This window comes from Salvelinus namaycush, chromosome 26, assembly GCF_016432855.1.
Source record: "Salvelinus namaycush isolate Seneca chromosome 26, SaNama_1.0, whole genome shotgun sequence".
Taxonomy (NCBI): domain Eukaryota; kingdom Metazoa; phylum Chordata; class Actinopteri; order Salmoniformes; family Salmonidae; genus Salvelinus; species Salvelinus namaycush.
Window position 1 is genome coordinate 21,777,362 of NC_052332.1, and position 144,179 is coordinate 21,921,540.

General features: G+C 42.8%; 1 protein-coding gene across 1 annotated transcript; it reads right to left on the reverse strand.

Moving 5' to 3' along the window:
• Nucleotides 1-19,204: 19,204 nt before the first annotated feature.
• On the reverse strand, nt 19,205-108,227 carry LOC120021814 (BMP/retinoic acid-inducible neural-specific protein 1). The gene is made up of 7 exons (XM_038965664.1): nt 108,010-108,227; nt 79,912-80,102; nt 76,450-76,619; nt 66,288-66,393; nt 30,210-30,446; nt 27,720-27,942; nt 19,205-20,453 (listed from the first exon to the last, which is right to left on the reverse strand). The coding sequence occupies exons 1-7, from the start codon at nt 108,225-108,227 to the stop codon at nt 19,313-19,315; spliced, it is 2,286 nt and encodes a 761-aa protein (XP_038821592.1). The 3' UTR covers nt 19,205-19,312.
• Between the last annotated feature and the right edge of the window lie 35,952 nt (nt 108,228-144,179).

A 144,179-nucleotide genomic window follows, 5' to 3' on the forward strand; every position in this document is an offset into this window, starting at 1 on the left:
TATTTGAAATGGTTTATTAAGTACATTTTTAGCAATCCCATTTACTTTTGATACTTAAGTACTGTATATTTAAAACCAAATACTTTATATTTTACTGGCGACTTTCACTTTTACTTGAGTCATTTTCTATTAAGGTATCTTTACTTTTACTAAAGTATGACAATTGAGTGCTTTTTCCACCACTGCATTTGAGACAAGATGAACATGACATTGTTATGGTGTCACAGTGACCCTATAATTTGACGTAACCTCATTGCCCAAACATCTCTGTCGATCACTTGTTTGAGTTGGCAAGGCGACTGGTAATATGGCAGAATATAAACAGTGTAGTTATTCACTCCGCAAGGCAATCAAACAAGCTAATCGTCAATATAGAGAAAGTGGAGTCGCAATTCAATGGCTCAGACATGAGACGTATGTGGCAGGGACTACAGACAATCACGGTCTACAAAAGGAAAACCAGCCACGTTGCCGAGACCAACGTCTTGCTTCCGGACAGGCTAAACACATTCTTTGCACGTTTTGAGGATAACACAGTGCCACTGACGCGGCCGGCTACCAAGGACTGTGGGCTCTCCTTCTCCATGAGCGAGAGTAAAACATTTAAATGTGTTAACCCTCACAAGGCTGCCGGTCCAGACGGCATCCCTATCTGCGTCCTCAGAGCATGCGCAGACCAGCTGGCTGGTGTGTTTACGGACATATTCAATCAATCCCTATCCCAGTCTGCTGTCCCCACATGCGTCGAGATGGCCACCATTGTTCCTGTACCCAAGAAGGCAAAGGTAACTGAACCTAATGACTATCACCCCGTAGCACTCACCTCTGTCATCATGAAGTGCTTTGAGAGACTAGTCAAGGATCATATCACCTCTACCTTACCAGCCACCCTAGACCCACTTCAATTTGCTTACCGCCCCAATAGATCCACAGACGATTCAATCGCCATCACTCTGCACACTGCCCTATCCCATCTGGACAAGAGGAATACCAACAGTGGCTTGCGAAAGTATTCACCCACCTTTGCATTTTTCCTATTTTGATGCCTTACAACCTGGAATTAAAATAGATTTTTGGGGGGTTTGTATCATTTCATTTACACAACATGCCTACCACTTTGAAGATGCAACATATTTTTTTTATTGTGAAACAAACAAGAAATAAAATTTAAAAAACTGAAAACTTGAGCACGCATAACTATTCGCCCTCACATAGTCAATACTTTGTAGAGCCACCTTTTGCAGCATTTACAGTTGAAAGTCTCTTAGGGTATGTCTCTATAAGCTTAGCACATCTAGCCACTGGGATTTTTGCCCATTCTTCAAGGCAAAACTGCTCCAGCTCCTTCAAGTTGGATGGGTTCCGCTGGTGTACAGCAATCTTTAAGTCATACCACAGATTCTCAATTGGATTGAGGTCTGGGCTTTGACTAGGCCATTCCAAGACATGTAAATGTTTCCCCTTAAACCATTTGAATGTTGCTTTAGCAGTATGTTCAGGGTCATTGTCCTGCTGGAAGGTGAACCTCCGTCCCAGTCTCAAATCTCTGGGAGACTGAAACAGGTTTCCCTCAAGAATTGTATTTAGCGCCATCCATCATTCCTTCAATTCTGACCAGTTTCCCAGTCCCTGCCAATGAAAAACATAATGGTGTTCTCGGGGTGATGAGAGGTGTTGGGTTTGCGCCAGACATAGTGCTTTCCTTGATGGCCAAAAAGCTCAATTTCAGTCTCATCTGACTGGAGTACGTTCTTCCATATGTCTGGGGAGTCTCACACATGCCTTTTGGTGAACACCATACGTGTTTGCTTCTTTTTTTCTTTAAGCAATGGATTTTTTCTGGCTACTCTTCCATAAAACCCAGCTCTGTGGAGTGTACGGCTTAAAGTGGTCCTATGGACAGATACTCCAATCTCCACTGTGGAGCTTTGCAGCTCCTTCAGGGTTGTCTTTGGTCTCTTTGTTGCCTCTGATTAAGTCCCTCCTTGCCTTGTCCATGAGTTTTGGTGGGCGGCCCTCTCTTGGCAGGTTTGTTGTGGTGCCATATTCTTTCCATTTTTTAATAATGGATGTAATGGTGCTCAGTGGGATGTTCAAAGTTTCAGATATTTTTTTATAACCCAACCCTGATCTGTACTTCTCCACAACTTTTCCCTGACCTGTTTGGTGAGCTCCTTGGTCTTCATGGTGCAGCTTGCTTGGTGGTGCGCCTTGCTTAGTGGTGTTGCAGACTCTGGGGCCTTTCAGAACAGGTGAATATATACTGAGATCATGTGACACTTAAATAAAGTCAGTCTGGAGGCAATCTAACTAATTATGTGACTTCTGAAGGTAATTGGTTGCACCAGATCTTAATTATGGGGCTTCATAGCAAAGGGGTGAATACATATGCGCGCACCACTTCTCTGAATTTTAATTTTTTTATTTTTTAAAGTTATTACTTTCATTTCACTTCACCAATTTGGACTATTTTGTGTATGTCCATAACATGAAATCCAAATAAAAATGTATTTAAATTACAGGTTGTAATGCAACAAAATCAGAAAAATTCCAAGGGGGATGAATACTTTTGCAAGGCACTGTGTGTAAGTGTCACGACTTCCGCCGAAGTCGGCCCTTCTCCTTGTTCGGGTGGTGTTCGGCGGTCGACATCACCGGCTTTCTAGTCACCACCGATCCATTTTTCAGTTTCGTTTTGTTTTGTCTGTATTACACACACCTGGTTTCAATTCCCCTATCATGTTCCCTATTTAACCCTCTGGCATTCATTTCTGTTCTGTCCGTGATTGTTTGTTTCGTTAGTGGTTGTTGTTAGTGCTTGTGTGTTTATTATATTCCCTTTGAGGAATTTTTGCTTATATTTTGAGTAAACGCCGTTATTTTGCTCAACACCTGTGTCCTGCGCTTGACTCCGCTACATCTCTGCACACAACCCTGACAGAATCACGGACCTGTTCAAATGGAGTCAGCAGGTGCAGCCAGCCTTTCTCTCCCAGTAGAGGAGCAAGTCCAACAGCACGCGACCATGTTACACAGTCTAGGGACAGCCATGGATCGCGTGCTGCAAACAATGGACAGATGGGAGAGAGGAGGTCTCCCGGTTAATCATACCCCATCACCTCCGCCCGCACCTCAACCTACACCGATGTCCACCCCTCCATCGTCAGGACCCAGTGGGATTCGGCTCTCGCTCCCAAGAGCGTATGACGGAACAGCAGCCGGGTGCCAGGGGTTCCTACTACAGCTGGAGCTCTACCTGGCGGCTGTTCATCCGTCCCCTTCGGGACACGAGAGGGTGGGCGCCCTCATCTCCTGCCTGACTGGTAAAGCCCTGGAGTGGGCCATCGCCATCTGGGGAAGGGAAGGCCTAACTCTGGATGACTATGAGGATTTCTCTCGCCGCTTCCGGGCTGTCTTTGATCATCCACCTGAAGGGAGAGCGGCGGGAGAGCGATTGTTCCATCTGAGACAGGGGATGAGGAGCGCTCAAGAATTCGCACTGGACTTCCGAACTCTGGCAGCTGGTGCGGGATGGAATGAGCGGGCCCTGATCGATCACTACAGGTGTAGTTTACGAGAGGACGTTCGTAGGGAGCTAGCCTGCAGGGACACCACTCTCAACCTGGACCAGCTGGTGGATTTATCTATCCGACTGGATAACCTGTTGGCCTCCCGCGGACGTCTAGATTACCCAGCACATTGGATCCTACACCTATGGAGTTAGGAGGGGCTGCTAGGAGGGAGACCGGAGGGGGGACCATTCCCTGCACCAACTGTGGCCGCAGAGGGCACACTGCTGGTCGGTGCTGGGGTGTTTCTCCTGGAAGTCGAGGTAGCAGGTGGAGCACTGGTGGGTCATCCCAGGTGAGTAGGCACACAACTCACCCAGAGCCCTCTGTTGCACACGTGGTAACCATAGAATTTCCTAGTTTTCCCCGCATCCCCAGCATAAGGCGCTAGTAGATTCAGGCGCAGCTGGGAACTTTATTGACCGCTCTTTGGCACATAGATTAGGGATCCCTATTGTTCCTGTTGATGTTCCCTTCCCTGTACATGCCTTAGATAGTCGTCCTTTGGGGTCGGGGCTGATTGGGGAGGTCACAGCGCCCATTGCTATGAGAACGCGGGGGGATCACGAGGAGAGAATTAGTCTCTTCTTGATCGACTCTCCTGCGTTTCCTGTTGTGTTGGGTCTTCCCTGGTTGGCCTCTCATGATCCGATTATTTCGTGGCAACAGAGGGCTCTCAAGGGATGGTCCTGTCAGTGTTCAGGGAGGTGTGTAGGTGTTTCCTTAGGTGCCACTACGGTGGAAAGTCCAAACCAGGTTTCCACCATGCACATTCCCCCATGCACATTCCCCCAGAATATGCCGATTTGGCACTCGCCTTCTGTAAAAAGAAGGCGACTCAATTACCACCCCATCGACCGGGGGATTGTGCGATAGATCTCTTGGTAGACGCTGCACTTCCCAGGAGTCACGTGTATCCTCTGTCACAGGAGGAGACGGTGGCTATGGAGACATATGTCACCGAATCTCTGGGACAGGGATACATTCGGCCTTCCATCTCACCTGTCTCCTCGAGTTTCTTTTTTGTGAAGAAGAAGGATGGAGGGTTGCGCCCGTGTATTGATTATCGAGGTTTCAATAAGATCACGGTAAAATACAGTTACCCGCTACCACTCATAGCCAGTATGACCGAGTCATTACACGGGGCGCGCTTCTTCACAAAATTGGACCTCAGGAGCGCTTACAACCTGGTGCGTATCAAGGGGGGAGATGAGTGGAAGACAGCATTTAGCACCACTTCTGGGCATTATGAGTACCTCGTCATGCCGTACGGGTTAATGAATGCTCCATCAGTCTTCCAATCCTTTGTAGATGAGATTTTCAGGGACCTGCACGGGCAGGGTGTAGTGGTGTATATCGATGACATTCTAATATACTCCGCTACACGCGCCGAGCATGTGTCCCTAGTGCGCAGGGTGCTTGGTCGACTGTTGGAGCATGACCTGTACGTCAAGGCTGAGAAATGTCTGTTCTTCCAACAGTCCATCTCCTTCCTAGGGTACAGCTTTTCAGCGTCAGGGGTAGAGATGGAGAATGACCGCATTTCAGCCGTGCGTAATTGGCCGACTCCAACCACGGTAAAGGAGGTGCAGCGGTTTTTAGGGTTTGCCAACTACTACCAGAGATTTATCAGGAGTTTTGGTCAGGTAGCGGCTCCCATTACCTCACTGCTGAAGGGGGGACCTGTGCGACTGCAGTGGACAGCTGGGGCGGACAGGGCTTTTGGTCACCTGAAGGCTCTGTTTACCTCGACTCCCGTGCTGGCTCATCCTGATCCTTCCTTAGCATTCATAGTTGAGGTGGACGCGTCCGAGGCAGGGATAGGGGCTGTGCTGTCTCAGCGCTCGGCTACGCCACTAAAGCTCCGCCCCTGTGCATTCTTTTCGAAGAAGCTCAGCCCGGCGGAGCGAAACTATGATGTGGGGGACCGGGAGTTGCTGGCTGTTGTCATGGCTCTGAAAGCATGGAGACATTGGCTTGAGGGGGCTAGACACCCTTTTCTCATTTGGACTGACCACCGCAATCTGGAGTACATCCTGGCGGCGAGGAGAATGAACCCTCGCCAGGCAAGGTGGGCCATGTTTTTCACCCGTTTTGATTTCACCCTTTCCTACAAACCAGGTTCCCAGAACGTTAAGGCAGACGCACTGTCCCGGCTGTATGATACAGAGGAGCGGTCCACAGATCCCACTCCCATAATTCCAGCCTCTCGCCTGGTGGCACCGGTGGTGTGGGAGGTGGACGCGGACATCGAACGGGCGTCACGTGCAGAGCCCACTCCACCTGACTGTCCAGCTGGGCGTCTGTACGTTCCGTTTGATGTCCGCGATCGTTTGATCTGTTGGGCTCACACGTCACCCTCCTCTGGTCATCCTGGTATCGGTCAGACGGTGCGCTGCCTTACTGGGCAGTACTGGTGGCCCACTTTAGCTAAGGACGTGAGGGTTTATGTTTCCTCCTGTTCGGTATGCGCACAGTGCAAGGCACCTAGACATCTGCCCAGAGGGAAATTACAACCCCTTCCCGTTCCACTGCGACCGTGGTCACACCTGTCGGTGGATTTCGTGACGGATCTTCCCCCGTCGCGGGGTGACACCACGATCCTGGTCGTTGTGGATCGGTTTTCTAAGTCCTGCCGTCTCCTTCCTTTGCCCGGTCTCCCTACGGCTCTACAAACTGCGGAGGCCCTGTTCACCCACGTATTCCGGCACTACGGGGTGCCTGAGGATATAGTTTCTGATCGGGGTCCCCAATTTATGTCTAGAGTCTGGAGGGCGTTTATGGAACGCCTGGGGATCTCGGTCAGCCTTACCTCAGGTTTCCACCCCGAGAGCAACGGGCAGGTGGAAAGAGTCAACCAGGATGTGGGTAGGTTTCTGAGGTCCTATTGCCAGGACCGGCCGGGGGAGTGGGCGGTTTACATCCCCTGGGCGGAGATGGCCCAAAACTCCCTCCGCCACTCCTCTACCAACCTATCCCCTTTTCAGTGTGTGCTGGGTTATCAGCCGGTCCTGGCACCAAGGCATCAGAGCCAGATTGAGGCTCCTGCGGTGGATGAATGGTTTCGGCACTCAGAGGAGACATGGAACGCTGCCCATGTGCGGCTACAACGGGCCATCAGGAGGCAAAAGGCGAGTGCCGACCGCCACCACAGTGAGGCCCCGGTGTATGCACCGGGGGATCGGGTCTGGCTCTCGACCCGAAACCTACCCCTTCACCTGCCCTGCCGGAAGCTGGGTCCACGGTTTGTGGGGCCATTTAAAGTCCTGAGGAGACTGAACGAGGTTTGTTATAGGTTACAACTCCCCTCTGATTATCGTATTAACCCCTCGTTCCATGTGTCTCTCCTCAGGCCGGTGGTGGCTGGTCCGCTCCAGCAGTCTGAGGTGCGGGAGGTTCCTCCGCCCCCTCTTGACATCGAGGGGGTCCCGGGATATATCGTAAGAGCCATCATGGACTCAAGGCGTCGGGCGAGGGGCCTTCAGTACCTCGTGGAGTGGGAGGGGTACGGCCCGGAGGAGAGATGCTGGGTACCGGTGGAGGACATTCTAGATCCGTCAATGTTACAAGAGTTTCACCGTCTCCACCCGGATCGCCCTGCACCTCGCCCTCCGGGTCGTCCCCGGGGCCGGTGTCGTCGCGCTGCTGGAGCCGCGCGTCAAGGGGGGGGTACTGTCACGACTTCCGCCGAAGTCGGCCCTTCTCCTTGTTCGGGTGGTGTTCGGCGGTCGACGTCACCGGCTTTCTAGTCACCACCGATCCATTTTTCAGTTTCGTTTTGTTTTGTCTGTATTACACACACCTGGTTTCAATTCCCCTATCATGTTCCCTATTTAACCCTCTGGCATTCATTTCTGTTCTGTCCGTGATTGTTTGTTTCGTTAGTGGTTGTTGTTAGTGCTTGTGTGTTTATTTTATTCCCTTTGAGGAATTTTTTCTTATATTTTGAGGAAACGCCGTTATTTTGCTCAACACCTGTGTCCTGCGCTTGACTCCGCTACATCTCTGCACACAACCCTGACAGTGAGAATGCTTTTCAGCATTCAACACCATAGTACCCTCCAAGCTCGAGGCCCTGGGTCTGAACCCCGCCCTGTGCAACTGGGTCCTGGACTTCCTGACGGGCCGCCCTCAGGTTGTGAAAGTAGGAAACATCACCTCCACTCCGCTGATCCTCAACACTGGGGCCCCACAAGAGTGCGTGCTCAGCCCCCTCCTGTACTCCCTGTTCACCCATGACTGCATGGCCAAGCATGCCTCCAACTCAATCATCAAGTTTGCAGACGACACAACAGTAGTAGGCTTGATTACCAACGATGACGAGACAGCCTACAGGGAGGAGGTGAGGGCTCTGGGAGTGTGGTTCCTGAAAAACAACCTCTCACTCAATGGCAACAAAACAAAGGAGATGATTGTGGACTTAAGGAAACAGCAGAGGGTCCATCCCATCTACATCAACGGGACTGCAGTGGACAAGGTGGAAATCTTCAAGTTCCTTGGCATATAAATCACTGACAAACTGAAATGGACCACCCATACAGACAGTGTGGTGAAGAAGGCGCAATAGAGCCTCTTCAATCTCAGGAGGCTAAAGTTATTTGGCTTGTCACCTAAAACCCTCACAAAATTTTACAGATGCACAATTGATAGCATCCTGTCGGGCTGTATCACCACCTAGTACGGCAACTGCAACGCCCGCAACCGCACGGCTCTCCAGAGGGTGGTGTGGTCTGCCCAACGCATTACCGGAGGCAAACTACCCGCCCTCCAGGACACCTACAGCGCCCGATGTCACAGAAAGGCCAAAAATATCATCAAGGACATCAACCACCCGAGCCACTGCCTGTTCATCCCGCTTACATCCAGAAGGCGTGGTCAGTACAGGTGCATCAAAGCTGGGACCGAGAGACTGATAAACAGCTTTTATCTCAAGGCCATCAGATTGTTAAAAAGCCATTACTAGCACTGCTGCCTATAGGCATATACTAGGAATCACTGGCAACTTTAAGGAATGGAACACTAGTCACTATATTAATAATGTTTACATATCTGGCATTACTCATGTTATATGTATATACTGTAATCTATACTATTCTACGGTATCTCATTCACCTAATAATGCTTACATATCTTGCATTACTCATCTCATATGTATATACTATTTTCTATACTATTCTACGGTATCTTAGTCCGTTCCACTCTGACATCGCTCATCCATATGTATATAGTCTTAATTCATTCCGACTTATATTTGTGTGTATTGGGTATATGCTGTGTAATTTGTTAGATATTACTTGTTAGATATTACTACACTGTCAGAGCTAGAAGCACAAGCATTTCGCTACACCTGCAATAACATCTGCTAATCACGTGTATGTGACCAATAACATTTGATTTGATTTGAGTAATTCTTCCACAGGGTGCATTCAATTAACATGGTGTACTTGCCAAGAACGGTTTGATTTTTCGTCTTGCTTTACTAAGATAAACAGAAAGTTATGTTTCCCTTTTCTTTCTGAATGGTCAAAATGACCCAACCACATCTGACATTAACAAAAAAAAATAACAAGAAAATAATGGATGCCCCATTAGCGGGCCAATTATGTCTCAACAGATCGCACTATCTCCACTTAACTTTTTTAGTTATTTCCATTTTCCTCCTCAATCATTTTGAGAACCACATTTCAGCAACAACAAAAAACTTGGCAGATTTGTGTAAGAGTATAAGTGCAAGACATTTTTGTGGATTTTGGTGATGTGATTGAGTTTGTTAGCTAGAGAAGGCGAAACAATGAGATGGAGAAAAAGCATGTGTATCTCAGATGGAGTCTAACACATACAGCTCATTATGTGTCATGTACCCTACACAAAAATAACCTAAAAGGTTTATCCGGCTGTTCCCATAGCAGAACCCTTTTAAGAACCCTTTGTGGTTCCAGATAGAAACATTTCCACTGAGGGTTCTATATGGAACCCAAAATGGTTCTACTTGGAACCAAAAAGGGTGCTCCCATGTGGACAGCTGATGAACCCTTTTGAAAACCCTTTTTCTGTTAGTATACTATGTATTACATCAGTGCAATCGCATGACTTTGACAGCAGAGCAATGTTTGAAATGCATTGGAGGAACATGGTAGGAATAAAACAATACTGCTGTTTCTGAAAGACTGTCACAATGTAAAGTCAAATTAGTACACCGCTTGATGATCCTCTGCCAAGGAACACCTGTTTTATGTTGTAAATGTGTCTGAAACTTTTGGCCAGGTTTCTCTTGTAAAATAGATTTTTAATCTCAATGAATCTAGCCTGCTAAATTAAATAATAAAATAAAGATACATGTCTTTAATTTCCTACATAATATAATCACTGTATAGCAAGCACTGAAACTTCACTTAATACCCCTGTATTGGCATAATAAAAAATGATATAATATGCAATATATATTCTACATGAAATGCATGTTGCAAAAGAGAACTGGATATAGGGTTTGATAATGAAGACACATAATGGGAGGTAGTCTCCACAGACCTATCAGTGGCCAGCAGTGTTGGTGCTCTGATCCTGAGCATGTTCTAGTCGGGCTGGTTGATCACTCAAAAACAACACCACAATACTGTTTTTAAGAAATGGGTCTAACTGGAGAACATTTTATGTTGACATAGATGTACAATATGTCTTTGTTTTTCTTATGTTAATTGCTGTAGAGAAAACCTAATCGTTCTCTCCGGTTACAGTGATAACTCTATTTGTCATGATTGAGGATGCCTAATGGTGGCATAAATTCCAGTCTCTATTGTTTTCCGTAGCCTCTTGGATATTCTCACACAATTTCCTAGCAAAGACACGGTTATTTATGAAGAGGTATGTCCTTTAATGATTGCTGTGTCTTGTGTCTTATTTTTATCAACTGCCTCAGCTCCTCATAAGTTGTATAAATCAAGAACGAGAGGCACGTTGCATATGATTCGGTTTTTCTTCAGGAGCTATGAAGGGCAGAGGATAGGGTGATTAATATCCTAAACATATGATTAAAAGGTTCACTACTTGCCCACGTGTTTGAGTAGGTATGTGGTTGAATGAGATAAAATGAGTACATTCTAAATTGCACTCAGGAGTGTTTGGTCTCCATATTAGGACAGCCTCAGAGTCAGAAGTTATCTTTGATGAACTTTCCCAGCTAACAAATCTGACTGAACTAGTTAGGCATTTGAAAGCGTGAGATGCAATAAAGGGACAATGGAAGGAAATTACAGCTACAACACATTTGATAAACAGTTTTTGTTGGTTTGTTTGTTTGTTGTATGTATAGACGATATAAGCGTAAATATCAACAAGACCAGACGTGTGCAATTGCTTGAGTTACTTCCAGTCTACCTTTGTTGAAATAAAACAATGTTTGTTGTGGAAAATTGAGTACACTTCTCATATTTGATGTAGATAAATATTCATTTATAACAGGTTCAGCTGAGCATGGAAAGAAGACATGTTTGTCAGGAGAGCCCTTGATGGTGTGATTCAAAGAAAAGTATATCTGCACTCAGCAAGGGGCAACATAGAATCATTCAACAGAACACAATGGATGTGTTGTGACAATTAAAGGATATGAAACGTTTTTTTGAAATCCAAAGGCATGCTCTCTAGATGTGTTTACATCCATGGAAACAGTTAGCCCACATGTTTCTATTATTCTGTATTTCTTTGCTGAAAGAAAAACATGCTGCAAAGAAAATGCACTTAGTTTATTGTCACTTTATTGTATCTGCATATTCTTTCAAACAGCTTTCTGCTGAAAGCTCAGAGCATATTAAAGCTCAAACCTCTGTGTTTTTTGTATTTCGCAGATGTCTGTGAGATTCTGGAATAGCAACAGCCTCAAGGTGTTCATGGCTACATCTTAACTGTCTGGAGAGCTACCTGCCAGCTTGGTTTTAAATCCTTGCAAGGTGAGAGTGTACACTAACAAGTGTGTTTATTCCTCTCAGCTGTTTGTCTGCCTGGATGAAACACAAAGCTAGCAGTAGCTTCACCTGTTCGCCACAAATGGTAATTTCCATTCATATGCCTGGAACGTATTGTATTCCACCTGATCCGTTTAACTATGGCTTTTTACCCGTCTTTGTCTCGTTCCTCTTGTTTCTTTGTTTCTGTCTGTGTTTGCATTAGCTTTGTCTCATCAGCTCTGGGATTTGAGAAGTTATAGAGTTTGTTTCATTCTCTGCCTCTAAAAAGGAAAACATTTGTAGCGCTGTGTTGGAGAAAGCAATTGTGAGCCGGGTGCAAAGCAGAGGGACTGGTGTGAAATGGAGGGTGTAAGCCATGGGAATGGGGATGTGTTTTCACATTAACTCAGTTCTGGGAATGAGGTCCGTTACAAGTAGGGGGTATGAATTCATGCTGAGGTAAGAATAAGGGTGATAGAATGGTTATATTATAAAGCCCTAAAATACTTCCACATCATGTTATGATGAACTTATGCACTTATCGCCCTATGTTGGCATGGAAATTGACAAAATATCTACATCTATATTCAGATTCTGTTGACAGGTATTTAGAATATATATTTGTAAGGATAATAATATCTTAGAGTATTTGGTAAGGGTTTCATTTCTATAATAAACCAGACAGAATAAGAGTGAAGCCAGCACTTCATTATTTTAACCGAGCATGACTTATTACTGAGGATGGAATCCTCCCTATCCATCGCTTCCGCCATCTTAGCCATTCACTCACGATACATTAAACCCAAACCAGTGTGATTTATTAGAATGCTGTAATTTTGTTAATTACTGCACCCCTTCCCCTGTACCTTGGCAGGGTGGGTCTGGCGTGGGCTGTGTGGTGAGAGCGCTGATACATAAAGACCCGCTTGCCTCATTAACGAATATGAGCTACTGCATTAATCAGCACTTGGTGTGTAGCACAGTCCTGCGATTACGTCCGTTATGAGGCTGCGCACAGCTTATTAACCACGCAGAGAAGATACAGCAATTGTGTAGGAGGGGTACGGTGGAGTGGAGATGTGACCATGAAGTTGGCCATTTGTGTAGTAATGAGAATGCAATGCAAAAGCTGTTCTGTCAGCTGTTTCTCATTTAAGCAGACTGTACCTGCCAATATCCATAGCTGTACAACTCATACCTGTACGCCTCTCTCGTCTTGTCATGGCCTTGCAAGCTTGTCAAATTGGTTGAGAGAGAATTAATGATGAAGAAATGCTTTCTTTGAACAGTAACAATAAACACAATGTGTTCGTAAAATGGTGGATGAAACCGGCAGGGTTTCTCGCCTTGCGTAAACGGAGAGCAGAGGTACGCAGGATTGGTATGATAAGTGCCCACTGACAAACAATAAAAGGGTTTTTATCTAGAATCACTCACATCTACAGACACATGAAACTGATTGACTAGAGACAGTTTGGATCGACTGCAATCAGGGGATGTCACGTCAGGTACAATTCCACCATTGTGAATTTATATTTGAATCCTTTGTTCACCAAGCTTTTATTGCAATTGAGTTTAATTGTGTAAATGCTTCACCGCTCTTCCAAAATGATTTCCCTCTATTATTATCTTAAACTGTGAAGATGCATTAGAGCTGGTCTCAGTGAAACTCTAATGCAGAAGCCTCACAGGCAAAACAATCTCAGCTTTGTAAGGAAATGGGCCCTTAAGAACTTCACAAAATGACTTATGGCCATTCAAATACAACATTATGCCTTGAAAAGATGATGTTCTTTTTCTCATTTGAGCTCTTATATGCCAGGGCCATTTTAGTGCAGATTTGGAGGAAATGATGATAATCTTGGCATGACAGAAATAAAGCTTGTGACAGACACATTGTTCACAGTGAGTGCCCATGCAGCGTCAACTCCTCTGGTACTTTGCGAAAGTGGGACAAGTTGTCACCAGGGCATCACATTCATCGAATGATCCAGTGTTCTGCTACAGCTGTCAGCCTGTGGTGTGAGCGTGCCATGTTAGTCATCAGGGAAAGCATATTGACAGACATATAAAAGACGGAGGATGTGACCATTCTGTTCTGCTCTGGAGCTGGTGTAAGCACCCATTTTGGCCATGGGGGGGCTGCAAAGATATATGAACTGCAAGGCCTGTTTTTTAGTTTCCCACAGTCCCCTGCAATTGATACAAGAGTGAGGTATGTGTGGTCTGTACTCATAAGCTGATTTTAATAAATGATGTACTGTACTGGATGTGCAACCCAAGTTACAAATACTGACTGCTACCTACAGTGAGGTGAGTGACTGAAGAGCTGAAGGTAAACCAACCATTAGGTGAGGCACTTCACAACACGGTGGTAAGCATTATTTCACTGCACAGTAAGATTGGGCACAGAGTGCGAATTATACCATGACATTTGGGGTCTCTACTTTTTTCACGGACCTAATAGCTGTCAACCAGTCTGTATCACATCCACCCGTGATTGGGTCTACACTCTTGTAGCCTGAATTAATTAATGCGTCTTGCTGACAAAATTACCTTTTTTTGTAGAAAAGTTGGGACACCTGAAAAGGGGCTGAGATACGGGACTGTCTGGGGATGACAAGTGCAGCCACATGGGGGTGTTTGTTTAATTTGGAATACGTTTTTATTTTAATATTTACCACTGTAGCAGTACAAATTGCATTTTAAATAAATAGGAGAATAGTTAAATTAGAATTATTTAGAGACCCCCCCAAAGTTTGACTTTGTTGCATTTAGGGGGACTCATGCCTCATTCAGGGGATCTGAGACGTGCCGGGGCCCCGTACTTCGCACTCTGGTTGGGCGGTATCTATATTTCCATACTTTCATACCGTACCTGTGCCATTCCAGGTTTGACATTACCTGCAGGGCACACAAGGGGACTAGATGTTTTTTTTTGTAAAAAAAAGGGCAAAACTTCAGTTACTAGAATGCTAACAAAATGCTCACAAGTACTATGGAATTCCCATAGTGGATGCTAGGTAAATGCTAATGAGCACATGTGGGAACATGTGGACAGACAACCCAGCTCATAGTGAAGTATTAAAAAACACAGTTTGCAGGACGTACAAAACAGATATTAGACAACGGGGATCTTAATCCAGGAGTGGATTGTCTCTGGCGTTACCAAGAAGCATTGTAAATAAGAATTTGTTCTTAACTGACTTTCCTAGTTAAATATACTGTAGGTAAAAAAATATATAAAACCATGTAAGCTAACTTTGATAATAAAAAAACAGCTGGAGAGAATTTCTTAGATAAACTTAATAGTTATATGGAATATAGCTGGCAAACATTAGTAGTTTCATACAATTGTAACTTGATCACCAAACTTAAGTTGCACTGCAGGAGTAACTCTCCTCACGAAGCTCCCGCTTTGCTCATTGTGCTTCTTTGTAAACAAACACACGTGACTGGCTCAAACAGCTGTTTTGGGAAACTAGTTCCGGTAAGCTTCATAATGATAAATAATCTAACAGGTGAAATTATGAACGCGATCTGCTTTATCTTTTGCCTAGAGCACGAGTTGACTGCAGGTGGTTATAAAAAAAGAATACATATTTAAATGTATAAAAAAACAATAGTATTGACGGTATTGGGAAATCATACCGAGGGTATATTGAAACACCCCGGGATACATATACGGTATACCACTCAACCGTACTGTACAGCATATCTCACTGGAACATATTTCAGCAATTATCCACCAATCCCATCAAAAATAAAACCTTCAATCAAATGCTAAATTACAGTTACATCACAACAACTAGTCCTTGTTATCAGCACTGCCCACAAGGGTTGAATGAGGTACTGTGTAGGTGTTGTCTGTGAGAATCTTAATAGAACGTTTTTTTATATATATACATAAATAAATAAATGCTATTCCACATAAATATAGCCTTTTAATGAGAAATTGATTATTATATGAAACATTCATTTGAAATAAGCTGATATAATGATTTCAACATAACAGCAAAAATTACATAGGCAAGGTATTAGGAGTTGTATATTCAATCAAATGTATCCATGGGTATATGCGACATTGCAGGGATGTTATGCTGATAAAGCAAATGTGTGCTTGTTTCATGTATGCCGTGGTCAAAACGAACTCATATTTCATATGGTACACACTACCGTTCAAAAGTTTGGGGTCACTTAAAAATGCCCTTTTTTTAAAAGAAAAACACATTTTATGTCCATTAAAATAACGTAAAATTGATAAGAAATACAGTATATACATTGTTAATGTTGTAAATGACTATTGTAGCTGGAAAGAGCTGATTTTTTATGGAATATCTACATAGGCGTACAGAGGCCCATTATCAGCAACCATCACTCCTGTGTTCCAATGGCACGTTGTGTTAGCTAATACAAGTTTATCATTTTAAAAGACTAATTGATCATTATAAAACCCGTTTGCAATTATGTTAGCACAGCTGAAAACTGTTGTTCTGATTAAAGAAGCAATAAAACTGGCCTTCTTTAGACTCGTTGAGTATCTGGAGCATCAGCATTTGCGGGTTTGATTACTGGCTCAAAGTGGCCAGAAACAAAGAACTTTCTTCTGAAACTCATCAGTCTATTCTTGTTCTGAGAAATTAAGGCTATTCCATGCGAGAAATTGCCAAGAAACTGAAGTTCTCGTACAATGCTGTGTACTACTCCCTTTACAGAACAGCGCAAACTGGCTGTAACCAGAATAGAAAGAGGAGTGGGGGGCCCCGGTGCACAACTGAGAAAGAGGAGTAGTACATTAGAGTGTCTAGTTTGAGAAACAGATGCCTCATAAGTCCTCAACTGGCAGCTTCATTAAATAGTACCGGCAAAACACCAGTCTCAACATCAACAGTGAAGAGGCGACTCCGAGATGCTGGCCTTCTAGGCAGAGTTCCTCTGTCCAGTGTCTGTGTTCTTTTGCCCATCTTTTTTATTTTATTTTTTTATTTTTTGTCCCCTTTTCTCCCCAATTTTCGTGGTATCCAATCGCTAGTAATTACTATCTTGTCTCATCGCTACAACTCCCGTACGGGCTCGGGAGAGACGAAGGTCGAAAGCCATGCGTCCTCCGAAGCACAACCCAACCAAGCCGCACTGCTTCTTTAACACAGCGCGCCTCCAACCCGGAAGCCAGCCGCACCAATGTGTCGGAGGAAACACCGTGCACCTGGCCCCCTTGGTTAGCGCGCACTGCGCCCGGCCCGCCACAGGAGTCGCTGGAGCGCGATGAGACAAGGATATCCCTACCGGCCAAACCCACCCTAACCCGGACGACGCTAGCCCAATTGTGCGTCGCCCCACGGACCTCCCGGTCGCGGCCGGCTGCGACAGAGCCTGGGCGCGAACCCAGAGACTCTGGTGGCGCAGTTAGCACTGCGATGCAGTGCCCTAGACCACTGCGCCACCCGGGAGGCTCTTTTGCCCATCTTAATCTTTTCTTTTCATTGGCCAGTCTGAGATATGGCTTTTTCTTTGCAACTCTGCCTAGAAGATATTCCATTGAAAATCAGCCGTTTTCAGCTACAATTGTCATTTACAACATTAACAATGTCTACACTGTATTTCTGATCAATTTGATGTTATTTTAATGGACAAAAAATATATTTTTCTTTCAAAAACAAGGACATTTCTAAGTGACCCCAAACTTTTGAACGGTAGTGTACTTTGATTAAAACCGTCAGAAATTGCCATCCCTCTCTGATATTCATAATGAAGTAATTCACTTAAGAATGGAGTGTATTTGAAATTTGTGCAATAGCACACCAACGGTATTGTGGGTATTCTCATTAATAATGGCCTCTTTTGTTCTCTTGGAATTACTATGATTTAAGTAGTCTTTGATGTTATAACTATACCAACACTAAGTTGCTATTTACAGGTATAATGTACATAGGAGAGATAGTGTCAGGAAATTGAGACTTCAATCTCTTGATGATGGGTCATTTAACCACATGCACAAACCAGCAGGGCTTTAGCTAGAAAACATGTATCTCAGGCTGAGAGATGAGGGACAGATCTGCATTGATGTGGTCTGATTTGCTGAATTCTTTTGAATGTCTATCTTGTGTGGTAATGTGTTTTTACTGTATACAGTAACTAAACTAAGAGCAATTTCCCTCCTCTAAATATGTTAAAGGGATAGGTAACAGGCACTTAATAATACTACTACTAATAATAATAATAACAATAATAACGTAGGTAGTGTTCCTTGACAGTTCTGAGATAGTATGATGTTTGATACTATGTTTATTTATGTAGCTATATATAGCTATAAACGTATGTCATGTCAGTGCTTTCAATAAAGTATGACTAGAACGATTAAACAACCTTGAGTCAGAGGGTTCAATCTGATTTGCATGGTCATTCAAAGTTAAGATCCAACGTGGCATAAAAAAAAGTACATAAAATAGAAAGTAGATTTACAGATTAAAATGAACAGAAGTATTTGAAGCTTTTATATAACTGTTTCCCATGTGGGTTCATCAGTTAGTAGAAATAGAAACCCAATGGCTTTACAATGTCATCCCATAATCCCACAGAATACACTCTCTCTGTCCACTGTGTTATCCTCCATTTGAAATGAATTTGGGGGAAACAACAACGACAACATAAAATACATGAATGGGACATTTTTCATGTTTTAGAAAATGGATCACGGGGCTTTCCATGTCTTATGTGTACCTCTGGGAAATGTATGGCTTTCATGGTGTCTGTTGCAGATGTACGCGAATGATCGATGCTCAAATTTGCTCTTGGTGCCGAAAAGCTTGACACATCAGCAGTCACAAGGTGTACGTTTTGCAAAGCTGTACGAAATAGCATTGATTGTTCATCTTCAGACCACGATATTGCACTCAGGCACCAGAAGAAACCCCCTCATGAGAAATGCCTGTAGAATTTCAAGCACGGGAGGTAGCGCCCAAAGATAAGTTTCAGCTTAGACTTGATTCACTCACTCTCAAATGACACATTCAATTAACGAACAGCAATAAGCATCAAGCTAAATAAAGGTATACACATATATAAACAGCTGGTTTCTGTTATTTGACATGAAATGACTATCCGCTGCCCCGGTCGTGTGCCTATGCTTTAAGTACAGCAACAAAGTGCCTTAAACCTTACTTCACAAAGAGAGGGATGCAGACTTGTCATGAGTATTTAATGTTATAAAGAGACTATATAGCTAATGCTTAAAGTATTTGCTTGCTGGGCTATTTACCCATAAAATGTATGAATGCCTTCATACTGTATTAACCTGTCATTTTACATGTTTGTAATATTTTGCTTGTTGATAAAGCATATTAACTGAAATAAAAGGATGATATCTGGTCTGCCCTTATGCAACTTTATTATATCTTTAAAAATGTTTTACTCAGTAAATAATGGCAGTTTCAGATATAACCTTTGTTCCCTCAGACTAAAATAAAGGCCTCTTTGTCACCAGGAGATGGATTTAATTGTTTTTCTTATTTTTTTCTCTTTATGCTCTTTTAGGAAATGACAGACATGCTGGGACAAAATATGGTACAGTCTTTAAAGTGGTTTTCATTAATCTTCTTCTTTATCCAACTAAAAGGCTTCATCACTGCCTTTTTGAGTTTCATTTTAACAATTACAATTACAAAGTTTTAATAATACATCAAAAGGCAGAACAAAAAGGTCCAAAAAGGAAAAAAATAAAAAGGAAATAAAAAGGAATATCCCCAAACAGTTATATTTGTAGTGTCTGTTTGCTCTTTTTTTTGTATGTTTGTTTACTGTATCTCAGCAGAGTTTGGTAGTTAGGTGATCTGATTGTTTCAGTATCTCTGTGTTGTACATGTCCAAGGCGTGGTTGACCCGGATCATCTCGCTGTTGTTCAGCTTGAGCCTGTGCTTCAGCATACAGGAAAACAGGTCCAGCTGGGGTTTCCCGGGTGCCACTGGAGGGGCCAGGCGGTTAATCCGCTCCCTAATGTCCAGCAGCAAGAGCATGACAGAGGAGGAGGAGTAAAACTGGGTCCCCTGGGTGTACGACTGGTTCACCTGCTGCACGGCGCTGCGGAGCAGGTCTGCGTTGAAGCGCAGGCTGTAACCAAACACCTGGATGTCGGAGATCTTGATGTAGATCTGGCGCTTGTTGGGGTCGGACAGGTCCACGGGACCCTGGCCCGTGTCATTGCGTAACCCAGTGGGCATCTTGGCGCGGCTTCTTAGGTAGATGTGCACCGTCTCAAAGAAGGTCTTCCACCGGTTGCCCAGCAGCAGGGTCCAATTGAAGCACTGGGAGTTCCCCAGCCTCGTCTTCTCCCAGCGCGGGTAGCCGTGCTCACCGAAGGGCATGCTCCAGCCCTCTGAGTGGCTGCCGCTGAACGGGTTCACGTAAACAAAGAACATGGGGTCGATGCTGCTGTTGCGCATCTGGCAGATCTTCATGGAGAGCCCAATGATCATGTGGAGGTAGTCCATCCGGTTCTTGTTGCTCTTCAGGGTCAGGGACATGCGCTTGCGCCACCGTGGGTCAAAGAAGGTCTCCAGGCGGATCTCGTTGCTAATGAAGGTGGTGTGGATGTAGAGGCGCGAGTCCATCTTCTGGAGCAAGTACTTGAGCTCCAGGTCTTGGAAGTCCAGGTCGGTCTCGAAGCTGATGAACTGCTCGCTGCGTTCTGAGTCCACGTTCTGGGGCTCACAGCGGCCTCGGTACAGCTTGTACCCCTTGTTGCAGGAGCCGCACTGAGAGATGTTGGCCAGGCTGCACATGGCACAGCTGTTGTTGCCCCCAATGATACATGGGATGGGTCGCTGGCATAGGGTGATACCCGTGTGGCACACGCACATCCTCTGGCTCTCCAGGAAGGTCCCCCAGAAACCGTTCTCATTGCAGTAGAGGAAGGACTGGACCCTGTTCAGCCACTGCATCACAGACCTGGAGAATGGAAAGAAAGAAAGAAAGTGTCAGAGCCAGAGTGATCGAGGGGGAATAGAACAAATTGGGGAGCGGAGACACAGGGATAAAATGCACCATTAATAAGGACCGTTTAGCAAGCACAAATTCAGTGTTAAACTGAGGATTAACCTCCACTGCCACTGCCACAGCCTGCTACTGTTTGTTACGGTCTAGTCTGTGGAGGGGATAATGTATTCCTCAAAGGCAGAATTCCTTTATTTCCCCCGTGGGATGGCAGCATCATTTCCTATGCAAATTGTGTCTCTTATTCCACCTCAGGCATCCCTTTCTGTCATCTTGGTAGTACTGAAACTTTCTACTGTGAGATGAGGGTGTTTTTCTAGGAGAGACTGGAGAGGATGAGCTCAAGGTTAGCCTGACATGCTAATGAACTAGCATGGTAACGGTGATGGGTGACCTAGTGCTTGACAGGCCAGAGAGCCCCAAGCCATCCCAAAATGAGCCATGGGTAGGGCCAGGGAAGGGGACAGAGGAGACACTCTACAGACCCAAATTACTTTTGCTCCTATGGGATATGAAATAAACTCAGCAAAAAAAACTCCTCTCATTGTCAACTGCGTTTATTTTCAGCAAACTTAACATGTGTAAATATTTGTATGAACATAACAAGATTCAACAACTGAGACATAAACTGAACAAGTTCCACAGACGTGATTAACAGAAATTGAATAATGTGTCCCTGAACAAAGGGGGGTCTAAACCAAAAGTAACAGTTATTATCTGGTGTGGCCACTAGCTGCATTAAGTACTGCAGTGCATCTCCTCCTCATGAACTGCACCAGATTTGCCAGGTCTTGCTGTGAGATGTTACCCCACTCTTCCACCAAGGCACCTGCAAGTTCCTGGACATTTCTGGGAGGAATGGCCCTAGCCCTCAGCCGATCCAACAGGTCCCAGACGTGCTCAATGGGATTGAGAGCCGGGCTCTTTACTGGCCATGGCTTAACACTAACATTCCTGTCTTGCAGGAAATCATGCACAGAACGAGCAGTATGGCTGGTGGCATTGTTATGCTGGAGGGTCATGACAGGATGTGCCTGCAGGAAGGTACCACATGAGGTTGAGATTGCCTGCAATGACAACAAGCTCAGTCTGATGAACAACACTCATTCCTTCGACGATAAACGCGAATTCGACCATCACCCCGGTGAGACAAAACCGCGACTCGTCGGTGAAGAGCACTTTTTACCAGTCCTGTCTGGTCCAGCGACGGTTGTCGGTGATGTCTGGTGAGGACCTGCCTTACAACAGGCCTACAAGCCTCTCTAAGCCTATTGCGGACAGTCTGTGTAATGATGGAGCGATTGTGCGTTCTGGGTGTGATGTTTGGATGTACCGATCCTGTGCAGATGTTGTTACACGTGGTCTGCCACTAAGAGGACGATCAGCTGTCCGTCCTGTCTCCCTGTAGCTCTGTCTTAGGCGTCTCTCAGTATGGACATTGCAATTTATTGCCCTGGCCACATCTGCAGTCCTCATGCCTCCTTGCAGCATGCCTAAGGCACATTCACGCAGATGAGCAGGGACCCTGGGCATCTTTCTTTAGGTGTTTTTCAGAGTCAGCAGAAAGGCCTCTTTAGTGTCCTAAGTTTTAACTGTGATCTTAATTGCCTATCGTCTGTAAGCTGTTAGTGTCTTAACGACCGTTCCATGGGTGCATGTTCATTAATTGTTTATGGTTCATTGAACAATCATGGGAAACAGTGTTTAAACCCTTTACAATGAAGATCTGTGAAGTTATTTGGATTTTTAATAATTATCTTTGAAAGACAGGGTCCTGAAAAAGGGACGTTTCTTTTTTTGCTGAGTTCCGGTTGAAGGATATGTAACTGGTACTTTGAGGATTATTTTAAAATTATAATTAGACAGCTTCCCAAAAGTGATTTGATAAAGTTTAACTTTGAGTTAATACTGATTTTGAACAAATTGAGTTGTGAGAAATATATTTTAATCCATTTAACATTTCGTCTTTACTTAGCAATTCTTACATAAACCTGACTCCATAATTTTTTGAAGACTGGTTGAACTGACATAAAGCGATGTACTTTCAAGGCAATCTTGGATATGTCCTTGGATCAGTCCTACCCTGATAAAAGTTCCTTTATCTCCTTAACTGAAGAGAGGAGTATCAAAAGATAAGAGTAACATTGTGAAATAACAAAGACACGGCTGAATGCATGTCCCAGAACACTGACTCTAAGATGCACTTTGAGAAAGTAATGCTTTTGTTCACGGCCACATATTCACCCCCACTATTATCTCTACAGGACATAAAGACAAAGCCAATGGCTATTCTGTTGGAATGAAAAATACGTTCCAGTGCTCATGTAAGAGCATCTTGAATCTTGAGAAGAACCTTGAATATAATATTTCACAGAACAAGAAAAACGGAGGAGATTGATGAAAGGGTAACAATTTACTTGACACCCAGCGTCATAACATGTTAAGTTATCTGACATAACTTGTTATAATATGGTCATAACACTGTCATGACACATATATTTAGACCTGTTCTGACATATATTGTGTTATTTTATGGCTGGTTATGACACCTACATAAGAGTGTCAAAACCCATAAAACTTACCACACAAGGCATAACATTCCATTACGCCATAGCCTACGTGTCAACAGTATGTTTATGTTATATAATGTTTTTGGAAATTGACCATATTAAATGATTATTGTAATTGCGCACACATTGATGTCAGACATGTGCCTACCCTAATGCTCTGTTGCTGATGACTGGGATGAATGCAGGAGCAGATTTCAGGAGCAGGACAAGAAACCCTCTTTTTGACTGATGACTGATATAAGGGCACGTACGTGACAGGCCTATCTGGCTTGTATGATGATGATGGTCATAATGCTTCATGACAGTGTCGTAAAGTGTATTTTCTACAAGTTATTTAAAATATGATGGAAAAAACCATGACTGTAAAGAATTCATTATAACAACAGCAAAGGATTTAGAAAACAAACTTTCAAACGAAAGGAAACTTCTTGGCAGGGCAAAATATTATTTCAATAAATGTGGGTTTTGACACTTATGTAGGTGTAATAATCAGCACTAAAATAATGCAATATATGTCACAACAGGTGTAAAGCACCATGACTAAACAACGAAAGTTGAATGACAAAATGTATAAACAGGTTTTTAATGCAGTCGGTTTGTCTCCAAAAGTTCAAAGAACACAAGGGCAATAGTAAAGGGCAATAGTAAAGGGCTTACATGTGTTACATATATATATACTGTATATTACAGGAGAAGGTCAATTTGGGAAATGTATACGTTCCCCGTAACAAATTTGAAACAGGAAAGGAGCCAGCATATATTGACACAACACACAAGGTATGAGATCTTTAAAATAGTCCTCCGTTTTTCGTGTACTCAGGTACTTATTGGACTTGTGAGAAATGTTTGCGGATGTTTACGCCACAAAGATTAAACCATTCCTATTAGTTTTATTATCTCTTCATTTACGTACGAGAGGCAGGCATAATCATATTATTCCATATATATTCCCCCTTGAATTTATCTGCAATAACTACAGTTTTATGTGATCTGAAACACTGGAATAAAACATGTTCCATCATATAACTGCTTCCCTCAATATGCAGTTTGAGAGCATCATGCTGGTAGTTTTATTTTTCCTTATTTTTTTCCCTCCAATTCAAGTGGCTGGGTTGAGTTTGCCACAGGGAATGAGATGGAAACAAGTGGGAATGAATGCTGTTTGTTTTCACGAATCACAGCACAATCTCTGTGTTTGTAATAGGGCATCAGACAGCTCTGGTGCTCAGCGCAGATGACATACATTATCACAAGACCCCTTCTGTTTGGGGGAACGAGGGAAAAATAAAAAGAGAGATAGAATGAGAGAAATACAGAGAGAGATATTTGTTGACACTGATGATTGAATGTGATAGTTGATCTATTAGTGCATTATGTTGGATGACAAAAATACCCTGTGATTTCATTATTGATAGAAGTTCTTATGAAAGGGAGTTATGTACCAGACATATCTTGACAACCATAACCCTGTCAACGTCTATAGCAATTACTGCTAAATAATATATAGAGTACAGTCAAATCTGTTAACATGCTAAAGTCTGCCCATGAATAATTACTTTGATACATAAACATGGATGCCGATTACTTGGCTGGGAGTTATGCTATTTTATATCCGTCACCATTAATCACTCTCTGTTTGAGAAGAGCTTCAGCTATAATCCCCTGGCACGTCTGCTATAGCTCTGCACAGGCACATTCCATATGTTTCCCTGCATAGAGAGCTCACATCTGTGATAGGTGAGTGGGTGTAAGACAAGGTGAGGCAGGTGGAGCTAAGCCTATATTTACCTTGCAACACATCGGATGATTTTCTAATGCAAGTTTGTTCAACCCCAGTTTATCAGCTACAGGCTGATGACAAATGAGGGCAATTAGAGCTAGCCAACAGTGAGGGACAGAGGCCTTTCATATGTAGAGACGGCCACCACACATTGATTACTCATTTAATTACAGTCGTTTTTTTGATTGAATACCACAGGTATCTTAGAGATATGCCGCACGCATGCATTCATGAAATGGCAACCAGGCTTGAATAATAATAATAATAAGCAACATACTTTCCTTTATTTACCTCAAGCTAAATCCAATGAAAATATGACTTATGCACACAGCTCATGGTTGTATACAGTGGTGGAAAAAGTACTCAATTGTCATACTTGAGTAAAAGTAGAGATAGATTAATAGAAAATGACTCAGGTAAAAGTGAAATTCACCCGGTAAAATACCACTTGCGCAAACGTCTAAAAGTATTTGGTTTTAAATATATGTAAGTATCAAAAGTAAAAGTTTAAATTGACGGATAGCCAGGGGCACACTCCAACACTCAGACATAATTTACAAACAAAGCATTTGCGTTTAGTGAGTCCTCCAGATCAGAGGCAGTATGGGTGACCAGGTATGTCCTCTTGATAAGTATATGAATTGGACCATTTTCCTGTACTGCTAAGCATTCAAAATGTAATGACTACCTTTGGGTGTCAGGATAAATGTACGGAGTAAAAGGTGCATTATTTTCTTTAGGAATGTAGTGAAGTAAAAGTAAGTTGTCAAAAAATGTAAATAGTAAGGTAAAGTACAGATACGCCAAAAAACTACTTAAGTAGTACTTTAAAGTATTTTTACTTAAGTACTTTACACCACTGCTTGTATAGTCATCTGGTTATGCATAAAGGCATGACTCTTTCTTGTCCACATGACCAGGAAAAACATAGAACCCAGAGTTTTTCCCAGTAAATACACACGGCCATAAAAATCTGCTGGTCCTAGTTATGCAGTACATCCAGGAGCACAGCATGCTTAAAAGAAACCAACGCTGAGGCTCTCCTCTGAACTACTTGGAATATTCCACTCATTACACCTGTGAAAACACCATAAATGTTTAAAAGGGTACGGTCCAGCCATGCCTGTAGATTGCCTGTGGATTGTGTAACAGTGATTATCACTATAGAAGTAAGTGTGTAATTAGACTACGGGGAGCAGCCTGAGGTCAAGCCACCACCATCAAAGTCCACCCTGGGTTTCCTCCTGCAGGTCTGAAGCTAAGCAGCCTTCCACAGTAGGGTCAAACTGTGGAGGAACCCCCTCCAGCCCTGGAGAGACTGGGTTCGTATTGTTCCTGCAGTTGCCAAGGCTCTCCACTGCCAGAATCCAATTGGGACCGAAAGAGGCTTGCTTTCTATAATTATAGGCGTGTGTCCCGTCGGTGGGAAGTAGATCAGTAGTAAGGATTTCTGGGTTGTCACAGGCAGTCTTCTCTCTCTCCAACTCGGCCCTTCAGGGCAAAGGCCATGCCACCAGAGAGGCTAGGGCCTCAGCTCAACTCTGAGCAGCAGGACAACAAGGTCTACTGCTACTAGTACTACTGTACTATATGTAATGGTGGTCGTGTGGATATGTGTGCTTTTTAAAAAGAGTAACATTTCACTATATTGCACACAGATACACATGAAATTCAGAAGGAGATATCACTTAAACTCATCCTAACAGCTGTGGGAGTACATAGCAAACCCACCTGATAATGTATGCTAACATATAAACACTAATTGTTAAACCTGTGCCTTGAACTGAGCCCCACAGCAAGGGACTCCACATTCGTCATATCAGCCCTGTGTACTGTATGTCTCCAGAGGAAACATTACAAACACTAGTATGTTTACTAGTTTACGCTGCATTGGTGGTATCAAAGAGTAACACTGATGTGGGTACTGGTCTGAAAGGAGGATGCCTATTGGCACAGTGCATCTCTCACTGACATGGATGCATGAACACACACACACACTCAATCACTCACACATAAACACACACACACGCACACATATAGAAACAAATAAACACAGTTTCTCTTCACAGTGCCGTCAGGCGTCCTTGATGTGTGCTCTGCCGAGCACGGATTGCGCACTGCACCGCTTTGATAACACTTCTGAACAAACCCTTTGCCAAAGCTTGCATCCTAGCGTGGGTGTGTTCCTTCTACCTTCGTGACAGTTGACAGCTGTGCGTTCCTTAACCACATAACTGAATATTTTGAGGATTTTCGCTGTTTATATTTGTATATTGACATTCCACGCAGATGTAACATTATTTTTTTCATCTGGTATTTAGTGTGTTATTTTTCTCCATGTTGTCTGGTATATTATGGGGTGGAATGACTCCATTTTAGAATGCATTTCAGACTGGATTAGCATTAACACAGTGCCATTTGTGCAGCAAAGCGTGCTATCTGCAGTCACAGTAGGTGATGGCACATTGTGCACTGACCCGGCCAGAGAGCTCCCGCGGTTAGATTATTTTTCATCCTGCATTGTGAAATACTAGGTAAGACTAGGGTTCATTGGGCGTTTCCATGATTTCATGGACAGAACTATAAGAGCCAGAAAATTCTAAGTAAAAATGCATTATGTACTGTATCATAAAGTTTTCGCATACAGTAACAGGCATTACTGAAACGAAATACAGAAAGTCCCCTACCTAACAGAGTTCTCTCACAGATTAATTTTTTCACCTTGGTTGCAGTTTATCCACCTTTCTAAGTTACCTTTCGTGATACAGTGGTCCACAGCGTTGGCACCAACATTCTGCATCATCAAAACAACACATTACAATACAATGCAGCAGGGTTACATAATGCATTTTTACTGCTTCTTAGACCCACCTCTCCCTAGGCATCTGGTGGTTGGGGTTGTGGTGGCAGCGGATGCTGAGGCCAAAGAGCTTGCGGGCGGTGCGCTGGATCTTGAGCCTCTGGCTCTCCAGGGAGCTCTGGAGCAGGCGGTAGCGGGCCTGCAGGTCCCAGTCACTGCCCCACAGGAGGTGGACACTGCTGACCGGCAGGAAGTGGGTGGAGGGCAGCCTCTTCAGGAACGACTTAAACTCATCTGGAGGAGGGAGAGGAAAGGAGGGTGATTAAGAGATCTTTTGGGACACAGACAAGGACTGTCTGTTGTCAGTGCAACCTTGGATGAGCCTCCTTCCTGTGCTTTCTGTTCTCAGGTGTTGTTTTCCTGAACAACAAAGCTTGCGTGCATCATGATGCATTACATGCCTTGAATCAAGCAAACAAAATACCATTGGCATTTATGATAATAGCACATCTGATCAAACAAATACTATCGTTAAAGGTAGACTGGTTGAATCAACATTGTTTCACATCATTCCAAGCCAAAAAGTATATGTGATGACATTGAATCAATGTTGAATTCCGTCTCTTTTTCACCCAACTTTTAACCTAAATCCAATGACATGGTGACATTTTTTGTTGATTTCACGTTGAATTCACTTTAATTGACAACTCAACCAAATCAAAACTAAACATTGAACTGATGTCTGTGCCCAATGGGTCGCGCTTCAACACTCTTAGTTGTTGCAGAAATGTACTCTCTGCATCTGAGTCAAATCGCTGAGTCTACCTTTAAATAGGAATACACCGTTTTATTATTTTAAAAATGTCTATCTGATACTGTATGCACTTCATCTTAGGAATCTCTTCAGCAGCCAATGACCTTGAGTGACTCAAACTCAGTTTGTGTCCTCTATAATATATATGTATGGCTGTCAGGGTTTATTTGTCTCCTTTTATTACTTGTTAATAATATATAAGTATGAGCCCCGTCAGGTGGATACTGAGCGACTCCCTTTGGGAGTATCCTGGACCATCCTCTGTACTTTACTATTCTGACTTGATCAGTAGGGGATGGGACAGGGGATGTGACTGAGTATGTGTGTGAATATGTGTGTGGCCAGACATAACCGCCCGCTATATGGGTCATTCGCTAGGCATGTGGAATATGGTGGCTTGTTGATGGGGTTTCACCAACTGAAACGATGCAGATTGCGTTTTAATTGTAACGGTTTTATAATGATGCCATCCATTTTGAAGAATTGCTTGCTGCTCGAGACACATGTTCAACACACAAAGGCTCACAGACATACACACATGTGTATACAAGCGCATGTACACACACGAGCGCACGTACACACACACAAGTGTACACAAACACTAACACACACACACCAAATAGTCACACCCACACACCAAATAGTCACAAATCAATACCATTACCCTTAACAAACACACACACACACACACACACACACACACACACACACACACACACACACACACACACACACACACACACACACACACACACACACACACACACACACACACACACACACACACACACATCTTACAAGGTCGCATGTTCTATGTTGCAAACTGTTTAATACAGTGGGTTCATCTCACATTAATGCCGCATTGAAAATCTACAGAAGTTATTGTTTCACCCTTGGGTTCATGCATGGGCCTGTACTGATTGCATGGTGGGTGGCTTCCCTATGTGACTGAGTGACAATGGCTCCTCACACACATTTAGCCTGTGGCATGCTTAGTGAAACCTGGCTGAGGGTGGTAGAGAGAATTGACTGTTACAATTAACTGCTAGTGCCTTCTTCTAAAACAGAAGGCGTTAAAATGGGCTGCTGAATTATTCATACCACACTTTATTGCAAATTGGCTCCAAGAAGTTAACATGCACGCGTTATGTGGTGTATTCTATGGAAGGTGACTCACGTAAAATGACGACACCTGAATAAAAAACAGCTGAATTTAGAGCTGACTGTCAGTGGATATACCATTATATCACTGTTTGCTGTGGATATTGGATGCTGTAAAGACCTGCATCTGGTGTTCTGTTTGAGGACAGATCAGTGGAAGTAGCCCTGGCTTCAGACCGGTCATTAGTGCCTAGCTGAGGTCCATATGCAAATGGTCCTATAGTCATAATTGGCCTCTACGCAAACCAAAGAGGGAAGACAAGAGAGGAGCTAAGTCATGGGATATCCTTATTATTTCTTATCCTCTTTCTTGCTATATTAGTTAATTTAACCTGTATCTAAGGCAAATATCTTAGTTTATTCCTTACTTTAGGAATATAGTTGATGGAAGGGGCTACAATAACAATAAATTGCTGTAAAATAACAATAAATTACTAAATACAATACTCAACAGTAACATCACTTACCACAACCATAGTGTTTGTGGACGAAGACACATGGCTGAACAAAACTATAGTAGACTGTACAGTAATCTAACAAGACTTTCAGTAAACTAGAATTTGCCATCATATCCCTCCCTGCTTACCTGAGTTCTCAAAGTCCTTGTAAGAGGTGGCCCAGGACTCCGCCTGCCCAAGCAGGGTGTTCTCCATGATCTGAATGTCAGTGATAGGACAGTTGCATTGTGGGTACTCGTCAGCACACATGCAGATACACTGGCTGTTCCGGCAGACGTACTCCCCCTCCCCATTACACATGATGTAGCTCAGAGCCGACTGAACAAACTTCTCCTGGAGGTACTCTGGAAAGATGACCTGGAGACCTGGAACACAAAGGGAAATCATTTCTATGACACTGTTTTGAAAGGGGAGGTTGGTATAAAATTGTATTTGAACTGAATGTTTGACCAGCAGACATGTGTCAGTGAAGATATCAGTGAAGATATGTTTTGAGGATACAGTACCAGTCAAAAGTTTGGACACACCTACTCATTCAATTGTTTTTCTTTATTTTTACAATTTCCTACATTGTATAATAATAGTGAAGACATCAAAACTATGAAATAACACATATGGAATCATGTAGTAACCAAAAAAGTGTTAACCATAATATGTTATATTTGAGATTCTTCAAAGTAGCCACCCTTTGTCTTGATGACAGCTTTGCACACTCTTGGCATTCTCTCAAACTGCTCATGAGGAATGCTTTTCCAACAGTCTTGAAGGAGTTCCCACATATGTTGAGCACTTGTTGGCTGCTTTTCCTTCACTCTGCGGTCCAAATCATCCCAAACCATCTCAATTGGGTTGAGGTCAGGTGATTGTGGAGGCCAGGTCATCTGATGCAGCACTCCATCACTCTCCTTGGTCAAATAGCCCTTACACAGCCTGGAGGTGTGTTTTGGGACATTGTCCTGTTGAAAAACAAATGATAGTCCCACTAAGTGCAAACCAGATTGGATGGCGTATCGCTGCATAATGCTGTGGTAGCCATGCTGGTTAAGTGTGCCTTGAATTCGAAATAAATCCCTTACAATGTCACCAGCAAAGCACCATCACACCTCCTCCTCCATGCTTCACGGTGGGAACCACACATGTGGAGATCATCCGTTCACCTACTTTGCGTCTCACAAGACACGGCGGTGTGTTGTTTTATAATGTGTTGTTTTATAGTTTTGATGTATTCACTATTATTCTACAATGTAGAAAATAGTAAAACATTTAGAAAACCCCTTGAATGACTAGGTGTGTCCACACTTTTGACTGGTTCTGTACATGTTTGGAAAATAAGGATTGTTTCAGTGACATGAAAAATGACATCACACAAAAAAGAACATGCCTGTAATTATAACAGTAAGCAGACAAGAGTGGCACTACATCACCTCATAGGAGATGGACGACGTACATTATAATACTCTTTTGCATGTCTATACCTTCAAACCAATACAGTATACCTGAAATGATAACAATAAGGAAAGCCCCTGATGGGGTTTGCAGGTTGCACTTTTGTCATGACAGATTCTGATCATGAACGTCATTGATGAGTTTTCAACAGGGTTTATAGAGTTGGTTTAAAAGTTTGCCCATGTTTGACTTTGAGCTGTCTTTCTCCAGAGGTCAACTCATGATGTGACAAAATGGAACAGTGATTGATGGCTGCTGTCTTGTTGTGTCTTGTTTTATTTAACACAGCAGTAATTTATTCCCTGTGTGTGCGTGTGCGTTAGTGCGTGTGTGTGCGTGCGTGCGTGCGTGCGTGCGTGCGTGCGTGCGTGCGTATGCATACGTTTCGGCAACATGCTGCTAATAGATAATTGCCTTTTATGTTAGTAGTGACGTAGCGTTAGTAACCTGGAAGTTGGTTGGCCTGAAAGCACTTCTTCACACTTAAAACTGACAAGGTATTTATACTTTTCAGTTTCCAGCACGTCCATATCTCACCCAAGGGATCTAATAGAAGAGAAGCTCTGACAGCTAAGTCAAAACCCTTTCTCTTCATTGCTGGAAATAAATCCTTGGCAATACAAGCCATTGGATTGGAAAAAATGAAATAGATTTTGCTTCCTCATATGAAACCGCATCTTGGCAAGGCAATTTAATCTTAATAGCTTTGATGTTAGTGCAAACAGTGCCTCTGCAAATATGCAACTGAGACCATAACGTAATGTGTTATTGTGCTGTTGAGTGATTGTACTAATTATGTTCCCATACTTGCTTTTTACCCAAACGTGAAAACCCGGCTTCAAAATCACAAAATTAAATGCAAATAGATTTTGTGCAGTGCAGCCATCTACTTTTACCCATTTTTGTATCTAACGATATCTTGCCAGAAAATAAACAGCAGGAGAATCAATATGATTATGCCGTTCATTAAATCCACAAGAAAAGCTAAACTGAAAACTGGTGGATGGCTTCAAAGTAAATGAAGGTCTTAAGATCCAAAGTGATATGAGCCTAATACATGAAGCTATATCCCAAAGTGTACTTATCAAAGTTCATCTTTTGCAACCAAAGATTGTGAAGAATTAAACCTAGATGTGGGTGGGTTTCCTTATAATACTAACTAATCCTTTTCCTTTCATGTTACCTGACTAATAACTGAAACCATGTGCATCTCTAAGTTAGGTTACTACAGTTCAATTACTACCTCTGTGCAACCTAGCTCTATGAGAGTAGTGCAGAGGCATGAAAGAAAGATAGATAGTGTACATGAACACTCCCATAGTTTTACTGAGCGCAATGTTTCGACCCGAAGTCTGTCAGTAGTAGGCATACACAGATTTCTAGCGGTTAATAGCATTGGGCCAGTAACCCAAAGGTCCTTGGTTTGAATCCCCGAGCCGGCAAGGTGGAAAAATGTGCCGTTCTGCCATTGAGCAAGACAGTTAACCCTCAACAACAACTGCTCCCCAGGCGCCGATGACATGAATGTCGTTTAAGGCAGCCCCCCGCACCTCTCTGATTCAGAGGGTTTGGGTTAAATATGGAAGACACATTTTACTTTAATGCATTCAGTTGTGCAACTGACAACAGTAGGTTGTCCACCTTTCCCTTTCCCCTCTGCTCTATGTCTCAGTATGCTCACCACATTTACTTCCACTGTGTAACCTTGCTTTGTATTCCCTCTGTGACAGAATACTCCATTCACTATTCTGTCTGTCCACCTCATCAGTCCCAGTGCCCATCAGGGGTAGATGAGAAAGGGAGAGAGGGAGGGAGGGAGGGATGAATGGATCATATCTAACCACAAAGAGTTGGATTGCGAAGGGCTTTTTCTCCATCAGGCCTGTCTGCGGCCCCCGGAGCCAATATTAATTTAGCTTGATGTATTCCTGGGCCTGAAACTTTAATGTGATTTGTGGGGGAATCCAGATGGCAAGTTCACGGATCGACGCCACTCGCTGACAGAGGCAGTGCCAGCGGCCGAGTGCACAATAACAGTGGGTGCCCCAGCTCCCTTATACACCCTGCAAGCACCAGGGCCTCTTATTCTCCTGTAGATATTACAGCATTACTGGCCAGACTGCAGGACTCACAGACACTGGCCGTGTCCGAGTACCCATACTAGCGTACTAAATAGTTTGCGAAGAAAGAATGTTTTATAGTATGTGACATTTAGAAAATAGTACTTCGAATGTGTCATCTAACTCCCGGCATTCATTCATTTTGGTACAATGTGTCAATGTATCTGTTTATCAGTTTTTGTCAAACACTTGAGTCTGAAAAGTTGAGTAAATTATACTAGATCAAACTCCAAAATGAGTATGCAGTTTAAGTATGTAGTTCGCTAGTATGGGTATTTGGACACGGCCATTGTCACTGCTCAGCACAATTACATTACTCTCTGGCCGTGTCAGAATACCCATACTTGCGTTACAAATAGTAGGCTTTCTGGGTATACACTGAGTATACCAAACATTAGAAACACCACAATTTTCTCCTCCCCTTCATCTACACTGATTGAAGTGGATTTAAAATCAATAAGCGATCATAGCTTTCACCTGGATTCACCCGGTCAGTTTATGTCATGGAAAGAGCAGGTTTCCTTATTGTTTTGTATACTCAGTGTATATGAAGTGTATGTACGGTATATACTGTATATATCAGTGGCGGTCGGTGACGTTTAAGATTAGGGGGGACCTTTTTTTTGATGAGCATGGCCATATTTTTATTACAGAATATTGGATGACTGTCTGTTATCCATATTCCCATTCACCAAGGTCAATGTAACATTGATAGGTCTAGGCTACTACATGATACTCAAATTTGCCCTATACCCATCATGAGGGTTGCTACAACCTAGCCTACAAATGAAAGTTTATAACGTAGGTGCACAGGTCGAGAGACAAATTGGATTAATCAAGGTGACAGACAGTGACACATTCAGTACCGCCTTGCACACTCTTGCCAGCATCTAGCTGATCTAGGGTGTATATATTAGTACAAAACAGTTGCAACAAGTTACATTGTGTAACTAAAGCAAGAGTTTTTATTGGACAAATTCAGATAGGTCCATCCCATTTCGTTCCCTTTGCTTCCATTTAAGAAATATTTTGCAACAGAACTGGCGAAATGATTACACACACCCCTGATCACCCGCACACAGAGTTCACTTTCCTAGTAGCCATACAGACAATATCATCACATCTTCACGCTCTCCTCCTCTCACATTTTGCCTTCGCTTGTGGACTTCATTGACCAGGCCAATAAAACTCTCCAAGCAAAACATTCATAACATAACCACTACACACAGCCTACATTGTTGTCACCCTATTAGCTAACGTCATAGTCAACATAGCTACTAGAACTAACGCATTAGTAAACCTACAATCCAATCCATGTGTACAATCAGACAGTAGTACACAGCGAGCAGTTTAGCAGTAACCTGGCAGGCCCTGGTGGCAACACACATAAAACCGAAAGCTTACCTTGAATTGGAAGTGTTGGATAGCCATAGCCTGCTAGCTAACATAAATATAATTAATCTCTGTTTGAGTCAGGTTGTTGAGTAGGATAAATTAGCTGCATTAGCAAGCATAAGTGAAACTGAAAAAAATATACAATGAAATATCTCCTTCTCTCTCGCTCTGCTGCTTCACCTTCATTTTTGAATAAATTAATTTGTTCAAAACTATTCAGCTATTGTCTTTCTCTCTCTTTGAGTCAACCACTCAGCACATTTTATGCACTGCAGTGCTAGCTAGCTGTAGATTATGCTTTCAACACAGGGATGTAACCTAAAACAAAAGAGAGAGGTAAAACCTCTAATAAATACACGGGACGAGACCCGCAATACACTACTCGGGGCGAGACCCGTAATAACAAATGCACAACAATACACAGGACGAGACCCGTAATAACAATTGCACAATACACGCAGCACGAAAGCCGAAATAACAAAGCACAGGTACTCACAAGACCAACGGACATGGGAACAATGGGGTGGCAGGTAGCCTATTGGTTAGAGCATTGGGCCAGTAACCAAAAGGTTGCTGGATCGAATCCCTGAGCTGACAAGGTAAACATCTGTCATTCTGTTCCCTGGTAGGCTGTCATTGTAAATAAGAATTTGTTCTTAACTGACTTGCCTAGTTAAATAATAATAACTGACAAGACAATTGTTAACAGCGGTCACATATATACAATTACTAATGAGGGGAATTGGAATCAGGTGTGTGTAATGAGACAGTTCATTGATGCCTAGAGTCCGGTGACGTAGACCTCCGGACCTGGTGCACGGAAGGGCAGCAGTACTTGGGGAATCTGTGACAGTAAGTCTATGGAAGGGGGTGAAAAGCATGAGCCTCCTAGGTTTTGTATTGAAGTCAATGTACCCCGAGGAGGACGGAAACTAGTTGTCCTCTGGCTACACCATGGTGCTACCTTACAGAGTGCTGTTGAGGCTACTGTAGACCTTCATTGTAAAACAGTATGTTTTAATTAATTATTTGGTGACGTCAATATATTTAGTATAGTTCCATCAAAAAAGGATAACTTTTTTAATGTTTCAACTCGTATGGTCCTCCCCTTACTTCTCTGAGGAGCCTCTACTGGTATTTATGAAAAAATCTTAAGTTGTATAATATGTGACATTTTGAAAATGTAGTATGTAGAACAAACTCTACAAAAATTTACGAATAGTGGGGAACAAGCTTGATTGCACATTCGATGATGCCTTCTCAGTATGGATGACGACTAATCTGTAAATCAAAACAAGACGTTGAACTGACATCTGTGCTCAGTGTGTACTTTTTCTCTGTCTCTCAGACTCTCTCAGTCCCGTACCCATTTCTCTCTCAATTCAATTACATTGTCAAAGTACACATATAGCAACAGTGGTTTAACCAACAGCCATAAGGCATCAATAATGATAGTTATAGTACTAGTGGAAATGGTATTACCATTAACAGCAACTACAACAATATTAATGATAATAATACATTAAAGCAATAGTAGTAGGCCAGTCTCAACATGACAAAAGCCACATGGTATGGTAAGACAGCCAGAACAAAACGGCAAATATTATTGACATTACATTGTAATGTACACTGCCCGTCCCTCAGGTTGTGCAAATTTTGGCTTTTCACCTAATAAATATTCATTTTTTTCTTAATATTTTATAGTTTCAAATTAGTTGTACTGAATGATTATTTTGGGAAAGAAAGATTATCTTAGGTCTATGTATTTTTCACAATATAATAAGAAATGCAGCTCTGTCTCTACCTCTTCCCGGGGGCAGAGTGAGCACAACCTGTCCTCTCTGGGCAGCCAGGTTTGCCTGTGACAACCAGTCTCTATGGCCAGGCTGTGCTCACTGAGTCTGTACCTAGTCAGTGTTCATCGGTTTTCTACCTGTCACAGTGGTCAGATAGTCTGCCACCGTGTACTGTCTGTTTAGAGCCAAATAGCATTGAAGTTGACGTAGATTTCTTGTGGTGTCTTTCCGATAGGTGATATTTTTTTTGTTGCTTTATCATAATTTGGCTGGGCCAGATTCTCTGAGTGCTGTCCTGAGGGGTTGGTTTGGATTAATGAACTGAGCCTCAGAACCAGCTGGTTGAAGGGACTCTGTCACGTTCGTCGTAAGGAGGAGACCAAGGCGCAGCGTGATATGAATACATACTCTTTAATTAAACGAAGAAACACTAAACAAAATAACAAAACGAACGTGAAGCTATAAACAACGAGTGCTGAAACAGGCAACTACACATTGACAATAGCCCACCAAACCAAAATGGAAAATGGCAACCTAAATAGGATCCCCAATCAGAGACAACGATAAACAGCTGTCTCTGATTGGGAACCAATTCAGGCCATCATAGATCTACATTTACCTAGACAATACCAAAACCCCATAGATATACAAAAAAACCTAGACAAGACAAAAACACACATACCACCCTCGTCACACCCTGACCTAACCAAAATAATAAAGAAAACAAAGATAACTAAGGTCAGGGCATGACAGTACCCCCCCACACCCCCCCCCCCCATAGGTGCGGACTCCCGGCCGCAAACCTAAACCTATATGGGAGGGTATGGGTGGGAATGTAACCTTGGTGGAGGCTCTGGTTCTGGACGCCGCCCCCCTTCTTAACACTGAGTCCGCTCTTGTAGCACAGACCCGTGGATCATCGTCGGAGGCTCTGAACTGCGGATCCTCGCCATAGGCCCCGGGCTGGGGACCCTCGCTGCGTGGATCATCGCCAGATGTTCTGGACTGGGGACCGTCGCTGGAGACCCCGGGCTGGAGACCGTCGCTGGAGGCTCCGGACTGGGGATCGTCGCTGGAGGCTCCGGACTGGGGATCGTCGCTGGAGGCTCCGGACTGGGGATCGTCGCTGGAGGCTCCGGACTGGGGGTCGTCGCTGGAGGCTCCGGGCTGGGGATCGTCGCTGGTGGCTCCGGACTGGGGATCGTCGCTGGTGGCTCCGGACTGGGGATCGTCGCTGGAGGCTCCGGACTGTGGCCCGTCTCTGGAGGTTCCGGACTGTGACCAGCCGTAGGAGGTTCCGGACTGTGGCCCGTCGTTGGAGGTTCCGGACTGTGGCCCGTAATTGGAGGTTCCGGACGGTGGCCCGTCGTTGGAGGTTCTGGTCTGTGGCCCGTCGTTGGAGGTTCCGGTCTGTGAACTGTCGCCGGACGCTCTGGACTGGGTACTGTCGCCGGACGCTCTGGACTGGGTACTGTCGCCGGAAGCTCTGGACTGGGTACTGTCGCCGGACGCTCTGGACTGGGTACTGTCGCCGGAAGCTCTGGACTGGGTACTGTCGCCGGACGCTCTGGACTGGGTACTGTCGCCGGACGCTCTGGACTGCCGAGGCGCACTGTAGGCCTGGTGCGTGGTGCCGGAACTGGTGGTACCGGGCTGAGGACACGCACCTCAGGGCGAGTGCGAGGAGCAGGAACAGGGCATACTGGACCCTGGAGGCGCACTGGAAGCCTGGTGCGTGGTGTCGGCACTGGTGGTACTGGGCTGGTGACACCCACCTCAGGGCGAGTGCGGGAAGCAGGCACAGGATGTACTGGACTGTGGAGGTGTACTGGAGGTCTGGAGTGTAGACCTGACACAACCCGTCCTGGCTAGATGTTTATTTTCTGGCACAGGACGCACTGGGCTGTGCAGACTCACCGGAGACACAGTACGCAAAGCCGGCGCAGGATATCCTGGTCCAAGGAGGTACACTGGAGACCAGGAGCGCTGAGCCGGCACCCTCCTTCCTGGCTGGATGCCCATTCTAGCCCGGCCAATGCGAGGAACTGGAATAGAGCGCACTGGGCTAGAATAGCGCACTGGAGACACCGTGCGCTCCACCGCATAACACGGTGCCTGACCAGTAACACGCTCCCCACGGTAAGCACGAGAAGTTGGCTCAGGTCTCCTACCTGACTCAGCCAATCTCCTCGTGTGCCCCCCCCCCCCCAAAAAACATTATTGGGTCTGCCTCTCGGGCTTCCGTGCAAGCCGTGTACCCTCATATCGTTGCCGTCCCTCTATTCTCCGGTACTTCTCCTTGTAGTATCGCCGTTCTGCTTTCGCTGCCTCTATCTCCTCTTTAGAAAGGCGATACTCCCTCAACTGTGTCCAGGGTCCTGCTCCATCCAGTATTTCCTCCCAAGTCCATTTCCCCATTAAGCGCTGTTCCTCCTTATCACGCTGCTTGGTCCTTGTTTGGTGGGTTATTCTGTCACGTTCGTCGTAAGGAGGAGACCAAGGCGCAGCGTGATATGAATACATACTCTTTAATTAAACGAAGAAACACTAAACAAAATAACAAAACGAACGTGAAGCTATAAACAACGAGTGCTGAAACAGGCAACTCCACATAGACAATAACCCACCAAACCAAAATGGAAAATGGCAACCTAAATAGGATCCCCAATCAGAGACAACGATAAACAGCTGTCTCTGATTGGGGACCAATTCAGGCCACCATAGACCTACATTTACCTAGACAATACCAAAACCCCATTGATATACAAAAACCCCTAGACAAGACAAAACACACATACCACCCTCGTCACACCCTGACCTAACCAAAATAATAAAGAAAACAAAGATAACTAAGGTCAGGGCGTGACAGACTCTTCTCTTTTTAATCTCTTGACATTGTAGGGCTATGTGACGAAATGTTTCGGGGTCGCTTGTTTTTAGATGGTTGTCAAATTTGATGACTCTTGTTTCAATTCGAATAAGGAAAGGGTATTGGCCCAATTCTGCTCTATTCTGCTCAGGATGTAGTGTTCATCAAGGAAATGTAGTGGTCTGCTATTTATGATACTGCAGAGAATTTAACTTTGCTGTTAACGCAAATTTCTCTGTAATTATTTGGATCAAATTTGTCTCAGTTTATATAGATTGGTTTGATCAATCCTTTGTTCCAAATATCGGGGGGAAATACCTTCAGTGAAGATAATGTTGAAGAGTTTGAGTATAGCCAATTTGAATTTGTGGTCTGTATTTGATCATTTCATTTAAAATACCATCAGCACCACAGGACTTTTTGGGTTGTAGACTTGATAGTTTTTCCAACAATTATTGTTCTGTAGTTATGTAATTAATCTCTCTCTCCTCCTCTTCAGTCATAACCACTCCATCTGATGGTTTCTTCTACTTCAAAATGAAAATGGAGCAAAATCAGTGTAATGACTTTAGTTGAATCAATACTTTTTTCCACTTCATTTCAATTAAATGACATTGAACCAATGTGGAATAGACGTTGAATTGACGTTTGTGCCCATTTGGGGAATATCAAAATATCTTGCAGTGGAGACATGTTTAGCTCATACCAAACCCATTTGTCTATGTCCTCAGGAAAAATGTTTTTAGGGATCCCGAGTGGCACAGCGGTCTAAGACACTGCATCTCAGTGCTAGAGGCGTCACCACAAACTCTGGTTCGATTCCAGGCTGTATCACAACCGACAGTGATTGGTAGTCACATAGGGCGGCGCACAATTGGCCCAGCGTCGTCTGAGTTTGGTCGTGGTAGGCCGTCAATGTAAATAAGAATTTGTTCTTAACTGACTTGCCTAGTTAAAAAAAGGTTAAATAAAAGAAAAGGAATCCTGTTTAGGTAAAACAACTTATTTTATGACTAAAAGGGTGCCACTCTGAAACATTTAGTCTGATTCCAGTATATGTTTATAGGTAAATGAGTGCCGTATATTTTTTCCACAGCACTACAAACCATCCGATGCCGGAGAGGCAGCACATCAGGGAGTTTAACAGTGGATCCCTAAAGAGTCGCCAATAAAATGGAGGCAAATATCAGAATTCCTTTGCCACCATTTGATAACCTCCAACTTCATGCTCTGTCAGTGCACATAATTCACAGCAACCCCTCTGCCTCACTCTGCCACTAATAAATAGAACCTTGAACGCCAGCTAATCTGATTGCATACATCATAGGCTAAAGTATTTCCTTCACGTATAACATGCATACACTGTGGCAGGACTCAGCTTTCATGAATGCTAAAAAGCGACCCATGAATGCAGAAAAGTGTCCTGTGCCCATGACTTTGCTGTCTCGTTCCAGCTCTTTCTCCCAGAGTTCTATTTTGGTATGCTGATGGATGAGCTAGTGTGGGCGACGGCCGAGCGTTCACGACTCCTTGGCAACGCACACCACTCCTAGTGATGCCACACTCCGCCTCATAAGCTACAGTTTCATCAAAGATTAATTGACCATTGTGTGGCAGCAAATTCGCAAAATAATCATTACCTAATCCATTGGTGCAATAAAGTGCATTACTTTGAATGGGGCATTAAATAACACTGGCTCCTGTTAGTACCGCATAAAACATGAAGACCTCTAAACTGAAAATCTGCCTCTTTTTCCTCATCACAGGCTTGCCCCATGTCCTTCGTAATCAAAGGTGCCGCAAGGTGGTGCTAAGACCGTAACTGTTACTCCTCTGCTTTGTGTGCCCGCTTAGTTCAGATCAATCTAGGATTCTACAGTATAGCTAATGTAACTAGTCATTTACATTTTTTAATACAGCTTTTCACGTTCTGTCTGTAGACATCCTCATCTTTTAGAAAGCAGCTTTTTACGGTTCTGGCTATGCCTTACTTAGCATTTAAATGGCTAAAGCGTTTCTATGTCTGTTCTGGGCAGATTATCCACAGTGTTGTCTGTGCGGTACAAGCTAGGAGCTCTCTTGTGTTGTAAAACAGGACTGCTGGTGCAGCAGATTATTTAGCTGGAGAGTGACAACCTCATTTAAGAATGAATAAATAGGAATAATGTTTTGCATCTTGCCCTTGATATCTTCCAAAAACTTAAATTAAATCACTGGTTTCATTTTGAGAAAATCATCAAAATGCATGATGCATTACCTACCTAATCTCTCAAGTAGACTACTGGATTTTATTTCATTTTTATGAATACCGGAATACATTATGCAAACACCTAGACTAGTGGAACAATAGAGCACTGCCAGAGTTTATCTGGAGAAAAGCATTCATACTAATGTATTTACCTAGAATGCACTCCCCAATAATGCTTGGGTTTCATATAGTAGAAGGATTGTGGTGGCCCAGTCCCATATTTACTGAAGCAACAACAGGTAGATACCAATGATTTATATATACACTAGATCAGGGGATTTTAGATAACTAATGTTACTGCCCCCGCTACAACCAAAAACATACTTAAATAAAAAATTATAATTTTGTCCTTCAAAATTTTATTGAAATAATGTAGAAATCCAATCATTCTTATGGAGACCTGCTGCTACTGAAGAGTGCCAAAATGGCTGACTTCGTGGCTTCAAAGCCTTTCAATGGCCAATGCATAGCAGGAGCAATCCACGGTTTACATACATCGTTGGTTGATACAGAGGAATCGAATAATTTATCTCTTTTCTCGAAGAATAATGAGAGAGGCTGTCGTAATCACTGTAAAAGCCTGGCATTCAGGCCGACGACCACCTGCTCAGAAAGGGCAAGGCAGAAATTGCACTTTGCAACAATTGTAGGATTCAATCAGGTGGGGGAGCACAATATTAGCTGTCCATGGTGCTGAAATTTTGCCAATGGTGCTGAACACTGGACACAGAGACACATGGTGAGTCAGGGCAATACTAAACCCATGATTACTTTTTTCTTCTTCTGTACCAAAACAACACCATGACTACAGTGGGGACAATAATGTTATTGATTTATTAACAGTAGTACTTTTATGAGTTTTTGTAATAGTAGCGCCTGCAGACGGTGTCAAAAACATAGTGCTTGTTGTACTGGTGGTATCAAATGATTGTCCCTACACAATCTGCAACTATGTGATAGAAATGTCTCCGAGGACTAGTCATCAACTGTGCAAAGATATGTTTTCAAACAGTGGAATTGGAAATGTGTTTGTTTGTTGGTGTGCTGCAGTGTGTGTGCTGCAGTGTGAGAGTGGACAAGCTGCTCAGTCACATGCACCAGTAGAATTGAACGCATGCAGCCATGTGTTCCTGTGCACAGCAGCGCAAGCAGGAGCTCGGCTGGTGGGATCTTCAGCTAATATCACACACACTTTCCGGATTAAAAGCCACAAATCACATATTCGACAAGCATCCTGGAGGCGCCAAGCCAGAGAGGTGTGACACTGATGCGTGCAAGCTCCAACATTTCCATCTCGGCTGTAGACAGATACAACTACTCTGAAAGTGTCAATAATTCAAATTTCAACATCACATAGAAAAAGTGAGGCTGAATGAGCTAGACTTTGATCATAATATTTATATTAACGCCCTGCTTCTTTCATTCGGGTAATTGATGCACTTATTGTAATTATGTTGCCAAAACCAACATATCTATTAAAATCCGAACATTAATACATAGCAGGGTTTCAAAGCTCAAATCAATACATAATCTATAGCTATTTTGAGGTTGCTAGTGCTGCAGAGAGACATAAATATCAAACCTTTTTAGAGGCACTTAAAACTCCATTGACGACAGTGGCCGTAAAAAGTTGAAGCTAGGTAATATTGACCTGTCAAAAATGAGCACCCTTAAATCAGAAAAACAAAATCCCAATCGATGGGAGACAAGAAAGTGTGAGTCCATGGCTGGGAGGTGAAAGGCGGCAGCTAGCATGGCAGCCCAACTGATCCATGGGTGCTGCTGCATGCTGACACAGAGGGGCCTAAAGCTGCCGCAGAGGAAAGAAATAACTGATTTATGGTCCTGCCAGCCCAAGTGGAAACTCACTCTGGATTGACCACCTCCAATTGAGAGTTGACCCTGAGGTCAGTGTGGAGAGATTTCATCAGGTAGCAGGGCACGGCGGTGTAGAGAGGTGAAATAAAGAGTGCAGCTATCCATCTTCAAAATGATCCGGTATTATTGGTTATCTAGAGCCGAGCAAGTATACTTTTATAAAGATAATAATTCCTCAGTTCAAGATGCAGCTGCAATACCAAGAGGCAGCTCAATACGCCACATTAATAGCTAACATCAGTAGACTGTACGGCATGCTCTCAATTGCATTAGGATTTTATCAATTGCATGATTTGTCTTATGATCTTGTGTGTGTGTGTGTGTGTGTGTGTGTGTGTGTGTGTGTGTGTGTGTGTGTGTGTGTTCGGGTGTGTGAAAAGAGATAGATAAAAGAGATATAGGAGAAGAAAAAAGAGAAAGAGGGGCAGAGAGATAAAAGAGAAAGGCTACAGGAGAGAATGTGTGTATTCTTCTATCTGCATAATAAAATATGTTTCCATGGCAACGTCAATTTCCTTGCTAATGTACTTAAGCGTCCTAATTAATCTGACAACTCTGTCATCAAACACGTTTACACTTTTGGTATGTTTGTTTGTTTGTTTCCTAAATCTTTACAACTGCTTAAAAAAAAGACAGGAATCAAGCAGCACAGCGATGACCATCTAATCCATCACTACAGATGAATTACCTACAGGCCTGCTTAATTTATTTTCACTTCACCACTTTGAAATCTGTTGGCTCAGGCTATTCTAACATATTCATAAATCTTCCAAGATGGGCTCCATGGCTCCTGGAAGGAGGAGAGAAGGAGAAAGCAAGAGGGAAAAAAGATAATTACTTTGCTTTTGTTTTGCAGCTAATTTATGACAGCCATATCGGGGGTGATTGTGGCCTGGGAGATGGTTCAGGGAGTAGGTGGGAGGTAGGAACCCTCTGAAGTCCTCGACCGCCCTGCCTACGCCATTCTTCATGGGAGATGCAGGCCGAATCCATGAATAAGTGACAAAAGACTTGACCGTTTAACTACAACTTGTTAATTCCCACCATCACTTAATTCTCACTGTCCTTGATGGAGTGGCATTATTTATAGTTGCCTACGGAGATACAAAGTACTATGTCTGAGAACAAACCAATATCCCAGGGTTAGTCAGGTCGGTGTGTTAAAGAGAAGATAAAAATTCATTAATGAGGATTTAAAGGATAGTGTGTTTACTCACTAATTATAGAAAATCTTTACAAGAATAAAGCAGAGTGCTACGGAAGTGGCAGACCAGAATGGATAAAAAGTATACTGTATTTAATCAGTTAGATTTGACAAAATCCAAAGGGAAAGCAGAGGAAGTGTTTATTCCAAAAATGAAAATAGCTTTGGTATAAAGATTTGAGGTTGGATTGAGGTAAGAATGATGAGGCATGATACCATTGAGTTGTCCTTAAACCATTTTTTCCATGTATTCAAGTATGCATGAATATGCGCTATAAACATTATAGGCCACACTACTCAATGAACTAGGCCTTTGCATGGTCCAGCAAAGCTTGAAGTAAGTCACGCAAGAGGTCTAATGCAAAAATGTGTTCCTGTGTCATCTCAAATTCTGAGGGTTGTCAGAAAGGCGGGGAAAAAAGAACGCATCACTCAGTTTGCCCCATTACTTTGAGCAATTCCGCTTGTGGGGAGAGAAAAGAGTCTGGTTGCTTTGATAGGTAGCTCCCTTGATGTCAGATTCCGTCGCAGCATTTGAATCTAAATCTAAGTGAAACAGAGGAAATATCCGAGCATTGGGAGCTGATTGTTATAGCACCTGTCTATGTTATCTGTGGTTGCCAGCCACCGGCTCACAAAAAGCAGGGCCAGAAAAGCATCTTCCTTTGAACATGTTGTTATTTAGGCGTTCTAGTCAAATGTCAAAGGAGAAAATGCGCCCATGACTAAGCTCACTGTTCTTCTCAAATTGGTTGCAAAACTTGCTGCATTGAGTATCATGGCTGGTTTAAACAATTTCAGGCGTATTCCTCTGAAGCTCTTTCCATAATGTATCTCTGTTGTTCTGATCCAAAGGGGAAGTAAAAAGACTGCTAGTTATCCAGGGTGCACTTGGTATAAGTTCCCAATGTGATTCAATCTAAACAGAGGTAATGGAGAATGGTTAGTTCTTTCTGTGTTGATTTTGTATACATTCAGGTAGATATAGTGCCGAGACTAGAGTGTGCGAAGTAGAAAAATGAAAGTGATTCACAAGTGTAATTAAAAGGAAGGAAATGTAGTGGATTTGCCATTACTGCAGCTTGTCCTCACCAATGTGACTATGAATAGTAATAGAGAGAGGCTGCATCCCTAGTCCTAATTTGTTCAAATGCATTGAATGGTGAGGTTTGAAAAAAGGCCAAAGACTCATGTGTAACTGAATGGTATTGAACAATGGTTGTCACGACTTCGCACTCGATAAACTGAAGATACTGCTAAACATTAAGTTAGTTTGATACACTGGGATTACAGTTCACTTATTTCATTTCTTAAGGCTGTGCATGTCAGGTGAACATGACTCAAGACTCTGGTTGTTTACCTAACAAAAATGTTATTGAAGCTTATTCAAGGTTTATAAAAAATAAACTCACTAAAAACTAAGTATTGTATCATTAATTATGATTCATAATCTGCAAATGTCAAAGAAGCACTTGAAAGCTCTCAAAAGTAATGGAATACATCCACTTTTGATTCACAGTAGTGGCAAACCCCCAGTACCATTAACTATGTTCCAAGAGCTGGCATCCCCTAGCAACAGACACAACTGCCACTGAGAGCAGAGTGATAGAGAAAGAACGATAGAAAAATAGTGAAAGAGAATGAAAGATATAGCTGGTGAAAGAGACAAAAACTGAGTAAGAGAGTGAAAGAAAGTGAGTTATAGAGAACAAAAGTGTAAGAGAAAAAAAATAAATAGAGAAAAAATAAAAATAAAAATAAAAATTGAAAGAGATATAGATATAGATAGAAAAAAAGAAAAGAAAAACACAGGCCCACTCAGCACGGCTCATCTCCTCCCTCCTGACCTCCATCTCTGGGACACGCTGTGCCTGGACAATGATCCATTCTCTGGCCCTAACTCTCAGTTAACCCCCCACCGTGTGCAGGGACTTGGCTCCTGCAGGGCCTTCCCAAAGACACAATATTGAGATTCAGCAGCAGGCCTCTCCCCACATCTCCGCTGTGGAGGTAATGATCTCTTCTACCCCAGTATGCCCTCTGGTTCTGACCTTGGAGAGGATGCGATCTCCAGCCTGCTGAGCCCAAGTCAGAGCAAGGGCCCTGGGATAGCAACAGTGCTTATGTCTCACCCAGCAAGGCCTGACTGACAGTTGATGGGTCTTCATCTGAAATCTCTTCACATGAACAGTGTAAACAGCCAACTAGTGTACAATACTGAGTATGGGACTTTGGCCAGCTGTTTTGTCTGAGCACTGGGCCTGATTAGGAAAAACTCCATGCACTATAGGCTATACATCCTGGTGAATTGACCTGGGCAGGATAAACTGTTTATTCAACATTCTATTAAAAATATGGAGCTATATATTCCAATATCAAGATATCATTAACTGACATGACCATAGAAAAGCAGGACATCTTACATACTGTTTTGAACCTTTAAAAACTCCTTTAGTTAGCACTATAGTGATATCATACTGTTGCCAGATGTGATCTCTTCACATTTTAAATGTCACCACTTTTGTTCTTTCTATAATTGTCTAAAAGGTCAAGGGAAATCTGAGAATGAGACACATGGAAAGTGTTAATTAAACGTACCCAGAACAAAGACCGTCTGATATACAGTGCATTCGGAAAGTATTGCATTTTTGAGTGACCATTGGGTGACCATTGGGTTCTTGGTCACCTCCCTGACCAGGGCCCTTCCCGTCCGATTGCTCAGTTTGGCCGGGTGGGCAGCTCTAGGAAGAGTCTTGGTGGTTCCAAACTTCTTCCATTTAAGAATGATGGAGTCCACTGTGGTCTTGGGGACCTTCAACGCTGCAGACATGCTTTGGTACCCTTCCCCAGATCTGTGCCTCAATCCTGTCTCAGAGCTCTACGGATAATTCCTTCGACCTCATGGCTTGTTTTTTGCTCTGACATGCACTGTCAAATGTGGGACCTCATATAGAGAGGTGTGTGCCTTTCCAAATCAAGACCAATCAATTGAATTTACCACAGGTAGACTCCAATCAAGTTGTCGAAACATCGCGAAGGATGATCAAGTGAAACAAGATGCACCTGAGCTCAATTTCGAGTCTCATAGCAAAAAGTCTGAATACTTTCCTAAGACATTTTTTTTTAAACAGTTTTCACATTTTGGGGTATTCTGTGAAAATTGATGAGGAAAAAAATATTTTATACATTTTAGAATAAGACTAACGTAACAAAATGTGGAAAAAGTCAAGGGGTCTGAATACTTTCAGAATGCACTGTATGTCAAATCAAAATAAAATAAAATGTTGTTGTTCGCATACACATATTTAGCAGATGTTATTGCAGGTGTAGCTAAATGATTGTGTTCCTAGCTCCAACAGTGCAGTAATACCTGCTCTGCAGAACTATATTTTTCTGAGTGTCCCTGGATGTAAATAACGTAATATAAATGAGTGTCCTTGTAATTCTTCATCCCTCCCTTTAATTATGTATTTTAGTAATCATATAATTGTTGTTCTATTTTTTCCACCCTACAGCTTTCATAAATTTTATTGCCTGCAGTATAATCTGTAGAACAGAGATAATCATTTGAAGTCCATTTTGTTAATGGCAAACAACAATTCCTTCAACTCCCTCAAAGTGACCTTTCGTAATCCACTTGTAAATAAAGTGAACGTTGTCTGGCTGGAATGATGCTACAGGACAGAGGTGGCCCTTTCTGTGAGATTGAAACCATCATCTCACCATCTCTATCATTTCACCACTGGTGTTATGCAATCTATGCACTCCAAAACACACTTAAAGTGGAACTGACAGCATTTTAGAAAGTGATGCACCTATATGACATTTTTGGCCGATACCGATATCCGATATATTCCTTGCCAAAAACGATACCGATAACCGATATAACATTTTTTGTGGCCTTTTAAGCATTCTAGTACAGTTAAATAGTTAGCACACACACACATGGATGCAGCGGTATAAGGCACTGCATCTCAGTGCAAGAGGCGTCACTACAGTCCCTGGTTCGAATCCAGGCTGTATCACATCGGCCGTGATTGGGAGTCCCATAGGGCAGCGCACAGTTGGCCCAGCGTCGTCGGGGTTTGGCCGGGGTAGGCCGTCATTGTAAATAAGAATTTGTTCTTAACTGACTTGCCTAGTTTAAAATAAGTTACACACACACACACACATCACACTGAGCAAAAAGTTATTTTGTTGGCATTTACATTTGTCCCCATTACCAGTAAAACATCATCAAAAACGATTTATTTTACTTGCTGTGCTGTTACGTTGTTCGTTTATTCAGTCGTTTCATTCTCAACCAAGATTTCTATGGAACACCGTTTGGGTCTTTGCATGTCAAAAAAGACACACGTCAAATAACACTATTTGACGTGTCAAATAAGCTTGTTGACCAATCAGGTCCTGAATATGACTACACGTCACATAATAATCTAATGCGTTCATACATTTTTTATGTAGTTAATACACATTGATTACACTATCACTCGTATTTCATATGTCACAACGATTCATCGATATGTATGCTATGATGCTGGTAAAGTTGTCTCGAACACCAACAGTGCTGGTCATAAAAAAGATGGCTAGTTCATGGATGCAAGCAATGTTCTTCCCCAAAAACATAGCAAAACGATATCTGTTTCAGTAGCTATAGTTAGCTAGCTAACTATATAGTTAGGTGTTATCATCTAAAATAACCCTAGACAGTTCTTATTTGATTAATGGTGGTCGGACCCATCTACAGTTGAAGTCGGAAGTTTAGGTTAGGTTTTACACCTAGGTTGGAGTCATTAAAACTCGTTTTTCAACCACTCCACAAATTTCTTGTTAACAAACTATAGTTTTGGCAAGTCGGTTAGGACATCTACGTTGTGCATGACACAAGTAATTTTTCCAACAATTGCTTACAGACAGATGATTTCCCTTATAATTCACTGTATCACAATTCCAGTGGGTCAGAAGTGTACACACACTAAGTTGACTGTGCCTTTAAACAGCTTGGAAAAATCCAGAAAATTATGTCATGGCTTTAGAAGCTTCTGATAGGCTAATTGACATCATTTGAGTCAATTGGAGGTGTATCTGTGGATGTATTTCAAGGCCTACCGTCAAACTCAGTGTGTCATTACTTGACATCATGGGAAAATCTAAAGAAATCAGCCAAGACCTCAGAAAAAAAATTGTAGACCTCCACAAGTCTGGTTCATCCTTGAGAGCAATTTCCAAACGCCAGAAAGTACCACGTTCATCTGTACAAACAGTAGCAAGCAAGTATAAACACCATGGGACCACACATCCGCCATATGGCTCAGGAAGGAGACGTGTTCTGTCTCCTAGAGATGAACGTACTTTGGTGTGAAAAGTGCAGCTCAATCCCAGAACAACAGCAAAGGACCATGTAAAGAGGCTGGAGGAAACAGGTACAAAAGTATCTACATCCACAGTCCAGCGAGTCCTATATCGACATAAACTAAAAGGCCGCTCAGCAAGGAAGAAGCCACTACTCCAAAACTGCCATAGAAAAGCCAGACTACGGTTTGCAACTGCACATGTGGACAAAGATCATACTTTTTGGAGAAATTTCCTCTGGTCTGATAAAACAAAAATAGAACTGTTTGGCCATAATGACCATCATTATATTTGGAAGGAAAAGAGGGAGGCTTGCAAGCCGAAGAACACCATCCCAACCGTGAAGCACGGGAGTAGCAGCATCATGTTGTGGGGGTGTTTAGCTGCAGGAGGGACTGGTGCACTTCACAAAATAGATGGCATCATGAGGAACAAAAATTTGATGGATATATTGAAGCAACATCTCAAGACATCAGTCAGGAAGTTAAAGCTTGGTCGCAAATGGGTCTTCCAAATGGACAATGACCCCAAGCATACTTCCAAAGTTGTGGCAAAATGGCTGTAGGACAACAAAGTAAGTCAAGGTATTGGAGTGGCCATCACAAAGCCCTGACCTCAATCCTATAGAAAATGTGTGGGCAGAACTGAAAAAGCGTGTGCGAGCAAGGAGGCCTACAAACCTGACTCAGTTACACCAGCTCTGTCAAAAGGAATGGGCCAAAATTCACCCAACTTATTGTGGGAAGCTTGTGGAAGGCTACCCAAAACGTTTGACCAAAGTTAAACAATTTAAAGGCAATGCTACCAAATACTAATTGAGTGTATGTAAACTTCTGACCCACTGGGAATGTGATGAAAGAAATAGAAGCTGAAATAAATCATTCTCCCTACTATTATTCTGACATTTCATATTCTTAAAAAAAAGTGGTGATCCTAACTGACATAAGACAGGGAATTTGTAATTGTATGACATTTCTGGAATTGTGAAAAACTGAGTTGAAATGTATTTGGCTAAGGTGTATGTAAATTTCCGACTTCAACTGTATAGCCACAATAAGGATTAGCCACAATAGTGGACTTTGCGATTAGCCTTCAAAATAAAAGTATGTCATTGACAGTGATGCACATAGTAGAATTATGCCATAATTGAATAGATCATGCTAAACGAGGTTGAAATGTTCTTATATAAAATCAACAAAAACAATAATTTGTTAATTTCACAAATCTGCTGAAATCAAACTGGATGTATTATACTTTAGAATTGCATTGAGGGCATACTTATTTCACTGTACAGCCTTACCTGTGGATTGTGGATCAATGACATGGGGTGTCAGTCTACTCAAAGACACCCAGACAACAGTAGCATGGCAGCTCTTATTGCGAGACTCTGAAACAACTATGAATTGAGCCACATTTATTGTCAACCAATGTGTATTAAACACTATTCCCGAGGAAAAACAATACTACGTGGATGTTTTGTTAGTCTGATAACTCCAAGGAGGATGTTGGGAAACGAGTAGACTTACCCCATTTCATTGATCCCCAATCCTTAGGTAAAGCTGTACAGTGCAATATGAATGTAAATACACACAATAGGCTGACTGGGGAGGTGATTTCACACAGTCACAGTCCCGGGATAAGAGCTACAACGCAAATATTTGCTTAAACTCTAAACAGTTGTGTTTTGTGGCTGTCACAGAGTAGACTGATACCCCATTTCATTTCTTCACATTCCAACCTTGTTTAACATGATCTAGTCTAAATATGGCATGATTTCACTAATTGTAACCTTCTGCATCGCTTTCAAATAGGTACATTTATTTTGAAAGCTAACCACAAATTCCACTATTGTGCCTATTCCTTATTGTGGTTAGCTTCACAACACATAATCCGGTCAGGTCGAGCCTCACTAGCCAGATGAAGCTAGCTGGCTGCCAATAACGTTAGCTTTGGGTAACAGGGTTAAGTAGCTGGCTAGCTATTTATTGTCATGAACTTAAGTTAATTTTCAATAGGCGAACATTAAGTGGCAACCTAGCAAATACTCACAAGGATTCCTAAATCATTGCTAAGAATAATGAAAATGCCTGCAGTTTCTACTGGTCAATGTTGTCAGGCTGGTTGTATTGGTGCTAGCTAGGTACCAAGCTAAAGCTAGCTACCCCAGAAGTTGCGGTCAAACAAATAATGCTTTATTACCAACGCGGTATTGTAAACACATTGTTCGTGGCCGGTGTTTGCTTTTTTGCAGACTTTTTTGTACAGCTTTGACAGTGCTACTGATAGTAGTGGTGGCACTTGGCTTGCATGTGCAAATTCAGAACACACAACATTCTATAATAGAAGTGTGTTATTTGACGTGTCAAATTAAAAGCTTATTTAACTCGTCAAATAGTCTTATTTTCAAATAGGGTTATTTGATGCAGTGGTGGGCCGTCAGGGCCAGCAAGGCCTTCTCTGCTGGCCTAAACATCATCAGAATATCATTTTTTTTTTTTTATATATTTTCCCACAAATATGTATTAAATTATTTCCCAGAGTAAGAGTTATACTCTTCATTTCATAGCTTTCCTCTTGGTTGCACTGCTTCCAGACCCAGGTTGAGATTTGGAGGGCTGGTCTTTATGTTAGATCTTTTATCCAATCATATTCAGCCATCATGTGTTGCCAGGGTTCTAAAATCTGCCCTCAGGCCTTCAGAATCAACAGTGCGGGCGCTTGCAGCTTAAAGTGAATGGAAATGAAAATTTAGTGTCAACCAATCAGCTTTAGAGTTGGCTATTGTACGCCTGCTGGCTGGCTCCAGTGTTACACAGGAGCCAGCTAGCAGGCGTAATGCGTGCACATCTTTTGATTGGATTACCAATATTGAGAGGCAGGTCCTATGGGCAGGTCTATGCAGAACCTCAGAACTAGGAAATTGAATTTGATAAACAAATTAATTTGCGTACTACTAAGCTGTTTTTTCAACCCACAATGGCGGAAGGAGGAGAAGATATCGATTTGGTCGAGGATATAATTATAACGCGATTCTCAAGATGAACTTTTCAAGAAAAGTTAGACATTGTAAGGAGAGATTGCCCGACGCCGACGCTACAAAGCCTGTCACAGGCGGGAAAGGGGTTCGTTCGCCACTTTCAAAGTTCCAACTACGAGCGCTATCAATGGCTCACAGGCTCCGAGAAGCACTGCAAACTGTACTGCTGGGAATGCCTATTATTTGCAAGTGATCGATTTGGTGTTTGGAGCCACACTGGCTTTGCAAACTTGAGTTGTCTGACCAAGGCAGCAACGAGACACCAAAGTACGGCTGGGCACTTACAAGCAATGGTGCTTTTGAAAACTTTTGGGGACACCCGAGCGGATCTACAGCTCAACGAACAAGCACGCAGGGCAACGGAGCTGCACAATGAAAAGGTGAAGAAAAATAGGGAAATATTGAAAAGACTCATTGATTGTGTCATGTTTTTGGGTAAACACTGTTTACCCAAAAATGTCAATTTTTGTCAATTTCAAGGTGACGCAACGCCTGGTTATACTGCGTTTCTGTCTAAATGTATAGTGTCTAGAGCCATGGCATCATAATGATGGTAATAAGAGGTGGATTAATTCGGGTGGGACTGTGTAGGACCTCACTGAAGGCCCAGGCCCCAGGCCCACGGCACGCCACTGATTTGATGTGTATCTTTTTTGACATGCAAAGATCCAAATGGCGTTCCACAGTATGTCGTGAAGCATATAGTAGTGACGCTATTACTAAGGAACTCTGGCAGGGAAACATCTTAACAATAGCGCACCTGGTAACGTTAGTATTAGCATTTTTAGCTAATATCGGCGAATAAAATTGATAAATTACGAGACTAATTGGTTTAGCCACGGAAAAAGTAGGCAACCTTCCCACTAGCCATAATTGGCTGAGATAATGAGTGGGCTGAATATGCCGAAAGATGAGTTCGGATTGGTCTGCCATGTAGCACGCTTCTGTCTATAACATGAGCTGGTCAGTATGTGAAGGTAATCCTTTCTAAAGCGGATATTTTGAAAGATATCATGTAGTAGAACTGCATAAACGTTGCTCTCCACTTTCTGGAGGACCGAGTTCTGTTATCAGTGGAATTAGAGTATGATAGCTAAGTAGATGGAGAAAATTCTGCCGTTTGATTGCAAGTATGCAGACAGAGTCGAAAAGAGAACACAGAAGGCTGTTGTATAAAACACCTGTCTCCGGATTACATTACATCTTCAAACTAAGGGCAACCATGGCATCCGTGACAGAGGTAGAAGCGTCCATCCATAGTCTAGCTATCAAAATGTTCAGATATTACACATTTCAAATTGTCAGAAAGTCATTTTCATTTCAAGTTAAAGTGTACTGTTAGCTAGCTAGCTGTATTATCTGTGTAGTAATATTATTTGTATCTCAGAGTCATTTGCATTGCTAGTTATAGCCTAATGTTAGCTAGCTAACATTGAACCTGGTTGGTTAGCTACCTGCAGATTCATGCAGGGTAGTAACGTTATGAGTTGGGATTATGGTTCATTGTTTAGCTAGCTAGCTACATGTCTAACAAAATATTTCACTATCCAACTAACCATTTAAAAAGAATGTTCATGATGTCACTGCAACAACTGTCGATAGACATAGATGGTAAATTCGCTCTGGCTATCTACTCCGATTTCAGAGCACTCTCGTCTGAGTGCAGAATAACTGATGTGTTTATCAACGCTCACCACCCGTTGAATATGGCCGGTGTCAGTCAACGTTGGCAAAAAACGTAATTAAATTGTTGCCAGCAGCACAGTTGCAGCCACCAACGCTCTGGATAACATAAAAACAGCCTAACCATCTCTGCTGGGGCGAGTAAAATGGTCAGAGTGAGCTGTTCTCTCATTTGTGTCTGGAAGCAGCTAGCAGGCTAGCCAACATTAGCCAGTGTGCTTAAGAGCTTGACTGCTGTTGTTAGGTTAGAACGCTCGGATCAACCCTACTCCTCGGCCAGAGTGTCCAGTGTGCGTTCTGAACGCTCCGAGAGCGAAACGCTCTGAATTCACGAACGAACAATCTGACCACGCTCTTTGTTTACGAACGCCCAGAGCACACTCTGGCACTCCAGATTAAATGTACAAACACGCCTGTAGTATAAACCAGACTTTAGTCTTGAAATATTTGATTGTTTAGTACATGGTCTCACACGTGAATCCTTAAGAGATGGGTGGGGCTAAAGCTTAAGAGGGTGTGAACAATGCTGAATGGGTATAGACAAAGAAGAGCTCTCCACTAGGTATACCAAAACATTCAAGGGCCCTTTTTTCAAAAGTGAGGTTACAAGTGAGTAGCCAGCTGACCAGGTGAATCAAAGCTGAATTACTTTCCCATTGTTCCTCTACTATAGTGTATGATATATTATTTTCTAGCGTTGAGTCTCTGCTTTTATCCAATCTAGAAAACACAATTTCAAATTTTTCTACATAAGACCCAATCGAGCCGGTTAGTCACATAAACAACAACAAGATCAACAAATAATGCTAGCCAGAGCAAGATGAGCTAAAACGTAATGAATCTAATAGAATAAAAGTGTGCCAAATACAACAGGTGTAGACCTTACAGTGAAATGCTTACTTACAAGCCCTTAACCAACAATGCAGTTTTAAGAAAAATAAGTGTTAATTAAGTAAAAAACGTATAAGAAAAAATACAAATAAAAGTAAGAAATAATTAAAGAGCAGCAGTAAAATAACAGTAGCGAGGCTATATACAGTCGTGGACAAAAGTTTTGAGAATGACACAAATATTAATTTCCACAAAGTTTGCTGCTTCAGTGTCTTTAGATATTTTTGTCAGATGTTACTATGGAATACTGAAGTATAATTCCAAGCATTTCATAAGTGGCAAAGGCTTTTATTGACAATTACATGAAGTTGATGCAAAGAGTCAATATTTGCAGTGTTGACCCTCTTTTTCAAGACCTCTGCAATCCGCCCTGGCAGGCTGTCAATTAACTTCTGGGCCACATCCTGACAGATGGCAGCCCATTCTTGCATAATCAATGCTTGGAGTTTGTCAGAATTTGTGGGTTTTTGTTTGTCCACCCACCTCTTGAGGATTGACCACAAATTTTCAATGGGATTAAGGTCTGGGGAGTTTCCTGGCCATGGACCCAAAATATCGATGTTTTGTTCCCCGAGCCACTTAGTTATCACTTTTGCCTTATGGGAAGGTGCTCCATCATGCTGGAAAAGGCATTGTTCATCACCAAACTGTTCCTGGATGGTTGGGAGAAGTTGCTCTCGGAGGATGTATTGGTACCATTCTTTATTCATGGCTGTGTTTTTTGGCAAAATTGTGAGTGAGCCCACTCCCTTGGCTGAGAAGCAACCCCACACATGAATGGTCTCAGGATGCTTTACTGTTGGCATGACATAGGACTGATGGTAGTGCTCACATTGTCTTCTCTGGACAAGCTTTTTTCTGGATGCCCCAAACAATCGGAAAGGGGATTCATCAGAGAAAATAGCTTAACCCCAGTCCTCAGCAGTCCAATCCCTGTACCATTTGCAGAATATCAGTCTGTCCCTGATGTTTTTCCTGGAGAGAAGTGGCTTCTTTGCTGCCCTTCTTGACACCAGGCCATCCTCCAAAAGTCTTTGCCTCACTGTGCGTGCAGATGCACTCACACCTGCCTGCTGCCATTGCTGAGCAAGCTCTGTACTGGTGGTGCCCCGATCCCGCAGCTGAATCAACTTTAGGAGATGGTCCTGGCGCTTGCTGGACTTTCTTGGGCGCCCTGAAGCCTTCTTCACAACAATTGAACCGCTCTCCTTGAAGTTCTTGATGATCCGATAAATGGTTGATTTAGGTGCAATCTTACTGGCAGCAATATCCTTGCCTGTGAAGCCCTTTTTGTGCAAAGCAATGATGACAGCACGTGTTTCCTTGCAAGTAACATGGTTGACAGAGGAAGAACAATGATTCCAAGCACCACCCTCCTTTTGAAGCTTCCAGGCTGTTATTCGAACTCAATCATTATGACAGAGTGATCTCCAGCCTTGTCCTCGTCAACACTCACACCTGTGTTAACGAGAGAATCACTGACATGTCAGCTGGTCCTTTTGTGGCAGGGCTGAAATGCAGTGAAAATGTTTTTTGGGGATTCAGTTCATTTGCATGGCAAAGAGGGACTTTGCAGTTAATTGCAATTCATCTGATCACGCTTCATAACATTCTGAAGTATATGCAAATTGCCATCATACAAACTGAGGCAGCAGACTTTGTGAAAATGAATATTTGTGTCATTCTCAACTTTTGGCCACGACCGGTTAGTCAAGATAATTGAGGTAATATGTACATGTAGGTAGAGTTAAAGGGACTATGCATAGATAATAAACAGAGAGTAGCAGCAGCATAACAGAGGGGGGTAGCCATTTGATTAGCTGTTCAGGAGTCTTATGGCTTGGGGGTAGAAGCTGTTAAGAAGCCTTTTGGACCTAGACTTGGCGCTCCGGTACCGCTTGCCATGCAGGAGCAGAGAGAACAGTCTATGACTAGGGTGGCTGGAGTTTTTGAAAATTTTTAGGGCCTTCCTCTGACACTGCCTGGTATAGAGGTCCTGGATGGCAGGAAGCTTGGCCCCAGTGATGTACTGGGTCGTGAAGGAACATTAAATAAACCCTTTCAAACTTTTTCAGCAAGTTGGCTGTCAAAATTGTAGTGATAAATGATGGGGAATAGCGGCTATAGCGGAATAACCGGCTAAAGTTGACTAGCTTGCTAGTGCATTTCTTGCAGACACAAATGAGAAAACACCTCACTGACCATTTTTCTCAACCTAGCAGAGCTCTTTAGGCTGTTTACATGTTAAATAGAGTGTTCGTGACTAACTGGTACTTTCTTTGCCTACGTTTACTGACACCGGTTTACTGATACCGGTCAGCGGTGTTGCACATTCAGCATAGCTAGCTAGCTAGCTAGCAAAGCGATTCACATGTCTTGCTAGCTAACCAAATGGCAAGTGCATCTATAGCTGTGTAGTCACTGAAAAATTATATGAGGAGAAAAAGTCAGTCACTCACCCACTCCTACAATGACATCACGTCCTCCTAGCAGCTACCTAGCTAAAGTTAGGCTCTGTGTTTTTAGCTTGCTACATAAATAGATACGCAAGCATATTAGCCACATTTTGATTAACTTGTGATCATTGCCCTTGCTAGTTTGATTAACATTATTGACCTTCCCAGCCTTCGTTACAGTCGTCCGTTTCTGTCCAAAACATTGAATCACTGAAACTGAAACAGTGCATCCCAAATGGAGGCAGCAAACAATGCACCAGGCCAGCAGTGATTTACAACCTGATATAAATATTTATTGGTCTGCCAAGAAATGTATTGGTGAATTATATGAATCATGCATTGAACTGCAACCATCTATTCTGCCAGCAATGCCTTAGTGTATGTCATGGAATGTTGAGTCAAATATAACCTATTTTTAAACCCTCTTATGAAGTTGGTTTTGTAGCATAAACTGGGATTTTTTTTTTTACTGATATTATGATTGTCTGTTTGTTTTATATCTGCAAAGTAGCTAAAACGCTGTCAGTTCCCACACAAATACACATCACCACACCAACACACATCACCACCACCACGAAATGATTGCTGCAAAGTGCAAATGTCATCTGATCACTCCTTAAGAGCAGGCTGTCAGTGTATTCTTTTGTTTTCTGCATGTGGGCCATGACATACACAGAGGGCATAACACCTCGCGGCTTCAGTTCAATATTTTATGATCAATCGAGGATGTGTGGAGAGGCACTACACCAGCAAAGAGAGAAGACAAATGACTCTATAGTGCAGTTTATAGGACCTGAGGGTCAATTGGCACAAATAACCAGCATTGGTTTAAAGGTTGGCGGTGATGTCAAGCCATCTACTGTAGCATAGATATCCAAAGCTTCTGCTTTTGGCATACAGTAGCTTCAATGTTCACACATAAGTGTCATACTAACAGGAATATAAGAGCAACATTTTCACATGGAAATACTGATCTGTCACAGCCGTTTATACCACTAGCTGGTATTAAATGATTATGAAATCATAATACTCTCTGAAGAGACACTAAAGAGTAAAGAGGTGTCACCAGCTCAGGAATGACATTGAAGTGTCATCAATTTTGAAGAGTTTGTGATAGTTGGCATATATTAATACCACTCTGATGACAAAAGCTTTCTAATTAACTCTAAATCTGAGATTATAATTGCTCTTAGAGGATATGTTTCAGTTGTAGTACACTTTAAAACCACCTACTTTAGGTTAATGTGAAAAAATTGCTTTCAAAACACCCCTTCATGAAATAGCAGCATTTGAAAAACTCATCTCTTTCTCACCGAATCGTATCAACCTGCAAGATAAAAGGCTGTTCATCTGGCTGTCACATATCAGTTGGATGACAAAACGTTAGTCTCCAAAGCAACAGAGGCCATAGAGCAGTTGCATGGGAATGAAGCCCTTTTAAACCCTATAGATTCCGTTTGAAAGCATTTATGACAGACAGAGTAACACTGGTCCTATTATTGCTCATACAATTTCTTTTTGGCACAAAATTGAAAAACACTAACTGCAAAACCAAATGGCACACCTAGACTCCAATGCATTACATTTTGGAGAATGGTTTTTTTTTATCTCCCCCCAGTGGTCCAAATGTGGAATGCATACCCTTGCCAATATATATATATTTTAATTTAACTAGGTAAGTCAGTTAACCTCTTTGGGCTGCAGGGGCAGTATTGAGTAGCCTGGATAAAAGGTGCCCATTTCAAACGGCCTCGTACTCAATTCTTGCTCGTACAATATGCATATTATTATTACTATTGGATAGAAAACACACTCTAGTTTCTAAAACCGTTTGAATTATATCTGTGAGTAAAACAGAACTCATTTTGCAGCAAACTTCCTGACAGGAAGTGGAAAATCTGAAATCGATGCTCTGTTCTAGGCCCTGCCTATAAATGTCCTTGATATTTATTAGTATAGATGCACTTCATACGTCTTCCACTAGATGTCGACAGGCAGTGAGAGAAGAAATGGAGTGTATAACTTGATCTGGGGTCGAATAAAAGCTCTCGGCATGACGTGTCACCAGTTTCCTGTGTTCTGGAGAGCGCGTGAAGGGACCTGGTTTTGCCTTCTGAAAAGCTGCCGTTATAGACGACTAATATCTCCGGCTTTGATTTTATTTGATACATGTGACAATATCATCGTAAAGTATGTTTCTTCAATATAGTTTTATTAGATTATTGAAATTTATTCGGGACGTTAGGCGTGTTGCGTTGTGTGCCTTTGTTCAGGAAGGACAGCTTCGCGCTACTTTGCTAGCTTTCCGTGCTAATTGACTGGAGAAGAGGACATTCTAAAACCAAACAACGATTGTTCTGGACAAAGGACCCCTTGTACAACATTCTGATGAAAGATCATCAAAAGTAGGACCCATTTTATGATGCTATTTCATATATCTGTCGAACATGTGAAATAGTCGTTTGCGCCCAGATTTTGGGTACTCTCTCGCTATACCTAAGCTGGATGTCGTAATGAAGTTATTTTTAGAATTCTAACACGGCGATTGCATTAAGAACTAGTGTATCTATCATTTCCTATACAACATGTATTTTTTAGTAACGTTTATGTATAGTTATTTGGTCAGAATAGTTGAGTGTCATAAAAATATCCGCACATTCTGGGAAAAAGATGCTACGTTAGCACAATGTATAACAACTGATTTCAGCTCTAAATATGCACATTTTCGAACAAAACATAAGTGTATGTATAAACTGATGTTATAGGACTGTCATCTGATGAAGCTTATCAAGGTTAGTCAAAAATTATATATATTTTGCTGGTTTATTCGCTATCGCTAACGTGCCTATTGCTATCGCTAACGTGCCTTGATGAATGAATGCGGTAGTGTGGTAGGCTATTGTAGTAAGCTAATATAATGCTATATTGTGTTTTCGCTGTAAAACACTTAAAAAATCGGAAATATTGGCTGGATTCACAAGATGTTTGTCTTTAATTTGCTATACACCATCGATTTTTCAGAAATGTTTTATGATGAGTATTTAGGTATTTGACGTTGGTGTCTGTAATTACTCTGGCTGCTTCGGTCCTATTTGTGACGGTAGCTGTGATGGTAGCTGCAATGTAAAACTGATTTATACCTCAAATATGCACATTTTTCGAACAAAACATAGATTTATTGTATAACATGTTATAAGACTGTCATCTGATGAAGTTGTTTCTTGGTTAGTTTGGTTGGTTCTTGGTTAGTTAGGTTGGCTTTGTGCATGCTACCTGTGCTGTGAAAAATGTCTGTCCTTTTTTGTATTTGGTGGTGAGCTAACATAAATATATGTGGTGTTTTCGCTGTAAAACATCTTAAAAATCGGACATGTTGGCTGGATTCACAAGATGTTTATCTTTCATATGCTGTATTGGACTTGTTAATGTGTGAAAGTTAAATATTTCTAAAAAATATATTTTGAATTTCGCGCCCTGCACTTGAAGTGGCTGTTGTCATATTGTGCCCGGCTTCGGGCTTGCAGCCCAAAGAAGTTAAGAACAAATTCTTATTTTCAATGACTAGGACAGTAATGGGTGACAGATTTTTACCTTGTCAGCACAGGGATTCAATCTTGCAATCTTTCGGTTACTAATCCAACGCTCTAACCACCAGGCTACCTGCTGCCCCTGGACAGTAATGGTTTGAAAAAGACACATACACATTACCAGGTAACACATTTTTTCTATATTTACAATTCAGGTTGGCTATGCTGGCCTATGGTGTCCCTTGGCAAACCCAACTACCGAACCTCCAATCATGGGATTTATAAATCAATTATCTGGGCTCCTGAAAGGACTAATCTCTATAATATATAAACAACTTGTGGAAAGCTCATATTCTGAGCTATCCATTAAAAAAGTATGGTCTACAGATTTAAGAGAACTGAACAACCCTTTAACTGGAACAGAATATGGAAACATATTCTTAGAATCCCATAATCCGAACCATAAATTTATACATTTACATTTTGTTCACAGACTGTATTTAACACCAAGGAAATATTTTACTATGAAATTGGTCCCAACTCACAACTGTTCACTGTATCCCCTAAATCAGGTAGGCACGTTCATTCATATGATGTGGGAGTACCCTGCAGTTAAATGCTTTTAGGACACAATGTATTATTAATTTTGCTTTGCATCTACTATGTTACTTAATGACGACTAGGGAGTGGGGGTGACTGACAAGCAACCCTTTTAGGGTTGGGGGAATTAGATATGAAGTTGGGGGTGGAGGCCCACTTCTTTTTTGTTTTCTTTTCCTGTACATGATGAATGTATTATTACTTTAACTGTAATATGATCAATACTTTGTAGTTATGTACCTTTTTTAAAATGTTTAATTTTCTTCTTCTGAATGGCAGCTCACAGGTACAACAATAAGATGTGTGAAATAAGGAATGGAACATAAGATATTAACAGAATACGAAATTATATGAATTTAAATATTGTATCTTTAACTCATCCAATGAAAAAAATGACTAAATAAATGAATTAATTGTCTGAATCCAAAGAGCAGTTAATGATTCCTTTGGTGAGAGATTTAGTGGTGTAGTCGAAAATATCAGTTTTTTGATAATGAAGGTAAACTGCATAAATTAAAAAGTGATAGCTTGTCTCAGAAACTTGACCACTTTTACGGTGGCTTTCATCACTGTCCCAATGGGAGCTGTGGTACTGTAACGGTGTTCCTCCTCCTCTTCATCCGAAGAGGAGGAGCATGGATTGAACCAAGGCGCAGCGTTGTGAAATGACATGATTTATTAAACAAGACGAAAAAACGAACTACACTTGAATCATTAACAAAACAAATAAACGATGTAGACAGACCTGGACTACGAACTTACATGAAACACGAAGAACGCAATAACAGGAAAACTGACTACACAAAAACCGAACGAACAAACATACCGAGAACAGTCCCGTGTGGCGTAACATACAGACACTGACACAGGAGACAACCACCCACAACAAACAGTGTGAAAACACCTACCTTAATATGACTCTCAATCAGAGGAAACGACACACACCTGCCTCTAATTGAGAGCCATATTAGGTACCCATTAACCAACATAGAAACAGAAAACATAGACTGCCCACCCAAACTCACGTCCTGACCAACTAACACATACAAAAACTAACAGAAAACAGGTCAGGAACGTGACAGGTACATCTAAGATACAGTTGCAGGGGATTCTTCATGGAAGAAGAGTTGGAGATGACAATGAAGGATTCCTTCAAAAGCAACTCGCTAATTACAACGTTTGTCTACTTTTCTATCTTTGCAAGCTTATAGTTGCCACTCAAAGATTATATTTGCGTGTCAATTAATGTTACAAATGTAATCTCGAATACAGTATGTGATCTAAGTATACTCAGACTAAAAATATACTTCTGTAAATAAGTTAAAGTTAATAAAATAAACATAACATAAATCTTCCCTATTGATTGAGAGGTCCAGGATGAAGTGTGTGGGTAAATTCAAATATTCTGATTGCTCAGGCTGTTGGGTTTGATTCCTTCATGGGCCAAACACACCATGGATAAAAGTGTCTGGTAAACTGTATGACAATATTATTAGCATAAGGACAGAAGATCCATGACAAAATGAATGGGAGAAAATCCCCCAGAGCGGAATTATGGAGCAAATCTCTGGTTCATTCCACAAAATACATTCATATTCAATCCGCAAGACAGCGCAAATCAGGTGAAAGTCCCTATGAGGCTTTTTCTATGTATGAACATAATTTCATTATGTGAATGGACTGGGGGCTAAAGTGGAATATTGACCCGGGCCTTAACCCTGCAGCCATTGTAGCATTGGGTCGGATACTCATGATTCCCCACAGTGGACCCGCAAAACAAAAATTGGCTGATGAGTGGAATGAAAATATTATTTCAACCCACGGACAGGCTCGTGGTTCAGAACAATTATATTGGGGGTTATAAATGTTTTAAATAAAGATAAAATATTTTTTACAAACCTAGGAGGTTGTTGTGTTGAATTGCGATGCGAATTCCATTATGTTAGCTGTGAGGCAGACATAGCCTAGGCCAAGGCTACCAGCCATGCAGTGAGAGAGCGCAGGGAACTGTCCATTATTTGTCTGGTGCTGAAACATTCCTACTTTGTCCATGTGACGCAAAAATGGTAACAAGCAAAATGCAACAGGAGAAATAAAAATAAATGTTATGTGAAATCACCGGTTTGGAACTATTTTGGAGTCATTGTGGACAACAACCTTGTAGATGGATACACAGCTTGCAAAAGTGCAAGTATATATTTGTTACGATAATTCATTTAATTATTACATTAATTCAGGCTTTCGTTCATTTAGATCATACACAAGTCATTTAAAGTTTAAACCTGTGCGGCTGGTAAAAGTTTGAGTAGCCAATAGCTAACTAAATAAATGTAAGCTATTTTTGCAGCCTATAGCCTATTAGATTCCGGGAATTGTTTATTTAACTTTCAATTAAACAATTGTATTATCTAAACAATATTGAATGTTGCAACGATGTGCGCTGAGAGTCGGGAAGCAAGTTCAGGGATCAGGAGCGGACCGGTCACTATTGCTGAGGCGCGGGAAACCTGTCAGTCCGGCTGAGACGTGGGAGAATGGCGACCTAGAGCGCAGGAGAGCGCATACGTGACAGTACCCCCTCCCCGGCGCGTTCAGCTCCAGCCACAGGACGCCAACCAAAGGGACGATCCCGGGGATCAGGAGCGGACCGGTCACCCTTGCTGATGCGCGGGAACCTGTCGCCGGCTGGGGCGCAGGAACCTTACAGACCGGCTGAGGCAGGGGAGCCGAGGCATGAGAGCCCGACGAGCAAGTGGAAGCAGGGGAGCCTGGCGATCCGGTGAAGGCATGAAAGCCCGATGAGCCGGCTGTAGCAGGGAAGCTTGGCGATCCAAATGAGGCATGAGAGCCTGTAGCGGCTCCCGGACCCGATGTCATTCCCACCAAAAAAAAAAAAAAAAAAACACTGCCTGATGCTTCCCTTAGGTGAGGCGTCATTCTGTAACGATGTGCGCTGAAGCAAGTTCAGGGAGTGAGTGTTTTAATAAATAAACACAACATAATACAAAAATAAGAAACACAAACAACGCACAGAACTGACACAGGAACAGAAACAATGACGCCTGGGGAAGGAACCAAAGGGAGTGACATATAAAGGGAATGTAATCAGGGAAGTGACGGAGTCAAGGTGAGTCTGATGACTCGCAGGTGCGCGTAACGATGGTGACAGGTGTGCTCCATAACGAGCAGCCTGGTGACCTAGAGGCCGGAGAGGGAGCACACGAGACAAATGTAAAGGTATTGTTTTGTTATGTCGGCTATAAGCTTCCATTAGGTAAGAAGAAGGCTAATTAGAAGGTTCTTCTTCAAAGCGATTGGAGTCAATGTGCCGCATTGTATTGTGAAAATAATAAGATAGGCCTGACGTTCTTAAAACATGGCATGGTTTCCTTTTAACCAAATGTTGAATAGACATGCAGACAAATGAATTAGTCCAGTGATAGCCTAATAAGCTACTACTTTGGAGTCATAAAAACAATTAAATAAATAGATTTTATTTAGCGGGTCACGGATCGGCTCTCAGAAGAATTCTATGCAGGCGGGTCAGGTTGTGGAGGAAAATCTGTCCTGATGTTGGATATCGGATGGGGCTATTAATTGATGTGGCCAGTGGGGGGCGGGTGCGGCAGAAAAAAATAATGACCCCTGCAGGACTCTAATCCCATGGTGGAAGAACGGTCAGGGACATGAGCGGGGACGTTTACCTTGAAGATGGAGCTTGCTCTCCGGGCTCTGCAGGAGGACAGAGCTCACCGAGTCTAGATTATCATAGCTGCTGCATCCCAGTGGGCCAGTACGAGTCTCTGTCACCTGCAAGAGAATCAGGACAAAGATGAGAGGAACAGTAGGGGACAGAGACACCTGCAGTGTGTGTGTGTATGTGTGTTGGAGTGAGGGAGGATAGGGGGTGATCATAGAGAGAGTTATTTTCATGAGAATTTGACTAGACTCACAAGCTGAAATCCTGAGTTGAGATTTAGGACTCAATTCAATCCATAGCGCCAGAGATCTATGCTGTAGCGCAATTGAAATGTGAAGTTAATTTCCAATTGAGCCGACATGCAGTATTTTGCAAACACGGGAACATTGTCTTATCATTTATAACACACTGTATTGCAGGTCTTCAGCACTACAGATTTAATCGAGCCCTTACACATGTCACATACACTACATAGGTGCAGTGAAACATGTTGTTTTACAGGGTCAGCCATAGTACCATGGTGCAAATTAGGGTTAAGTGCCTTGCTCAAGGGTACATCGACAGAGTTTTCACCTTGTCATCTTTCACCTTCGAACCAGCGACCTTTCAGTTACTGGCCAAACGCTCTAACCGCTAGGCTACCTGACGCAACATGTAACTCATAAAGCAATCATTGGTATCATGAGAGGGTTGGATTGAATGTTTTATTCTTGGCCTTGTGTCAGGCATGGTTATATTTCCACGTAAATAAGTGGTGTGCGGCATTTCCTTTACTAAGAAGGGGACACTCATCAACTAACAATATCTGTTATACTTGGTTAGAAACATAGCACATACTGTATTTCTATTTAATATGTTTCCCCATTAGTTTCTGCCAAGATAGCAGATACTCTTCCTGGGTCCCAGCAAAATGAAGGCAGTGATTAATTTAGCTATAGATAAGCCATTCATATTTCAAATGGGACTGTGTGAGTAGTTCATAAATATCTGAATTCCATGTGTGTGTCACGCTAGCACATACATGTTCTGCGTTGCTCAGCTAAGTGAACCGTATTTGGGCCAAAGCGCAGAAGACAGCGTATGAGGTCTTTCTAAACAGCACTTCTATAGGTACCTCCTGATTTCTGTCTGCGACGTGTAGCACCACCGGCTCCTAAGACCTATTTTCTTTTAAGGACCTTTAAAGATTTTATTTCCTTTTAAAAGAGGCGAGACGCTAATGGACTTTTTTCTTCAATCGGTGCCTGCGTCCCACTATCTGCTCGAGAATATCACTTGCCTTATAAAAGTCACAGACGTCGCCTCTCTTCCTGCCCAAGCTTCAATCTATGGGATAATTAGGGTAGTCAAATGTGAGGGTGCTTTTAGGTCTTACTACACGTCTAACTTTAGACTTATTTAAAGACATTGCTCTTGAAAAGAAGGGTGACTTTCTTCCTTTTTATCCCCTTTTCTTCTCGTAACGAGTTGGCCGGCAGTGCTCAATAGTACTTTCACATGATTCCAAGAAGCCAGATGCGATGCTACTCAGCAATGGAGATTAAGAGAAAAAACTCTTGGCATTAACCTCAATGGAAAATCACTCAGTCTCTGGCTCAGTTAGAGAACTCTTAGCTTGAATGAGGGGGGTTGCGTTGGCAGCTTGCATGAAGTCCAATCTCGTGAATAGGGGTTATCGAAGACGCGGCAAGGGTCCATAGTCAAATACTTAATGGTGAACAAACATGATATACAGCTACATTGATACAGAGCGCAGATACAGTGATGGGTAAATCAGATCCTCAATTCACCCAGTAAAATGTGTTTGTGTCCTTAAAGGCCCTATTTCTCCCTTCCTGCTTGGAACATGCTGGTTGAATCAACATTATTTCCACGTCATTTCAACGTTGAATCAACGTGGAATAGATGTTGAATTGATGTCTGTTCCCAGTGGACATTTTCCCATCTTTCATTGTGATTCGGGGCCAGATGGCAGGTTGACAAGCAGGAAATTAGACAGATGTATATCTTACCCTTGACGTCACTCTGTTGTGGGATAAAACAGAGTGATAGGCTCCCAATAAGCTTCGCAATAACATTGCTTAACATTAAAGTGTATGTCCCTTCCTGCCAAATGGTAAATATGTTATGTTTTGAGCACAATAGACAACATAATTTGGATCTGTTTATTATTTAAGAGTATCTAAAGTTAGGTATGCTTGCAGCAGCCATACCACTGCAACTGTCCACCACTGCAAACTCCAAAATGTCAGAAAGCTACAGTAAAGTTACTGACGGAGAAGTCAAAACAAGAACTTTTCGAATTTCTCTGCAGCCCTGCATAAAGTTTCAAAGTAGATTGATTACTGTGCTTTCCTGGCCTATCAAACCCTGGCATCTTGATGGGTGCTGACAGGGTGCTTTTCTCCCGTTGCTTATCACATAATAAATGACTTCCTATAAAGGTCGTATTGCATGATGCATGGTAACCTAGCAGAGTGAATAACTGTTCTTTATATAACCTCTGGGCAACCCCATTGTTGGCAAAACATGCACATGCATGCACGCGCATGCATACACACACTCACAATGTCACACATCCTGTACACGCGCACACACGACTGTGTGCACTGTGAATGCAGAAAATACATCAGACATTTTCCCTCGATCAATATAAGATTACTGTCCTTGGTAAACCACCACTGATTCTCACTTTCTCACTCACTCATACACTCACTCTCACACTCACTCTCACACTCACACACTCCATTTATTGGTTTGCCAGATTATAAAAATTGCATACAACGTAATAAAATACAAGGAGCAATCAAAGAGCTGAAACAGGCCAAGGGGGATTTAGAGGATTTGGATTATTAAGCGGAACACAACTCAGAATCCCAGTGGGCCCATACTGTTTCATAGTCCTATCTTTAAACCATGGCTCTAGAACACGCTCTCTTTCATCTACAAAAGTCAGTATACCTACACTCCCTACATATCTAGAACCTTAAAGGGTTCGGCTTTCCCTATAGGAGAACCCTTTGAAGAACCATTTTTGGTTCTAGTTAGAACCCTTTTGCGTTCCATGTAAAAGTAGAAACCTTTCTACAGAGGGTTCTACATGAAACCCAAAAGGGTTCTACTTGGAACCAAAAAGGGTTATCTTATGTGGACAGCCGAAGAACCCTTTTGGAACCCTTTTTTCTAAGAGTGTGGAATCATAAGCATATTTGGATTATAATGAGAGGAGCAATGTTATCATCCTGTGTTTGTCAATTTTAGGATTTGTTTGAATTGCAAACTCAATCTTTGTCCAGAGCAGGAGAATTGGTTTGTGTTAGAGTGAAAACATACTATAGTACATTGCATCCTATCCATCTCTTCTCATTTAGATGGATCCCACTAACGGTTATAGCATATTTCCTGTCAATTATGTGCACAATGGATTGCTAAGAGCATGTCACGCTGGAAGCCTCAGGAGCATTGACATTTCAATATGTTATGTAACGGGGATGAGTGGCAACGTTATGTCTAATACCCATTTTGTTTAACAATATCACCATGTATTTTTAATTAACACCTATTCAATTATTCACATTATATGCCATTTTCATGGTGTCTGATTCATAAGGACTCAAGTGAACTTCATGCACTGTTGCAGTCATTATTCAAAATGTATAATTGTAGATTTTTCCCTCCAGCACCGACTGACAGAAAAACTATGGCTGCAATAAGACTGGCTTCAGGAGGCGTTGTTGCAAGCTTGCTGAAGTTCAGGAAATTGCTTGCCCATGCAGCTCAGATGAAGCACAATCAACCAATCAATCCTTCTTCGCCCCTCGCTCTTTCTTTCAGAGAAATATGTAATTAACTACTAACTTACATGCATGTATCTCACCAGGTCACAAGGTGCTTGTAATTTCAAGAAGAAGGAACTTACCTCATTCACCAACAATGAGCCCACATGGCAGTCATTTTGTGCTGCACATCTACACTTTATTACGGCAGTGTAAAGGTGAGGAGTATTACTACTGACAACGTTTGTGGTATAGCTACAGTTAGTGAATCAAGGCACAGTTATTAGCATCACTGCTTATCAAAGGCTTCAAGACATCGCCTAGCCCTGTCCTCTAGCTATTTCAGAAATATTTGCTGTCACACAACTCTGGTGACAGCGGGCAGGATTAAAAATCATGTTAGCCTGAGAGAAGGAGGGAGAGAGGGAACGAAGGAATAGATTGGGACTTGAGGGAGGGATACATCCAGTATGATGGAGTGTCATCATCAAGGGAATGCTGTCACTGCAGAGCTTTTCTTAATGTGCCTATCACCTGCCACTCACCTAATGACTTTCTATTTCTAGAAACAGGGAAATGAAGGGAGAAGCTCCCCAGTAACTCTTCATGGCTGGACACATCTCAGAGTAAGTTTGCTTTTGGAATGTAATGTGATTCCATGGAATTTAATAATTACACTGTATCACATGGCCTACCCGCAAAACTCATGATATGTCAGTTGGTAAAATTGGTAGTGCTAAAACTGAGTACCAACATATAAAATACAAATGCATTCATTAGGCCACAACCCTCCCCAAACAAGTAATCAAAGCTGAGTTAAATTCACACCCCAAAAAATCTGGGTCACCCCAAAAAACATTTAATATATATAATATCTACTCAAGAGGACTGTGGACCACAGAGGTGGCAATCAGAAAGGAGAAACAGGATTCTGGCCTGTCCCATAGATCCGGCATGGATGCCTGAAAAACAACTGCTGCATCATCAGCAAATCTGCATATTGAATCCTAGTGTAAATCAAGCCCGCAGAGTGACTCTTCAGGGAGGTGACCTTGTGGGAACACCGGCCAGCGTCACACAGCAGAAACCATATTCCGACCACCCCTGCATAATCATTCAGGGTCTTTGTCACAGATAAACAGCCTGCTCATAACATTACATTTTTTCCTCCATCTTTCATTAAAACACCCTACAGGGCATCTTATTTTCCTTCTTAAATGATCCCCCCTCCAGGAGTGCTATCTTGCAGCCAGCTATTGGATCCTGCTACACAGAAGCACACGTCTTACTTTTTATTTCTAACGGGAGGGTGATTGTGCCATGCACAGTTTGACGCATGTTCTTCATTCTGTTGTGCTGTTCTTTATTTCGCTTAGTGGGCTACTGTACATGTCTGATTTAGGCTATGCTACAGTTTTAGACAGTATGTTGTGTCCCAATTACTTGTTTGTTTGCCCTGCTGAGGCATGGCTGGATGGAAAGACAAACGAATAGGTTGCCAGACTAGTAAACACAATGAAAGATAGTTGGCTCTGAATGAATGACGGGGTAATGGACGGGTTGTCACATAAGTTGACGCTGGAGAGACGAAGCAGGTACAGGGAGTAAAACATTTATTAAATAAAGGACATGGAACGAGACACGAACAGCGTCAGCAAACTAATACTAAAGACAAAAACAATACAATGCAGCCGCGGGGAACAGAGCTGGGGAACTGACAAATATAGGGGAGGAAATAAACAGGTGATAAGTGAGTCCAGGTGAGTCCAATAACGCTGATGCGCGTGACGAGGGAAGGCAGGTGTTGCGTGATGGATGGCAGGAGTGTGTGATGCAGGGCAACCTGGCGCCCTCAAGTGGCCAGGGGGAGGAAAGAGCGGGAGCAGTCGTGATAGTACCCCCCCTCTTGGGGCGCCACCCGGCGTCCCACCTGGGCGAACCAGCCGAGACATGGGCGCTGGGCATGCCGGCTGAGACATGGGAGCCTGACGATCCGGCTGAGGCAAGATGCCTGTCGATCCCGCTGCAGAGGGGGAGACCGATGATCTGGTGGAGAGTGACGTGGGATGGGAAGCCGTCGAGCCAACCGGGGCAAGGAAACCTCTCGAGCCAGCTGGGGCGTGGAAGCCCGACGGGCTGGCTTAAGCACCACCGGTTCCATCGGCGGAGGAATCCACCCCGACGTCACCAACAAAACAAAAGACAAAAAAAAAAACTCTGTGACCGGCTGGACGAACAAGAACTGACGATCCGGCTGAGGCCCGACGTGGGATGGGCGCCATCCGAGCCAACCGGGGCAAAGAAACCTCTCGAGCCAGCTAGGGAGTGGAAGCCCGACGAGCTCGCTAGGCACCCCCGGTTCCATCGGTGGCGACTCAGAGCCAATGCCACCATACCAACCGGAACGCCAGTACTCCCCAATGCTTCGTATGTATGGCGGCTGCATTCTGTCACATGAGTTGACGCTGGAGAGACGAAGCAGGTACGGGGAGTAAAACATTTAATAAATAAAGGACATGGAACGCAACAGCGTCAGCAAACTAATACTAAAGACAAAAACAATACAATGCAGCCGCGGGGAACAGAGCTGGGGAACTGACAAATATAGGGGAGGAAATAAACAGGTGATAAGTGAGTCCAGGTGAGTCCAATAACGCTGATGCGCGTGACGAGGGAAGGCAGGTGTGCGTGATGGATGGCAGGAATGTGTGATGCAGGGCAACCTGGCGCCCTCAAGTGCCCTGGGGAGGGAAGAGCGGGAGCAGATGTGTCACGGGTTGATCAATAGAAATATGGATGGATAGATATTGCTGTGTATACACTGAGTGTACAAAACATGTTCTTTCCATGACAGACTGACCAGGTGAATCCAGGTGAAAGCTATGATCCATTAATGATGTCACTTGTTACATCCACTTCAATCAGTGTAGATGAAGGGGAGGAGACAGGTTAAAGAGAGACAATTGAGACAATTGAGACATGGATTGTGTATGTGTGCCATTCAGAGGTTGAATGGGCAAGACAAAATATTTAAGTGCCTCTGAACGGAGTATGGTAGTAGATGCCAAGCGCACCGGTTTGTGTCAAGAACTGCAACGCTGCTGGGTTTTTCACGCTCAACCGTTTTCCCGTGTGTATAAAGAATGGACCACCACCCAAAGGACATCCAGCCAACTTGACACAACTGTGGGAAGCATTGGATTCAACATGGGACAGCATCCCTGTGGAACGCTTTCAACACCTAATATAGTCCATGCTCCGGCAAATTGGGCTGTTCTGAGGGCAAAAGAGGGTGCAACTCAATATTAGGAAGGCATTCCTAATGTTTTGTACACTCAGTGTATATAATTGCAAGAGCAGTAGAAAAAAAATGTATGCTCTTGGCAACTTTAGTTGTCATCTCTTCAATGTGTAGGAAGTGAAGAACAGTTCTATATTCTAGGAGACAAATTAAGTACTGTGGGAATCCTCCTATATGATCTCATTACTCAGTAACCACAGGTCAGCCTGCCTAGTGTAAGCCATGTGTGTGTGTGTTCTCTTTCCCTTTCCCATTGAACTCCATAAAAGCTGATGTGCCAGGTAGATCGTTAAAGATTGACGTCGAAATTGGAAGTCTATCCATGCCCTGAGGATGACGGGAAATGCCTTCAAAACCAGCCACTAGGGGCAACAGTGAGTGCAACTATTACCATCAAGTAAACTTGGGTTTTGCTAAGGCATTGTGGACGGGGTTGGCGAATGGGCATAACCCCATGACTCTGGATCAGAAGGTTGCGTGTGAGATCCCAGTTGTGGATACTGGTTTTAAATGTTTTGTTTTAACCCTATCCCTTAACCCTTACCTTAACCATTCAGAATGAGTGCCTAAACTTAACACTTAACTTAAAAACGTCACGTTTGGAGAACGTGGATGAACATCTAATTCTGCAGTGACTCTGAGACCTTGTTGGATGTGCAACATTGATGAGCTCCCTTTTCTCTTCAGAGCCACTGAATAAAGAGAAAGATGTCTCAGCATATATTGTACACATGCACATTTCAATGCACACACATGGCACTCTAAGACTTCACAGCCCCAACAAACAATCTGCCAGTTACAGAGACACTTTGGCCCAAAAACCTTGTTTGTTTGGAGTTCTGCTATTAAGCCACCCATGGGCTGTGAATGTTTTGAAGCCAAAGGGAATGGAGGTGATGGTTGAGGCTTTCAGGCTACAAACATTCCTTGGTTTGGGCAGATAAATTCCTGTGTGGGGTCTTAGAAAAATAACAAGTCCCTGGCTTGCCCTGGGTGTCACCGGTGCATTGGGGAGATGTCTTCGTTTTGATTAACGTTTGCAAGTTTCTGGAACCTCTTAAGCAGTGCTAAGGCTTGGGGAGATGGGGGGACGGGCCAGGGATGAGGAGTTGATAAATATAGCCCAGCTTGGCAGATCAGTGGATGCTCTCAGGCCATCCCCACTAATGCACACACACTAATGCCTGTACACTACTGTTCATTTTTCTGCTACAGCCTCAACTATTGAAGTGTCCCCCAGCAAGAGGTATCAGGGGAGAGAGAGTGTACAGACTAAAAAAGATTAAGGCTTACTCTAGACATATGACTAACAATGTGTATGTCTGGTGCATGCATGCGTGCATGTGTGTGTGTGCCTGCATGTGTGTTTGAGAGTGTGATAACATGATAACATGAGGATATGGAAAATTGTGAAAGGGAAATGAAATACTCAAACTAGCAATCTCCAGAGCTTAAAACGCACATTTCACTAAGTAAACCCAGTACTTAACTCAAACTCTACACAGTAAATGTGCTTACTCGCCAGACAGGAAACAGTCTTAGTTTTCATCTCTATTGATGTCTTTGTGCCTGTGTTTTCTCCATAGACCGCAGCGTCTCACTGTGAAGTTTGACTCCCAGCCATATTAAATCAATATTGGAAGTGCAGGGCCTTGTTCTGTGTCTATAGATCCAGGCTGTGCGTCAGACTCAGCTTCCTCTCCACGTACAGATCGTTGTCTGTCTGCTACGTGACTGTAGGACCAGCGGCTGACTTTACTTCTGCCATCACCTTTTATTTATAGTGCGATAGATTGGCCCAGCCACAACAGATTTTGGATGATAGTACTTCTGACAAAGCATAAACCTTTCAATAGTATGTGTATCAGCTTTCATTTGTGTGGGCAGTGGCCTCAAATAATATTATTTTTGCTTTCAATTTTTCCCTCTTTTCCAGTCAAAACAGAAAAAACTATCCCTATTTCCTATTGGGAATCAATGCAAATGGATTTTCTGTTATACTGTTTTCCTCCCCCTAAATTCTGTCTAATTTTGTCTTTCTTGTTATATGGTATTTTGTTCCCTTCAAGTGTCTTTGTTTTGCTTATTTGAATATATATGGAGTGTTTCTTCCTTATCTAATGCCTGAAGGATCAATTGTTCATTCCACTTAAATTGAAGATGGGATCAACATATTTTATTGGATGAAATGAATGTGATAAACGTGTTTTTGTTGATTTGATAACCCTTCTGCCTCACTAAATAAACTCTTTGTCCTCAGTTGAGACATATGATGAGATATTGTATATGATTAATGTAATTGTAGTGTAAGACAGATTAAATTATTCGTCATTTACTCAGTGTAAAACAATTCTTGTCATTGAGTAGGCACATTCTTTGATGTCGCATGGTTGAGGATACACACACGAGGATACACACACACACACACACACACACACACACACACACACACACACACACACACACACACACACACACACACACACACACACACACACACACACACACACACACACACTTCATAATACTCAGAGATCTCCCACATACACAGTCCAACTATTCAACACCGGTATGACTCAGAGATAGTGCAGGTTTGTCAGTCAAGAAGATAGTCAGGACAGGTCTTCTCTGGCTCCACACAGTTTGGCTGGTTACAGTGGCTATACTGTTGAGAATGCGCTGTGTGTGCTTCTTCCCTCCTCGACTCTTCGCCCAGCCCTGACTCAGCAGCCATTGTCAATTCTGTTTAATTGTGTCATGCTTGACTTCCTGCTACCCAGCACCCCGTCTGCCAGAACCTCTTCATCCACCTGTCACTTGGGACTTCAAAAAGACGGCAAGACACTCTCCAGGGTGGCTAGGATGGGGCTGGAGGTGTGTGTGATAGGCATGTGTTTGTGTACCAGAACAACATCATGTTTGTCGAAATGCGGTTTATATCACAAAAGCTTAGTTAAAGATCACTTGTGGGATTACCAAACAGTGCTCAGACATTACCCTACTTCTCAAACTCATTCCTTTGATGTCCAACTACTGTGACACATTTGAACATATTTATATACTGTATTTTTGTGTGTAAAGATGCATACCTTGATGGCATTGGTAGAGATCTGGATCTCATGGAGTTTCCTCATGGTGCCATCTCGGTCAATGAAGTAGGAGGAGGCCAGCTGGTGCAGGGCCTCCACATTCTGAGTGGCGTTGACCACCTTTCTGTCCAGCTTGTTCTTGGCCATGTACATGGTCAATGCCTCCTCACCTACAGGGAAGACAGGAAGTGGAACTTGTTTTATGATACAGTACAATAAAATACCATTGTTGACTTACTATTTTGCCTGGTAGCAGTATTCATTCATGTACTGTATGCACACTTTGTTGTCCATCTGTGGCTAGTAGCCATGGGGCTGCTGAACAGTGGGACAAAGGACAGATGCAGGCCCAATACACGTCGGACAGTAGGCCGCAGAGACTTTGAATAAGTGAACATGTAAACTTTTCAGTTTCCCGTACTGCATGTGCTATATCGTGTTGTGTTTGTGTATTTGTATGCTGAAGTCACAGAATGATTTTCCATGTAAATGGACAATAAAGTACATCATATCGTTAGGCAACAAATATTACTGAAGTTTCCAAGCCATCTCTATAGCTTCATTGCAATCATAATGTCTGGAGTGACTATAACTGTCACGACTTCTGCCGAAGTCGTTGCCTCTCCTTGTTCGGGCGGTGTTCGGCGGTCGACGTCACCGGTCTTCTAGCCATCATCGATCCATTTTTAATTTTCCATTGGTTTTGTCTTGTCTTCCCACACACCTGTTTTCAATCCCATCCATTACCTCTTGTGTATTTAACCCTCTGTTTCCCCTCATGTCTTTGTCAGAGATTGTTTTATGTCAACTCTTGTTTCTTGGTGTATAGGTGCGCGACGGGTCCTCGTACCCATGTTTATTTTATGTATGTACATTTTCGTGTTTGGAGCATGTTAAGTGGACATTTATTAAAAGTCTCCATTTACACTCAGTTTAACTCTCCTGCGCCTGACTTCCCTGCCACCTATACACACGGCTCTGACAATAACTGCCATTTATACATCAAAATGTCACCAGAAACTGTTTATTATCCCCCTAATAACTCCATATTATGTGTTTATAAAGGTTGAATATGTTAAGGGCGTAAGTGAGTGGATTGCTTTCACATCGAGGGAATGACCTTTAGAAGTAAACATCCTGATACCGCAGGGGAAGAAGCGAACACTCCAGCAGAAAGCCCTGAACCTTTACACAGCAACAAACAATGACTCTGTGATCTACTGTAAGTGTACGCATGCCAACGCCTGTTTGTTGACACTTCGTAAAGGTTGAACAGCTCATTTTCCCTCCGCCGCCCTCTCCTTGCCGTTCAAAGAGCATACAAGCCAAGTTGTCTGGAACTCATTCAAGAACATGTCACATATGTTCACGACCCCCCGCATCGTGATTGGTTATTTGGCCCTTGGCGATGCATTGGGATTGGTCACTTAGCTTGTGGTGGCTGTGACCGGGGGGGCGACAGTCATCCCCAATGTCTCATGTCTGGTTGAAACAGCAGTACCGTGGCATGGAAGGAGGATGGCCGCACTCTCTCCCTGCTCTTCCCCGGGGGAAGGAAGGTTACGCACACACCCTTGACCTACTGCACAAGGATAATGATACAACATTAACCCTCTATCGCTATAGCTTTGCCCCTCTCTGGCTTATGTGGAAGTAGGTCTACTGTACATAAATATGTGACTTTACTGCTTTTGCCCCAGTAAAGTCAGGCCCAGCCGGCTTAGCTATATTTTATCTTTGTGGGTGATCTTTTCATAAAAAATACATTGTCTTACATTTTACTGGGGCAGCTCTTTGGCTCTGTGCCTCGATAATGACTAAATTGATTCATACCTATAGCTGAGCCTTCAGCGTTCTAAGCTCTGTCTCAGTCTATGGTCAATGATGTCATTCCTATTTTTATGGATATACATTATTGCCATACAGGGCCCTGATTTTATTGGCTACTGTAATGAAATAATACAAGATGATGGATATATAAAAGCAATATATGAGGGGAAGGTATTGATTTGACTGTATATCATTAACACCGTCTGCTGTCTGGTGCTAGGAGTGCCTACTGGTGCTTAAAAGCAATGGAATTGTTAGACATAGGTAATCTATTGTGGAGTTAATGGTACCTGTGTGGGTTACAGGATATATTACATTATACTATTATACTGCACAATGGCAACATGTGCAGTGTTCAATAGTGTCTGCAGACCTGCAAACACACATGCACATACTACATGCACACACACACACTCACACCAACACACATTCTCAATGGGGCCGGCCATCAGACAGACCTATTTTTCCAATTAAACAGGGACTCCTTTTAGCTCATAAAGTGAGTCTGACGAAGAGAACATTGTCTTTTCTGTACTCCTTTATCACCTTAGATGTAATAGCTGTGGGCCTGCAGGCCAGCTTTCAGTACACTCCTGGTTTCTGGGTTTATCGGCTCACATAATGGTGTTTCTTTAATGTGCAACCCAGAGATTAAGATGAGTGACTTCTAGGCCATAACTCTCTGAAATGCCTTCAAGGTTAAACATGATATGGTGAAACTTAGTTAGTTGGGAGAGAGAGGGGGAAGAAAGACCGAGAATTGAAGAAAGAGACGCAAACAAGAAAGAGTAAGAGAGAGAAGAGAGAGAGAGAGAAGAAAGGGGAAGAGAGAGAACGAAAACAGTGAAAAGAGAGAGAAATAAAGATAACCTGCAACATTGCAATCAGTTCTTTGTGTCAAGATTCCTTATATCATTACCTTTAATAACGTCTGCATTTGTGGTAGTAGTGAATCATCCTCCTTGGAGTTAGTTTTATTTTGAACTTATTTATATTTTACCTAAGCATCATATTTCACCACAATATTACATTTCTGAATTCCATAATGAGTGTGTTAGGAAAAATCACCTTGCAGGCTTGTGTATATGATATTGCAACTCTAAATGTCTACCTATGAAATCCCCCACTTTCACTTTAACTGAATTATTGAAGCTGACTGTTTGACATTCAAGTGAAATCCTAGATTTAAACAGAAAAGATATGTTTCTAAAGCAGGGCCTTGCCTGTAAAATGCATGAGCTCCAAAATCTTCAGCGACAGGTTGATATAAAATGTTGAATCAGATAAAACCACCTCAAATGTTATCTTAACAGGACAGAACCATGAGAAGAACCTGTGCAGGTTTTAGAGGGGGTTACCATTCTATCATTACCAGCCATGCATAAGCTCATTTGACTGTCAAAACTACCTATTTACCAATTGATATCCCATCTATTTCCCATTATTTTCCCATCAAGAAGGTGGCATGGACAATGGACATTACGTTGTACGTATATAACAGCACTTTGCCCAAATAAGGTAATGGGGGGAAAAAATTGTCGAACCAACCACAATAAGGAGTAGCCAGGGAGCCATTTTTGTGGCCCACCACCGTTGTCTTAGTAAAGTAGAAGTAGATATATGCTTTCTCACCTCCCAAGGTGGCGGATATCAGGATGTGGGTTCCATACTTCTTGATGATGGTGTCGATGAACTGTTGAGTGGAGGGTCGTCGCCCTAGCAACCGGACACTGCGCTGGAAGTCTGGCATGAGCGGCACAGGGTTCCGGATCAGGTCCCTCCTCTCAATGGCTGTGTTCCTCACCTTCCAACGCGCAAACTCCCTACAAGAAAAACAGAATAGGTAAATGCTTATGTCTTAATATATTCATTGATAGCATTATGACAACCATTTATGCAACAGCAACATCAAAATGTAAGGTCATTTTACAATTGGCACCTGCTATAGCAAGCATCTTTGCAGTTGACGTGATGTCACAAATGCCATACTCGTCTAAAGTCCAAAACGGCATTGGATTATTTAGTTAATGTTCACAATAGCTAGTGGCAATGTTATCACAAGAGCGTAAGTAAATTGTGATCACATCCTTATTGAAAGGAAACTGCTGTATTGCCATCACTAAGTAAGAGAAAAAACATAGAAGCACTTGGTACTCGGTAATGACATTGAATTAGCTGATTTAGCTCTGCCTCAAGCAGAAAACTGCCAGTGAACATGATCTCCCGCCATCGAGACACCATGTTATCTAATCAAGGCAAATGCCAAGCATGGCTGTGGGCTATCGCCTATTCTCTGTAGGTCCTGATTGTGTTTGCTAAGTAATAAATGATCATCATCAAACCCAACCCAGATCTGGGTCATGCAATCAGGCAAAAAGCCTGGATCTGTAATCGAATCCCAATCATAGACCTAGATTCTCATAGACATATGAATTGCACTCAAATGTCTATTATAGATATCCCATACAAAACAAATCAAGGACCTCAGCCACCCAAGTCACGACCTATTCACCCCACTACCATCTGTGGAGACAGAACAGGTGCAGCAAATCTGGGACCGAGAGACTGATAAACAGCTTCTATCTCCAGGCCATCAGACTGTTAAACAGTCCCCACTAGCCGGCCTCCACCCAGTACCCTTCCCAGAACCTTAGTCACTGTTAATAGCCGGCTACCACCCTTTACTCTACCCTGTGCCTTAGAGACTGCTGCCCTATATACATAGAGTCATGGAACACTGTTCACTTTAATAATGTTTACATACTTTTTTTACCCACTGCATATGTGGTTGGCGCCCCCCTCGGGTTTGTGCCATGGGGGAGATCTTTGTGGGCTATACTCCTTGTCTCAGGGTAATAAGTTGGTGGTTGAAGATATCCCTCTAGTGTTGTGGGGGCTGTGCTTTGGCAAAGTGGGTGGGGTTATATCCTGCCTGGTTGGCCATGTCCGGGGGTATAGTCGGACGGGGCCACAGTGTCTGCCGACCCTCCTGTCTCAGGTTCCAGTAATTATGCTGCAATAGTTTGTGTCAGGGGGCTAGGGTCAGTCTGTTATATCTAGAGTATTTCTCCTGTCTTAATTTAAGTATACCTCTCACACTCACTCACTCACTCACTCACTCACTCACTCACTCACTCACTCACTCACTCACTCACTCACTCACTCACTCACTCACTCACTCACTCACTCACCTGGTCGTGCTCCAGTTTCAACTGTTCTGCCTGTGGCTATGGAACCCTGACCTGTTCACCGGACGTGCTACCTTGTCCCGGACCTGCTGTTTTCGACTCTCTCTCTCTACCGCACCTGCTGTCTCTAACTCTGAATGATCGGCTATGAACAGGTGCTGACCTGTTGCAACCTCTACAACCACTGTGATTATTATTACTTGACCCTGCTGGTCATCTTTGAACATCTTGGCCATGTACTGTTAAAATCTCCACCCGGCACAGCCAGAAAAGGACTGGCCATCCCTCAGAGCCTGGTTTCTCTCTAGGTTTCTTCCTAGGTTCATGCCTTTCTAGGGAGTTTTTCCTAGCCACCGTGCTTCTACATCTGCATTGCTTGCTGTTTGGTATTTAGGCTGGGTTTCTGTACAGCACTTTGTGACATCAGCTGATGTAAGGCTTTATAAATAATTTTGATTGATTGATTGATTGATTGATTGATTGATTGATTGATTGATTGATTGATACTGTATTCTAGTCATGGCTCATCCCATATAACTACTGATGTACTGTACACACCTTTTCTATTATACTGTCCATACTGTATTTAAACACCATTAAAATTTGTTGGGGATTACGTGTGTATTGCTTATTATTGCTATGTATTACTGCACTGTTGGAGCTAGGAACACAAGCATTTCGCTACACCTGCGATTACATTTGCAAATCTGTGTATGATCTTGATTTGGAATCAATTCTGACCTATTGTGTAAATGGTATGGTCTAGTATCTGTAATAGGACTGCTGGTATACTATTATCATTACCCTGGGTTATGGCTAGGGCAACTACTAAAGACTTAGCTATGTGATCCAACAAATAAGAAAAGCCTTCTACATCTATTACATTGCACAGTAGTCCAGGTGTTACTCAGTATTATCTCCCTGCTACTCATTTTAACAATGGCATAGCTATTACATAATCAGCCTTTTCCATATGTGTTTGACGCAGTATGATGTGCCGTGACTGGCCCTGCCTAGGTCAGGGGTGTCTGATATATAAATATCCCCCCAGCTATAAATCTTAGATTTTTTATTCTTTGTCTGAAATAATCCTGCTGGTGGAGCAGTTGTCCTTTTAATTTCCCCTGAGACAGCTTACACTTTGCATGTTTAGCAACACAGGCCCGCAAAACAATTGTTACACGTTGAATGGGGGGAGGGGGACGGTGCTGTAATAAAAATGTCACTTGGCAGCTGGAAGCGGTAGGCTAGGTATCCACGTACAATTAAGTCTACCTGCATGAGGCCGGCTCACATACTGCGTCCTGGGTACCTGAACAATTTGGATTCTGACACCTTGGTAGTCAGACAGATTTGTAAATCTCATTCAACAGGGTCCTCCTGCAACGTAAGAGGATTTTATGAGAGACCACATTTGTTTGGGATAGACACCACTGGCCGTTAATTCAATTTTGAAGCAGTTTTTTCCCCCCCATCTACCCTATCATACTCATGCACACCCACACACACCTGCACGAAAGCACCCACACCTGCACGATAGCACACACACACACACACACACACACTCACAGCCCTTGATGGAGGTGTTGTGGCTCCATGACAGGTGAATCTCGCTCTCTCAGCCTTTTGAAAAGCATCTAAGCGCTTTCTAATTACCGCTCTTCAAGGGGATGGGAACACATGTATACAAATTGCATTGTGTCTGGTTTTGCATCAACAAATCTGAAGGTAAAGTAGGGCAGATAATGAGGCATATTAAGTCTCCACATGAAATCACTCATGAGATAGGTAGCGTGGTTGTGTGTCTGTGTGTGTGTGTCCATTATATGCGTGGGTGTGTAATTGTATACTGTGTGTGTATATGTGAGCTTCTGTATATGAAAGTGTGTGTGTGTGTGTGTGTGTGTGTGTGTGTGTGTGTGTGTGTGTGTGTGTGTGTGTGTGTGTGTGTGTGTGTGTGTGTGTGTGTGTGTGTCTGTCAATGGGCAATTGTCTAAGCACGAGTGAGGGAGAGATGGAGATAAAGAGAGAGAGAGAGAAAGACAAATAGGAAGGGCAAAATGAAGAAAGCTACATTCTGGTCCAATTTGTGCTTATCTCTCCACTGTGTTTGGCTCACGATCCAGCAGCAGCCCTATTCAGTTTTCTCATTTGCTGCAACCCCGTCCTTTGGATCAATGTCAATGAGGAAGTCAAAGTGTTGAAACGACCGCAGTGAAACGACCCCGTGGTTTAGCGTTGGACTTTATCCTCTATTGTCTCTCGACACTGAGATAGAAATAAAACAGATGAAGGCTAAAGGCAGGTTAACACAGGGCCCAGGGAAAATAGCACTACACATTAGTAAAACAAATCAAGTCTGACTCAATTACCTAGTCTATCATTCATTAACTGATTTGCTGAAATAGTTGGCATGTGTGCAAAGAAACGTAAAGCAGGATATGAAACGACTCATTCTCTTATCTAGGCAATAGTTGTGTTTACACAGGCAGCTCAATTGTTATATTTTGCCCAATTAGTCAAAAGAAAAACATTTGTGGCAAAAGATCAGAATTGGGCTGCTTGTGTAAACGCAGGAATATTGTTCTAGGCATAATGTGTCAATACCATGTCGTCAACAGACAATTCAAATTCCATTGTACATGCTGATTGCATATATGCAAACAGTAATTCTGCTGTCCTATAACGACCTCTAAAGCATGCTTTACACCACCAAGATGTATTTTCCTCTCCTAGACTCCCCTACTCTCATCATGATTGAGCTTTGAATAGGTCCTTGGGCCCAAATTGAAGGAAGGCAGGCGCTGCTAGGGTACACAATAGTAGGTCTTTGTAGATAGAAAGTGCTCTTTGGTAAAAGGGCTAAATTGGTCATCAAAAAGAAAGGAGGACCAATGCACTCTTCATAAAGAGCTCCTTGGTCCTCTTTTCTTTTGATGACCTATTACTTACTTCCAATTCTCAGAGAGTCGATCAGCTGGGTTCAATCTCCCTGTGCATAGCTCGGGGTAACACCTTTCATTGGCCGTGTTCACCATGCTATTACCATCAGACTTTTTTTCTTTCTCTGCACTTCAGTATTTGGATTGTGTCCAAAGTCACATGCATGCATAGTACATATGCCTACTTTTACAGGTGATTGAGAGATTGGCTAGCAGTCATGATAGTGTGATGATTTGACCTGTTGATGTGCACTTGAGCAAGGCACTTAACCCTAATTGCGCCTGTAAGTCGCTCTGGATAAGAGCATCTGCTAATTGACTATAATGTATCAAAGGGGACATGTAAATGAGTGGTCTCTGTCAACGTTTCTGGTAAGAAAACAGGTAATAAAAGGGTTTTAAAGGGTTAATAAAATGGTATTCATATGCAGACAAAAACAGCAGGTGGTGTGAGTACAAAGGCTATGAAGAATAATGTTTTTCTTATCATGACTCTAAACAGACTCTCAAAATAACAGATTTGCAATGCATCTGTTACTAAAAGTAGATTTGCCTCTGATTAGTTGGTTATGTTATTACATCAGTTATAGATTATAGAGGAATTGTAGACTGCTATCTATCAGTAACAGGTCCTGCATTTACCAATTTATACCCAACATGAGTAGAAAATAATATGCCAGTATCATATTTTTCTTCTTTGTATTCCCATAATTCATCCGCCATTTTGTTCATATCAGATATCCAATAGATGATATGTGACTGCCTTCCACTGGCTTTTCTTCAGAAGAAAACAAAAATATCACAATTCTTCAATGTCAAAAAGATAAGCAATTTTCTAGAGCACAATGGTCGGTGGTGTGTGCCGGTGCATGCTGATTCAGTCGGGCTCCTCTTCAGAGAGCGAGCACTTACTGTGTGTGTGTGTTTGTTTTGGACACACACGCATCCAAATGGAATGATAAATCAGACCTGCACCAAATGCGATAATAACCATGCCAAGAGAACTGAGAGAGATGATCAGATTTACCAAAATCTCATCTCTCTCTCTCCCTCTCTCTCTCTCTCTGCTATGTATCAATTCGTTTTAAGTACATCCCTCTCTTCGTGGCTCGGGACGATTAGCAAAGAAAAATATGTGTTGGCCATATGTATTTGGGTCCATATGCCCAGATTAAGCAGGCCAACAGATGGAACTGGCTACATGATTCACTGCTTAATCCCTCAACTCAAAGCCCAGTTGAATGATCCCTCAAAGAAACTTATGAGATAAATAGCAGTGCCACTGCAATCTGAGGCATGGGGGAGACGGTGTGATTATCATTTCCATCAGGCATTAGAGTGTGTGTGTGCGTGTGTGTGTGTGTGTGTGTGTGTGTGTGTGTGTGTGTGTGTGTGTGTGTGTGTGTGTGTGTGTGTGTGTGTGTGTGTGTGTGTGTGTGTGTGTGTGTGTGTGAAGATGATGTCCTCGTAATAGTCTAAATCAATTCAGATAACACTTTAATGGCTTACTAATGCATCATGACACAAGTTGCAGATATATTGATGCACCTCTGTAAATGCCTCATCTAATCTTAATATCTTGTTGTTGTTTTTATGCTTCAACTAAAATGTTTTATGGCTAGCAGGGAGAAAGATTCCAAGACCTTCCAAACATCATTTTTTCCTGCTGCCAACTGATCTTTTGAAGCATTTACCCATTTCACATCCCCCTGGTCTGTGCTCATGAGAAATGACACTACATTTCAAAAAACATTACAGAATGCTGCTTTCTTTAATCAAATATGAAACCACAACAAAAATAAAATGCCAGTATTTTATTTTCCTTTCTCCACAATGCAAATGAAAGATTATTCATATGTTTTCCACCAGGAAAACTTTCGAAAGGCATTTCAACTTATTGTGTTTGATGCCAGGAAGAACATTGAGGAAGAGCTATCCATCTTCCACTAATTCCCCTGCAACCTCGTTTGGAGGGAACATTTCATTCCCGCCCAATTATTTATCGAGTCCTCTCTCTGCAGTTTTGTTCTGTTTACTCGTCTTCCCAGAGCTGAGACAAGACATTAGAGCAATCAAAAGTGTCTGGCTCCCCCTGATTTCTATGAGTGGTGAATGGGGACATATCTCACCAGGGAATGCAACAACTAATGACTGTACTGGTGGCTTTGGTCATGTCTGCTTCTATTTCAGATGTGAACATCTTGCAGGCCTGAAGAAAAAGAACATCCACAGTGCATGGTCCATAATTAAGCATAATCTGTCGCACATTGAGCTACCACTCTCAATCTGCCTCTTATTATGCAGCGAGCAGGAGATGAATATGAAAATGTGTAATTGGGAGGGAGGGAGAAGAATGCTCAGAGACAAATGTGGCCAATCAAGGCACTATCTTCTCTGTCAAAGTCGACGCCCCGAGGATTGAGAGACAATCAGGCTTTGAAAAGCTAGACTTAGCTGCCGTCTAACACTAATTTGAAGGAGAACATTACATCCTACACTAACCCACATAACGCTCAATGAAATATATTCATATTATATATTTTCTAATCAAGTAAGCATATATAGCTCTTGATGACATGGTAGACATTACCTTTACGATGATATACACCAGTCTTAAAAGCTACCACAGATTTGACAGACAGCTTTAACCTTTTTCCATGGGATCAGGAGAAACTCACCATCTAAGGAACCTTTAGTCGCTGTCCTAGATGCATCTAATCGCTTTCTATAGAGCGATAAAGTGCACACTCCACCAGGCAGTGGCTCTGAAAGTAATCCCACACCCAGATTCAATTCTCCATTAGAAATGGGTGACATGAAAAGAGGGTGTTCAGATAATCCATTGCGGCTGAATGGGCTCTGAACCACACTGTTCTCTGACAGCTCTATGTGTCCGAGAAAGACAGCTACAAATACCATTTTCATAATGCTGTGAAAACCAATATGTGTCCTTGTTCAGCTTTCCAGTAGAGATACAGGATCCTACACTACTGTAGGCCTATCTTTTTGGCTCTGGTGGTGTTACAGAAGCCTTCATGTTCCGATGAGGCTTGCTTACACGGATGTCTCTGTAGGCAAAGCTGGCATGCTGCTTGGGATAGATTGTGATCCAGTAATTATAATTCCCAGAAGAATGATGTGGTAAAATGCATCTCCACACTGTATTGACATATTCCTTCCATTCCTCACAAGCTGGGCTCTCTCTTAGATCAAACATCTCTCTTAGATCAAACAGACAATGCTAAGTGATTTGAACATTTACCATATCTTATTTTTATTTAGTGTACGTGGCAGCCTTTTCACAAGTGTCCATTCCATATATCACTTCACCCTCCAAGGGATAGGGTGGTTCATATTAGAACACTCTCATTATTCTGTCTGTACAACCAATCCACATCTGTTGAAGGAAATTATATTTAAATTAGATTAATATTCATACAAAATCCTATTCCTACCATAGTGGACCAATCATGACTCAGGTATTATCAGGCTGATATGACACAGCAGATAGCACCCTTCTGCGAGCCATACATACAAGAGAAGTAATACCTAACTGAAACCAATTATCCCCACATGTTGAGATCTAGGTTGTTAGGCATTACCCAAGTGTTGAAGTCCCTTGGTGGGTAGTTCATCTCTAAGCTATTATCCCACTGTTCCATAGTGGGGACCCCCAGTGATTTTTATTTTTATATCTCAAACCTTAAAGCTTCTCCTGTGCAGCGGTGGTGTGCATTATACCGATGGCCAGAGGGGGAAAAAGCACTACAATCAGGGCTTTCATTGTCATCAGACAACTAAAGCAGTAGCCATAAATCAAACAGCCACAGATATACAATTGAATTCCTGGATAATGTTGAACCACCGAGGCCTTTAAACATATTATGGAATAAATCTTAATCCAATTGCCTTTTTTACTACAGAGGGCCATGTGGAAATCGATGAGGTTTTTATTTTGGCTTTCAACGGTGCTGCTTTGCTGCTTTCTATTCAGTACCGGTGTGGGCTGGATCTCTAAACACAGCAGGTGACATCAAGGCCAGAAATGATAAAGTGAAATCCGTGCCTATTTTAATGTACTGTGTGAATCAGCTGCCACAGGCAATAATGGAGTTCAGACAGCACAGAGGGGCATTTATAAACATCGGTGGGATTGTTCCGAGCCGGAGTTCATAAAAATAGATGTGCGTGGTGGTGATGAATCTGATAGTTTCCCTGTTGATGTTCCCATACTTCCTTCACAGGGAATGATGAGAGAGGCTGTGTTGGAGAGATATATTCTATATATACTAATTTTGTTGTTGTGACAAATAGACAAGCGCTGACTAATCAGACTGACTCAGTGCTAATGTTCCCAGGTGTCTGTAAGACATATCTTGACATGAACTAGAGAGGATTGACAGTTGTGAATATTTACCTCCAAGTAATGGTGTGCTGGTCTTTTATACCTGTGCAAAGTGAAAAGTCTCACCAATCAACAATACCTTGCACAAATCATGGACAATCTCTACAGAAAAGCAACTTCAAACCCTGACGTACTGTATTAACTGAAAACATAAAATGCAGGGTTTTCATAAAATAATGTCCCAACAACTTTGGAGAGTAATGCTGCATGATGAAATTGATCAAATGTGTTTCATTTACATACACATGGACACTTTTTAAATGTAATTTCTGTATTTTAGACCTGAGAGGACATCACGTGTTGGTTGCTATGGAGACCACCAGGCCTTTCTTAACCTGGGACACCAAGAACTCTCTTTGCTTTTTTACCTCTATCCAGCTGAGTGGATCTCTGTGCTCAGATACTGTACGTAAATAAAGATGTAACATTTATATGCATCAAACATACTGTACATATCTGACCTTTCTATCCCTATGCCCATTATATTACTTTGTCCATTTAATATACAGGTAACTGCCAAAATAATGAGAGCGAGAGAGAGAGAGAGAGAGAGAGGGAAGTGTAGTTCCTTTCATCTGAAAATATGGGGGTTTTGGTTTTGGGGAATGTTGACTTTCTCCTTCCAGCGCAGTATGAGCTCTCTGGCACTACTCAATTTCACTTAATAGCTTTGATCCCAAAAAAGTGTATTTCTCCTTTAACCTGTAGAACTACCGGTCAAAATATCACGATGACGAGAGAGGGAGAATTAGAGATGGGGCTAAGCATGGGCCAAACCCAGAAAGCCTCAACCATCCTCATTGTAATTCAGAACACAAAAATTGCCAAATTAATTTGAAGCTTCCCATAAAAGTATTTCAGATGGTAAAGCACTGATATTCACACTATATATTCACATTAATTATAGTTGCAGTGTGTGTTTGAGCCGTATCTACTGTGTAATTGTTATGATCTTACAACTTTTAAAAGTGTTGACTCGGAAACGATCAGAGGTTGAAAAGCATTTTGGTGAGTGTGATTTTGTATTTATAAATTTTTTATTTCACCTTTATTTAACCAGGTAGGCTAGTTGAGATTAAGTTCTCATTTACAACTGCGACCTGGCCAAGAATAAAGCAAAGCAGTTCGACACATACAACAACACAGAGTTACACATGAAATAAACAAACATACAGTCAATAATACAGTACAAAAAGTCTATAAACAGTGTGTGCAAATGAGGTAAGATAAGGGAGTTAAGGCAATAAATAGGCCATGTTGGCGAAGTAATTACAATATACCAAATAAACACTGGAGTGATTGATGTGCAGAAGATGAATGTGCAAGTAGAGATACTGGGGTGCAAAGGAGCAAGATAAATAAATAAATACAGTATGGGGATGAGGTAGTTGGATGGGCTATATTACAGATGGGCTATGTACAGGTGCAGTGATCTGCGAGCTGCTCTGACAGCTGGTGCTTAAAGCTAGTGAGGGAGATATGAGTCTCCAGCTTCAGTGATTTTTGCAGTTTGTTCCAGTCATTGACAGCAGAGAACTGGAAGGAAAGGTCGGCCAAAGGAGGAATTGGCTTTGGGGGTGACCAGTGAGACATACCTGCTGGAGGGCGTGCTACGGGTGGGTGCTGCTATGGTGACCAGTGAGCTGAGATAAGGTGGGGCTTTACCTAGCAGAGACTTGTAGATGACCTGGAGCCAGTGGGTTTGGCAACGAGTATGAAGCGAGGGCCAGCCAATGAGAGCGTACAGGTCGCAATGGTGGGTAGTGTATGGGGCTTTGGTGACAAAACGGATGGCACTGTGATAGACTGCATCCAATTTGTTGAGTAGAGTGTTGGAGGCTATTTTGTAAATGACAGCGCCGAAGTCGAGGATTGGTAGGATGGTCAGTTTTACGAGGGTATGTTTGGCAGCATGAGTGAAGGATGCTTTGTTGCGAAATAGGAAGCCGATGTGAGTCTGGAAGGAGAGTTTACAGTCTAACCAGACACCCAGGTATTTGTAGTTTTCCACAAATTCTAAGTCAGAACCGTCCAGAGTAGTGATGTTGGATGGGTGGGCAGGTCCGGACAGTGATCGGTTGAAGAGCATGCATTTAGTTTTACTTGCATTTAAGAGCAGTTGGAGGCAACGGAAGGAGAATTGTATGGCATTGAAGCTAATCTGGATGTTAGTTAAAACCTCTACTTCCACACAATCCCGGATCCGGGAGCACCCCCATCAGTAAAAAAGCTGACTAGCATAGCCTAGCATAGCGTCACAAGTAAATACTAGCATCTAAATATCATTAAATCACAAGTCCAAGACACCAGATGAAAGATACACATCTTGTGAATCCAGCCATCATTTCTGATTTTTAAAATGTTTTACAGGGAAGACACAATATGTAAATCTATTAGCTAACCACATTAGCAAAAGACACCACTTTTTTTACTCCACCATTTTTTTCCTGCATAGGTAGCTATCACAAATTCGACCAAATAAAGATATAAATAGCCACTAACCAAGAAACAACTTCATCAGATGACAGTCTGATAACATATTTATTGTATAGCATATGTTTTGTTAGAAAAATTTGCATATTTCAGGTATAAATCATAGTTTACCATTGCAGCCACCATCACAACTCTCACCAAAGCGACTAGAATAACTACAGAGAGCAACGTGAATTACCTAAATACTCATCATAAAACATTTCTGAAAAATACACAGCGTACAGCAAATGAAAGACAAAGATCTTGTGAATCCAGCCAATATTTCCGATTTTTTAAGTGTTTTACAGCGAAAACACAATATAGCATTATATTAGCTTACCACAATAGCAAACCACACAACAGCATTGATTCAAGCCAAAAATAACGATAACGTATAACCCAGCAAAAGATATTAATTTTTTCACTGACCTGCTCAGAATTCTTCAGATGACAGTCCTATAACATCATATTACACAATACATATAGAGTTTGTTCGAAAATGTGCATATTTAGCGGCACAAATCGTGGTTATACAATGAGAAAAGTAGCCAAGCTGCAAAGAAAATGTCAGGAGAAATCTTGGGAGAGGCACCTATTCTAATCGATAACTAATCATAAACTTGACTAAAAAATACAGGTTGGACAGCAAATGAAAGATACATTAGTTCTTAATGCAATCGCTGTGTCACATTTTTAAAATTAACGTTACTACGACATACAGCGTGCGTTAAAGCGAGACCGCACGGAAATTAATGGCGAATTATGCATTTTACATTTTTCAACAGAACAACGAATTAACAGCATAAATAGTTCTTTCTTTTTGATGTGCTTCCATCAGAATCTTGGGAAAGTTGTCCTTTGTCCAAAAGAATCGTTGCTCGGTTGTAGAATGTAGTCTTCAACGTTGCAATTAGCAGTAAACATTAGCCATGTGGGCCAGACATCACCAACTCCCTAGAACGCAACACTAATAAATATCCAAAAATCGCAATATACTGACATAAACTGATATAACTCGGTTTAAAATAACAACATTATGATGTCTTTAACAGCTATATCGAATAAAAACAGAGCCGGATATATCTAAGAGCTATAACCGGAGCTTTCTACTACGACATGCCAAGGTCCTTCCTGCGTCAGAGCGAAGTGAAGAAAGACAGGACCCTTTGTTCCCAAGCTATTTATAACCTCTCAGATCTGCCTAGAGACTCCATTTCAAATCTCACTATTCGCTGACATCCAGGGGAAGGCGTATGCAGTGCATCTCAATGAATAGAAGACAGGCAAATTAATAAACTGACCTGGGAACAGCCAGCAGAATTCTGCATTCTCACATCCTCATAGGAAAAATGCTCTAACTCGAGTTCTGTTTTACCCACAGATATAATTCAAACGGTTTTAGAAACTAGAGAGTGTTTTCTATCCAATAGTAATAATAATATGCATATTGTACGAGCAAGAATTGAGTACGAGGCAGTTTAATTTGGAAACGAAATTATTACAAAGTGCAAACAGCACCCCCTATTGAGAAGAAGTTAACACAGTGTCCAAAGAAGGGCCAGAAGTATACAGAATGGTGTCGTCTGCGTAGAGGTGGATCAGAGTATCACCAACAGCAAGAGCGACATCATTGATGAAGAGAGTCGGCCCGAGAATTGAACCGTGTGGCACCCCCATAGAGACTGCCAGAGGTCCAGACAACAGGCCCTCCAATTTGACACACTGAACTCTATCAGAGAAGTAGTTGGTGAACCAGGCGAGGTAGACATTTGAGAAACCAAGGCTGTTTAGTCTGCCGATAAGAATGTGGTGATTGACAGAGTCGAAAACCTTGGCCAGGTCGATGAATACGGCTGCACAGTAATGTCTCATATTGATGGTGGTTATGACATTGTTTAGGACCTTGAGCGTGGCTGAGGTGCACCCATGACCAGCTCTGAAACCAGATTGCATAGCGGAGAAGGTACGGTGGGATTCGAAATGGTCGGTAATCTGTTTGTTAACTTGGTTTTCGAAGACCTTAGGAAGGCAGGGTAGGATAGATATAGGTCTGTAGCAGTTTGAGTCTAGAGTGTCTCCCCCTTTGAAGAAGGGGATGATCGCGGCAGCTTTCCAATCTTTGGGAATCTCAGACAATACGAAAGAGAGGTTGAACAGGCTAGTAATAGGGGTTGCAACAATTTCGGCAGATAGGTTTAGAAAGAGAGGGTCCAGATTGTCTAGCCCGGCTGATTTGTATGGGTCCAGATTTTGCAGCTCTTTCAGAACATCAGCTATCTGGATTTGGGTGAAGGAGAAATGGGGGAGGCTTGGGCGAGTTGCTGTGGGGGGTGCCGGGCAGTTGACCGGGGTAGGGGTAGCCAGGTGGAAAGCATGGCCAGCCGTAGAAAAATGCTTATTGAAATTCTCAATTATAGTGAATTTATCGGTGGTGACAGTGTTTCCTAGCCTCAGTGCAGTGGACAGCTGGGAGGAGGTGCTCTTATTCTCCATGGACTTTACAGTTTGAGTTTGTGCTACAGGATGCAAATTTCTGTTTGAAAAAGCTAGCCTTAGCTTTCCTAACTGCCTGTGTATATTGGTTCCTAACTTCCCTGAAAAGTTGCATATCACAGGGGCTATTCGATGCTAATGCAATACACCACAGGATGTTTTTGTGCTGGTCAAGGGCAGTCAGGTCTGGAGTGAACCAAGGGCTATATCTGTTCCTGGTTCTACATTTTTTGAATGGAGCATGCTTATTTGAGATGGTGAGGAAGCCACTTTTAAAGAATAACCAGGCATCCTGTACTGACGGGATGAGGTCAATATCATTCAAGGATTCCCCGGCCAGGTCGATTAGAAAGGCCTGCTCGCTGAAGTGTTTTAGGGAGCGTTTGACAGTGATGAGGGGTGGTCGTTTGACAACAGACCCATTACGAATGCAGGCAATGAGGCAGTGATCGCTGAGATCTTGGTTGAAAACAGTAGAGGTGTATTTGGCAGGCAGGTTGGTTAGGATAATATCTATGAGGGTGCCCGTGTTTACGGATTTGGGGTTGTACCTGGTAGGTTCATTGATAATTTGTGTGGGATTGAGGGCATCAAGCTTAGATTGTAGGATGGCCGGGGTGTTAAGCATGTCCCAGTTTAGGTCACCTAGCAGCACGAGCTCTGAAGATAGATGGGGGGCAATCAATTCACATATGGAGTCCAGGGCACAGCTGGGGGCAGAGGGTGGTCTATAACAAGTGGCAACGGTGAGAGACTTGTTTCTGGAAAGGTGGATTTTTAAAAGTAGAAGCTTGAATTGTTTGGGTGCAGACCTGAATAGTAAGACAGAACTCTGCAGGCTATCTCTGCAGTAGATTGCAACTCCGCCCCCTTTGGCAGTTCTATTTTGGCTGAAAATTTGAGGGTTTTTGGTGGTCTTCCTAAGCCAGGATTCAGACACGGCTAAGACATCAAGGTTGGCAGAGTGTGCTAAAGCAGTGAATAAAACAAACTTAGGGAGGAGGCTTCTAATGTTAACATGCATGAAACCAAGGCTTTTACAGTTACATAAGTCAACAAATGAGAGCACCTGGGGAATAGGAGTGGAGCTAGGCACTGCAGGTCCTGGATTAACCTCTACATCACCAGAGGAACAGAGGAGAAGTCGGATAAGGGTACGGCTAAAGGCTATAAGAACTGGTCGTCTAGTACGTTCGGAACAGAGAGTAAAAGGAGCAGGTTTCTGGGCGCAATAGAATAGATTCAAGGCATAATGTACAGACAATGGTATGGTAGTGTGTGAGTACATTGGAGGTAAACCTAGGCATTGAGTGGTGATGTGATCGCATATGTAGGAGGTGGAACTAAATGGTTGGTTAAGGCATATTGAGCAGGGCTAGAGGCTCTAGAGTGAAAATAAACAATAATCACTAACCAGAACAGTAATGGACAAGTTATACTGACATTAGGGAGAGGCATGCATAGCCGAGTGATCATAAGGGTCCAGTGAATGGTTGGGATGGCTGGGGACACATCGATTCAGACAGCTAGCAGGCCGGGGATAGCAAGCTAGCAGAAGGGCCTTAGAGGGACGTCGCGATGGAGGAAAGTATGTTTTAGCCTCCTCGTGCGGTTCCGTCAATAGACCAGTCGTGATGGATTAGTAGGGTTCCGTGTAGCAGAGGGGTCCAGTCCAATTGGCAAATGGATCTATTCAGCTAACAGTCCAATGTGCTCTAGACAGCTAGCGGGCCACGGCTAGCAGGCTAGCAGATGGGCATTCAGGGGACGTCGCGACGGAGGGGCCAGTTGGAAAAAAACCCTCGGGCAGATTACGTCGGTAGTCCAGTCGGGATGGATAAGCAGGGCTTCGTAGTAAAAGGGGTCCAGGCTGATTGTCAAAATAGGAATAGTTGCACGAGAAATTGGCCGATGGACCTATTAGCTAACAGTCCGATATGCTCTAGACAGCTAGCGGGCCGCGGCTAGCAGATCGGAATGCAGGGGACGTCGCGACGTAGGAGCCAGTTGAGTAACCCCCTCAGGCAGAGTACTTTGGTAGTCCAGTTGTGAAGAATCGTCGGGGTTCCGTACCCCGTACCGGCAGTAAAAGGGGTCCAGGCCAGTTGGCAAAATAGGTATTGTAGCCCAGGAGTGGTTGATGGACCTCTTCATCTAGCCGGGAGATGGGCCTAGCATGGGCTAGCTCCAGGATAATTGGTGCTTGCTTCGGGACAGAGACGTTAGCCAGGAGTAGTCGGATTCGGATTGCAGCTAGCTAGCTGCGATGATCCAGGTGAGAAGGTTGAAATGATCCAGTTGAGAAGGTTAAGAGCTTGCGGTAGGATTCCGGGGATATGGAGAGAAAATAGGTCCGGTATGCTCTGGTTTGAATCGCGTTGCACAAACTAGAGCTCTCCGAGCTAAAGGTAGCTGATGATCGCTAGCAGTGGTTAGCTGACTACTAGCTAGTAACTAGTTAGCTGGCTAGCTTCTGTTGGGGGATTCCGATTCAGAGGTAAAGAAAAATACTTTAGAAAAAAGCAGATCCACACCACATTGGGTGAGGCGGGTTGCAGGAGAGTGTTTTGAAGTTGATGTTTAGAAAAATAGAAAAAAGATATGCGAAGAAAAATATATAAAAAGATATATACATGGGACACGACAAGACAAAGGACAAAGATGTAAGGTTGCTAAAAACAGAAGCTAAAAGTATGTATCGCTACAGCAACAAATAATTACTATCCCGGATGGCCTGACAAATACATTTTTAAAAACTGTACATTTGGAATGGTTGATAGCAGGGTTATAGCATCACAATCCCTGCATTCCACTGGTAATGCCTGTTAACAGTTCAATTAGATTTAACAAGATTCATCCACTGTCCCACAGCCCAGCCAGTCATTCATAAACTTAATCTCCCCCAGAAAAAAAAACATCTAGACATTTTTTCCACATGCTACTAGGCTAGCATTTGGTTTGGTACAGCAGGGTTAATATAAGCCTTGCTGTGTGCCTATCCGACCTGTGCAACATGTTTAAGTAATTTTTTGCGATCCCAACACTGCCATGCATATGAACGTGACGAGACTGACAGCTTATCTGTTCCTGGCAAATATCAGGATCATTATAATGGATATATCCAAAGAAAAGGCAATAGAAACACATGTAAAACAAACATAGTTTGCAGTCATTTCAGTTGCTTGATGTGATCATGTGTTAGCTTTAGTTGGCTAGCTAGCTAGCAAAGGAGAAGGAACGTTAACGTTATCCTTAACCTAGCGATCCTCCCGATCTTATTGACTCGACAATCAGCTGGTTGTTGCCTATTTATACATGATTTAGTAAATCATTATTTATTGAAGTTATTGTCTTTTGTCACTTTTGACCCTCTTGCTAGCCAGCTACATGCCAATTATTTGACATGGAAGTAATTTGTTAATACAGTAGCAACGTGGAGTTAACAGAATGAACGACTGGGTCAAAACATTTGAATACAATAAACGACCAGCTGTCAAGTCCTGACCATAGAAAGCCTGTATTTTCTATGGTAGAGTAGGTCAGGGCGTGACTACGGGTGTTTAGTCTAGTTTATTATTTCTATGTGGGGTTCTAGGTTTATTTTTCTATGTTGGTGTTTGTGTATGATTCCCAATTAGAGGCAGCTGGTAATCGTTGTCTTTAATTGGGGATCAAACTTAAGTTGCATTTTTTCCACCTGTGGGTTATGGGATATTGTTTATGTTTAGTTGCCTGTTCGCACTGAATTGTCGTCACAGTTTGTTTATTCTTTATTTGTTTTTGTATTGACTTAAGTTTCACTTTCATTAAAATATGTGGAACTCAACATATGCTGCGCCTTGGTCCTACCTTCATTATTACGAACATCGTGACACCAGCCTGTTTGGTTAGCAACTTCAGAACCTCAGAACTAACATGTAGATTTTGCCCAGACTATATTGTCTGGTGACGGGATGAAATACAAATGTTTTAGTCATTAAAATAATGTTTTTAGTGAAAACATGCTGGCAACAGTTTTATAAAAGCAATAAGGCATGAGAACCCGGTAATTATTGTGTGATAGCTCCCTCCTAAGGGCTGTTTCCCGGCCCTTGGTTCCGCATTGGGCCTAAGAACAGCCCTTAGTTGGGAGTTATCACAGGATAATCCCAGGGTTCTCATGCCTTATTACTTAAACACGCTGCTATGATTATATTTCAATAGATTGAATTTGATGGCTAGGCTAATTGAACACATTGAGGTTGTTGTGCTATGAACCCTGAAATGGATCTAATCACGACAATCTCTTAATTCCCTTTAATCTAGCGGTTTACAGGACATGATGCTGGAATCAGACCTGCAGGTGACTGGCCTGACCACTTGTCTGGATCTAATCAACAATGTAATAGAATAACTACTGCTGATTAACACATCTGAGAGAGAGATCTTGCAGCTAAACTAATTTAGGCTCACATAATATACTGCAAATTAGAGGAGATAGAGAAAATAATGAAGATAACATTTTGAGTTGTATTACACTCAACTGTACTCAAGTGTTTTAAGTGACATCATTGGTCAAGAAGAGTGGAAACTGATAAAAGCGGAAAAGGCATCAGCAGCATCTGATCTTGCATTTAAATATACTCAGACAGGTATGGGAATAATGACTGAAAAATATGCTGTGAATAGGATGTTGGTGCCGTCTAAAGCAACTGCATTAGGCCTGCAATTTCATCTGTTCATCAAACATCTGCCAATAGAAACGTGTAGCTTTATAGCTCACTTTTCTGTTGATTGATAAAACACTAGCTCTGTGTTGCATTCGATGCAAATCTAATTCATAACAACAACACTTTCAGACTACTCATAAGAATGAGAGGTGTCAAGGTCAAGACAAACATTCAGTAAAATTAAACAAATGTTACTGCCAATGCTCCAGCTGCCGCTTATTGTATCTCATCCATCTGCTGCTGTTCTGAATTCTCTAAGCAATAACTTCCACTGATGCCCTAAATAGAATAGGAATACGAATTTGCCTCTGTTTACACAGCCAGCAAAATTCTGATCTTTTACCAACAATTGTTCTTTTGACCAATCAGATAAAATCTTTTGACAATAATTGGGAAATGCAGCCATTGAAATCCATTGAAATCTATCAGCCATTGAAATCTATCAGATCTGCAAAGCATATATTTGGACATACTGTATATTTACAAATATGCTATGTAATCTATAGTAGACATCCACTGGAACTCTAGGCATCTACCAGGCCTATATATTTACATAATGTATGCATGTATGCTATGGTATCTATAGTATGCATTTCACATCTTTAGAAGCAGAAATATCTATATGATAGCTACAGTATGCATTAAACAGCTATGCTATCACCACAACACAATTAAAATCCATAGCATCTAATGGTACGCATTTAAAATCCATGGTGCAGTATATCTTCAGAACCATCTAAATCTATGATATCTGATATTACAATTAGCTCTGTATTCAATAACTAGCTAACACATTTGGAATCTATAGCATCTAATGGTACACATTCAAATTCCATGGTGCAGGATCTACGGCACTCATCCTTTCCTATCGTCTTCCTCCCCCGGGGTGAGGCGATGTGGGCAAGTCTCGGGGGACTCTGGCAGCCAGGCAAGCAGCGTCCCACACAGTGAATTAGTCAGTACTTAACCCCGACACTTCCTCTAGCTCCGTTCCTCCGTATAATTACCATCTCTCCCTGCCAGTAATTAACTAATCCCACAGTGGGGCTGATTATCCAAGGTTTGAGGAGGGAAGAGACAAGAAAACTCCCTCCCCAGATCAGCCCTCTTGATTCCCTAACTTACAGCTGAGCCTCTCTGACTTGACTGACTGGCTGACTCAGTTTCGGGGTGTGATTATAATTGGGGAGGCTGTTGCTGTTCCGAGGGGAAATGTTGTATTTTTTATTTTTTTGCGGCACAATAAAAATGTCTCACAAACATTGCGGTGATGGCAATTATACAGTAGAGAGATGGTAAACCTTGCTCCCGGAGGATAAATATTTGGCGTCATGGATATAAAATCAGTCGTAGAGGGTGTGACCACAGATGAGTGCAGGGTTGGGAAGTTCCTGCAAGTGCTGAAAGGAGGGCTGGAGAGGAGGGGGCATTGGAGGGAGTATCGTGTCGTAAAGGAGTCCCTGATTATTTATCACCTTGACTCTGACCTCTCTGTCAGCTTGTTTCTGTCTGCCCCCCCCCCCCCCCCCATGACGCAGATTTACTGGTTTCCTCTGCCCCGGTCTCTGACTTGCCTAGTTAGATAAAGGTTAAATTTTAATTTAAAAAATAAAAAATGATCTCGCTCTCCTTCACCTGCACATAGACACACTCCTGCCATCTTCCTTGTTCTTGCTCCCTAATGCCTTCTCTATTTCCCTCTCCCTCACTTTTTATTTCTCTCTCTCTCTCACCCCCTCTCTCTGCAGAATGTGGACAACTGCGGCTGCCCCCTGAATTAAACATTCCCCTCGCCTTGCCTCAGATCTGCCGACTGCATCTAAATGATCCACCCCTGCTCTATCTAATTACTGATGGATCATCCAGACTCATTCAACTTAGCCTGAGTGGGACAAAAGATTTGTCTTCTACCGGCACTTAAAACAAAGGGCCCAACAACACTCTCCAGACAGACTATTCACAATTAAACCTGTGAATGACTTTGGCTCCTTTCAATGCCTCTCTTTTTGTCCTTATCAGATCAATAGGCATACTTTGTTATTTGGGCTAATAGCACATTGCATTAGGGTGGTGCACAACACTGTATGCATTACCAATGAAAGGACAAAATAAAGCATCAAAGGGATGGAGGGATGATAGCGACAGTAAAGGTGAACAACAAAAAATGGGAGTTGAAGAAAAGGTGTAGATTAAGTAAAGACTAGAGTGATATCTGTTTGATGAACAGTTTAAAGCCTAGGTTAACAAGGACATACTGTTTGCACATGGGAAGCCGAAGATCAGTGGTGAATGTATAACAATAATTTAAGGCTAATCAGGTGATCTCTGACAAGTCGGTCTAATTAAACTGATGAAGAAATGTTCATTTATAGAAGTGCATAATCTCCATGCATTAGACAAATCACAGTATAACTGGTTGGCAAATAAATGAGCATGTCTTGTATCTCAAACCTACCCACCAAACATGGTCGATGTGCTGTGCTTGGTGTGAGTGTGAGGATATTGGTAGATGTGTGCTTCAATACTACTAATGTAAACTGTCTGTGATTATATCCGGTTCAATTCAGCCAATTAAAATTGTCAACGAACTTGGACATGATCCAACACTTGTTCATGAAAGCGCACTTAACAGAAGTCCAATGGCACGTTCTGATAATCAAAGCAACTAGATCACATGCATTAGACTGACTGGTCATATAGCTCACAGTGTAGAATGTCTAGCTCTTTGTGGTTGTTGCAGATTATGGCAAGGGTTTATATCTCGCATGAGTTTTTTCCCCCTTTGAAATGTAGAATTACATTTATTGTGTTAGTGTTAAGAAGTGAAGTGCAGCCAATAGCTTAAATTAAGATAATGGTTTGCCAGGACCGCTAGTTAGTAGACTGGCGACGTCGAACGTGAGAAGTGGCAGTAGACGTGACAGTAGATGATTATAAAAATGCATATAAAACGTTGTAGGCCTACATTCAGGTGTACACGTCCATCAAGAGCTAAGTCTTTCTTCAGCCTTGCAGACAAACGCACTGCTATGGCGTAATAGCGATATTGCATAGACTATATTACATGGACGTGTACACCTGAATGTAGGCCTACAATGTTTTATATGCATTTTTTATAATCATCTACTGTCACGTCTACTCCCACTCCTCCCCTCCGACGTTCGATGTCGCCGGTCTACTAACTGGCAACCACCATTACACACACCTGCATCTCATCATCAGCCACACCTGGAATTCATTACTCCCTAATTACTTACCCATCATATAGCACTCCTTTGTTACTAGTCATCAGTTAGTTTTGTTCGTGTTTCCATGTCAGACGCTTCTCTTGGTTTGTAGAGTTCCATGTTCGTTGTTATTAAACTCACCGACTGCACCTGCTTCCTGACTCCCTGCGTCTATGTTACATCTACTTCGTCACATAGGGATTATTTGACTCGAGGACCAACAGTGGAGTGTATTTTCCTCAAATAAAATGTTGCTGGGGGAATTGGCTGATGCACATTTTTTGAGACGGAGGTCCAAGTTAAAATGTTTCTAATGTTTGCAAGTATGGTACCGTTGTGTTTATGTATAGCAGCATTATACAAACTAAGTGAATGGCAAGTGTGTGACGTGGATACTTGCACTGCACTGTTGAGCTTGCAAGAAGCATTTCACTGTACCGTTTACACCTGCTGTATCATGTGCAACTTTGAGATAGACCTGTGCCCTTAATGTGAAAGGCAACTGAACAAATAGGACATGGTCAAATTTATATGATGGATTGAGATCTAAAAGTTTACTGATGCCATCAGAACCAATCATAAAATGTGTTAATCTAAATACTGTAAGAGGATACAGATCCTAATGTGGTTGGTGACACACAAATATGACGATCCAGACAAGAAATTCACCTAGTCTAAACACATTTAACGATGCCATCAAATGGAATAAAGTGGATTAAGAGGAGTTAGTGAAATAGAGGGGGAAACCAAATCAGGAGTTAACTATGTTCATTCGCAACTTACGCTGACTATTATACAGTGTGTGTGAGAAAGAGAGAGAGATTGAGGATCTCTCTTTCTCCAGATGAAATATCCATGCAAAGATGAAGCTTGTGCTGAACACCAATTGCCAAAGTTGTTGAGTTAGGTGCTCCGGAGGCCTTCTGAGAAAATGGCATTTGTTGAGAAATAGGTCCAAGTCTGTCATTTTTAAAATACAGCCCCACATCTCTTGAACTTGACGGCAGTTTAGGTGACGCCGTCAGCGCTGTATAAGCTAGGAATCAATCTGTGCCAGAAAACAATCTGTGCAAGGTGCTTTTTTTCTGTAATCACATTGATGACTACCACAAATCACAAGTTAGCGTTTCAGCAATGGGAAAATTGCGAAACTAAATTAGACAAAATAAGGCCACTTCTGATAGAGCTGCTGGAGTGGACATCTGAGTGATGCCTCGGGGTAATTTTTCTGTAGATCGTTGTGGAGGCTAATCGATTCAAACCCTGGATAGATTTTCAGTTGGTAATGAATCTTGGTCCAATGACAGTGTGAGGCAAGACTCCCCTTCGCACACCACAAACACCACATCCAAGATCAATCAATAAGCACCATCATGACATTTTCATAAACATTTTCATTTTTAATAACAACCTCCATCTCCCTCCTTTGATTACAGTAATGCTGATTCCCAGCCTTTAAAATGCATTAACGGACAGAGATTTGCATTTATATTGGATTTCTCTGCCACACAAGGACTTGAGATAGAGCCTGCGAACAATGACCACAGCAACATCATCTAAAAACACAGTCAACCCCATCATAGAGTACATACGCCACAGAGAGAGGAAGTCAAGGCCAGGCAAAAGCAGACCATTCTACCACTCACTCAAGCACGGATTGATCCCCAGTCAATAACGATTCAATCTACAAAACTGCAAGATGCTACAACAGCGAAAGTGGCTTTATGGCATATTATGTATTTGGTACAGGTGGAGGCATACACACTCATGTATATCCAACATACAGTGCCTTGCAAAAGTATTCATTCCCCTTTGCATTTTTCCTATTTTGTTACAACCAGTCATTTAAATAGATTTTTATTTGGATTCCATGTAATGGACATACACAAAATAGTCAAAATTGGTGAAGTGAAATTAAATAAATAACTTGTTTCAAAAAATTCTAAAAAATTTGAAACGGAAAAGTGGTGTGCGCATATGTATTCACCCCTTAGCTATTAAGCCCCTAAATAAGATCTGGTGCAACCAATTACCTTCAGTAGTCACATAATTAGTTAAATAAAGTCCACCTGTGTGCAATCTAAGTGTCACATGATCTGTCACATGATCTCAGTATATATATACACCTGTTCTGAAAGGCCCCAGCGTCTGCAACACCATTAAGCAAGTGGCACCACCAAGCAAGCGGGAACCATGAAGACCAAGGAGCTCTTCAAACAGGTCAGGGACAAAGTTATGGAGAAGTACAGATCAGGGTTGGGTTATAAAAAAATATCTGAAACTTTGAACATTCCAAGGAGCACCATTAAATCTATTATTCAAAAATTGAAAGAATATGGCACCACAGCAAACCTGCCAAGAGTGGGCCACCCACCAAAACACATGGACCAGGCATGGAGGGCATTAATCTGAGAGGCAACAAAGAGACCAAAGACAACCCTGAAGGAGCTGCAAAGCTCCACAGTGGAGATTGGAGTATCTGTCCATAGGACCACTTTGAGCCGTACACTCCACAGAGCTGGGCTTTACAGAAGAGTGGGCAGAAAAAAAGCCATTGCTTAAAGAAAAAAATAAGCAAACACATTTGGTGTTTGCCAAAAGGAATGTGGCAGACTCCCCAAACATATGGAAGAAGGTACTCTGGTCAGATAAGACTAAAATTTAGCTTTTTGGCATCAAGGAAAACACTATGTCTGGCGCAAACCCAACACCTCTCATCACCCCGAGAACACCATCCCCACAGTGAAGCATGGTGGTGGCAGCATCATGCTGTGAGGATGTTTTTCATTGGCAGGGACTGGGAAACTGGTCAAAATTTAACGAATGATGGATGGCGCAAAATACAGGGAAATTCTTGAGGGAAACCTGTTTCAGTCTTCCAGAGATTTGAGACTGGGACGCAGGTTCACCTTCCAGCAGGACAATGACCCTAAGCATACTGCTAAAGCAACACTCGAGTGGTTTAAGGGGAAACATTTAAATGTCTTGGAATGGCCTAGTCAAAGCTGAGACCTCAATCCAATTGAGAATATGTGGTATGACTTAAAGATTGCTGTACACCAGCGGAACCAATCCAACTTGAAGGAGCTGAAGCAGTTTTGCCTTGGAGAATGGGCAAAAATCCCAGTGGTTAGATGTGCCAAGCTTATAGAGACATACCCCAAGATACTTGCAGCTGTAATTGCTGCGAAAGGTGGCTCTACAAAGTATTGACTTTGGGGGGTGAATAGTTATGCATGCTCAAGTTTTCTGTTTTTTTGTCTTATATCTTGTTTATTTCACAACAAACATATTTTGCATCTTCAAAGTGGTAGGTATGTTGTGTAAATCAAATGATACTCACGCCCCCAAAATCTATTTTAATTTCAGGTTGTAAGGCAACAAAATAGGAAAAATGCCACGGGGGTGAATACTTTCGCAAGCCACTGTATAATATGCATAGAAGGGAGAAAAAGGGCACTTTCGTCGCAGCCGATTCCTTAACCAATGCATTCCAATTACTCTTAGGGAAGGAAGACACACACCTCCGGGGGTGGGGTAAGTGTAGCAACATAGTGTTTCTTTGCTCCAAGTGATGGTGACCTTTCCGTTGTGCCAAACAAGCACAAGTGCGTCCTAAATGTGTGTGTTTGGCGTGCAGAATGAGGCACGTTGCAGAGGTTATTAAAAACGAGAGAGATTTGTTTGTTGCTGATCAGGTTGGCATTGTCCAACGGTCCGCCTTGGGATAATCTCTCTTGATAAGGGAGGCAGAGAGGGATGCTTTGTCTCCCTGTAAGTCTGATTCAACCACTTTCTAACCAGTAAATCGCAAAGACAGCGGAAGCCCTGGGGAAATTTACAAAGCTATTCACTTCTCATTGCCAGTTAGCATCTGCTGCCGATTCTTTATTTATTTCTCAACTTACTTACTTGGGAGACAAAAAGGGAGACAAAAAGAGGTGGAAAAGGAGTCATATGTGACATTGTAACTGTCTCTGTAGCTAAGGTTTTTGGGAACCTGAGGGTGAGAGCATAGGAGAACGAAGACAGCTTTATCATTTTTACCTTTTTACCAAGTGTGATTGGAATAATCTATGACCATGGGAGCGTTTATGCCAATTTCACAGCTGGATACTTTCATAGATAATTGGATAGTTTTCACAACACATTGTACATTTTTGCAAAAGCTAATTTCATATTACCTCCACTAGTTTGGGTGAGATGTGCAAACAGGGTGAATAATAATAATTTTTGTATTGGCAGTAGACTGGCAGTATATGTTTATGTACTATATCATCCTGTGCATGTACATAAAAGGCTCAGACAAGTAATTACCACAATAATTCACTGTAAACGTATTCGTTGTATAGGAAAACACATCGAGTTTGATGGTGGATCTGGAGGGCATGGCTGCCCTTTGTTAAATACAGCCCACTCTTCATCAAAATGAAGGATATGTATAACACAAAACAACTAAACCGAATGTAGATTTTCCTTTGAATCCATCCAGTTGACAGATGACTCAGATCGGTTTGTCTGACAGTGGCCCAGATGTGTAACAGATGTGATTGCAGATTTCTACTTTTCATTTTTAATGAGAAGTGTAATGGATTTCACTCCGTATAGATGCAAGATTTAATTGTCTTGTCACAAGCAAGGCAATACCTTGTACTGACAGCTGAATTCGATGTCTCCTACTGTTTGATAGGTAACCAAGACGTGAGGAGGTAGTCGAGCTAGCCTGCTTCTGCAACCTTTGTGTTGTAGTGCCAGAGACTCTGTTCCCCAGGCAAATACATAATGCCTGAGCCTCCTCTTCTGATTCTTTCATTAATCGAACGAGCATCATAAGCCACACACACGACAGCAGCATGGGGCCATGGATGGCTGTGGGGAAACGTGTTAGTCTGAGATTCCTGCCTCTGTATACCATCCAGGCTGTCAAGCTACATATTATGTAAATGCTCTGTTTACATGTGACAATATAAAGACAGCAAACCCAGTGGGGACCAGAGGCTACTGGGGCGATCTATGAAATGAGGAGGGAAAGAACAGAGAGACCCTGTTTAACCGTACCGCTAAAGGAATGTAACATGTTGATGAGTCTCTCTTTCTCTCTCTTGTCTTGGTCTCCCTATCACTCTTGCTCTCTCTCCCCTTTCTCTCTCTAGGATTTTGGACTGCAGAGCAGGAAAAACTAAGCACACACCTCTAAAGGGGAAGCTCCCAGGTACAGTATGTACTTGCTGTACCTTGTCAGTCAATTGTAAGGAGATTTGCAATGCAAAGACAGCAGGAAATAGAAGGATGATATTTGAAATCCAACACCGACAGATCATGTATTTCACAACACGTAATGTAGCAGGGAGGAAAGAATACTACATGAACGCTGATGCCTGTCAAGAGAATGCCAACCATATCCCATTACAAAATGCTAGCTAGAATCCTTGACAACTATGCCATACTTCTAGAATACGAAGTAAAGTTGTGTGTTTGACATATTTGTCAATATCATGTTGCCGATTTATTCTCTCAAGACAAAAACACAACCAGACATGGAAAACAATAATTAAAAACGACAATGATTGCATACTACATTGACCTCCCTTCCTCAAGCCAGGCTTAACATTTAACTTGTGCCGTTTGGGTCTTCATTGTCAAACACACACAGTAGCCCTGAATAGATCGCTACCACATGTCTACACATTTGCATAATCATAATAATAATGCCAGCACTTAACTAAAATATACAGCGCCAGTATCAATGCAGTGCTTAGATGTTTTATTTCATCCAGACTGCCAAGCCATGCAGCTTTTGTCTATCGTTTTAATATAGCCGCTTTTTATACACACAGCTATTCAGTAGAGTCTGAGAGGCCAATCAGAGAGAGGATGGCTGTGACTCCATCTCTGTCACATTGCAGCTGTCTATCCTCTTAACATCACTATTTAATTGGGGAATGATTAGCTGAGCCACAATGTGTGAGGCAAATAACTACAATGGCTGGTGGTTGCATAACGTATTTATAACACCCCCTGCCTCTAAGCAGACACACAGCCTAACAGACAGCACAGCCACTCCATAACGTAACACACACAGCACAGCCACTTTCTTGTGTGTGTGTGGTACAATAACTCTGTAAAAAGGGTGCACTTTCACACAAAACTTGTACACAGTACACCTTTGCGCGGTCTCTTCCAAAGAGACTCAAAATAGAGACTCAAAATAGAAAAAAAACATTTAGCCAGAGAGTGTCTTAAAACCTCTGCAACATCAGCACCACCCAAATGCACAAATTAAAGTGAACTCACCTATAAATTTTATATCTGGTTGTAAATCCTTGGCGGAATCTTTCCACAAAGGAGAGGTAACTCCGAGAGTGGTGGAAAGGTCCGCGGTCGGAGATGAGCCAATCAAACTGCTTAGTGACATGTTGATCGGCAGCGGACAGGTCCTGGCGGGAAGACTGAACTGTTATATGGTCCCATATAAACAGGAAGCAGATGACCTCAATAAACCTCCAGTTCATGCTTTTCTTTCAGCCGCTCTCTGTTCATTCTCGCTCCATTATGTGGAGACCTGTGGAAAGACAGAGAGAAAGAGGGGGAAGAGAGGGAGGGGGAGAAATATATTTACATGACGAGTCTATTTTAAAAATACTGGGGCGTCAGCGAAACAGACTTAATAGAATTAGGCTAATCGGCATTGACGGAAAACGAACAAGACAGTGTCACCGAAAGACTGTTTTCGATGTGATATGATTTGTGGATTTATTTATGTTGTTCTTTTTCCCCCCAAATCTCAAGCCCCTCGTATCCTCCTCCCAGTCAGGGTCCAGATTGCAGCTTTCCATACTAACGAGGAATGTTGCCCTTTCAGCAGATGAAAATGAATTACATCCCTGGATGTGTGGCCTTCTCTTTCTCCAGACTAATTGGTGCCATGATAAGTTCAGACAAGGTTAAGAGGCTGCTTTATGATAAGTTGTGACATGGAGCTGGTTTACGTGGGGAAGCATCGTCTGATGTTCCCTCAGGAAATAAATTGCTAGGCAAAATGTTGCCAATCGACGGGCGATATGATGGATCGTTTGAACACGTCAGTGGTGCTGTATTCAATATGGCGTGATTGGTGTGATATCCTTAAATGAGCATTCACTTGAGATACATTGGTTATCTGAAGATATATTGGTTAAGTGAACATGGGAATTGGTGGTCCAAAGTGTATTGACATGGCAATGCAGATTTGAAGGCGAACCTCTGTCCAATCAATAATGTAAAGCCAATGTATCAGAGGAATTGGACACATTGGCAATACATGGATGAGTACAGCATGCAAGGTTCTCCAAAAGCAAACCTCAGCGAAGTTAACAATGATTTATAATGATATTGATTGGCAAGTGACCTCGAGAGTCTGTTAGACAGATCTCAGGTCAGACTGGACGAGTCTTGTTTTCAGATCACATACTATGATGACCATGCAGCACTGATTATATCTACCCAGTCTTATACACATGACATACAAATGAACAGACAGGGCGCAAATAAGTGTACATGCATCCAAAAGGGATAGCCATAATTTTGCACAATGTACAACCACCCAGAAGATAATAATACATGTGTGTCTAATTCCCATGTGACAATGTGTCTGTGAGCTTTCGCCAGGTTGGGACATTTCCCTCTATTTCTCCCGACACAAACAGACTGATTGTTTGGTACAAACATGTCTAACTAAACTCCTAATCCCATTCAACATCATGCTTTATATTGTAGTGAACGGAGGGAGCGGGAAGTGACATGTGCCATGTTGATCGGCGAAGTCTCCAGTGTGAAAGGCAAATAACCTACGCATCGCGCCAATACGGTTAATCCACTTGATGGGAATTGTAACGTGGCTCGGTACATTGCACCCTCTGAAAGATGCACGTCCCCGTGCTTCTACTAGCCTCAGCCCACTCACACATCCGGGGCAGTGAGTTCAGATGGCCTCACAGCTGGTATCCCTCTTCTGACACCGATACAGAGAACATAGGAAGTGGGAAGCAAACCTGGGACTCAGGCGTGAAAGGCAATAACCCTTCGCGCCAATCGGGTTAAACCACTTGGCGGAAATTGTAACGTGGCTCATATAGCAAGGATCGCTACAATATTATATAAGAGCACAAATGCCTGAGTTTGGTTATCATATAATTGATAAATGTTCTGGATTGTATTTATTTTGGTTGGTGTAGCAATCTTGGCTACTCACCACCGCTCTATTCACCACCACTCTATACACCACCGCTCTACTCACCACGCTCTACTCACCACCGCTCTACTCACCACCGCTCTACTCACCACCGCTCTACTCACCACCGCTCTACTCACCACCGCTCTATTCACCAGTGCTCTACTCACCACCGCTCTACTCACCACCGCTCTACTCACCACCGCTCTATTCACCACCGCTCTACTCACCACCGCTCTATTCACCACCGCTCTACCCGCCACCGCTCTACTCGCCACCGCTCTATTCGCCACCGCTCTATTCGCCACCGCTCTACTCGCCACCGCTCTACTCGCCACCGCTCTATTCGCCACCGCTCTATTCGCCACCGCTCTACTCGCCACCGCTCTACTCGCCACCGCTCTACTCGCCACCGTTCTACTCACCACCGCTCTATTCACCACCGCTCTATTCACCACCGCTCTACTCACCACCGCTCTATTCACCACCGCTCTATTCACCACCGCTCTATTCACCACCGCTCTATTCACCACAGCTCTATTCACCACCGCTCTATTCACCACGCCTCTATTCACCACGCCTCTATTCACCACCGCTCTATTCACCACGCCTCTATTCACCACGCCTCTATTCACCACCGCTCTATTCACCACGGCTCTACTCACCACCGCTCTATTCACCACCGCTCTATTCACCACCGCTCTACTCACCACCGCTCTATTCACCACCGCTCTACTCACCACCGCTCTACTCACCACCGCTCTATTCACCACCGCTTTATTCACCACAGCTCTATTCACCACCGCTCTATTCACCACGCCTCTACTCACCACCGCTCTATTCACCACCGCTCTACTCACCACCGCTCTACTCACCACCGCTCTACTCACCATCGCTCTACTCACCACCGCTCTACTCACCACCGCTCTACTCACCACCGCTCTATTCACCACCGCTCTACTCACCACCGCTCTACTCACCACCGCTCTATTCACCACCGCTCTATTCACCACCGCTCTATTCACCACCGCTCTATTCACCACCGCTCTATTCACCACAGCTCTATTCACCACGCCTCTATTCACCACGCCTCTATTCACCACCGCTCTACTCACCACCGCTCTACTCACCACCGCTCTACTCACCACCGCTCTATTCACCACCGCTCTACTCACCACCGCTCTACTCACCACCGCTCCACTCACCACCGCTCTATTCACCACCGCTCTACTCACCACCGCTCTACTCACCACCGCTCTACTCACCACCGCTCTACTCACCACCGCTCTATTCACCACCGCTCTACTCACCACCGCTCTACTCACCACCGCTCTATTCACCACCGCTCTATTCACCACCGCTCTACTCACCACCGCTCTACTCACCACCATCTTGAACTGGCTTCCTAGGTAAGCGTGCGCCTGGTCATGTTCATAATTTTAGCCACAGATTGCAAATTGTTTTCTTCCATTCCGGGGGTGTTTTTAAAGTTGATTGTGAATGCTAATGTTTATGCTCATTATGCCATTGGTTTCATTAGCTTAAGTGTTGGCCAATGTCATGTTAATTGTGCAATAGTATTGCCATTTAAGTCTATAATCACTATTATTAGGAATGCATCTGTTTTAAAGGTGTGAATGGTTTAAATTAGGATTCCTGTGCTCCTCATTCCTGAAGAGATGCTTGTACAGGTAACATGCTCTGCCATATACCAAGATGTATAAGTCAATGGACGTTTTGCCGGTTCTTGAGTAGAGGGAATTTTGCTATTTTGGCAAAGTTTGTTTATTTTTGTAAACTATATCAACTCTGAATCCATTCTTCTGCATCACTGCCTGCACTGTAAAATAAATCAAATCTACTTTTGCACCTGAACCCAGTTGTCGGGATCTTAATAACATCCCAGAAGTCAATGGTACCCTACTGTCACATTGCATGGACCACAGGATATTACAAGATATTACACTCATCAATTACTGCATAATGACCATACTGTGAATAATTCCAGACAGAATTGAAACCATTTCTGACAGAGTATTAAAATGATACATTTAGTCATTGTACGATGTCACCATACATTATTATCCAACTTGCCAGTGGAGTCATGTCTTTAGTTACTGATAAGAAAACCATTTCCATCTGTAATTATGTTTAAGAACTTTGGCCCCTGGCTGTAGAACATCAAGCTATCAAATTAGTGCCACTATATGCAGAAATTCTTCCCTTTTCATGCTTTATTAGACAATAACAAGTCATAAAAGAGCAGCCACAATTTAATGGGTCTAATCTTTTACTGTAAAAGGGGGGAAGAAGAGTTTGATTACAAAAGCTATTGTACAGTAATGGCAGCCATATATATGTACTGGCAGGGTTCTTTACAGTATACCATCAAATAGATGACTATATCTGCCAATGCATTAATCTGTGATGATTCAGTAGGATTTGTGGATCAGTTCGGTCTCTGACACATCCAAATCTCAGTTTAGTCTATCTGCATCCATATATCCTACTGTAGGCTATATACCCTAACCCATGACTACCAGAGTACCCACGGTCATATAGTTTACTGTATAATATGTTACCCATTGTGATGTTGCATACAATAGCGTGCGGTTCATGAAAATAGAACCTTAACAACAATGACTGCAGACAATGCAGGTTTTCTGCTATGGTTGCAGAACTGAGACTGGAAAGAAACAGGGTGGCATTGACTTAGGTTGCTTTGCCACTAACCAGAAATGCTGTGGCAATGACAAATCCATGGCAGGGTAATTTAATGTAGCCTGCTTTAATTTAATTAGTTTAAACTAATTTCAAGTTGGCTGTCAGAACATAACAATGCATCATCTAATTGAGAGGGGAGATGGAGAGAAGGGGATTCATAAATGATATTGCTCCGAGTTTGGGAAACAGAATGCATCATGTCTACCTGTGTGTGTGCGATGTGTCGTGTGTGTGTGTGTCTGTGCGTGTGTGTGTCAGTGGAGGCTCCTTAGAGGAGGAAGGGGAGGACCCTCCTACTGAGTGAATTACATAAAAATAAAAAGTGAAACATTACAAAAGTCTAGTTCACCAGGGAACTCATTCAGCTGAGCAGGGCCAGCCAATCACAGGCTCTACCTGCTGGCCGTAACAGACCACATTTTTTAGATAAAACTATACTACAATATATTCACGTCACCAAATACCTGATTAAAACACACTGTTTTGAAATGAAATTCTGTAGCCTCAACAGTACCCTCTAGAGCTGTCACGATCTTTCAAGATCGAACCCAGAAGCAGACCAGGACAAGGAGCGTAGGAAGAAGGTGAGTATTTATTTACAGTGAAATGTGAAAAGGTAGATATATCCAGATGGCGTAGCGGGCAGCGGTGGTGAGTAGATGAGGAAATAGGTGAATCCAATGTAATAGCAGAATCCTCTGTCAACCAGGTGGGAATGGAGTGAATGATCCAGGTGAGTAACTGAAGACAAAACAAACGGAGGTAAGTTCAAGGCAAGCAATACGTAAATGAAAACAACAAAACAAATTCTATCCAACTGGAGTCTGGTACTCAGGCACAACATACTGTTCATGGCTAACGATCCGGCAGGGAATGGAAGTCAGGTCAGAGCTTTTGAAGGGTAGAGATGATGATCAGGACAGGTGTGCAGATTACTGACGGGAAACAGGTGCGGGTGAAATCAATCTCCCAATGAGCTAATTCGCCCGGCAACCAGACAGGGTGCGTTCCAGGACACCTGAAACACACTCCAGGACAGACACACAGGCAAACCCAGACTCAGGAAGCGGGATTCGTGACAGTACCCCCCCTCCGACGAACGCCACCGGGCGGACTACCTGGAGCGCCAGGATGGAGGCGGTAGAAGTCACGAATCAGGTCGTCATCCAGAATCTGTCGCCGAGGAATCCAACTCCTCTCCTCTGGACCATATCCTTCCCAGTCCACTAGAAACTGGTACCCTCGACCCCGCCGTCTGGAGTCCATGATGCGGCGCACCGTGTAGACAGGACCACCTCCGATCATCCGAGGAGGAGGAGGACGAGGAGGAGGAGGCAACAGAGGACTGAGGTGAACCGGCTTGAGACAGGAGACATGAAAAGTGGGATGCACTCTAAGTGTTGCAGGCAACTTGAGTCGAACCACCACAGGATTTATGATTCTCTCCACTACAAACGGACCAATGAACTTAGGTGACAACTTCCTTGACTCCGTCCGTAGAGGAAGATCCCGTGTAGCCAACCAAACCTTATCTCCAACCGTATAAGCTGGGGCAGGAATACGGCGACGGTTCGCCTGTATCTGATACCGGTCAGAAACTCTAAGGAGAGCCTTCCTGGTCCGATGCCAGGTCCGGTGGCAACGACGAATATGGGTCTGGACAGAGGGAACCGAGAGATCCCTCTCCTGAGAAGGAAACAAAGGAGGTTGGTATCCGTAAAGGCATTGGAAGGGGGACATCCCCGTGGCAGATGAAGGAAGGGTATTATGGGCATACTCAACCCAGGGTAATTGAGATGACCAAGAGGTGGGATCAGAGGAGACAAGACAACGCAGCGTGGACTCCATCTTCTGGTTGGCTCTCTCCGCTTGACCATTAGATTGTGGGTGAAATCCAGAAGTGAGACTGACTGTAGCTCCAATGGCCAAACAGAAGGATTTCCAGACAGCAGAGGTAAACTGAGGACCACGGTCAGACACAATGTCACTGGGCAATCCGTGAACCCTGAAAACCTCCCTGACCAGGATCTCGGACGTCTCCGTAGCCGATGGAAGCTTGGAGAGAGGAACAAAATGAGCAAACTTGCTGAATCTGTCCACAATGGTCAGAATGACCGTGTTCCCAACAGAAGGGGGCAATCCCGTGACAAAATCCAGGGCCAGATGCGACCAAGGTCGCCGAGGAATAGGTAGGGGGTGAAGAAGCCCAGAGCTGGGCCGATTGGTACTCTTGTTCTGGGCACAAACAGGACATGCGGCAACAAACCTCCGGGTATCTTCTCCCATGGCAGGCCACCAAAAACGTCTGCGCAGTAGTGCCATAGTCCGAGCAACGCCAGGGTGACAAGCTATCTTGCTGGCGTGGGACCACTGAAGGACAGCAGAACGGACCGACTCGGGTACGAACAACCGACCGGGTGGACCGTTACCGGGGCCGGGCTGCGTCCGAAGGGCCGCCATCACATCCTCCTCTATCCTCCATGTAACGGCTCCCACGACAACATTCTGGGGAAGAATCGTCTCAGTCTTGACCCCACTCTCCTCCGTCTTAGAGAACATCCGGGACAGGGCGTCCGCCTTCCCGTTCTTAGACCCAGGTCGGAACGTCAGGGAAAAATTGAAACGTCCAAAAAACAAGGCCCACCTAGCCTGACGGGCGTTGAGACGTTTAGCCGATTGTACGTAAGCCAGATTCTTGTGGTCAGTCCAGACCACAAACGGTTGCTCCGCTCCCTCCAACCAGTGCCGCCACTCCTCCAAGGCAAGCTTCACAGCGAGAAGCTCCCGGTTACCCACATCGTAGTTTCTTTCAGCTGGAGAAAGACGACCAGAGTAGAAAGCGCAGGGATGGAGTTTACCGTCAGTGGAGCTACGCTGGGACAGGATGGCGCCCACACCCACATCAGAAGCATCCACTTCCACAACGAACTGACGGGAAGTGTCAGGTTGAGAGAGAATCGGGGCGTTGGTGAATCGGCTCTTCAAGTCCAGAAATGCTCGGTCTGCCTCAGGAGTCCAACAGAACTTTCTGGTGCAAGACGTCAGGGCAGTTAAAGGTGCAGCCACCCGGCTGTAGTCACGGATAAACCTCCGATAAAAATTCGCAAACCCCAGGAATCTCTGGAGCTGCAATCTTGTACCGGGCTGGACCCAATCCCGAACCGCCCGAACCTTCTCTTGGTCCATCTTGATCTCTCCCCTGGATATGATGTACCCGAGGAAGGACGTTGTATGGGCGTGAAAATCACACTTCTCCGCCTTCACGAACAGACGGTTCTCCAATAACCGCTGCAGGACCTGCTTGACATGCAGAACGTGGCTAGAAAGCTCCTTTGAGAAGATGAGGATATCATCCAGGTAAACGAACACAAAAATACCAATCATATCTCTCAAAACGTCATTCACCATACTTTGGAACACCGCCGGAGCGTTGGTCAGTCCAAACGGCATCACCTGGTACTCAAAATGTCCCATCGGAGTATTGAACCCAGTCAACCACTCGTCCCCCTCCTTGATCCGAACCAAATGATAAGCATTACGTAAATCAAGCTTCGTAAAAACCGTAGCACCCTGTAAGGAATCGAAAGCCGAGCTCATCAAGGGCAGGGGATACTTGTTCTTAACCGTAATCTCATTCAAACCCCGATAATCAATACACGGTCGAAGAGAACCATCCTTCTTGCTCACAAAAAAAAATCCTGCTCCCAAAGGTGATGACGATGGCCGAATGAGACCAGTAGCTAGAGACTCCTTGATGTAGGTCTCCAAGGCCTCACGTTCCGGTCGAGAGATACTGTATAACCGTCCCTTGGGAAAGGCAGATCCAGGAAACAGATTAATCGCACAATCATAAGGTCGGTGGGGAGGAAGAGACAGAGCCTTCTGTTTACTGAATACCTCACCCAACTCGTGATATGTTTCTGGAACCAGGGACAAATCAGGAGGAGCAGAGTCACTGACCTGACTGGAAACAGCAGGAGAACAGGCAGTCCTAAGGCAGTTAGCATGACACTCAATGTTCCAACTAGTTACCTTCCCTGTCACCCAATCAAACGAGGGATTGTGTTCCTTCAGCCAGGGGTAACCAAGAACCAGAGGAACATGGGGCGAGGACAAAATGAAGAAAGAGATAAACTCTGAATGATTTCCCGACACCAACATCTTAACCGGTTCAGTCCTCATAGTGATCCGTGCCAGACTACTGCCGTTCAGAGTGGTTGCTTCAATGGCTTCCGGCAATTGCTCCTTGGAAAGCCCCAGCTGTTCCACCAAGTCGGCATCCATAAAGTTGCCATCGGCACCTGAATCGATAAAAGCGTTCAGGTCAAAACTCTGATCCTTATTCATAAGGGTCGCAGGAAAACGGGGTCTGACAAGATCCTTGAGAGATTGAAACTGGCTCGCTAAAATTCCTCCCAAATTTAGCGAGCCGGGCAGTTTAACGGGCGCTGTGGACAAGCGGAGTTGTAATGTCCCGATCTACCACAGTAGAAAGAGCTATTGGTCTCACGTCTACGTTGGCGCTCCTCCTTAGTTAGCCCGTGTCGCCCCACTTGCATTGGTTCAGAATCTGGTGGCAAGACTCCTCCACTAATCCCGTGTGGAGAATAACGATCAATACGTCCTGGTTCACCTCCTGAACCGAATGGTAACCGAGTTACAGATTGATTGGATAGACCCGACTGCTTCTCCCTCCTTCTCTCTCGGACTCTATTATCAACCCGAATAGATAAAGCGACCAAGCTGTCTAAGTCACTAGGCTCTGGATAAGAAATCAGCTCATCCTTAAGTTCATCTGACAACCCCTTGTAAAAAACCGCTTGTAGTGACTCCTCATTCCAACCACTCTCCACAGCCAATGTCCTGAACTCAATCATAAAATCTGCCACACTGCGATCTCCTTGGCGAAGAGAGAACAAACGTTTAGCTGCGTCCTTACCTCGGACTGGATGATCAAAAAGCTTCCTCATCTCTCCCGTGAACTCCTGATATGAAGCCGTGCAGGTTCCCTGTCGTTCCCAAACGGCTGAAGCCCATTCCAGAGCTCTTCCACGCAACAGTTCAATAACCAAGGCTATCCTAGCCTTGTCAGTGGCGTAAGAATGGGGCTGTAGATCAAACACTAACCCACACTGCATAAGAAACGAACGGCATTTTCCCAAATCCCCTTCATATTTATCAGGCGTCGGTACCTTGGGTTCACGAAATGGAACCGCTTCAGACACGGCAGGTGAGATGGGTGAAACCGGTGGTGAATGAATCACCTGCAAACTGAGCTGATCCTGGACTTGTGTCAAGCTAGCAGATAAATTCTGGATCGAACTCGCTATCTCCTGTAGCGCCGTATTGTGTTGTCCCAATTTCTTCTCCTGCAGGGTAATGGCATGGCAAACGGAGTCCAGGTCCGCTGGGTTCATTACTGGCCGGATCGTTCTGTCACGATCTTTCAAGATCGAACCCAGAAGCAGACCAGGACAAGGAGCGTAGGAAGAAGGTGAGTATTTATTTACAGTGAAATGTGAAAAGGTAGATATATCCAGATGGCGTAGCGGGCAGCGGTGGTGAGTAGATGAGAGGAAATAGGTGAATCCAATGTAATAGCAGAATCCTCTGTCAACCAGGCGGGAATGGAGTGAATGATCCAGGTGAGTAACTGAAGACAAAACAAACGGAGGTAAGTTCAAGGCAAGCAATACGTAAATGAAAACAACAAAACAAATTCTATCCAACTGGAGTCTGGTACTCAGGCACAACATACTGTTCATGGCTAACGATCCGGCAGGGAATGGAAGTCAGGTCAGAGCTTTTGAAGGGTAGAGATGATGATCAGGACAGGTGTGCAGATTACTGACGGGAAACAGGTGCGGGTGAAATCAATCTCCCAATGAGCTAATTCGCCCGGCAACCAGACAGGGTGCGTTCCAGGACACCTGAAACACACTCCAGGACAGACACACAGGCAAACCCAGACTCAGGAAGCGGGATTCGTGACAAGAGCAGCAGCATAGTGTAGCCGGAGGACAGCTGTTTTTCATCCTCCTTTGGGTACATTGACTTCAATACAAAACCTAAGTGGCTCATGTTTCTCACCCCCTTCTATAGACTTACACAGTAATTATGATGACTTCCGGAGGACGTCCTCAAACCTGTCAGAGCTTTTGCAGTATGAACTGACATGTTGTCCATCCAATCAAAGGGTCAGAGAATGAATATAGTACTGAAAGTGTAAGCTACAGCTAGCTAGCACTGCAGTGCATGAAGTTGGGTGAGTAGTTGACGTAAAGAGAGAGAAAGACAATAGTTGAACAGTTTTTAACAAATTAATTCATAAAACAGTTAAGGAGAAGCAGCAGAGAGAGAGAGAGATACTTTGTTGTCTTTGTTCTTGTTAGTTTATGTTTCACTTACTTAGCTAGCTAATGTTGCTAATTTAGCTTACTTAACAAGCTGACTCTAACAAAGAGGCATGCTATTTATGTTAGCTAGCTGGCTAAGGCTATCCTATTAATGTATTGTCATCGGGACCTGCCAGTCTAACTGCTAAACAGCTTGCTTTACACTGTGCTGTGTAGAGCTGTATTGGATTGGATTGTGGGTTTTCTAACATGTTAGTTCTAGTTTATTGGCTATAACGTCAATATGGTGAAAACGATGTAGGCTATGTAGCGATTAGCGGTTATGGTTTGAAGGTTTGGCTTGGATAGGTTTTTGCACCTGGTCACAGACAGCTGTTGTGTTGTGCAATGAAGTCCACAAGGGAAGGGAAAAGGTGAGAGGAGGAGAGCGCGTAGACGCAATAAGGAATTATATAAAGAGCAAAATGATGATGCTGTATGTGGCTGCTATGAAAGTGAACTGTGTGTGCGGGTGATCAAGGGTGTATTCATTCCACCGATTCTGTTGCAAAACATTTCATAAACTTATGTAGACATGTTTTGACGTTGGTGCAGTGGATGGGACCAGTGTGGCAATACTGTGCCTGTCATATTCACTGACCTTTATTGCCACACTGGTCCCATCCACTGCACCAACGACATTGGGGAAGTTAGCCACCTCAATAAACTTTTGAGTGGTGCTTACTTGTTCAGCTTCAGTTGATGGGAACTTGATAAATCTAAGCACATGACGACTCAGTGCATCACACACTGCACTAACCACCCGACTCACAGAGGACTGACTAACTCTGTGCCTGCAAGCAAGGCTTGAAAGGATCCCAATTCTAGGAATCTCAGGGCTATCATGATTTGTAGGATGATTGGAAGACGGCATGCTCTCATGGTCTTTTTAAGTTTTAATTTAGAAGGTCAGCCAAGTACATGATAGAGTGTCGTGGTATTCGATATTGCCTGAGTAGAACATGGTCAGGGACATTTAGAGGATCCATCCAATTTCTGAGGGGCCTCTGTGGGTTCTCCCTCTCTCTCTTCCTCTCTCTAGCAGCTAACCAAAGAACTTCCATCATTCAAAGTATCATAGCAATCTTTGAATCACTAAATGTGATTTGTTTCAGGAAACTAGGCTTACAGTATCAAATAAACTTAGATTTTACCATGTGTAGAACAACACGATCTGCATCAAAGTCAAATTAGGATATAACGTTAGGCCAACGAGACAGTGTCTAAGTTCTAACATTTTCTGGTAGAATGCCCTGCTTTTATTTCATAACACTCATAACCGTAAGCTATTTTCTGTAATTAGCTCACCATTAACTTGTAAATAACGATCTTGTGAGTTTATTTTCCTCTAATAATGAATACAACTTAGCTTAGTTAAGACGTTGTCAGCTATATGATATGGTCATTATTTGAACTAGCTAACAAGCTAGAAACGAACCAAAACATTGTTTAAAAAGTTACTTTTAGTTGTTTGGTTTGCTAGATTGACATATACTAAATTCAGTTTTAAAAGGATGGGTTTATTGATGTTAAAATACACCAGTTATGCTATTTTAGACGACCAGGTTGTCGTTTCTGTGTTTATACTTTTTTGTAATGACAACAACAAGCTTGATGTCGGACGACAATAGAATGTGCATGAATTCACTGCGACAACTGTCTACCGACATGTCGATTGACATAGTATAAACCAGCCTTTAGTCGTGAAATCTTTGGTTGTTTAGTTCACTACCTTACTCACTTTGTTTAGCACATGTGAATCTTTAAAGAAATGGGTGGGGCTAAGGCTTAAGAGGGTGTTGACGATGCTGAATGGGTGTAGATAATGAAGAGCTCTCCAGTAGGTGTAGCAAAACATTCAAGGGCCATTTTCTCAAAAGTGGGGTTACAAGTTTATCAACTTTTAAAGCAAAATAACTTTCCCATTGTTCCTCAACCATAGTGTATGATATACCATTTTCTAGTTCTGAGTCTCTACTTTTATCCAATGTAAAAAAACACAATTTCAAATGTTGCTACATACAGTATTAGATCGAGTCAGTTGGTCACAAATATGATTATTGGTGTTTTAGAATATTGCCATTATATGTTTGACTATTGTTCGAATCAATACATTTAGCTTTATCTTCTTTTGATATGACCATTTCAACAATCATTGTTATAATATTCATTATTTAGTCAAATATGTAATCAAAAGCTTTTCAAATTAAGGTTTACATTGATTTGAAGAAACTTAAGTAAACATGGCACTTATTAAGACATTTTTTATTAATTCTTAAGAAGGTTTTGTGAATCCGGGTTCAGTTCACCAGGGAACTGATTCAGCTGACCAGGGCCAGCCAATCACAGGCTCTACTTGCTGGCTGTAACAGGCCCCCATTCCTTCTTGTGCTTTAGCTGTTTCCCGGAGGGCAGGTTGAGAAGGTCTCTGTAAACTCCTGTCCTCCACTACAACTCATAGCTGGACCTTTCCTGAACAGACAAGCCTTCCCTGGACTTACCCAACCATGTGTTAGTGTGTCACTGAACATGTAAGTTAACTTTGTTAGGGTTCATGTGTGTATTTGATCTGTATACATGTTATAGGCTGCTATTACTTTGTTAGTATATACTTATACACTGAGTGTTCAAAACATTAGGAACACCTGCTCTTTCCATGACATAGACTGACCGAGTGAATCAAGGTGAAAGCTATGATCCCTTATAGATGTCACTTGTTAAATCCACTTCAATCCGTGTAGATGAAGAGGAGGAGACAGGTTAAAGGATCCAACACTTTTTTCCCATTTTCCCCTAAAATGACGTACCCAAATCTAACTGCCTGTAGCTCAGGACCTGAAGCAAGGATATGCATATTCTTGATACCATTTGAAAGGAAACACTTTGACATTTGTGTAAATGTGAAATTAATGTAGGAGAATATAACACATTACACCTGGTAAAAGATATTACAAAGAAAAATGTGGTTTTGTACCATTATCGTTGAAATGCAAGAGAAAGGCCATAATGTATTATTCCAGCCCAGGCACAATGTAGATTTTGGCGACTAGATGGCAGCAGTGTATGTGCAAGTTTTAGACTGATCCAATGAACCATTGCATTTGTGTTAAAAGTTTGTATCAAGACTGCCCAAATGTGCCTAATTGGTTTATTAATACATTTTCGAGTTCATAACTGTGCACTCTCCTCAAACCACAGCATGGTATAATTTCACTGTAATAGCTACTGTAAATTGGACAGTGCAGTTAGTTTAACAAGAATTTAAGCTTTCTGCCAATATCAGATATGTCTATTTTTTAGCGGAAATTTTCTTGTTACTTACAACCTCATGCTAATCGCATTAGCCTACGTTAGCTCACCCGGGAGACCCACCGATCCTGTAGAGGATAATTAGGCCTTGAGACAATTGAGACATGGATTGTGTATGTGTGCCATTCAGAGGGTGAATGGGCAAGACAAAGTATTTAAGTGCCTTTGAATGGGGTATGGTAGTAGGTGCCAGGCACACTAGTGAGTGTGTCATGAATTGCAATGCTGCTCAACCGTTTCCCGTGTGTATCAAGAATGATCCACCACCCAAAGGACATACAGCCAACTTGACACAACTGTGGAAAGCATTGGATTCAACATGGGCCAGCATCCCTGTGGAACAATTGACACCTTGTAGAGTCCATGCTCAGACGAATTGAGGCTGTTCTGAGGACAAAAGGGGTAACAAGTCAATATTAGGAAAGTGTTCGTAATGCTTTATACACTCAGTGTATATGCTTCCTTAAGATGTGTATATGTGACCCGATTCAGGAAACTAGGCGTATGTCGGAAGTCACGACTTCACAGGAGAGCCATTTGAAGGTAAAAAATATATTTTTTATCAAAATGTTTTTTTGTTTGTTGCAGAAACGCCTTCTCGAACATGTGAACTTTAATGTGCCATAATAACAAACTTGTATGCCATCTGTAAATACGGATAAAATTGTTCAATTACGAGCCTTGTTGGTTAAGACAAATAAAAAGTTGGCAACCTTCCCACTAGCTGAGATAATGAGTGGGCAGGACATGCCAAGAGAGGAGAGAGGATATGTCTGCCATATTGAAGGCGTCTGTCTATTTGAGCTCGTCAGTCTGTGTTGGTAATCCTGTCGAACGCAGCTTTTATGAAAATGTATTGTGTAGTGGAGCTGTATAAGTGTTACTCTCCATTTTCTGGAGGATCAAGTTTTGAAATCAGTGGAATTAGAGTATGATAGCTAAAGAGATGTAGAAAACACCTGTCTCCAGATTACATCTTCAAACTAAGGGCAACCGTGATATTGCATTCCTGATAGAGAGACGCGTCCATGATGTATGTTGATGTATACAGGTAAGATTATCTAATGTTAACTAACAACATTTTCAGATATTATTTTGACAGAAAGTGGTTTCATTTCAAGCTAAAGTGTACTGTTAGCTAGCTAACGTTAGTTGGCTGCCTCCCTAGCTGACGTCATTATTTGTTTCCCAAAGCCGTTTGCTTTTCTAGTTGGCATTGTTGACACTTTGTTCATTGCTGTTAAACTAGCTAACATTAGCTGGCTGGCTCGTTAGCTAACATTACGTGACGTGTGTGATCTTAAATGTTGTTTACCTAGCTAGGTTCATTGTTTACCTAGATAGCTAGCTATATGTCTTATATGTGTGTACAACACCCGTTGAAAAAGGCCGGTGTCAGTAAACGTCTGCAAAAAAGCGGAATGAAATTTTTGAAAACCTTGATGTGACCCTGGACAACATTCTGTCATTCTCTGCAAACATCAAAGTAGTGGATTACTCCTGCAGGTTCATGCTCTACAACATCTGTAGAGTACGACCCTACCTCACACAGGAAGCGGCGCAGGTCCTAATCCAGGCACTCTCATCCACTACAAGACCATGGTACTTGCCTACAGAGCAGCAAGAGGAACTGCCCCTCCCTACCTTCAGGCTATGCTCAAACCCTACACTTCCGCTCAGCTCAGTCCAAGCTCTTCTTTGTCCTGGCACCCCAATGGTGGAACCAGCTTTCCCCTGAAGCTAGGATAGCAGAGTCCCTCCCCATCTTCCAAAAACATCTGAAACTCTACCTCTTCAAAGAGTATTTTAAATAATCCCACAGCACACCCCCTTAAACCCCCTTCTCACCCACAGAAAAATACTAACACTTGCACCTTTAAAACTATTTTTTTACTTTCTTTTTCTTACTAAATCTAGCTTTGCTGATAGCTACTTTATTGACGAAAAATGTACTTACTATGACTGTGATATGTGGTTGTCCCACCAAGCTAGCTTCAAATGAATGCACTAACTTTAAGTCGATCTGGATAAGAGCATCTGCTAAATGACAAAAAAGCCATGGTAAAATGTACGTCCTCTAACTGCGGCACTGGGACAGTTGCACCTATAATGGAAACCGGCGCCTCTATTGGAGACCACCACATGGTGACGCTCTTTTTCAGTAATAGAAGAAAGGCCATGCACACAAAAAAATCTAATTTGCCTCCCTAATCTTAAATGGCACCAATAGCCACTTGTGTGTGTGTGTGTGTGTGTGTGTGTGTGTGTGTGTGTGTGTGTGTTGAGTATTCACATGTGTGAGGTTGGACCAGTATGTGAGAGCCTGCTTGCATGCATATGTGTCACCGTAATACTAACATATGGCCACTTACCAAGTGAATGTTGTATTATGAAAAAGGTTAATGGAAAACAAACTAAAGGTTATTCTAAAGTGTTGTCTCCTAAATGGTTGAGAATGTGGTTGGGAAACTGGGTTATGTGGCTTTGTATCAGATATTGGGTTTTGTAATTATGCCATTAACATTGGTATCTTTAACTTCTAAACTTCTTCTGATAGAACATAATAAATATACAGTACCAGTCAAAAGTTTGGACACACCTACTCATTCAAGGGTTTTTCTTTATTTGTACTATTTTCTACATGGTAGAATAATAGTGAAGACATCAAAACTATGAAATAACACATATGGAATCATGTAGTAACCAGGGGCGCCGTATGGGGGGGGCCGTAAAAAACCAGGGGCCCTAAAAAATTATTAGAACATTAAGAAAAAACATTTCAACATTCAATTATTAACCTATCATCATTAATATAATATTTTTTTTACAATATATTAATAAAACGAATGGTAAACGGAGGAAAGTGCGGTTTGAATGAATGCTTACGAGCCTGCTGCTGCCTACCACCGCTCAGACTGCTCTATCAAATATCTAATTCATAGACGTAATTATAATATAATAAACACACATAAATATGAGCCTCAGGTCATTAATATGGTCAAATCCGGAAACATTTAGAAAACTAAATATTTATTATTTCAGTGAAATACAGAACCGTTCTGTATTTTATCGAATGGGTGCCAGCCCTAAGTCTAAATATTGCTGTTACATTGCACAACCTTCAATGTTATGTCATAATTATGTAAAATTCTGGCAAATTAATTACGGTCTTTGTTAGGAAGAAATGGTCTTCACACAGTTTGCAACGAGCCAGGCGGCCCAAACTGCTGCATATACCCTGACTCTGCTTACACTGAACGCAAGAGAAGTGACACAATTTTAGGCACCGCATTGATTATATGCAACGCAGGACAAGCTAGTTAAACTAGTAATATCATCAACCATGTGTAGTTAACTAGTGATTATGTTAAGATTGATTGATTGTTTTTTATAAGATAAGTTTAATGCAAGCTAGCAACTGGCTCCAACTGGCTCCATGGCTCCTTGCTGCCTGCACTCGCATAACAGGTGGTCAGCCTGCCACGCAGTTTCCTCGTGGACTGCAATATAATCGGAGTCCAAAAATGCAGATTACCGATTGTTATGAAAACTTGAAATTGGCCCTAATTAATCGGTCGACCTCTACTTCAAAGACTTGAACAGTGACTTTGCTAGCAAGAAGGCTCAGCGCTGGGCTCTTGTTGAGTAAGGCTGAGCAAAGGCCAGTGATAACTATTAAATGGCATGGCTATGGATATTGGATCAAGACACACATGATGCCCACAGGCTGAGAACAAGACTGAGAACAAGATATATCTCAAAGTAATGGCTGGATTGCCATAAAATGTGTTGTGCACAATCAAGACCCCCAAGTGGAAGAAACCTATTGATTTGGTGACCACTTGACCTTTCCTGTAGCGCCACCATCAGGCCTTTTCATTTCCATTTCGTTTTCCATTTCCACTTTTACAGCTGCTTATTTTCTAGTTGTTATGTATACTTAGTTGGTATGTATACTTATACTTGATTTTATTATTTAGTTTGTTATATCATCCTATAGACGATAATGTTCATTTATTTTAATTTAAGACGTTAATGTATATTTAAGTTATATTTATTTTAAGAGAATTTTCTTTTCAAGAATTGTACCATTAAAATTACATTTAGACTGTAAAATATGGCCTTTAGCACATTTCTTATAGAGGGTATCAGTCTCGCATCAAATAGGGAATTCCACTGTATGCAGAATTTAGCATGCATGTCTGCACAGTGTTATATTTTCACAGCTCACTGTCAGTAAATATTGCACACTAAATATTGGACTACAAGAGTTGCAAGCCTGCAAAGGTAGAATTATTTAAAGCTTTGAATGGGTCAATTGTGTCTGGAGGTGTGTGGTTACAGCAGTTGCACAGGGTTTGTGTGGCCTGTGGTGGTGGGGCCCAATGTGATATCTTTTCATGGGGCCCAAAATCCCTGGCAGCGCAAAAAAGTGTTAAACAAATCAAAATATATTTTATATTTTAGCCACCCTTTGCCTTGATGACAACTTTGCATACTCTTGGTATTCTCTCAACCAGCTCATGAGGAATGCTTTTCCAACAGTCTTGAAGGAGTTCCCACATATGTTGAGCACTTGTTGGCTGCTTTTCCTTCACTCTGCGGTCCGGCGGTCGAATAGCGTCCCGGAGTAGAGAGAGTCTCCTTCCAGGGAGCTCGGGGGGCACTGTATGTGTCAAGAAGTGAAATGGGGGATAAACATTGTACTGGGGCTGGAAATTAGGTCAGTAAATTCAGGCATGGCAATGCGTCGAGGGCAGAGAGTGGGTGGGTGACTGTGGAGGCCAGGTCATCTGATGCAGCACCATCACTGTCCTTCTTGATCAAATAGCCCTTACACAGCCTGGAGGTGTGTGTTGGTTCATTGTCCTGTTGAAAAACAAATGATAGTCCCACTCAGCGCAAACCAGATTGGATGTCGTATCGCTGCAGAATGCTGTGATAGCCATGCTGGTTAAGTGTGCCTTGAATTCGAAATAAATCACGACAGTGTCACCGACAAAGCACCATATCACCTCCTCCTCCATGCTTCACAGTAGGAACCACACATGCAGAGATCATCCTTTCACCTACTCTGCATCTTACAAAGACACGGAGGTTGGAACCAAAAATCTCACATTGGGACTCATCAGACCAAAGGACAGATTTCCACCGGTCTAATGTCCATTGCTCATTTTCCTTGGCCCAAGCAAGTCTCTTCGTCTTATTGGTGTCCTTTCATAGTGATTTCTTTGCAGCAATTCCACCATGAAGGCCTGATTCACGTAGTCTCCTCTGAACAGTTGATGTTGAGATGTGTCTGTTGAACTCTGTGAAGCATTTCTTTGGGCTGCAATCTGAGTTGCAGTTAACTCTAATGAACTTATACTCTGCAGCAGAGGTAACTCTGGGTCTTCCATTCCTGTGGCGGTCCTCATGAGAGCCAGTTTCATCATATCGCTAAATAATTTTATAGGGCTATCTTCTGTTTACAACCCCTGCTTTGTCACAACACAACTGATTGGCTCAAACACATTAAGAAGGAAACAACCTGTTAAGTGGGTGGCACCGGTTAAGTGGGTGGCAGGTAGCCTAGTGGTTAGAGCATTGGGTCAGTAACCGCAAGGTTGCTGGATTGAATCCCCGAGCTGACAATGTGAAAATCTGTCTTTCTGCCCCTGAACAAGGCAGTTAACCCACTGTTCCCCAGTAGGCCGTCATTGTAAAAAGAATTTGTTCTTAACTGACTTGCCTAGTTAAAAATATAAAAAAATGCATTCCAAGTGATCAACCTCATGAATCTGTATGAGAGAATGCCAAGGGTGTGCATAGCTGTCATCAAGGCAAAGGGTGTTTACTATGAAGAATCCAAAATATATTTTAATTCGTTTTTTTGGTTACTACATGATTCCCTATGTGTTATTTCATAGCTTTGATGTCTTCACTATTATTTTACAATGTAGAAAATAGTACAAGTTAAGAAAAACCTTTGAATGAGTAGGTGTGTCCAAACTTTTGACTGGTGCTTCATATTATACTATACTGCATATGACCCTGGAAAAAAAGGGCAACTACGCACACATCATTTCAATTCTCTTAATTAAAGTCTTTAAGAAAACACTGTGTCCACCAAGTTGAGTATTTCTCTCTTTCCCTCTCTGTCAGACAGACAGAAGTGAGACAGCAGGACAGATGAAGGCAACAGGATTTGAACAGGCCCTGTATGTGTCAGCCAGATCACCCCCGTTTGCTTCTGCCTACTGAGATCAATGGCAGCACAGACGCCCTGGCAGAACAGCCAGAGACCCTGGCACAGCCATCACCACACAGACCCCCCTGCAGCTACAAAAATAATCTCTCTCTCTCAAGATGCTGACCCTAGCCACCCCTAGCGACAGACGTCCTCCTTACCCAGGCAGAATTATTCAGACAAACTTGTCCATTCCAGACAGACATGCATGTTACTACTATTTTACACTGAATGAGAGCGGTGCAGGTCTGATTGCTGGCCCAGAGGTATTAAGACAGCATTCAGACCAGCAGCATTCTCTTTCTCTCTGAGTGCACTCCACTCTAACTGCCATGCTAGTATCCAAACATACAGTCTACTCAACAGCCTCTGAAATTGCTCAGATCTGGGTTGTCTGACAGGCAGGAGTTGTGTGGATAATTCCTTCCGATACCAGTTTGTTTCCCCTATTATCGTGGCCCGGAGCAGCCTCATACCAACTGGTGTATATAAAATCACTGTCTCGCTTAGCTGTACACTAACATCTACATCCAAATGGACTAGAGAGGATAGGAAAGAGTAGCAGACAAACTTCAGTCCGCACTGCAATTTTTTAATATTTTTAGGGGGTGAGATATCATCATACCGTATCTACAAAACCGAGGGGAGGATTTGCACCATAATGATCTATTTTTACAGATTAGACCTCTTGTAATTTGAGAATAAAGAGTGTACAGTGCAGTAGCCTGATTTCAGGCTAGCTACTGTAGGCAGTTTTACTCGCATACAGGCAACTTCCTGGTGGACACCTCCCAGAGGCAAATCAACATCAGATGCATTATCCCTCCCTACCCGTCTCTGTCTCTCCATCTGCGATTTGGTTGCCTCCCGTTGCGTAAGATGAACCACACTATTTGCAAATCTCCCTAGATTTTCACACAATAACCTTGAATATGTATATGAATATGTATTTTGAAAGTGTTGTGTACCAAGGCAGAGCGAGGGAATGAGAGAGAGAAAGAGATAGAGGAAGAGATCAATTGAGTCCCTGAATAACCAGGGTAAAGAGAGGAGGAAGTCTGCCTCAGCAAATAACAGAGAAACAACAAGGGAGCGTTGTTTGTGCGAGCCCCCTTTAAACGGTCCTATTCACACAGCAACTCCCCACATCCACCCACCCCTCCTGGCTCATTGAGGAACTCATTCTCCATGTGGATCTCGTAGCCTCCCACCGCCCATCAATCGATGCCTTCCTCCCCTGTGTGTAGGGCCTGAGCCACCTCTTTGTTCCACATAGTTCACAAAAACAGGATGCTTGTACCCGCATTTGTATTCTGGGTCCCAATGAGGAAGGGAGAACAGAGGAGAAGGAAGCCTGTTGCTTTGTGGCCGCTTATCTAACAGGCATGGGGCAGACTAGACTAGCCTCTAGGGGGGGCCCAAGTATATTCAATCCATCCAGTGCTTTATCCAGACATAGTTCTTGATGCTAAGCTCTCTGTTGCAAGACCTATTTTGGACAGACACAGATGTGGTCGGCTCTGCACTGCTGTCAGGGGTCCTGTTGTAGAATGCATTAGGTCCCAGTGGTAGGAGGTAATACAAGCAGTGATGTCAGTTCAACGTGGCAGGTTTGGCTCATCCTCGAATCTGTAACCTTATGTATTAAAGCATTCAGGGAGGGATAGTGGGATGGAATGGAGTGATGGTGGAGAGTGACGGAAGGGAGAAAAAGAGGGGGAGAGTTTTGCCACACAGGGAGTCTTCAGAATTATGAGAATTATTATAATCCAGCCTGCAGCGATGTCTGGACAGGCGTGGTAATGGACTGCCATTTGGGAAGTAACAGAGGAATGCGGGCGGCTGGGCTAAGTTCATTTGTACTGGATTTCTCCCTCCCTTGCTTCTCTCCTTTTGTTGCTTTACTTAGGATTGCAGTGGCACTCTGACCTTCAGAAGACATAGCTCAGCAGGCCCTCCACTCGATAATTAAATGCCTGGGTCGCTCCCCAACCAATCAGCTCGGCCCAGGATCATTGGCCGATTTTTAAAACAAACTAATTCTCTAATGGTCTGAATTATTGCTCCAATTTACCTGGCTCTGAATTATTGTATTCCGATCTATTCTGTAAGGGGACGGATCAATGGGAGCCGAAGAGAGGGCAGCATGCAAAAAGGGCGGTGAGTGAGTAGCATTTCGCCCATCATGCGGGGCGGGCGAGGCCGCCGTGGAGCGGTGAGGCTCATCTAGGAGCCGCCAGTGGAATAGTGATAACGTCAGACAGGTTTTATGCAGTTCTTCTAAAGAGGGACCAGCTCTGTCGTAAAGCCAGGTAATTAACAAGGTCTGAAGCGTGCGGAAGGAAGACCAACAGCTTGGCTGGTCAAGGTGTCGCAGTATATGATGCAAATAAATTAGGCGCAGCGGATACCCTAACTTGGAATAAAAATGTACAAAAGATCATTCACTGTTAATCGTCGTCTGTCTCTGCGGAAGCTATTCTGGAAAATACAATTCTGGAAAATACAATCTATCCAACTTAACGATTCCATTTTCTCCGCATGGCAGAATTTGCTTAATCAATTATTCCACAGTTTGATGAGCTGTCACACCTGTGTGGATTTCAATGTGAGGAAAAGATGGAAAAAGAAAACAAAGATACAAAAATAAGCCAAATCAAGCAAGGGTGCCATATACCAAACATTCATGTCCTGCCTCTAATTGTCAGCAAAACACACCACTGCAGCAAGCTACAGTATTTCCAATTTCACATTAGCTGCTGTTTGTCCCTGACTGCAGTGAACACCTGACTGATTTTTGAGAACAAATTCTCATTCTGCGAGAAGCCCATGATGTGAGCTGTCGCAAAAAAACAAGTAGTACATGCATAGCAAAAGCATTCTGTTTTCTCGGTCAGCGCTAAAGACTTTTACCACATCCCTGAAAAGCTAGCACTGCAGTCTATGGGATTTCGTATCTGTCAATACACCTTCCACCACGTGTGTGTGTTATAGATGAAGATTAATCATTTGTCAAACTGTAAATTGGCTTTCAAACGCTCTAGCTAATTTGCTCTGTGGTCCACTGAAGATAAACCCCTTTCGCAGCTTTCCCCGTACATCCCTACTTGTTTTCCTCACACCTTCCATTTAAAAGCAAGGGAGCAAAAAAATGTAATAGGTTTATCATGCAGCTAGCCTGTCTTAATGTTCCAATGAAATGATGTCAGATGAAATGCGGAAGCACTGAAGCCCTACCGTCCTTCTCTGAGCAGGTCACACTCCAAGTACCTCTATAGGACCCCCGACATGAATCAGACCCTGAGCAGGAGAGGAGGTAAATGACATTGCTACCCACTGCAGTTCTTCTGTGCTCACACATGTAAATGTCAAGTGATGTTATCCTGACTGGCCCTTTCTACCAGCTCAACTGAAAAAGAGTGTAACAATGGGAGTGCCAGATATGGGAAAGAACATGAGTTGGTGTCTCTGAGGAAGTGTGTTGGAAGTGCGTATGTCTGTATGTGTGTGTGTGTGTGTGTCTGAGTGTGTATATGTCTTTCAAAGTGTGTGAAGTATTTTTGGGTGTTCATGTAAACCATTGCTTGGTTTAAAAACAATAAGTGCTTGTACATCAACAAAACAAGCTCAAAAAGCAAGACTGAGACGCAGCGCTGTTGTTAATTCTCTAATTATCTGTGGAATTAAACGGCGGAGTACGCCTCCTGCTACCCCCTGCTGTGACAGATCCATCATAATTGTGTGTATCTGTACAACAACACTTAAATCATCCCATCGGTGCTGGGTTTGGGCTGGAGGGGGTGACGCAATGTTGTTGTCAGGCAGCTGTGCTACGTATCGCGAGGCTCAAATTGAACCACAGGGACAGCTTTTTGTCTCAGAGAAATATGTGTGGAAAGATGTGGAAAGATGGATGACTCGCCTCGCTCTATTTCAAAATCTGAGGCAGGAGTGCCCCCCCCCCCTAAAAAAAACATTGCTGTTTTCCTCCTCATCCCTGTTGCACACTGAAACCGTTTACACGGTGATGCTCAGAGTCGCGAGACAGCCATCGACCGTCCTACCTCAGCAAATCCTAATGGCATCACAATCTAACCCCCCCCAAAAATGTTGTTACCAGCACTTCCTCATTCACGCCACGGCTAACGCTAACCTTTCACTGAAACGTTTTCAAAGGAGGGCATGTTTGTAGTCAGCTCTTGTTTTCCTGTCTCCCTGACAGGAATATGGAACAGCTGCTTCCCTCTCAGGGGACCAGACCCCTGGCACTATGCGAGCGAGGTTCAGTCCCCGCTGCAGTGCGTTATTTTTGTCTGGGCCCACGATCCGCTCTCCCCCTCCGCCACCCACCCACCCACTCTCTGCCCTCGACGCAATGCCATGCCTGAATTTACTGACCTAATTTCCAGCCCCAGTACAATGTTTATCCCCCATTTCACTTCTTGACACATACAGTGCCTCCCAAGCTCCCTGGAAGGAGACTCTCTCTACTCCGGGAAGCTATTCGACCGCCGTCTTGCTCTGAGGAGAGGAGGTATAGGGGTTTTAAAGGGGACGGTCAACGGTTCCATTGTTCTTAATTCAACATCATAAATTGGTGAAACGGAGGGAAAGCAGAAGGAGTGTAGCAAAGAGGACGCAACCCATAAATCAGAAGGAATCTGCAGACACCTAGCAGATGGTAGAGAAAAAGCCTTACGCTCCCATCTCAATTCCTCCTTCATGAAGCCTTGCGAAGCTAAAATGCTCAGCAGCACCCAGAGCCTGCTATGCATCAGGGCTAGCAGATGTAGGAATATCAATATTGCAAAGTTGTTTTGTTCAGTTCCAAAGGCTGAGTCCTCGTTTCACTTCTAACCCCCCTCCACTGAATGATCCATTTTGAGTGAGTTCCTACATCATTTATAGTTTCAATTCTTGTATTTGAATGAATGTGTATGTCATAGGGAATTGAGCATGTTTGAAGGTGTATATCATGTCAGAGACCAAACACATAAACAGGAAGACATACTGTACTTAAAAACACACACAAACACCAGTTTGAAACTACAGTACATCTCTGTTTCTCTTTCTGCAGTTGAAATGAGGTGGTCTCTCAAAGTGTAGCAGCACTGCTCTGTTCACTAGCCAGTGTACTGTTTTAATGAGGGTCCTCACAGTCTCAGCTGTTTACTTTCTTCCTGCCTCCAGTAGAATTGGACGCCTCTGCCTGATAGACCTGGATGCATTTCAGTGCAGTTATTACCCTAGTGTCAAGGGCTCCCTTGGTAATGATAATCATACCTGACTCGAATGGGGATTAAAATAATTATGATTTGGGACGGAAACTATCGAGACAGTTTGGCACTGTTTCACAACAGATGCAAACAGGAGCTGCCAATGAATTAAAACTGAAAAAATTATTGTTATGAGATCTCTCTGTTCTGATGATGTCGAGGCCTTCAATGATACAGTCGTAAACACAAGCGCCATGGCGGCTGTAAATAGCCTCGGCAAACAAATGGAGGTCACGGCTTTGCCTCGCTGTTTTCCGATGATTATTAAACGCTGTGTTTTTGCACTGAGGTGGGGCGTGGGGAGAGGTTCGACTTTGTGTGTTTGATGGAATTCATGGGAGTTGTGCCACTGCCACCTAAGGCGTTTTAGAGGGCGTTAAGCGATAGAAAGTAGTTGGAAAGTGGTTTGAATGTGTTCAGCCACGGAAGCAGAGCAAATAGGTAGCACTTTGCTTAATCAAAGGCAATAGCTTAATCAAAGGCAATAGCTTAGTGAGGAGAGGTAGTGAAAGGGTACTATGTGTGCACATACAAAAACACTTTAAACACACACTCAAACACACTGCATATGTAGAGGTATCCACGCCAGACGTTTAAGGGCTGATATGACTGAAAGGATTGTGCATTTTTGGGAAGGGAAAGCTTTCTTTTCTCTTCGTCCCTCCCTAGTTCATGGAGGTTATCATTGGTGAAAACATGCCCATGATATTGGTTTCTACCACCCAAATTCTACCATCCCCTATTTTAAATGGAGTGCTCTTGACTTCTTGCCTTTGAAATATTTGCTCTGCTGCTCATCTTTCCCCTGAGTTGTCCTCTTTATATAGCCCCCAAGCCATACCCACAGGGCTAATGTGTTAATTTACCATGCAACAACAATATTGCTTACTCCAATATGTATACTGAACAAAAATAGACACGCAACACACAACAATTTCAAAGATTTTACTGAGTTACTGTTCATATAAGGAAATCAGTCAATTGAAATAAATTCATTAGGCCCTAATCTATGGATTTGACATGACTGGGAATACAGATATGCATCGTTGGTCACAGAGACCTTAAAATAAGGTACTGGCGTGGATCAGAAAACCAGTCAGTATCTGGTGTGACACATCTCCTTCGCATAGAGTTGATCAGGCTATTGATTGTGGCCTGTAGAATGTTGTCCCACTCCTCTTCAATGGCTGTGCAAAGTTGCTGGATATTGGCGGGAACTGTAACACGCTGTCGTACACATCGATCAAGAGCTGGTGATTATGCAACCAATGGAAGAACTGGGACATTTTCAGCTTCCAGAAATTGTGTACAGATTTTTGCAACATGGGTCCGTGCATTATCATGCTGAAACATGGTGATGGCGGCAGATGAACGGCACGACAATGGGCCTCAGGATCTCGTCACAGCATCTCTGTGCATTCAAATTGACATCAATAAAATGCAATTGTGTTCGTTGTCCGTAGCTTATGCCTGCCCGTACCATAACCCCACCTCTGCCATGAGGCACTATATTCACAACATCAGCAAACTGCTTGCTCACACAACGCCATACACATGGTCTGCGGTTGTGAGACCGGTTGGACATACTGCCAAATACTCTAAATTGACGCCAGAAGCGACTTATGGTAGAGAAATGAACATTAAATTCTCTGTCAAAAGCATGCCAATTGCACGCTCCCTCAAAACTTGAGATATCTGTGGCATTGTGTTGTGTGACAAAACAGCACATTTTAGAGTGGCCTTTTATTGTCCCCAGCACAAGGTGCACCTGTGTAATGATCATGCTATTTAATCAGCTTCTTGATATGCAACACCTGTCAGGTGGATGGATTATCTTGGCAAAAGAGAAATGGGATGTAAACAAATTTGTGCACAACATTTGAGAGAAATACGCTTTTTGTGCGTATGGAACATTTCTTGGGATCTTTTTATTTCAGCTCATGAAACATGGGACCAACAATTTACAGGTTGCGTTTATATTTTTGTAAGTAAACATATCGTAATGCTGCCTGTGTGTAATAAATCCCTACACAGTGAGACTCACTTCATCCATCACCACAAGTGCTGGGCAAATCTATGTACCATGTCATCCGAAAGGAGATGTCGTCTATTCTAAATAATTAAAGGACCAGATTTTCCAAACTTGCTAGGTGCCATAACAGAACTGGGTGATGTCACAAGCCTTCTGTGAATATAGGTTCTTCCATAACCAGAGCCAGTGTTAGTTTCTGTCTATTGAAATGGGATGCAGTCTGTATTCGTGCAGATCACCCCTCATATCCCTAGGGAGCAGCGGTTATGAAAATGATGCATCGAATCAAACAAAAAAGACGACTACTCCAAAAATCTAAATAACAAGTCAATGTCGGTGGTCAATGAAATAGAATATCACAACAGACACATGTTTTATGTGTTCCGTTCTAAAGCTATCAAAACATAACTTCCATTGCACATTTTTCTGCTCACTATAGCGACTTCTACACGCCATGGCCTCTGCTCTGCCCTCCATTGTTGTTGTGCTGACTTTGCGTAAAGCCTGGAGAGGATACTGTACCTGCTTCAGCTAGCTTCACGTACACAGGCCTCTTCATCATTACAACGAACAGCATTACCTCCATCAGCAGGACAACACAGCACTCTGTGGGGATATATGGATGGAGAGCAGGGCCAGGTGTGTGTGTGTGTGTGTGTGTGTGTGTGTGTGTGTGTGTGTGTGTGTGTGTGTGTGTGTGTGTGTGTGTGTGTGTGTGTGTGTGTGTGTGTGTGTGTACATGTCTGACAGGGTATTTGACAAGAGTAGATGGATGCCTGCCTATTTGAGCTTGTGTTTGTCCCTACGTGCCCCTTGTCTCTGAGGATCAACTTAGCGTCTCTCTGCCTGTCAAACACAGCAGCAGCGCATACTGTACATGTAAGTGGTATGGGTGACTGAGCATTAACATCAAGGGTTCAATACACAGCACTCTGTGTGCAGTCAGTGTCCTGCAAAATGTGGTGCAGCACTGCGTAACACAACTACACCACCAGTTAGCCGTATTATGAGGCACTACACTATATGAAGTAAATCAGCACCAAGCTGACTGACTGAATCACATGAGATATTGTGTGTCAGCAACACTCTGTGTCTTAAGTCAGCGCCCTATCAACAGTCTGACAACATCAAACATGACTCATTTCCATCTCAGTGCCTGGGACCCTTGTTGGTTCTGCGGGGTTTTCATGAGGAAATGCATCAAGTTGCACTGAGGTTTTGACGAACGTCTCGAATTAATGATTGAAGGAATTAGTCATCACGCCATACGCAAACGACTGCATCGCATTTATATTTCAAATGCACTGAGGTTTTTACGAACGTCTCGAATTAATGATTGAAGGGATTTGTCTGTTGTGCAAAGTAAGCCTAAATAGAAGCCAAATCTGGGAAACAACCGATAACACTGATTTGTATAATGCATAGGCATAGTTTTGGTGGCTGGTGATTTCATGTGTTTTTAAATTAGGGAACACGCAAATGGAGAAAACTGTTGATGGAGTTAGGTTGCCCAAGTCTATGTCATTCAATCATCCTCCAGTTGGGTGGGCACACAACATATTACGAATCACAGTTGGTCTGCTCAATCAACATTTTCCCAATTTCTCCTATGGCTCAAAATGGGTGCAACTGATTCATCTATTGAAGTGAAAAGGCATCGACCGAAATGGGCTTAATTCTAACTTCAGACATGGACATATTCACACAAATCTGCACGTCCATCAATGCAGTACAGTTAAAAGCACTGAAGTTAGAATTCAGCCTTGAGTCAATACCGAGCAAACAAAGATAGTGGGATTGAGGATTTGGAGAGTATGGAAAATGTATCTCTTTGGCCAGCAGCAACAGAGGACTACATGACTTTCCACAGTAACAGACTGCTGTAATGACGCAAAAGATATCACTGACAATGAGGTTGTTTCACTTAAGTCTATATACTCAGTTGGCTGTTGGAAGCAGCACTTTCCCAGCTTATAAAGAAAGATGACTGAGTAGCATTGGCTTAAGACAGCGTTTCCCAAACCCGGTCCTTGGGACCCCAAGGGGTGCACCTTTTGTTTTTTGCCCTAACACTACACAGCTGATTCAAATGTTTAAAGCTGGATGATTAGTTGATTATTTTAATCAGCTGTGTAGTGTATAGGGCAAAAAACAAAAAGGTGCCCCCTTGGGGTTCCAAGGACCGAGTTTGGGAAACGCTGGCTTAGGATCAAACAAGACCTTGAATATTACCAAGTGTGCATCTCTATCATGATCTAATATTATCCTAAAAACTATTAATCAAATGCAATATCATGGGCGTCAGCCATTGCTGATACTGTCATTACTAAGGTAGCCACATCACCAGAAGCACTCACCCTTAAAAAGAGGGTCTATTTTCTGAACTCTAGAAACGGTCTCATTCTAAGAAAGGGAAATTACATCACACTCCTAGAGCAGGACTTCCCTCTATTTTATATGTGGGGGAAAAAATAGTACGGATGTATTCCCTGAGTTCAAATGTCGAAGTCATTGCCTCGGAAAAGTCTCCAGAGTTTTAAAACAGTTTCCACAGTCTCCTCAACACCTCAACCTCCATCTCCCCTCACTCCCCATCCTCCCCCTCACCATCACCCCAAGCTCCCCAACGAGGACCATGGTAGAAGCCCCCTGCAATTTGCCCTATCTCTAATAGGTACTTTCTACCCGTTAGTGATCACGAGGTGACAGGACTTAGAATTGGAAACTCGCTTCCACTCACAGAGAGAGGGGAGACGGAGGAAATACTCTCTATAATTACCGCTAAATCAAGCAGACTCCTCTTGTTTTTCCTCCTCCTCCCTCTACACCTGGCCGCACGTTATTGTGAGGGACCGAGCAGGCGATGTCGAAAACCCGCTGCACCAAGCAATTTTCCCCCCATAGCTGATATTGCAGTTTAGTTGGGTAGATTCAGGACTGCCTGAATGACTTGGTGGCTTTTTTTTAAGTCTTGCTCTCTGTACAATGCGCTAAAAAGGCAGCTTAACTCTGAGCTGAACAATGGCACCAGATCAAGAGCTTATGCATGCAGTCAGTGATGATGATGATGACGGTGGGGTGATGAGGAAGAGGATGAAAAATAAGTAGAAGATTATGATGATAACAACAATGATGATGTGACGCTAGCAAATAACTGTATCTAGTCTCAAACCATTGCAGAGATTCCTACCCACTGGGCACAGTCGTCAATTCAATGTCTATTCCACGTTGGTTCAACGTAATTTCATTGAAATTAAGTGGAAACAATGTATGTGCCCACTGTGTGTGCCCAGTGTTTAAGGTTGTTTCTTAGTAAATTTCATCTATCTCATAGCCATCCGTCTTTGAGCCAAAGACATCCTTACAAAATGACATGATCTATTTTCACGCATTTCAAATCAAATGTTATTGGTCACATACACATGGTTAGCAGATGTTAATGCGAGTGTAGCGAAATGCTTGTGCTTCTAGTTCCGACAGTGCAGTAATATCTAACAAATTCACAACAACTACCTTGTACACACAAATGTAAAGGGATGTAATAAGAATATGTACATGTGAATATATGGATGAGCGATGGCCGTGTGGCATAGACAAGATGCAATAGATGGTATGAAATACAGTATATACATATGAGATGAGTAATGTAGGATATGTAAACATTATTAAAGTGGCATTATTTAAAGTGACACCTTTATTAAATCCATTTCAAATCAAATCAAAGTTTATTTGTCACGTGTGCCGAATACAACAGGTGTACAACCTTACAGTGAATACAACCTTACAGTGAAATGCTTACTTACAAGCCCTAACCAAAAGTATTAAAGTGGCCAGTGATTTGAGTCTGTATGTTGGCAGCAGCCTCTCTATGTTAGTGATGGCTGTTTAACAGTCTGATGGCCTTGAGATAGAAGCTGTTTTTCAGTCTCTCGGTCTCAGCTTTGATGCACCTGTACTGACCTTGCCTTCTGGATGATAGCGGGGTGAACAGGCAGTGGCTCGGGTGTTTGTTGTCCTTGATGATCTTTTTGGCCTTCCTGTGACATCGGGTGGTGTAGGTGTCCTGGAGGGCAGGTAGTTTGCCCCCGGTGATGCGTTGTGCAGACCACACTACTCTCTAGAGAGCCTTGCAGTTGAGGGCGGTGCAGTTGCGGTGATACAGCCCGACAGGATGCTCTCGATTGTGCATCTGTAAAAGTTTGTGAGGGTTTTAGGTGACAAGCCACATTTTTTCAGCCTCCTGAGGTTGAAGAGGCGCTGTTGCGCCTTCACCACGCTGTCTGTGTGGGTGGACCATTTCAGTTTGTCTGTGATGTGTACACCGAGGAACTTAAAACTTTCCACCTTCTCCACTACTGTCCCTTCGATGTGGATAGGGGGGTGCTCCCTCTGCTGTTTCCTGAAGTCCACGATCATCTCCTTTGTTTTGTTGACGTTGAGTGAGAGGTAAGCTGCCTCATTGTTGTTGGTGATCAAGCCCACTACTGTTGTGTCGTCTCCAAACTTGATGATTAAGTTGGAGGCATGCATGGCCATGCAGTCATGGGTGAACAGGGAGTACAGGAGGGGGCTGAGCACGTACCCTTGTGGGGCCCCGGTGTTGAGGATCAGCGAAGTGGAGAGGTTGTTTCCTACCTTCACCACCTGTGGGGCAGCCCGTCAGGAAGTCCAGGACCCAATTGCACAGGGCGGGGTTGAGACCCAGGGCCTTAAGCTTAATGATGAGCTTTGAGGGTACTATGGTGTTGAATGCTGAGCTGTAGTCAATGAACAGCATTCTTACATAGATATTGCTCTTGTCCAGATGGGATGGGGCAGTGTGCTTTGTGATGGCGATTGTATCGTCTGTGGACCTGTTGGGGCGGTATACAAACTGAAGTGTGTCTATGGTGGCAGGTAAGGTGGTGGTGATATGATCCTTGACTATTCTCTCAAAGCACTTCATGATGACAGAAGTGAGTGCCAAGGGGCGATAGTCATTTAGTTCAGTTATCTTTGCCTTCTTTGGTACAGGAACAATTTTGGCCATCTTGATGCATGTGGGGACAGCAGACTGGGATAGGGAGTGATTGAATATGACCGTAAACACACCAGCCAGCTGGTCTGCTGGGTGAGCAGGCAAAGTCAGGACATTCAGAATTGTTGGGAAAGCCACGTCAGAGATGCTCTGAGTCAGAGTAGCCTAAGTACCTCTATTTCTACGTAGTGCACCAATTACATCTAAGCAGACCACCGTCCTCAATTCACAACTAAGTTCGTGGTGAGAATATATGAGAAGATGGTCCTGAGGATAGTTTCAAGGAGACCACTGATAGAGCACCAAATAGTGCAGGATGAGTAAATCTCATTAAAGAGAGAACATTTATCTCTGAACCCTATCTTTATTTGATCTCAAGGAAAAAACAAATGGCCTTGCTGTTTTTTGGGGGGATTTTCTATCAAAAAACATGGAGGAGAACGTGGGTTTAGACAGCAGCATATCAAACGGGGGATTAGCATCAAGACAACGCTAATTCTCTAATTTGCCAGAGATAGAAGACAACCGACCGAGGCATGGTGAGAAAGAGAGAGAGAGATGCACATGTGGAATTTCTTAGTGAGCTTTTAATTTTCCAGGCAGCCTTGGCAGCCAACCCCCTCACTGAACTGACTGGGGACTGACTGGTACCAGCGGTGAGGAGGAGTTGCCAACTGGCAGGATCCCTTCCACCCCACCAGGTTGCCATTGTTTATTAATAATCCCAGCAGCCTCAGCAGGCTACAGTAAGGATGCCCAATAGCACCCGTAGGGGAGTTTCTTCTCTTCCCTCTCATCAGGTGAACTGGAGAATAGAGTCCAACCCAACACGTAAGCAACCAAGGTACTAAGCTTCTGCTGTCTGCAGAGGCCTCTGGGCTTTTTCTCAAGATTCAGGGGTCCTAATTTTGTCCAAATGGTGGAGGCTTTGTTATTTATGGGGGTGTAGTGTGGCTCAAAGGACATTCAGTAGGGTGTCCACCCACTCTGCGCAGAGTGGGTGAAAACGTGCTTTGGCAATGACATTGCACTTCCTTATGTTATAAAATACATTTTACCAAGACAAATATGATTCTTCATGTTCTGAATCTTTCAGCGGGGTCTTTCTCAAACATATCATTATCATTCTATCCACAAACTGGTATTCCGTAACTTAATACATCCAATAATAAGCACCAAACTCTTGTTGACAGAGCAGTGCAGCTTTCTCGCTGAAACTTTTGAGGATTTTACATTTTGTGGTCGTTGTCTTCCAAGTTGTTTCCCGCGTGCCGCAAATAGCAAAATGACCATGACATGAGCTGAATTAAATGTAAAAGGCTTTGAAAAGAAATAGCTCAGTGCTCCGTTGACATTTCACGGAGATATGCTTGTTTTTGTGAGAAGTCTTCGAAAAAGAACAGGAACGTCGCATTAATATTTGACAAAAAAGATGATGAGTTCAATGGTAAGCCTATCAGAGAGCCTTATTCTCTCACAGCATCCAGCCTAGCTGGCGTGTTTCTATTTTCCTGATGTTTGACCACTTCTTTTCTCTGGCCTCCATTGATTTAGTCACCCTAATTTTGACCATCCTACAAGGGTAAGAACTCTAATATGTTTTGAACAGATTATGACATATTATGATAGAGACATGAGGTTTGGACCTTTGGCATTCTTAGAGGATTATCTACACAATTAACCGGTTTTTTATTTTACCATTGGTCATAATATGCATTTTTGATTGGCCACCCAACACCCAGGAAAAGCTGTAGTTAGACTGTAAGGATTCCATATCACTTTTATTGGTGCCAATCATGATGAATGGCATATATGGCAAGATTTATGATGATAATAATGTTTTAATTAATGAGAAAATGTATACCTGCATGAATAGGGCCACCCATCAACATACCAAGATACACTGTCAACTATACATGGTCTCAGGAATGGCAATGTGTTTGTGATTGTGAAGCCATAAAGCCTTCATTCATGACTGATAGCTTTGACAGTGGTGGCATAAAAACCAACATGTTGCTTCATATGCATAGCATCTTAATTTGAGCGTGTTTGCTACTGCAGGAAAATAATCCTGCAGCAACAGGACATTTGAATTATTGTGTGGATTATAATGAATTGACATTTTTATAGGGGTTGATACAAGGAAAAATCAAGTCTGAAAGTTCAAAGTGGAAATTAAACTTCAAAAGTCTTTTTCAACTGCAAATACACATAATTGAAAAATGTCCTGCATTGCAGGAATGTTCTCCTTTGACAGGGTGATCAAATTAAGATACTACAACTGTAGAATCAGGTCATCAGCAAAATGACATATGCTATAATTATCCAAATTGTCTCTGTCCGTCAGTGATTCATTCAAATGCATATCAAGAACAACCCTCATTGCACTGTAGTCCTAGATTTGGCCAAAGTAATATTTGGATCTTGACAGTGAAACATTTAGCAATAAAATAGTAATACATACATTCTTTCAAACATGTATGCTGCTGTCTAATTTGTTGTCTAAATACAGAAAATGTAGGCTATTAGATAAAAAAATGTCCTACAAAACAAATACAAATGTGAGAAGACCAGAAACAATAAACAATGTAGACCCAGAGGCAGTAAGATTTACTTTTCATTATTATCTTTTAATTGCATTCTCTCTCCTGAGGCTAATACCGTTTAGATTCAATAATGGCTGCATTATTATGGCATGATGAAAATGCCTTTCAAAAAGACCAGCCTCTCTCCTATTCAAATTTAATCTAATCCATTAGAAGCTAAAAGATGACTATCAAATTATACAAGACAAGAGTAAAAAAAAAAAGATCCCAAACAAAATCTTGCACACAGCAAATTGGCCAGTGTTACCTACCCACTCGGCACACTCTGGTTGTTTCCATGCCCTTCAATGAAATTACGTTGAACCATCATGGAATAGACATTGAATTGACATCTGTTCCCAGTGGATAGTGCAGATTTTTCAGTGCAACATTTCTAGTGTTGATTCAAGTGTTAAATTAACTCTGTAAGTGTTAAATGAACACTCACTGGTGTTAATAACCAGCGTTATCATTATTACCACACCCATCATTATCATATTTCCTAGCATGCTCTATTAAGGGTTAAAAAAACAACAACATTTTTTTAAATATCTGTGTTTGCACGTACATTGATTGATTAATTAATCTTATGCTACTCAAATTTTCTAAAGTAATCCTATCTGGACTTACTGCATCTGTTAATGAAATGTCTGTTCCAGTTTAGATGGTTTAGGCAGTCTCATAACGT

Coding starts and splice junctions, on each gene's coding strand:
- LOC120021814 (XM_038965664.1), bottom strand. CDS start 108,227: ATGAACTGGAGGTTTATTGAGGTCATCTGCTTCCTGTTTATATGGGAC. Junction 76,620..79,911: donor GATATCCGCCACCTTGGGAG/GTGAGAAAGCAT, acceptor TCTTCCCTGTAG/GTGAGGAGGCATTGACCATG. Junction 66,394..76,449: donor TCTCTACCAATGCCATCAAG/GTATGCATCTTT, acceptor ATTCTCTTGCAG/GTGACAGAGACTCGTACTGG.